This window comes from Mytilus trossulus, chromosome 14 (assembly GCF_036588685.1).
Source record: "Mytilus trossulus isolate FHL-02 chromosome 14, PNRI_Mtr1.1.1.hap1, whole genome shotgun sequence".
Lineage (NCBI taxonomy): Eukaryota > Metazoa > Mollusca > Bivalvia > Mytilida > Mytilidae > Mytilus > Mytilus trossulus.
In genome coordinates, this window is record NC_086386.1 from 35,523,679 (window position 1) to 35,633,792 (window position 110,114).

Below are 110,114 nucleotides of genomic sequence, written 5' to 3' on the forward strand. Positions count from 1 at the left end.
CAGTATACTACTGTTGCCTTTACTTGTATTAGTTGGCTTTATAACTCTAATCACAACCTGTCGCTACTTTGACCTTTCAACTTTTTGACAAAACAAAGTCAACTCTAACCAATAATTTGTTCTTTCATTGTCTCTGAGGCTCTCAAGTTTTCAGTTAACAATTCTTGTTAATTTCCTCATATTTTGTCTTTTTTATGGTCAACTTTCGTTACATTTTCTGGGGACAGCACATTTTCAAATCAGTCACAAATTAATATGTTCAGGTCAAGCTAAATATAAACTGAATATCACCCTGTTTTCCAAGACTACTGTTTAATACTTTTTTTTACGATGAAGGTTTACATCTGGATAAACAAATTAAATTACTCAATAAATGCCTTGGTACATATCCCCAATTCAACAAAAAAAAGGCTTTATGAAAAAAAAACCATTACTGCAGGAAATTGAAAGAATTGTCAGAGCAATAACTCATATGAAACAATCACCAAACTGTTCATTTTAGCAACAGATGAAAGAAAATTTATAAATAACTTTATAACCCCCAAAAAATAAATATAACACAATGCTTCTTACAAATTTTATAAATGAAGAAAACTAAGAGAAAATAAAAAGAAAATCATCCCATAATGCAGTGTTCCATTACTTAAAAGGTAAAAACAATAAAGGTATAATTTGACAAAATATTTTGCCCTAAAAACTTGTGAAAATTGAAATTCGTTACAGATACTTTATTATTGCATTGTTGTTTGTATATATATGGATATATATCATAAAGTATGTAATGCAAATCATATTGCTATAAAAATATGTATTACATGTCAAAAATGTACTGAGGCTTTTTTGTTTCCTATCATAATTAAATGATTTTGAAAGATATTAAAGGTCTTACTGTGAGAATAGTATGTTCAACATATCAGAACTAATGCTTTGAATAAAAACATTAGTCTGAAAGTATTGATTCCTTAATACAAATAAAATGATTGTCCAACATAAAAGGCATACCATTTTCCATATGTATTACAGCAGTATTTCTCTAATGACTGTTTATAACAGATAAAGGAAAAATCTAACAACGACCTACCATTTATAGAACAATGACATACATTAATGTCAACTACCAATAGATTCCTTTAATAGTTGCATTTCCTTTATAATGAAAAAGGCTGAAGGTTAAAAACATCAATGATACATTAATCAAAGAACACATCAAACAAAACAAAAAAAAACATTTCACTGATTTATGGATCAGATAAGAGCTATTACTGCTTTTATACATGTACTGTGGATTCATTTATTTTCCTGGGTATCAATTTTCGTGGATTGAGGTAAACTTTGAGGGTATCTGATTTTGTGGTTTTACTAAACTCTGCATACCCATAGAAAATATGTAATTCCTTGATCATTTGAATTTGTGGTTCACCTGTACCCATGAAAACAATGAAAATTGGTATCCAACGAATAATAATGAATCCACAGTATTTGCAACTTTTCCTCAGTATTACTTTCAAAATATTCAATCTATCATTTTAAAAACTGATATATTCTGGGTAAAGTTTTCAAAAGCACATCTCAAAATGTTGTGATTGGCTAACTACATCCCAACCAATGAAAATTTGACCAATAATGTGACATTATTTTCATTTTTAGCTAAATCAATGAAATTACCTATTGTTCTTTTGATCTTGAAACAGGGAATATTAAGCCTGAAACTATTAATTCCTAACACAATATTTATTTTTCAACCTGATTACCAGCAATGAAAATGATCTTGCCTTAAAATGATGAGCTTCACCGTGGAGCATTCTACCTTCATTTTTTTACAAATAAATAAACTACATATAGATACAATATAGTTGATGTTTGTATATACACAGATACTGACTTTTGAAAATGATGCCCCTAAATTGACTCACCACAAAAGTGTAAAATTAGTATTACTAGACACTAATATAATCTAGATAAATATGTATACATACATTGTAACGTTTGAAATAAATGTACTATATCTATGTAAAATCTATTAATTTTCAATACAAATCTCAATAAGAAGTTATTATTCAGAAAGATAAAAAAAAAAAAAAAAAATCCTTTTTTACCCCTAGCATGCATCCAGAGTTAGAAGAAGATACAGAAGCTGAAGTGAGGAAATATTCCCAAAGTATAAGATCTTCCGGTATTTTTTTGAATTTCCTTATTTCTTTAGAAACATATTAAATCAAATTAATAAATATAATGCCATTCATTTCATATAAAAGCAATCTTTGTCAAAATGCCATTATCATATATCATAAAAGGTATTGTTTTAAAAGTATTGACATGATTAACAATTACATTAGCAAAAAGACCAGCAATCTTACACAGTGCAAAAAGGTTGCATCTTTATCATCTATCACAGAAGAAATAACTCACAACAAAAATATGAAAACCCATGCCGTTTTTCAATGTCAAGTAGATTTACTCAGAAACTTTTAAAAATTTGTAGTTTTGGATACTTTAAACTACCCAAAATAAAAATGGATTATTATGACCCATTTCATACTGGCCATACAATTAACATTCTAATGTACAGCTACAATAGTAAAGATAAATGCTATCTATCTACAGCTCTCCAGGTAAACCCATTAAATCATACCTATGATCTATATATATCTAAGGTACTTCCATCAATCCTATAAGGGTATTGCTTTAAAGTAAATTTTCTTTGTGAAACTTATGTTAAACAATTATGGTTTAAAATAGAACACAAGATTACATTTATCCACTGATGACAGAGAGTGCCTTCAACTTGACCTTTGCACCAATAATATTCTTAGTGACTATTTGTAAAAGATTTACTGAGCACTTTTAAGCGAGAAAGAAGACACTGTGAAAGGAAGAACACACACATACACATGATTATTTTAAGTAGATTTCTCTGTAAAACTGTACACATTATTAAAATAACTCATAATAATCAGTATTTTAAAACAAATAAAGTTACATGATTTGATAATTTCATATTTATAGAGTACATAGAATGTGTTACCAAAATAATACATTCATATTAAAAATGTTGAGAATTCTTTGTGGATTTGAACCCTGATACTTATACATTGAGTATGCTATATATTTTCTTTTGTTTGTATTAACTAAATAACTAAAACAACTTTAATTATAATACTTTCATTTTTCAATATATATCTAATGTTTTAAACCTGCAATATTTACTAAACGTTAACTATTGTGAAAACGATATACATAAAATGATCAATATACAACAATGAATGTTATTCAAAACAAATATAATAAAATAAACTGATAAACAGCTATGGTTAAAAAGACATAGAAATAACTATAGGAAAAAAATGCCATATTACAGATGAAACACAAACACAGTTTATTCACAGTCTGGAAATAACATAATTAAATATATACAAATCTAGGTACACACTTTCATGACTAGTATAAATATAAATATTATATTCCAAAAATCTAATGTAAGATGTATTGTGCTCAATACTAATCATTATATTTATACACTACAAAAGGGACATGACTCCACCACTAACTCTCTCCTTCTGTCTGTTCTTTTGGTTTCTCTCTTAATACTGTAATTAGATATTCGATAAGTATAGATAAGAATTTATCTAGTGGGTCCATGAATCCACGCTGCATCCACTTGGGTATAGTGACTCGAGCATGAGTAAATCCTAACTTCTGTAGCACATAATCCACACCAACAGGGTCTATTTCTTTACTGGCCCAATGGAGTAATCTAAAATAGATAATTTAAAATAGTAGTCTTGTCAAATAGCCTTATTATGAAAAAAACCCATAATAGAAGGTTGTATAGTCAATTTTTTGGAAAGCCACAAGTAGAAAACATTGAGAATTAAGTTTCTTTTAGGTAAAAAAACAACTTTATTCAAACTCATTGAGGTTGATATAAAAAGTATAATTGGAATCTGTGACACTTGAACTATTTACCTCAGAAAAATCACTCTTGTATTGAAACATTTTCCTTTCATGTCAAAATTTTATTTAAACTTCTTGGTGGCCAGTTGTGTAGGACAAATAGAGAGAAGGAGTAATGTGTTTTGAGACTTATAATTATATTTCATTGCAGGAATCAATAATAAACTGTTTTTAGAGTGCATTTCTGATCCATATCATAGGTTTTTAAAATATGTATTACTACACAATTAATAACAGTGCTTTTTTATATCAAAAGCCATTATTTTATAAGAGTTAATCAGAACAATACTGACTTTGGGCAATTTCTACAAAAAAAAAGGCATTAATATCAGTTTCTCAATCAAGAATTAAGTACTTAAAGTAATTCTAAAGACTAGTTGACTCAAAGTATTGTAAAGGTGTAGGATTTTTAACTTTTCTTTTATATTAATAACTGATGACCTAGTGTTTTAGAAATCTATTTCACATGAAATTATTGCAGTATACTTTACCCAGGAATCATAGTATTCTATTGCCAACAATGTAATTAGCTATGTATACTGTAAATTCAAAAAATATTGCGTGCATTTATTATTGCAATTTTACCATTTTAAACTTAAATGCAATTTTAATTCTTATGATTTTGGGGAAAATCCTGCTTAATTCATATTGAATATTTTAAAATATGAGTGTAAATTTTTGCATTTACAACTCTGTTGCAATTTTCGAAATAATAAAAACTTCACAATAATTTCTAAATTTACAGTGCTTTCTTACTGAACTACCTACCTAACAGTTGGTTCTAACTTCCAAAATTTACAGTTAAATTCTCTGCCATCTTCCTTCAATGCTGCTGTTGGGTCTGTCACTTTTTTCTTCTCTGTATCTGTCTTGTAAGACATTCTACCATCTGTACAACAAATACAAAATGTAGTGAAAGTGGCAAAATAAAATTAAAAAAAAATAATTTTTAAACCAATTTTTGTTTATCTCTTTGTTATGCCAGAGGTAACAAAGCATATGCTATGAAAAAAGTAAACAACAAAAATAGCAAACTTCAAGGAAAATTCAAAAATACAAATCCTTTATCAAACAGCAAAATCATAAGTTCAAACACATATAAAGGTATGGAAAACAACTGTCATATTCCTGACTTGGTACAGGCATTTCCTTATGTAGGAAATACTGGATTAAACCTAGTTTTACAGCATGCTTAAACTCCTACTTGTAAGAATCAATGCAACCTGACAGAGGACAGGAATAATTTTCAAATGTATGCTCTTCATATGTGTCGTTTAATCATTATTCAATAATGGAAATGAAAACAAATAGTTGATTCTAACCTTTATCTTTTTCTTTGATGTACAATGAAATGAGGTCATGTAAGAACAGGATGACCTCAGCATCCATGGCAACATAGATATGGTCTTCAAACTCTGTTACAAAGGTCACTTCAACTACTGGTCTCTCATCTGTAAAATGAACATATTTATATCAAGTTTGACACACACAGGCTAAAAACATTTTTAATGCATGATAAGACAGAAGAGAGCATTCATGGTAATATGATAGATATTGTCAACAGCCATATACTGTAAACCATTTAATTTTCAATGATACTTTTTTTCTGGCATACGGCTATTTCAAACCAACTTTAAGACTAATTATTTTCATAATTTGCCAACTAAGATTTATAAAATATAAAATATATTGCTTGTAAAAATTACTTAGTTTACAGTATATTTTTTGACCGCTTAAAACTCAACTTATTTCTCATTATTTCTGTGAAATCATCCCATGCACATCTTTTACATATATACAATCTGTATGAGTAATATCTTTGTTACTCTATCTTTAGAATAATCCACAATACAAATGAATCATATTTATATCTATCATTCAAATACACTTTTTATTATTTAAAAGCAAGTGTTCCTGTTATTATTGGATTTTTAGCAGCAAAAATCATGTTTTTTGGTCCATACTCTGCTATTTAATAAAAACATCCCTGACTTTTAAAATTTAAATACTTCACAAGAAGATGTTATGGTAGACTATTCTACATGATCCAATTTACCATCAGATTGAGGTTCATATTCTCCTTGTTTATGAATAGATTTGAGGCACATTTCTAATGACGGCAACACAAATATCATCTCTGTATCATGGAAGTAATCCTGAGTACGTCGACGTCTGTGATCTTTTGGACTCTCAACACCATACCTTTGCATGGTTGGAAAATTGTCTAGATCTTGTAATAGAAAAAACACAATACTAATCTCAACATTCAACATTCAACATAACAAGCAAGTTAGTTTTTGAAATGCACTGCAATTGTGCATAAATAACTTCAACTCTGATTGATTGAAAATTAGTGTTTATTGCCTATTAAAGTACTTTTGGCTCTATCTTACTTACAACTTACAACTCCCGTAAGTGCCATGTGTTTGGCTATGTCATAGTAACCATATGTATTTGTTGAGGAAGAAGTATCAGAGAGAACCACCTACCTTTCAGCAGGAAAACTAATAAACCTACACAATTCTGATAGGAAAAAAAATCTGCCTTTCCACAAGCAGAAATTCAAATCACAACATCAGTGTTGACAGATAAGTTAGACCACTTGGCCACTAAATTTGTAGTTGAAATAGGGAAAGAGATCTAAAAATGGAATATGAAATATATTCCTGTATCTTCACATTTATAAAAAGATCCATGCAACTGATTGGAACAAGACTTTTAAATATTGCAAATTCAACTTTAAAAGAGGAGACATTATTTTTTTCAATACACGATTTTAAAGTTTTATATCTGGATATATTACGTTCAAATTAAATTTTAAATGCAACACTTACCTTTAATTTCTGATGTAGCAAATGCATAATGAAACCATTCCTGGACACTGGTAAATGTTGGTGGCATTGTGTGACCTCTGCTTATCTTACAAACAGAAGCCATATTCTTTCCTAGAGTATGTTGTGCTTCACGGCCAATATTTAATTTCAAATCTTGTACTATGTGGAGGTCTGAAGAAACAAATTGAGACTTTCATTTTTCAGTATCAATATTTTTCTTTAAAATAAAATTAAGAGATGAGAATTTTAAGGACAGACGGCAATACCTCTTTTTTAAATTGTAAAACATGACTTATTCCTTCTTACTCCATGACTCCTGCTCCATAGTGTAATATTCCCTAATATGATTTTTTGACTGAGTGTAAATTCACATGGTGGATGATACATGATGCATAGCAGGATACCCATTAGGATATCCACGGGTAGCGTTGCAATAAATTTATGACATTTGAACAACTGTTTTTAAATTTTGTGATCATAAACAGTAATTCTTATTCGTAGAATACATTTTCAATTTAAACAGTTCTTTGTGTTCTAATTGTATCTCAAGAATTTTGTTTTTATCTATGTTTGATTTCCATCTTAACTTTCACTAAGAAATTATAAGAGGTCAACAATCAAACATTAAATTTCCTCTGTTCATTCATCCTGTATTACATCAAAAGCAAAACAGAATTAATTTGTATATTTATTTCATGAACTTACCTCCATCCTGTGTTTTCTGAGCTTCTGTAGCAAACACAATAAAAGCCTCATTCAAACTGAACAGTGCCCATGATTTTGATCTGAAGTTGATACCATGGAAACAAGCCAAAGTCATATTGTTGCCATGTAAACTAATGTTTCCACCTAAGATGGTGCCTTCTTTAGGAATCATGGAAGGTAACATGGAGAATTTACAGTCTGCTATCATCTCAAAGGCCTTCTGCCAATGTCGGTGATATTTAATGTCCCACAAATCTGAAATAAATGTTTGTGTCTTGTGAGGTGAGTTAGTAGGAACTGTAAATTCAGAAAGTTCACAATCATAGCAACTTTATTTCATAAAATTTTGCGACTGCATTTTAACCAAATTTCAAATTATTTCAAGAGGACAAGGGTTTAAAATAATAAATACTCACATTAATTTATAAATTATCAGTATAATAATATACACTGAAACCTAAAATCAATCAAATAGTTCTGCAATAGTCCATTTGCCTATTCCCATAATTGACTCTGTAATTAGAGATCCCTTTTTTAGTTTTTATTTAGAATGGAGAGCTAGTAGAAAGAGCAAAGGAGTAGGGGCATTAAGGCCTTGTTTTGGCCCAAGAAAATGAAATGTTTGATAATTATTTTAAATTGGCACATAATGTTTAGAAATGCAAAGGGGCAAGAAATAAAATGAAAAACATAAAGATTTTTTATCTGATGACGTCACAATTACGTCATAATATGTACTGTTTTCACAAAAAACATGAAAAATACAGAATTTATGCAGTTTTCTGACTTTATTTTCATTGTTGAAACATCCTGCGCAGCTGAGAAACAAGAAAATAATTTAACAAAAGCTTTATTATAACTATTGGCATTATCTCATCAAATATAAAGTTGTTTCTTGTGTGCGCACATACTTTTTCAGTCTAAAATATACTTAAAATCTGATTAAAAAACAAGAAAAATTACGAAATTAAACAAAATATGCAAATTAGGTTATGATTTGTTGCCATGGTAATTTGTTCGATGTCAATTTTGGTGTGTTTTTGTTTGTACCTTATACCTTAGACAAGTTTTCAGTAATTTAAGAATATGTATGATAACTTTAAAATATGCAGTAATTTTTGGGCCAAAAAAAGGCCTTATTGCCCCTACTCCTTTACCTGTGTGTAATGTGATTTATCTTTAAGATTTTCAAATCTTAAAATTACATTCATTTTTTGTTAAGGAAGCTGGCTTGTCATGTTTGGGATTTTTTGTCAGATTTTCGGAATCCTCTGGTTTCATCCATTTTAATGCCTTAAAAAATTTTGATTGGTGACCCCCAATGGTTTATTTATAATTCTTTTACATGTATAATGATAAGCTGTCTGTTAAAGTCTTATAGAATTTAATTATTTTTTTGGACTTAAACTTGTCAATGATAAAGCTATGAAAAGTCAGAGAGAACATTTTCCTGCCAAAATTTCAATGGTTAATTTACCAAAACACATGCATGGTGACCTATATATTTTTGTTTGCTCTTTGGATTCCTTTATTAATCCCTTTTCAATATAAACTAGAATTTGAAAAGTTAATTACTTTAAAACTGAGAAGCGAACTCCCTTAAGCTAAATACTTTTGACATCAGAAATTATTTTTCATGAAAAATTAGTTAAATCGCTGATACATTACTTTCAATTCATCATGTTTTGCATTTGTATAGAACTAGTCTACAATTGACAAAAGGAAGTAATTTGTGTAACTATTTTGTAAATGATACCTGAACATTTAAATTTCATATTTTTTGTTAAAGAATGAATTGCAATGACCACTTTCTTACATTCATCTTCATCATTTTGTTTCTGTCTATCAAGTGGCCTCTTTGTTCCTATTGGTCCAATAGCTGACAAGGCCCGCCTACTGCTGTTAAACTGCATAGTTATGAATTCCTCTATCTTGGCGACCATTTTAAAGATATCAGGTGTTGTAGATCTTGAGATCATTGTGTGAAACTGGTCCCAACCTAGTTCTCCATGAGCAAACATTAAACCAGGTCTAAAATATACACAATATTAGTTGTTTATTCATTTGCTTCAAAAAACAAGAATGTGTCCAAAGTACACGGATGCCCCACTCGCACTATCATTTTCTATATTTAGTGGACCGTGAAATTGGAATAAATTTTCTAATTTGGCATTAAAATTAGAATGATCTTATCAAAGGGAACATGTATACTAAGTTTCAAGTTGATTGGACTTCAACTTCATCAAAAACTACCTCGACCAAAAACTTTTACCTGAAGCGGGACAGACAGACGGACGAAGGAACAGACGGACGAAGGAACAGACAGATGAACAAACAGACGGACGAACGAACAGACGGACGAACGAACAGACGGACGAACGGACACACAGACCAGAAAACATAATGCCCCTCTACTATCATAGATTGGACATAAAAATTGTAAACTGAAATTACATACTACATATAATATCAAATTTACAAATGCAGGGTTGATATTTTTTATGTGAAAATATCAGTCAAGTTTTTTTAACATATCTAAGATGATAAATTAAGAAGAATTTGCCATAGCACATCATCAAAGTGAAATTATGAATGTCCTGCTGAAAAACATCTCCTGCATAAATTTCCCTAATTGCTAATATTTAATAATTTAAGTATATTTGGAGCCTGTCATCTATTTTGAACTTTATCTATTATTTGTAGGTATAATGTCTAATTTGACTTCAATCCCACACCTTTATCAAACTGCTGTCACTAAGCCACAAGTTTCACACTCATTCTTATCAATTTTCCTTTTTAGCATTCTTTATTTCACCATTTAATAAAACATGTTATTAATTTCTCCATCTTTTTGCTACTAATAAACTTGTTACCTAGTTGTAGCCAGAGGACCATCACTTTCACTTTTGTCTTCTACATGCCATTCATCCTTTATTTCAATGTCTAGTTTACTGAGTCTTGTCATCAGTACACTGGTACCCATATAATCCATCCGACACTCTATAGCAAACAGTGAAAGACCTAATCTATGACTGGGTTCCTTTCCTATTATTGGATCTTCATTAACTTCAACTGGAATAAATTATAGCATATTTGTAAATTATGAAGGGCTGACTTTAATTTTTTTTTCTTTTTTTCTTTTTAACCAACTATATAAAACTTTATTGCACTAGTAGTTGTTCTCTAAACACTTTAGTGCAATAACAATGACACTAAGGTTCCTCCCTGTAGTTTACATTGTTTCACTTCTAAAATAAAAATAAATATTCAAAGCCATGAATTGATGTTCGATCCCAATGTCAGGTTAGTTATACATATTGAGACAGAAGATGCATGAAAACTATCGTTGCATTGAAGACCTGGCCTTGAAGGCATAAAACTTTGCTCAGTGCTCGAAAACATGAAATCCAGCGATTTGATTGGTCAATTTTCGAGTCTGAGTACAAAAATCATGCTCGAAAGTTTTATGACCGTGAGGCCTATTGGTGACCTTCTGCTGTGTCTGCTCTATGGTCAGTTTGTTTCCTCTTTGGCACATTCCCCATTTCCATTCTCAATTTTATTATTTCTTTCCATTTCCTTCTCACCATCACAAATTATCCCTTCCATAAATGGTAAGGAAACATTTTATATCATTAGGCTACATTTTTCTTGGGTCTACCAAGGAGCACTTGGTATACTTAGAATATTATCTATCACTTTCCATGTATAAATACTTACCAAATGTTGACAGGTTGTTAATCTCTAGGGTACCCCCAACAACTCCTCCTTTAGAATCAAAGTGAGAATTGTCCATTCCAGTTGTTATCTTCAGATCTTTGTGTCCACTACAGTCAATGGATAATCTCCCTTGGCTCTTCACATTTTTAGTTGACCACCTAAAAAACAGGTGTTGGAAGTTAATATATACATGTATATGAAATTATAGTAAATCAAAAATAGGCTCACAAATCTATTTATTTAAAGAAAAGCAATCAATATGTCAATTTATGATTAATAAGTAACTTGATTCATTTTGAATAAGATCTCATCATGATCAGTAATGAACAAGGAAAAAACTTATGTTCTCCTTGTGGTCTAAAATATATCACTTCCATACAAATTCTAAATATCTATGATTTACAGTGTAAGGTTAACAACACCAATAAATATTGTCTCTTTGAAAATTACAGCTTTTTAGTGATTTGGACTGTGGTGCTAAGTTGTCTTATTGGCAATCACACCACAACTTCACATCATAAATAAAGTTAATTTGACAAAAAACAAGCCAAAACTTACACTGTATTGCCCATGACATTGCTCATCTGGACTCTGAGGTCTAACTGTGCTAGATTTACTGCAAACATTACAAGTGTTTCCCATGAGCTGGAAGGTTTAGTTACTGTAGCTCCTGAGACTCTTCTCTTGCTTCTGGGTGTTTCTGATGGAGTCAAGCTAGCTCGTTGTTTAGATAAAGACCTGTGTGTTGATACGGATCCAGATTCACTGAAGCTGATATCAGTAGGTGACTGGGGAGCTGACATTGATCCTATGAAAACATAATAAAAGTTAAGTATGCAATTCATTTTTTTATTAAAAATTTCTGTCTGAAATTAAAATTTACACTTATCATTCCTAATTAGACGGCATATTGATTTGAGTTTTTAATTTTGTCTATAAAGAAAATTTGTTTTGATTTTAACTCGTTAATTCAAAGATAGCTTATTTTTATGCTTCGTTCAATACTAAGTTTTAGGATAATCTAACTATCTTATTCAATTAATTAATTAAAACAGGTGTTTTAGTTGATGACCATTACAAATAAGCATTATTAACTATTAAACAAGTCACAATAATAATTCCCCCCTCCCCCTGTCTCTCTCTATTTAAAGTGCTGTAAAGACAAACATTCACATCTAAATTTGGGATTCAGTTTTATAAACACGGGAGATCATTTTATACCATATTGTTATAACATTATGAACTCAAGTGAGACTGCTCACAAACACCATCCCCAAACTTCTTTCTGGAGGCAACTCCTAAGCATTCCTATACAGCAATGTGATATATAAGTTGGAAATTAAACTCTTTCAAAGGTTACAGACAAAACGTAGAAAAATATTTGACAAGATAATATAAATATAAATAATGCAACAGCTCTTAATTGCATGGTGTTTTTACCAATAATAATAAGCTATTGGAATAAAATATGTGAAATAGTTATTATGTACTGTGGATTCATTATTATTCGTTGGATATCAATTTTCGTGGATTTCGTGGGAACAGTTGAACCACGAAATTAAATGTTCAACGAATGACAAATTTTCCTATGGCTTGTATGCAAACTTCGGCAAAACCACGAAATCAAATATCCACGAACATGTAAGTTTTCCTCAATCCACGAAAATTGGTACCCACGAAAATAAATGAATCCACAGTATAACTTATCCCTTATTCTCTGTTATTGCCTTAATCACACCCAGTAGAGATAAATCATTTAAATAAGTCTGTTTTACAAAAATAAATCAATTTAATAATGACCAAAATACATAATAAAACTAAAGCATGTAAAATAATAATTCATCCAAGTCTTATTTCAGTACAAAGTAACCCCAACTAAAACAATAATTGTTATGATTATTTGCAAAGTCAGGGTTTTCTAATTCAGCCAAACAGGCAACTGTGAATTAAAATATAAGTTTACATCAGTGAAGTATATTTAATATGCGAAGGGAAACAACAGTCTTGTGTATGTATATGATTTTTTAGCATGCTATGTCATGTCATGACATGCTCTTTCATTGCAACAAGTTGGCAACTGTGAAAATGTGCGACCTGAAAAAGCATTTAAATTTTATCAATGAAAATTGGAATTTTCATATTTATCAAGGACAAGTTCTATAAAAGACCTTTCGGTTAAGAAAATTACAACAATAATGGTGCAATTCTATTGTCTATAATGACATAACCATCAACATCTTATAAGTGATCTACAACTAAATGTCATAAATGAATTTAAAATCTTCAAAAGATGAATAGGAAAAGAAAAGAATAATTAATTTCTTTTTCTGTAATAAAAATTCATGATGCTTGGAGAAAGGTGGAATTAATATTCAATCGGCAAATGTTAAGTATGAAGTTCAGGATTAAAATAACCTTATAGAATAATCCACCGATTAAGTTCAGGATTAAAATAACTGAATATGATATTACATACATCGACAGAAATGAATATTTATGTACATCTAAATATTGAAGACAGTTCTAAGACAGTGTAAACTAGAGGCTCTAAAGAGCCTGTGTCGCTCACCTTGGTCTATGTTAATATTAAACATTGTACACAGATGGATTCATGACAAAATTGTGTTTTGGTGATGGTGATGTGTTTGTAGATCTTACTTTACTAAACATTTTTGCTGCTTACAATTATCTCTATCTATAACAGTAGTTTCTGTGGAAAATGTTAGTGAAAATCTACAAATTGTGTGAAAATTATTAAAAATTGACTTTGAAGGGCAATAACTCCTTAGGGGGTCAATTGACTATTTTGGTCATGTTGACTTATTTTTAGTTCTTACTTTGCTGTACATTATTGCTGTTTACAGTTTATCCCTATCTATAATAATATTCAAGATAAAAACAAAAAAAACAGCAAAATTTCCTCAAAATTACCAATTCAGGGGCAGCAACCTAACAACCGATGCTCCAATTCATCTGAAAATTCCAGGGCAGATAGAGCTTGACCTGATCAACAATTTTACTTCGTGTCAGATTTACTCTTAATGCTTTGGTTTTTGAGTTATGAGCCAAAAACTGCATTTTACCCCTATGTTCTATTTTTAGACGTGGCGGCCATCTTGGTTGGTTGGCCGGGTCATCGGACACAATTTTTAAACTAGATACCCCAATGATGATTGTGGCCAAGTTTCAAATAATTTGGCCGCGTAGTTTCAGAGGAGAAGATTTTTCTAAAAGATTACTAAGATTTACGAAAAATGGTTAAAAATTGACTATAAAGGGCAATAACTCCTAAAGTGGTCAACTGACCATTTTGGTCACGTTGACTTATTTGTAGATCTTACTTTGCTGAACATTATTGCTGTTTACAGTTTATCTCTGTCTGAAATAATATTCAAGATAATAACCAAAAACAACAAAATTTCCTTAAAATTACCAATTCAGGGGCAGCAACCTAACAACGGAATGTCAGATTCATCTGAAAATTTCAGGGCAGATAGATCTTACCCTGTTAAACAATAATACCCCATGTCAGATTTGCTCTAAATGCTTTGGTTTTTGAGTTATAAGCCAAAAACTGCATTTTACCCCTATGTTCTATTTTTAGCCATGGCGGCCATCTTGGTTGGTTGGCGGGGTCACCGGACACAATTTTTAAACTAGATACCCCAATGATGATTATGGCCAAGTTTGGTTAAATTTGGCCCAGTAGTTTCAGAGGAGAAGATTTTTGTAAAAGTTAACGCCGGACGCAGGACGACGACGACGACGGACGACGACGACGGACGACGGACGCCAAGTGATGAGAAAAGCTCACTTGGCCCTTTGGGCCAGGTGAGCTAATAATATATAGGAATTATAAACACATCACATGAAATATCAATGGTAGGATAGTGCTGACAAGCAACTTAGTAATATGTATGGGATTACTCAGGAATTGTAAAATATAATAAAAAGATGAATAAATAAAAATCAGATGGTTTCCATTTGCGTTACACAAATGATATTCAAGCATCGACATAAGCATACAACACAAATAGTCTTGATAATGATGGTTACATATAATGTATTGAACATAATACAAGCTATGTATTAAGTAAGTGCTGTAATTTGTGCTTATTAGGTTCCGTCAGCGGAAAACTTACGCTTAAACATTTTACGTCCTGAAAATTGGAATATATTTCATGTAATATGTAATGATATGCTATCATTGATTTTAAAAGATAAGCAGCGAATAAGATCACTCTTCATCATAAATAAGCTTTCAAAATTCAAATAACTACAGGCAGCAAATATTCCAACTGAAAAGTCATGATCTTATATTCAGTTTAAAATTTTAGCATTTTTTTTTCAATGATTAACAAATTTGTGCATTAATATCACTCTCAAGACATGAAAAAGCATGAAGTAAAATGTCAAGATTGAAAATATCTTTTAAGCAATTCATCAATGCTTTTAACACAATGGGAATAAGATTATTGAAGCAAATTTTAACAAACCTAATTTTTCAAGCAATATACACTCTAGCTTTGATTCTCTACCTGCTATTAATAAGATAACTTTAAAATGTCCAACATTTCTTTATTTGGATTTGCTCAAAAGGAAACAAGCTGAAACAGAAGTTATGAGGAAAAATCGGTCAATTAAAAAAGAGAATAAATAAGCAGTCATTATCAATAGCAATTGACCACTTAATTTGATTGTAAAAGAAGTTTTATGACCTTCACTTCACTTCCCAATTGAAAGAGAGTCGGGTGAAATTTCACAATATTTACAAAAAGACATAAATGACCGAACCTCTTCTATTCACTCTGCTGTCAATCTCATTCTTAAGTTCCATACTGAGTTGGGTCCTGAATTTGTCACCAGATGAACCTCGGCGATGATGAGTTTTTCTTGTTTTTGTGTCACCTCCATTAACATTAAGCGCAGGAGAAGAGGTAAAAATTTTAGAAGGAGGGCTAAATGAGCCAGCTTCTCCCATTGAGCTGCTTGACGAACTGTCCCATTCTGAAAGTACAGGCTCATTACATAACAGGAAAAGAAAAACACAAACATATCAAAATTAAAATGCATGGTCAGCCATACCTCAAGAATTCTACAATAACTTGGACGGGGTTTTACATATCAGTCACTGTCATAGAAAATCAATCGAAATTAAAATGAAATGTCAACACTTATTCATTTTTTCTGCCTAGTCAATGCATGGAATGAAATATATTTTATCTTTAATTTCAGTGATAATTGTACCGGTTTTAGCACTGTTAGAAATATAGATGGATATTTTCACAGGATTACTTTTTAAAATACTAGTTTTATTGATATTGAAGATCTAAATGCAACTAAAAAATATATGAATATAATTTGATATAATTTCTAACTATAGCAGTTATAAAAAAATTGCAAGGAATATAAATTAAATATGAGACTAATTTGAACTTTTATAAATATAATCAATTTAATGAATAATGATAAATGTCACAATATGTGATGAGTTGCCCATATTTGTCAGAAACATTGAAACGACCACATTTCAAACATCTATTATCAAACATGAAGTATGACTGCCCTATCATAACCAACAAATTAAAATATCTCAACTTAAAGTAATGGAAAATGAATTAAAATAATATGATGATTTGCAAAAGCTGGCAAATAGCTTTAGCTGTTGTTAAAATCAAAAAGAAACACAAAACTGCTAAATAATATCAATTATAAAGCATTGCTTAAATTAATAAATGGACAACGGCACATCAAGAAGTTATTTGATTGATATAAATCTTCAAAGTTATTGCATGCTGATGTCATGAGGGTCAACAAGGGTTTTCAGAGAAATTAAATAAGAAAGATTTTATTGCTCAGTAAAATAATTTGACATTTTTTTTTATAGATACATTTTATTTATCTAATTTCAAAGTTAAAATCAAAAACTTTCCATAACAAGATATTATTAACTATCAACAAAGAACATGACAGAAATGACACAAGGAAAACCTATAGGAGACCCTCATGACTATATATATGAAGATGTACAACAGTAGTGCTACGGATACCTTCATCCCCAGTCTGGGCAAAGCTCTCCTCTCCCAGGAACAAACGTCTTGTCAGATTTCTGTTGTACCAAGCCTTAGGAAATGTAAGGATTTCTGACAGTCTTCTCATGTCATACTTAAAGGCAGCTGTTCCAATATCACACACAGCTGAAACATAATATCGTAAATCATGATATTTTTTTACTTTAATTGATGGGAACTAGGCCTGAAACATATGCTCACTTAATAAAGCTGTTATTTTTTTAATACATGGGCTTGGTTTTTTTGCATCACTGTCTCAGGTTAAGGTGGGTTGGCCACCTGCAAACATATTTGTTACTGTCCCATAATCAAGATCCTATATTTCATTGGTTGCTATTTGTTGCTATATATCAATCACATTTGTTTTTTGCTTGTTGTTTTGTAAATAAATCAGTTCCTTGGTTTCTTATTTGAATTATTTTGCATTTTTTTGTGTTGGAATAGTTTTATAGCTTGATATACGGTATGTGTTTTGTTGAAAGATGTACAGTGACATATAATTTTGTGTATCGTTAAAAGTTGTCCAATTACCAATCAAACTTCTCCTTATTATTAAAATCTGATTTGATTGTTCAGCATATTTGAATATTTTATTGCAGCCAGTTTTTTTGGTGGTAGAACTGGAGAGTACCAAGATATCAGGCAGGTAAATCCAAGATTAACAATATTTCCCATGAATGGGATTGGTGAGTAATAAACCTGGTAAAAATAGCCAAAATGTTACAAACATTTTCCAGTTCTTGCAGAGACATGTATTTATATGTCTCTGGTTCTTGGTATAATATGAACAGAAATTTACTCACAATCACAAATCTGGCTTACCTGAAAATCTAACAACATTTGACCTTGACTGTGGTTCATGTTTAGATACATGTATATGTGAAAGTTGATCAAGTCTCACTTCAAGTTTACGAGATCTTGAAATCGTCACTTTAATAAATTCTACGTTCAAACTCAACATATCTCTTCTTGACATCTCTGACCAGGCTGTACCATGTTCTTGAATGCTTCCTGTTACAAAAACGAAAATACAATTAATCAGAAAGATAAATAAAGGCATGATATTAATTTGTATTGGGGTAATATATCCAATGCAAAGAGCTTTTACTGCTTTCAATGATTTAAAGCCAAATTGGATTGGAAGTCTTTAGAAATGTGAAACAAATGCAAATCCCAATTTAATAGTATTTTAAGAGCATAGACATGATGATATTTCCATATTGGTGGTTACCTTGATAGTAACATTCCTGTTTATTTTCACTTATTGTTTTATTATTTTCCTACTCTAAAGATTTTCAGTCTTTTAAAAAAACGTCTTTTGTCCTCAAGTTTATGTTCTTCTTACACCTTCCATATGGTGTGAGTTTACACTTATCATTGAATACCATGTGGCAAAGATTTTTTTCTATCTAATATTGTACTGTATATTATTTGGACAGTGTTTCATATACATAATTTTTATTTTAACTTTCAAATATTAGCTATATCAATTTATTTTTTGGATATAACATATTATTGATAAAACCTACCCAGTTTATATGCCGAGTCACTAGAATACATAGGTGATGCCATCTTTCTCTGTGCTCCACCATAGGGATGGAAAATATACAATGAGAAATCTGATAATCTTCCTGTAAAACTGAGACCTCCTGCTTTAGACATGACAGGTAAATCATTACTGGATGAAGTATTACTGTGAGTTCTGGACTTCTCAGACTTACCACCACTCCAGTTACGCTCTCGGCTTACTACAATAGACATTTCAAAATATTCAAGAATTTAAAAACAATATTGAAATAGTTTCAATACACCTTATCGCTATTTGTCCGCCATTACTGGATATCACACAGGTTCCCTTAAAATTTGGACGCCATAAAACAAAACATCAGACGCCACAATGGAAAAGTGATTGTTGTTTGCGTCAAAAGGTCAAGCAGCCGGGTCATCCGGCCGAGTAGGCTAATAGCAATAAGGTGCATTGATTGAAGTACATTTTTCTGAAAATCTCAGTTGCACAATTATATTTGAATAATAAGGCCTTTCTTATGGTTTCAGGGTCAAATTTTTTGTCCATCTATGTAAAAATCTGGTTATTTAACTTGATCATTAAATAATTGCAATAGACATTTAAAGATATTCATAAATGAAAAATTTAATTACAAGTGATAGTTTCATGTGTCTGAAAATTGTTATTCGTTTCAAAGAGTGGGCAGATCTGTACAATTTAAATATCTTAGAATAAAATCTAATGGCTTCTGGGTCAAAAAACATTTTTTTATTTAATTTGAATCTGCAATTATCTGATTGTTAAACTTGACCATCAGAGATTTAAATATTCAGCCTATGGTAAGAGGACTTTAGCACTAAATATTTTCATTTTTTCCAAAATTTGACAAGAGCAAAATATGTATGTTCCCATACATATAAAATACCTTTGGTCTTAAGGGGAGGTGACGCCTCTCCTATTTGGGACTCCATATCTGGTCCTCTTGTGCTAAACACTACATCTAGTGATGGAACCTGTAGAAGACATTCTACTCTAGAAACAGGGACACAGTTAAATCTAATAATAGATGGTTCCACTCTAATGAACACAACAACATCAACAGGGAAAGAGCTGTAGTAAGCTCCTGTTGTTAGTGATGTGCTTGAGGCATCTAGATCTATATTCAACATACTGAATGGATCCACTGTAAAAAAAAAAAGCTTAATTTTAATAGTGCTGTCTAAATATAGATTGAAAAATGGAACAATTCAACATAAATATGTTATCATATAAAGTCAATTAAAATAAACTATACAGTGTAATACAGAATGCTTTAATTATAAACAGATAAAGGAGTAAGTCCGGTAAGAGCCCTTTTTGGCCCCAAAATATAGCAGTTTTATAAAATTGATAAATGTAAACTTTTAGTTATTTATTGGATAGTAGAATGGTTCTGCTACATAAATATTGGCTGTTTTTGACAATACAATGCACATATATTGAGTACTAGCACCATTAAGTCATGCAAAATTACTGAAATCTTCACAATTCCAGCATTTTAGTTAAATTTTAGACGGTTTCCGTGTAAAACGAAAGTGGCCGCATTCGTGTTCATCCAAAATATTGAACTGGAAGTTGTATTTGATGATAATACATAACATATATAATGATTGGGGATGAACACGGATGCGGCCACTTTCATTTTTGACAAAAAACATCGGAAAAGTGACAATTTTTCACATATTTGGTAGATTTTTCATATTTAAGCTTGAATCGGATCGTTTTTAATGACTAAATGAGTTAAAATCTTTCACAAAAAATAATTGAATCAAATTAAATAGACACTTAAGTGTTCAAAAGGTGGTCAAAAACTTTCGTCAGTTAAAACTGAAATTTGAGGCCAAAATCGGTCCTTACCGGACCTACTCCTTTGATAAAGAAACATCAATATCAGAAACAGATGTCAAGGATAACTGCTTTTTTCAAATAAGTAGCTATGATTTCAAGTAGCAATCATAGTACAGTTTTACATATTACTTTGACTAGGAAATAAAACTCATGTGAAGAATTGCAAGATAAAAGATGAAACAAGAAAAAAGTCTAAGTACTTACTTTTCTTTATAGGTGGAGAAGCTGCTTGACCAGGCTGACCAATAGGTATTGGTTCTAATGCTTGCTCTAGGAAATACATCAGGTATGGACTAATTATCATCTCCTGAAAAAAAATCATACTCAAATGTTATTTCAACTTTACAACACAGTTATATAACTACAAACTAGGCGACATGCTCATAATCCTGTTAAATAAAGGTTTTGCTTGTAAACTGCATATGGTGAAAAACTGATGGTCATATAGACAGACTGGAGTAAATCACTTTTTGCAATAGAAATATGATAAAGATTTGTAATACATTTTAAAATTACATGAACATTTCAGAATTTCATTTTTCTTATTTAAAACAAGTTCTGTGGACAAGTATGAAAGCAGAAGATTTACAATTCCAATCATATTTAACAATAATATTTCAGAAGTTGAAAAAACAAAGTATTAAAATTTTACCTCAGGTAATGACTGCAGTGACAACCAGGCATAAAGTTTGGCCTTTTTCACTCCAGGTTTCTGTCTTAAACTAATGTTTGAATCAGTACAATCAGAAGCAGTACTAGTAGTGGGGCTAACAAACTGATTGGATTTTGGTCTCCTAATGACAACTACTTCTTCTTCTGTGTATGCATCCTCCTGTGGAAGGAGGTCTCTAACTGTTTCAGGGGAATAAGATGATTCTATTATACCACTAGAAGTTTTGGAATTATAATGAACCTGCAAGTAGAAAAATTAAAGAATTATATCATAACAACAATGTCTAAATACATGAATACTTCAATACATTAATTTAAAACATTTAGAAATATGTCAATTTCAAATGTTTTGTCTGACTGCAGGTCTTATTCACTTTGGTGACTAGCAATGTTCTCTGCATGTTTATGAAAGATTCCAAATATATAATCTTTGTTAAGTGAAAAGGTAATAGCAAACAATATACTGTGTACAACATGCGTATGTCTTTTTATTTTATTACATCTCAACAATTACTAATATCTCAACAGGAATTACTATACATTGCTTTTATATAGATTAGACCGATGGTTTTCCCATTTAAATGGTTTTACACTAGTTATTTTTGGGGCCCTTTATAGCTTGCTGTGTGGTTTGATCCCAGGCTACATGTTGAAGGCCATACCTTGACCTATAATGGTTTACTTTTATAAATTGTTATTTGGATGGAGAGTTGTCTCATTGCACTTATACCACACCTTCCTATATCTAATCACACTGTTAGCAAAGTATATTTTATCTAAATTTTCTGCTTTTGTCAAGAAAAAAGATATCTTTATTTGTGAATTTAACTGACCTTGACATCAACACTAGGCATGAAGAAGACAGTGTTCTCCACTTGTGGCGGTTGTTGTTGTCCTTGTTTCTTATTCTGTCCAGAAAACTGACCAAAGTCAGGTGTATTTGGGTTTCTTCTGGCAGATTTAGGTGAACTCTGGCTAGGTGTTGGTGTCTTTTCCCTCTTCTGTTGTCTACAGAATACTCATCAATTTAAACTAAAGTAGCAGAACTGTTTTGTTTTTTTTAGATTCTTTTTAAATAAATGTTCACATCTACATACCTGTCAACCTCTGAAAATGAAAAGTCAGGTCATGACCTGCATTGAGAAAAAAAATCTCAGGTCATAACGCGTACGACATTTTGCGGGCTCAATTGAAGAACAAAAATATGTTTACATATAATTTATATAGTCAATATGTATATGAAACAGTTAGAACATGTATACAAGTTTATTTCAGACTATTGTTATATTCCATAGTAGCAGACTTGGCATTCTTTAAAAGAACTGCACTTGGTTTCAGTTCATAGCAATGCAAATGTGTATTCATTTTACAAGAAAGAAGAGCACACAGTGTATCCTTATTAAGATCAGCCCTAAACTCTGTAGCTATTTTCTTTACTAAAGAAAATGCCCTCTCACTGTCTGCATTGCTGTTTGGCAAAACCAGTAATGTTTTAGCAAGTTTTGACAAAACAAAAAATCTTGGCTTGTTAAGAAAAATGTCATGCAACTTGGACATTTCTCCCCAAAATGTACCAATGTCAGTTTCAGGGGAAGTGCAAAGTGGAAGTTCATCTAATGGGGTCAACTGATAGTCACTGAACTCATCTTGTAGCTTGTTGAAAATATCGTAACGTAGCTCAGGTAAACAGTCCTACATTTTGACTTTTGGTTACTTCTTCTTCTTGTCTCCGTATGAGCCTCCTTTAAATAGGAGCACCACCATAGTTATGGCGTATAAAGGAGGACATTTGGAGCCTGTATCGGTACAGATTAATGTGAGCATTTGCCTACCCAATTCCCCAGCCAGGCCGTGACGGGTCTTATTACCAGAAAGTTACATTGAAAAAGATCGATAAAACCGAAGGTCGTATTACTTCTAAATACCGGAAACAATTCCGGTCAGAAATCCGGGTGAAACGGGTAATCTTAGAAATTCCCGGGACCCGCCGGGTAAAGAAAAACTCCCGGGTGAGAGGTGAAAATAACGGGTGTCACCCGCAAAAAACGGGTGAGTTGACAGGTATGCATCTATAGAATTTTTGGACATTACTATAAAAGAACACTCTGAACAATGTACATTTATCAGTTACATCATCTTAATTTAAGACACCTAACTGAGTCATAAAAAAAAACCTTCTAAACTTTTTTTCTTTCGGGATTAGGGGAAGAGAAGGGGGAGGACGGGTGGAAAGCTTGGAATGTTTTAATAATTGAAGATTTGTTATATATATGTAAAAGATAGTTAAAGTTGAATTTGAACCAAAAGGTTGAATTTAAAAAAAAAAAAGGTCATTTTCTAATCCTGTCATTTTGAATAACTTGGGCATAGCCAATCTCAAGACAAACCAATTATGCTTGATTGATAATTGATGTAATTTCACAATTCAAATAAAGTATAACTAAACAGCAATGGACGATTATAATGCAACATTGTCTGATTGGATAACGTCACCAATTTTCATTACACAATTGATGCTATGAAAACATATGTGCATGCACAAGCATTATAATATATGACAGATTTTAAATGTATGATTTGACATTGCTTTTGGTCAGTTTCATTATGATGGAGATAAAAAATATTGCATTTTAAGCTAAGACAGCATTAATTGAAGATTTGATGGTTGCAAATACTCTTTTACTGTCTTCGTTAATGTGTCCCCATAAAACATAATTTGCGACCATCAAATCACCAATTGATGCCATCAGAGCTTAAAATAAAATACAGTTATCTCCTAAATAAGAAAGTTTGTTTAGTAAAATTAAATAATAAAAGAAAACAGAATATTTGTACAATATCTTATATTTTCCCCACCTTTTCAATTCATCCTCCTTAGAGTCTTTTGGATGTAGAACACATTTACCACTATCAATAAAGACCTTTATATCCAGCTCAAAGTCAATATTAGGTTCCATTGTGGTTTTAGATCCTCCACTTCCTATACTAGGGTTAGTAACTGGAGGTATTATATCCTCTTCTTCACTATAATATTAAAAAAAAATACATGAACTAACTTTTTACTCAGAATGATATGTTTTATCAAATACAATGTTATCGGAAATCTTCAACAAGATTACTGTTAATTCAGAAATTAATGTGAGGTTTTTATTATTGCGAAAAATGCAACAGAGTTGTCAACGCAATAATTTAAACTCTTATTTTAAAATGTTTTATATGATTTAAACAGGATTTTTCTCAAAATCATAAAAATACAAATCACATTTTAATAGGTCTAAAATGACAAAATCGCAATAATAAATGCACGCAATAATTTCTGAATTTACAGTATAACAAAAAGATGTACACGTAATTTAAAGTATTCGAAAACAGGGAAAAGATTTATGACCAAACTTAAATGATCTGACATCCTTCCAACTTATTTTTCTAAAGCTGACGACCAAAAATGCCGTAATTCTGTTTAGTAATACAGAAGAAATGTGCGACAACACTTTTTGTTGGAAGAACAGAATAATGGTCAAACTGACACACAGATGAAAGCAAGATAAATGCAAAAAAATGACACGTCTAAAAGTAAACATTTTTAAAGATGTATATAAAAGTTGAATAAAAACCTTGATGTATCATCGGAGAAGACTTCAGATTTAATGGGTCCTTCTTCTTCTGAGATATCTGAGGAGTCTGTGCTTGTAGTGGAATCCCTGCTGTACCAGGCTCGGGCTTCTGGAGAGAGACTACTAGAACTAAAGTCCTTCAGTAGACTGGGGTCCTCTGTAAGTGATGTTGGAGTCCTGTCAAATAAGTAAAACACATTAACATAAACCTTGTAGTGAGAGACCTAAATATAAAACATATTAACATAAACTTTGCAGTAAGAGACCATTTAAAGGACTTGGAAATATATACATTTTGTATCCCTGTTTAAATTATTTTGGAACAGCATATAATTCTAAATGTTGTCTAAACTTAACTACAATTTGTTATTACCCTGGAGGAGTATATGCTGTAGAAATAGTCTGTCCAAACTTAACTCGAGCTGGTAATGTTTTAGATATATCTAATGATCCTATCCTTCTAGACTGTTGGTTATAGGCAGCTAGCTTGTCCATATCTGCTTGACTGAAACAAACACAAACATATGTTGTACATATATATACTGTGTGAAAAATTTATACGACATCTATAATACTAAAATTACGAGGTCCAATTTGTCAGCCGTCATCACGTAAAAACGACGAATCAAAGATGTCAACTTTATATATAACTAATATAGTACAAAGGTGTAGATTAAAAATTACACCACTCCAGGCCCTTTTGTTTTCCACTGACGTAATTAATATTGCCAATAATTAAGAAGTTCCGGGTCAAGTCCGATACCGATACCAATAGTATATTCATCTGTTACCTATTACCTTATCTGTAGGTTCCGCATTTGACAGGCGCACCACCAAACGGTTTATTCAGGATATGCTATATACACGGGTCATAATCACAGGGTTGACACTACTAAATTGTCAAATTGTTACCTATTGAAGTATTTTAATCAGTAAGACTTTATAAGATAACAATATGAATACTAAAAATAAGGCGTATAGGTACAGTTTTCAATTTGTTATCGGGCATGACGTAAAACAGTGAATCAAAGAATTCAACTTTATTTATAACTAATATAGGGCAATGCTGTTGATTAAAAAAAAAAACTCAATCCCAGGACCTTTTGTTTTCCAAATAATTAATATTACCAATAATTGATAAGTTCCAGTTAGAGGGGTTCAAACAGAAAGATTTGAAAGCAGAGAAAACTGTGATAACTATCTTATAATCGGCATGACTTTATCAGATGACAATACTAATACAAAAATAAGTCTTGCTCATAGTAATATACTTTTATTCAGTCACGGACCCGCGATATCACGTGTGTGTTCTAGTATTATATATCAAACAGAAATATTGGCAATTATTTTTTACTTCTCTCTTTGTTTACTAATATGACATTTATCCTTTACATGTATCACTTTTTTCAGTCATGCTTGAAAATGGTACATAATATGATTTAGAAATTAGTATAGGTTTTACATTCTACCAAATAAACAATACAATTTTGTTATTCTTTCTCAAAAGTTATTAAAATTGGGATTGCGTCAAATGCAATATAACCTCCTCCAAAATTATTATAGAAATAAATTACTAAGGATAAAAGATAAGATCACTTAAGTGTTAGACTTTACTTCTCATCCAAAAATAGATATGAGTTACCTCCTTCTATGGTGGCCTCCACCGTATGATTTAGATCGTGAGTGAAGAGGTTTGTTTCCTATACCCAACTGATCCTTTAGAGCAGAGGTCTACAAAAACAAATGAAACATCTTTCAACATACTGAGCTAAAAGGTTTGTAAATATTCAAATTCAAATCATTAAGCAATGTCATTTCATGTATACAGTCACCAAATAAGACACTAAGAAACCTTTGGTCTATTTTTTTAATGTTTTGCCTCCATACTTTTGCATTCTGTTTATGTTTGTGATCAATGTTTAAAGAATCTGGTAACACTGATAATTTAGATACCCTGTGCACCAAACAGCCAAAGCATTTATGTAAATACACTTTAAATTATTATTGATAAGTAAAATTGTGTCAAATGATCTTGTAAATATTTCTTAGAGGATCTCATTTTTCAATTCGTCGTTTCAGAATCTAAAGGAGTCTGGGTAATATCATTGTTCGTACCCCAAAATTAAAATAACGTCACAACATTGGTTGAATTACCATTGATTTGGAGATTTTCAAACAATCACAACAATTTTCTGTACATTTTTTAAAATATTACCCAGAATGCATTAGATTCTGAAACGGCGAATTTCAGTTCGTTTTTTTTTTATTTCAGCATTTGCTTTATTACATGAAAGAAAAAATTTCTATGAAAACAAAATAATACTAATATTTCATCCTGATCAGCTTTCAGCACAAAGAATTCATGCTATCTGATCTTTACAATTTCCCCATTCTGTCAATACGACCAATCTTACCCTGCTTTCTCCTTGTTTCTTCAGTTTGAACAAAATCTCCCGTCTGAAATCTCTAAACACAATAGATTTCAATTCTTCAAGTTTTCTAGCTTCTAACTCAATAGTTGGCAGACTTGCTCCTAGTTGCCTGTAAAAATTATTCAATGTTAGTTATTTCCTAAAATAGATTGTTCTATTAAATCCCATCCTAATATCTTCAATTTTCATGTTGTTAATCATATAACTTACTAGACTACATCCATCTAATGTTTAAATATCTGAACTTCTTTCTGAGACCTCTGAGATTTTGAAATAAAAAGCTGGCAAAATCTAAATAACTTATTCAATGTTTAATTTGAATAAAGCACCCAAATATTATTACTTGTTTTATAGAAAATTATGGTTTTCATACAAAAACTTTATTTATTACCACAAATGCAGCCTTATTTATACATTTTTGTTTTAAATGAAGCTAAGACAACATGTTTTTTTGGTGTCAGATTTGTTTTTAAATGAAAAAAATAAACTCCCTAAAGCGTCAATTTAACAAGAATGTTTAATATCCTGCATATTTAACAACTGGTACAAATGCATATATACATACATAAAATTTGACTGAATAATTTTGGGTATAATTTTTTTTTCCCTTTATATCTTGTATATCACTTTTCATGTTTAGGACACTGCTGATGAACTAAGATTCAGTATCCTGAAGCCATTGCCATTGCTCTTTGTTAATAAGGGAGAAAAGTTGTTCTTTCAATTACTTTTAAATTTTTCTAAAGGTTTCATTTCAGAATTATTTTTCAAAGTTACTTTTTTGTAGTGTATTCAAAGATTTTAATGTGACAATAAAAAAAAGACAAAGTGAATATGCAAGGTTTTTCTATGGTTGATAGTTGGAAAACAAATTTAATATAAAAAAAAGAAGATGTGGTATGATTGCGGATGAGACAACTCTCTAAGCTTATATGATCTGTACTAACAAAGACATGATCTGTTAGTTGTGAGAATACTACAAATAAATCAATAAATCAAAGCAAATGAATGTATTAGTATACACTCAACAGATCAGCACATCTTTCTGGGAATCAAGCAAGACTTTTTACAAGTATATAACAAAATATATATACAGGAAACTCCTTAGAATCAAATACTCAAAATTTCAGCAAAAATATCCCATTACCCAAGTAGACAATAGTTGTCGTTTGTTTATGTAATTTATACTTGTTTCTCGTTTCTGTTTTTTTGTTTATATAGATTAGACCGTTGGTTTTCCCCTTTGAATGGTTTTACACTAGTAATTTTAAGGCTCTTTATAGCTTGTTTTTCGTTGTGAGCCAAGGCTCTGTGTTGAAGGCCGTACATTGACCTATAATGGTTTACTTTTTTAAAATTGTTACTTGGATGGAGAGTTGTCTCATTGGCACTCACACCACATCTTCCTATATCTAATAACTGTATATTCATTGAATCTTCTGCAATAATAAGTTGGCCTAATCAGGGGATGTTACTAGCCCTGACCACCATTATATAAAATGGGTTTGAGTAGTATTTTTCTTGTTTTTTTGTCCAATACATCACACCACAATGTTTGTGTAAAAATTATCAGCTGATTATGTAATGCTCTGTCTGTGTAGAAAATCAGTGTATGGATTAATTGAGAGGGCTAGCGGTATAAAACCAGGTTTAATCCACCATTTTCTACATTTGAAAATGCCTGTACCAAGTCAGGAATATGAAAGTTCTTGTCCATTCGTTTTTGATGCGTTTTGCCATGTGATTATGGACTTTCTGAATTAATTTTCCTCTAAGTTCAGTATTTTTGTGATTTTACTTTTAACTATTTAGTACAATTACAGAAACTGTACTCCCTAATATATAATGCTCTAGATATATTTTTTATTTTTTTATTGATTTTTTTGTTAAGCATGTATTATTTGAGGGCTGGCATAAATTATCATTGATGAGTTCAAATTTATAAACTTGTTATTTACACAATCTTGAATTGTTTGAAAATTTCAAGGATTTTCTAACCAAGAATAGAGTACCTTAAAAGCTTTATTTGGAAAAACCTTTTTAAGAAAACAGAATTTCTAAGTGCACTTCAATTTTGTTTTTAATTTGGCCTTTTAACTTTTCAGATTAGCGAACTACTAATTAGAATGAATGTCAGACTTACAAAATTATAAGTCTGGTATTGATGGTGAGTTTTCTAATAAGCATCGGATAAATACACTTGAAATAAGTGTTATACAAGAAATAATGAAAATTTTATAGTTTTGCAGTTTTCCTGTAAAATCAAAGCTAGCAAGTATAAGTGCACATTGCTGAAACACAGTAAAACCACATCTATAATTGTACTGTGCACTTATGTACTAAAGAAAGTAAACCATTACCGTAAGTGCCTAAACAAAATTTATTTGTATATTTGAGTTTATGAATGGATATAAAACTCCAACACCCTATCCTATTTTTTAAAATATCAACAATATTTGATAAAACATTTGTTACATGATAAAAACTTGATTATTTAGAACTACACAAATAATTACCTATTGAAGGAACTGTTGAGACTAAAATTATGCAATATATTTTTAAAATATCATATCTGAAACTTGATGTGAACTGTGATGTTCAGTAATGGGGATAAGGTGTATTGTGTACAATTTACAGACACATGGAATGAATAGACGTATTTACACTTGTATGCAAATTTGGCCGCCATTACATAACATCACACAGGTTCCCGTAAACTTTCACTTCATAATTCAAAACATTTGACGTCACAACTGAAAAGTGATTGTTGTGTGACGCCAAAAGGTTATTTGGAGGTGATATAAGGTTATTTGGAGGCAAAATACGGCTAAATACCAAAAACGTAAATACGTTTCTTCCTTCATTTGCAAAATGTCACTATAATGTCATGGCAATCCACAAAATAAATTTTATCAAAAAAATAAAATTGACCCTACCTCTTGAAAGGTAAAATCACTAGTAAAATTATTTCACAAGGATTATAAATAATTCAAGATGGACAGAAAATTAATGATGAAAGTTTTGGATTTTTAACAACCTCAGAACCTGATTGATATCACATTGTATACCAAACTTAAAGCTTAACAATGCTGACCTTGGGTTTCTATTCAAGGAATTCCATATTTGCTGTGTTGCTGTCTGATAGCAATCATTAATCACTATGTTCCATATTTTGTACCAGTACAGTTTAGATCACAAAATCGTTCATTTTGGCTACCATTAGCGTAAAATTCTGTGATTCCTCAAAATATACTTGTCAGGATTCGTCAGAGGTCTCAAATACTTATCATTTGTAGGAAAAAAATTAAAGTGATTCATCAAAATTAATCCATTTTAATATCTTTAAAAAGTAAGTATACAGTTCATTGTCATGCACCAAAGATTACAGTCAACGTCATTTGGCAATTTATTTTACAGTTATTTTTCATAAAGGTACCCCCATTTTCACCCTCATATATCCAATCATTACCTCAGGTCCTGTACAATCCTGGCCTGTTCATTCATCTCTTTTTCAATCAGTCTAAACCTTTGTTTTGGATCCATTGATGTGTCATACACAAAACTTGGCAATGATTCTAACATCAGGCTAGGTCTTCTAGGCGAAGGCTCAGTCTATAAAAATAGGGTTTTTATAATGTAACATTGAGTTATAATTATATAACCATGACTAGTAACTCAATTCATAAATTTTGAAAAAACATTCAGAAAATAATATCAGAATTTTTCACAAGGACCCTTACTGAAATCACTATATTCAAAACATCAAATGTTGAAAATATTTGCTCATGATTAAACTAAAATAAAGAATTTTAATTTTCATAAATTTTGCTTTAAATTATCTTTCTTATAAAGGTCAAAATTTGCTTTCACAAATTTCTTTGTAACTTACAGGGAATCTTACTGAAATCACTTTATTCCAAACGAGTTAAATTTCAAGGTAATGTAGAATATGAAAAGTAAATACTCTTGATAAAAACACATTAAAATGATAATAATTAATTTTAAAGATAATAATTAACATTTTTATATAGTTTTCTTAGATACTTAGGTAAAGCAGCTACCTCATATTCATTAGGGGAGAAGATATCCTGGCCTCCTTCTTCGTCTTCTCCCATCTCGTCTTCTGGTTCTCCTGCTAGAGCAGTTAGAGTGGCAGCAAGGGAAGATAACCTCTTTCCTATATTTGTATCAAGGTGAACATCTATTCCTTTCATCTCCCACTGCACATTCAATATCCATTTAGCATTGCCATGCGGATCTGTAAAAATGTTAATAAGGAATAAATGTTATTATTATACCTTACATATATTACAAACAATTCTATTGGATAACAACTTATCTTGTGACATGGAATAATTCGGTTAATTTTCCTTAAATTGCAAGAGGACGAATAACCATTAAAATTTACACAAGGGGTGGATAACCCTATTATTCACCAGCGAATAACCTTTTTAGTGCCTAGATTTGTACTAGAGTTACCTCCCGTGAAAATGACGTCACAGACTTAAATAAACAAGATGGCAGCGTTCCATTAAACTGACAGCTCATCGACATACGAGGAAATAAGGCTTGAAAATGAAGAATGCCAGCAGCCGATGATTTCTCTTATAAACAGTCCTTTTCAGGGCCATTAATATTTTACAAAAAGATTCTACCTTTGTAGTACATTTCAGAAATTCTAGAACACAAATGTATATTCCTGAGCTATTTTCAAACGTCAGCTTGTGTTTGTTATGGAAAAAATATAGTAAGTGTTCAAAAGGACCTTCCACTGTTGGTTCAGTATAATAAAACAATTGTGGCCCCTTAGAATCAATGAATATCCAAAATTGTCAACCCTTAAAAGTTATTTCACTTCGGGCTGCGCCCTCATTGAAATGACCTTCTCGTGTTGACAATTTTGGATATTCACATTTTCAACGGGCCATAATTGTATATTGTCAAAAAACTGAAAATTACTACTGTAAAAATTGTCAAATCAAATTGATGATATAACACAGTAAAGCAAATAAAAAAATATTTTTAGACCTACCAAAATTGACAGACAGATGTCTGAGACCACTTCTAATTTTTTAATACTATGTCACGAGCAGAAACAAAAATGCATGCATCAGTTCCTGAATTTACAATAACATCTTGTTTTCTTACCTGATGCCTGTTTATTAATTGTTCTAGAACAAACTTCATATGTTCCCTCTGGTACTACACATGCATTCATTATTGGATCTTCTTTAGAGTCTGGTTTCCAATCATCCCAAGACGTCTCAAAATCATTGGCAAATCGTAAACAAAAATCTGAAAATCAAATCAAATAATTAAAAGATTTTTTTTTTCTCTACCTCTAAACTGATACGCAATAAAAACTATAATATTTAAACTTTAACAGAATATTTTGAGGGACTTGGATTTTGTATTGGGGTGTGGTTGGCAAACACAAAGATGAACGGCAAATTTGGAAAAGCAAAAAGTTCTCAATATCATGTGTGTTAAATTCATTTTTTGGCAAATTTTTAAGACTTGAATATTAGGTGTAGCTCCATTAACTTAATGTTTTATTATCAGGTATTGGAAACATAAAATTTTACAAATTTATCTGTGATACAATTCTTTATTTAGATCAGAATTGTGATCACTGAATGGTTAAATTAAACTCTGTATAATAGAAAGACAACAAACCCTGGAATTTTCCCTTGCTGACCAGTGATCCAGAAGAACAAGCAGAGATCTGAGTACTCTTCAAGGTCATCACCAAGGCTACTCCTGGTTCACTGTCTATAAATCTACTGGTATGAGTATTCTATTAAAATAAATAAGTAGAAAATGAAAATGTAAAACCTGAGTTGAAATGAAGTGAAATGAATCTTTTAAAAATGAACAGTTTGTTCATTAATAATCTATTGAACTTTGTTGAATCACATTAAATCATAAAAGAAAAAGTATTAAAATTTGTAATTAATAATACCAATATTCTCAATGAATTGCATTGTTTACCAAAACAGTGTCAAATGCAAATTTGTCATGTTTCAAATATAAATGAACAGATCCTGTAATGTGTTGAAAAACAAAGGTGATGATAGTTATTGAACATCTGTTTTGTGTTTTCAGTATTCCAACAAACAAGAAATTCAAACTCAGCAAAGAAATGCAACTATTTGTACAGAAAACAAACTGAAGGCATGCTAACAAATGAACTCAATTTTGGATGAGGCCAACATTGGCTGTAATATTTTATACCAATTCTGCATGTTGAGAGTGGAAAAGGAGACCTAAAACTATATTGGCTATTGATCATTTAACCACTTGAGAGAATAATGCCTGGCTAGGAAGCATAAAGTATTTGCTCAGTTCCTACACATTAAAATTTAAGTACCTTTAGATGATTCTTCTGAATACCTTAGTTCTCTTCATGTTCAGCAATGATACTGATATTTATAAAAATAAAATTCATATAAAAATGCTGAATCTCCAAACATAAATTGTTCCAACTTATTCCTCGTTATTCCTTAGCATCTTTTTAACTTCAGCTAGTTTATCTGCATATGCACTTAGAGTTTAGACTTTTTAGAGTTTGCTTATTTGTAAGATGAACAATAAACAGTAATGATCTAAAGAAAATAGAGAAACAAAAACAAATTAACTGATTCTATAAACATTTGTGTGTTACCTGTTCCATGATAGACAAAGCTGACAATGACCATTGATAATCCTAAAATAGGTAGTAAGTAAAGGTTGTATGAGGTTATAGGTAAAAGGTAACGCTGAAATTTCTAAATTTTTACAAATAACAACAAGGATAAGAATCCTGTGTAGGCTTTAATAATACTGCAAGTGAAAGGTATTTTTATGTCTTTTTTGTTCAAGGACCATTATATTATCGACTTTGAACACTCTCTATAGGTACACATATTCCCATATCGTCTACTGTAACCTGTAGGTAAAGTGTACTGAAGGTAGAGGGAGCTGTGGTGTTATATGATTATATTACCTGACTTTGAACACTCTCTATAGGTACACATATTCCCATATCGTCTACTGTAACCTGTAGGTAAAGTGTACTGAAGGTAGAGGGAGCTGTGGTGTTATATGATTATATTACCTGACTTTGAACACTCTCTACAGGTACACATATTCCCATATCATCTACTGTAACCTGTAGGTAAAGTGTACTGAAGGTAGAGGGCGCTGTGGTGTTAAACTGTGGAATTCGACCAATGACCTGTCTTGTAGCTGTCTGGACCTGTAGATAAATAAATGTTATACTTCACATCAAATATGACATACATGACTACAGGAAGATGGTGGATTTCACCTTATTCCTTATTTCTTATATTTTTATTATTTTCTATTTATTTTTCAAGCAGTTTAAAATATATAAAGATATTCTTCGCCCTGTGCTTCACAAAACATCATACTAAAAGTTTTGATTGTTAGTATCTATTTTAGGTGTAGGATTTTCTATGAAAAACTAGGGCCAGATATATACAGAGCTTGTTGTTCGGTGTGAGCCAAGGCTCCGTGTTGAAGGCCGTACTTTTACCTATAATGGTTTAATTTTTAAATTGTTATTTGGATGGAGAGTTGTCTCATTGGCACTCACACCACATCTTCCTATATCTATCTATCTATTTGTAAGATTATGAATTTAATTCTTTCTATTATTTAAAACTATAATACTATAATAAAACTAAAAAGTATCAAACGGACACTTTTTTTAATTTTTTACAGGCTCTGTATAATATGGTTTTAAAGGCCAATATTACGTTGTATTAATAAAATGTATATAAACCTCAAAAGATTGCTAAAATCAGTTGTTAAATTATTGAAGTATGATTCCATATTTCTATAAAATGAATATAACATGAAACAAACGTTCAACCCCTCACTGCTGTCTAAAAGCATGCATCACAAGATAATGGTCACTTACTTCAGTATTCAAAGCCATTCTTTGTTCTGTCCAGTATTCATAGGCATTTTTGTAGTTTAACCATACAAGTACAGCTGCAATCAAATACATTTTCTCATGAATGACATACAATAATATAGGATTATCGCTATTTTGTGCATTTTTCCTTTGATCTTTTTTTGTGACAATTTTTCATATCATGCTATTCGCTTGAGATGGAAAATTATCGCTAGAAACTAAGAAGGCATGTGGGGTTGCTAACGAAATTGACATGAAATTGACGTCATAGGTAAATTAGCAATAAACAGATTATCATTGGTCATCTCAACTCGATTGTATTTCTCACTTTCGCCGTTCCGGCTCAAGCGAGAAAATCAATTTCGTTGAGATCATCAATGATAATCTATGATTATTCACTAATATTGACAATCCCTAGTATGAAATGTTGTTTTATCGATGACTACATTTTTCCAACACAAAATATTTAAGAGTTGATAAGGTATGACTACTTTTTCTGAAACCAAAATTTTAGAGATAGAAATTGTAATAGTTATATCCTATCATTGTGTTCAGTCTATCACAGGCTGATTCGTCAAAATACATCTTGTATTTATTATTGAGCTTTAAGAAGGACAAAAATGCAAGATTAATTATTGAAATCCCAGGAAAACTTGCATACAGAAATATGTACTATTAGATATCAGAATGTGACTTATTATTGCAATACTTACCCAGTAATATTATCCATATTTATAGATTATCATTGATCATCTCAATGAGATTGATATTCTAGCTTGAGCCAAGAAGAGAAAGCGAGAAAGGCAATCGAGTTGAGATGCAATGATAATCAGTTTATCGCTATTTTACGTATGACGACATTGTCAATTTCGTTAGCAATGCCACATGCCTGCTTAGTTTCTAGCGATATTTTTCTATCTTAAGCTTGTAGCATAATGTGAAAATTATCACAAAAAAAGATCAAAGGAAAAATACACAAAATAGCAACAATAATAAATACCTCACAGTAATTTCTGAATTTACAGATGTAATATATAGTCTTATGATCTTCACAGAAAACAAATAATTCATTCAAAACAAGTGTGTTACCTTTGTCAAATGCTAAAGGTTGAATAAGTATAATAGGTCTGGTTAGTGTAATCAATAGAGCTTCTTGGTCTGCAGATACTCCTGGTATCATCTCATCCTGGAAATATACAACCACAAATTAATTCTCTGGTTAATATACAGCTGTCAAATAATTTTATGGATCATAAATGACACATAAAATACAAATTATATCTCCTAATAGTATACAGCCAGGGATAGAATTTTAGCTTTTTTGTGTACTGGCCCGCTGGACCAGTGGACTGAAAAACTCTGCTGGTCCGGCTCCAAATCTACTGGTCCAGCTCCGATTCTACTGGTCCTGCAAAAATGACATTAATTTGACAAACACTAATATAAATGACAAATGTTTAATTTTATTTTGATGCTTTCATTCACATAACATTGCATAAGTTAGTCAGTAACAAAGGAATAGTCTTTATTCATAAGCAAGTACAGAATCCAATCTGAAATTTGACGATCCAGTTACGAAAATACATTTCCTATCTAGGTCTGTCACTGCAAATTTTTCACAAATTGTACAGTTTATTAAATTCCGATCTACTATATATTGCAACCATTCACGATCTTTTTTCCCATGATTTTTGGTATTTGCGTTTCCTTTTGTCACTTTCATATTCTTTATTTCGATCTTCCTTTTGATTTTTAGTTATCTTATTTTTTTTGTCCTTCGGTTTAACTCCTTGGGAAAATTTCCATATTTTATATTGTTGTAAAGGACGCTCACCCGAGATATTAATTAACTTGATCAATTGTAATACCCCCAGTACCGTGTAATTGATTTCACAGGTAAATTGTTTTGTAACCAAAGTGATTTTTATCGACAAATTTCTACTGGTCCGCCGGACCACCAGCTGACAAAATCTACTGGTCAGATGCAAATTTTACTAGTCCCGGACTACCGGACTAGCGCTAATTTCGACCCCTGTATACAGCACATATTTCTATATTTGATATAAAACTTACAACAGTTTTTCCAAAATCTAAATGGTGACTGTTTTGAAACAAACAATGTTCCATCTTAGAAAACATGTATTTTTCTCTCTCTTGTCATTTTTTGTCAAGTATTATTATAGAACACATTTGTTAAATGCTGAATAATTGCATTTTTCTTGTCAAATGAATTTGACTTCTTGTAATAAATACATATAGAATATTTACCTGAAGAGCATTTCTAATTGCTATTTTTGTCTTGAAAAATGCCATGGTTTGGAACTCAGGTTCGGCTTCTTCAAATAAAGCATTCTGAAATAAGTCAGAAATAATATCATCTAGCATGTACATTTATTTCTTGTCTCATATAATTACTTACGGATGTACTTAGGTGAGGTTAGGTGAAAATTGATAAATAAAGAAGTTAAAATTGATACTATAAGCTGGTAGAGAATCAATTAAGGATAAAAATAAGCTAAAAATACTGATAGGTCATGGACCTCATTTTCAAGATATTTGAGATTTAAAATATGGTGGGAAAAGGCTGACTCGGACTTTTACCTTATAATAGCATTGGTATTATTAGGTCTAAAAACAAGAGAAAGAAAATTAAGAATCTTCTAAAATTTGGGTAAATGACATTTCATGAGCTATTGAGTCTTATATGAAAAAATAAATGGGTGTTATGGGGCAAAATATTTTACATTGTATTGTATGTAAAAACACCAAGGAGTCTGAACATTTGACACAAATTTCAAAACCTCACCTAAGTACATCCTTAAATGATACTGTTGACTTTTCAACATTTTTTGTAAACCACTTACCGAAACCATTTTCATACAGTAAGCTTATTTCACTGATCTATAATGCATAAACAATAAAAGTTTACATGTTTATCTCATTGTGCAAGAAGATCACAACTCTAAATAGATTCATCTTGCTTATGGTAATGGTTGTATAACTTGATCAAGTATTCTGCAAAGTTTCAAAAGGATTGAAAAATTACCATGAATTTGGTCAACACAAATAGAGAGAACTTAATTTTTTATAATTATGACTTTCATTTGATTTGGTGTTGGTTTTTGTGCTGCACACATATTTGATGAGTCAAGTTTTTTTAAATTTATGTTGTTTTGTGCTGTTGCAGGTTAGTGGAGGGTTGAACACTCACAAACATGTATAACTTAGCCACATTCTATATGTGCCTGTCTAATGTCAGGAGCCTATAATCCAGTGATTGATGACATTGGTTGACATTGCTTGCCGTCTGACATATTTGTTTTTCCTTTTAAGTTTTGTTATAAATTGTTTCACATTAAATCATGTTTGGGATTTTTACAACAGATTTCACAGTATGGGTTTTACTCATTGTTGAATGCTGTACAGTGCCATATAGTTGCTTTAATATGCTTCTTCTGGACTCTGTTATGACTCATGGTAGATGACTCATTTGGGACAATATCCCTAATGCGCCTTGAAATGAGGAACTCAAAAGTCATGTGTAAACGAAAAATCTCTGTGAAGTAATATTTGACACATTTCTATAATAAAAAAATGACTGAGCTGAACCATTTGTGTTAATTTAGAAAGTAGGGGAACACAGAATAAATGTGTAAAAACTATGTAGCTATTAAATGTGTTCAAAGTATTAAATTTTCGCAGCACGTATTGTGTTAAAAATGGGATTTTTTACCATGAGGAGCCACATCGCAAAAGGATACACAGGGTTTGCTAATTTATAGAAAAATGAATCACACTTCATACCCCGAAAATTTAACCACATATGTAAAAATGTCTCAGCTTCGAAACAAGCCATCATACATATACAAGTTTACAATATGGGCTGAGCAACTGAAGAAAACGTTATCATTACCGCCTATGGAGAAGCAATTACGCATATTGCCCCATTTGTAATTGTACCACTTATCTTTATTTCATATTCAATTTAGTGGCTACAACCATCTTTTGATCTACCTTCAGTAGTTGTCCAAGGGCTACATTAAGATCCACCTGAGCCTTGATAAACATTTTCTGGTTGTTAGAAGAGGTAGGTATACTAGGACTGTCTTCACTCTTGGCCATCTGTACTCTGTTAGAGATCTCTAGATCAACGGACCCTGTCTCCAGTCTGACTGCACTTGATGTAGGTGTCGTAGCTGTTATCTGTATACCCTGTTAATGTAAACAGATGTAAGATTAACTGAACTGATACATGTCAGTACCAAATCAGGATTATGTTGTCAGATCATTTGTACTGATATTTTCTGTTCAAATGACATCTTGGATTTTTTTTACAAAGGTGTAGAGATAAATGGAACTAAAACTGTAGAAATCATTTGGGAATAAAATTTCAATAAACCCTAAAAAATTTAAATAGTTTTTTTTATTATAGGTGAGCATGTTTCATTATACAGTAAGAAACATGATGCAATTGATAAAAAAATGATAGTAAAAAAAAAACTTAGTTACTTATAAAATATAAGTGATAAGTATTTGTAAGAATTATCTTCTAACAAACCAAAAACAAGTCAGTCATTGATAAAAATCATTAAGATTGAAGCATGCATGTATTACATTTAATATATTCACATACGAAAACCTTGTTATCTATAATACTAGCCTTGCATCTATAAAACTAAACATACCTTAAATCTGAAGAGTAAGGAATATAAGACTGGTTGTGATGTAGGGTCAGGTTCTATTTCATCTACCCATAATGGTACTGGCTGATCAGATCCTGAAACCTTCTGTACCAACTCATTAACTTCCTGAAACAAACAAACAAACACTGCTCAAACTGTCTTCTTACAAGAAACAATTCTGCTCAAACTGTCTTCTTACAAGAAACAAATTCTGCTCAAACTGTCTTCTTAAAAGAAATAAATTCTGCTCAAACTGTCTTCTTACAAGAAACAAATTCTGCTCAATCTGTCTTCTTACAAGAAGAAACAAATTCTGCTCAAACTGTCTTCTTACAAGAAAAAAATTCTGATCAATCTGTCTTCTTACAAGAAACAAATTCTGCCCAATCTGTCTTCTTACAAGAAACAAATTCTGCTCAATCTGTCTTCTTGCAAGAAGAAACAAATTCTGCTCAAATTGTCTTCTTACAAGAAACAAATTCTGCTCAATCTGTCTTCTTACAAGAAGAAACAAATTCTGCTCAAAATGTCTTCTCACAAGAAACCAATTCTGCTCAAACTGTCTTCTTACAAGAAACAAATTCTGCTCAAACTGTCTTCTTACAAGAAGAAATAAATTCTGCTCAAAATGTCTTCTCACAAGAAACAAATTCTGCTTAAACTTTTACAAGAGGAAACCATTTCATATAGACTGCAAGCTCTGTTGCTCATGAAATTCATAGAGGACCCCTCTCCCTATCTTTATGAAAATCAAAGCATCATCTTAAAGGTCTATTTTTGTAAATTCACAATATAAATAGACTATTACATGTTTAATTTCTGGACACCCTCAATATACCAGATGGTTCCTAGCTAGAAGATCTGGTGTTGATATAATACTTAAGGATGCTTATGTAAATTGTTGTACAGTGACCTCTAATTGTGCACATTATTATACTTATTTAATTGTTTTACTAATAATGTTTTAACGTTAAAATACAAAAATCTGACACCACAATGAAAAATTGAATGTTGTATTTGTCAAAAGTTCAAGCGGCCGGGTCATCCGGGATTATTGATAAGGTGTATTGGATAGGAACAGAATGTAACCCATGCAACAAGTCACCACCAGAGCTGTCAGACATTTTGCAAAGAATCTGTAAGAGAGCTGTGAGAAGTGCAAACACAAGAGACAGATAGATTCCACAACTGCAACAAGTGTATCAACAGTTGAATTTTAATTATATAAATGCTTAGCAAGCCTCATGCTTTAAATATTAAAATTCAACTGTCTCAAGTGGAGAAATATCGTTATACATGATCGCGAGTTACAGTGGTGGAATCTGTTTCTCTTATTATTTTCATCCTTCCTTTCAAAGATTTGAGGAAAGTTGTGTACTTTTGATGTGATGTCATAAGGCATTGTTGCCTTTTTTTTATGATGTCAAAATAAGAAAATTCAGAAGAAAACAAGACAAGAGGCTGTCACAACGACAGCAAACCGGATTTATTAGCATTTATTTGTGTCCTGGCAATATCACAAGAACCATTACTGATGACTGGTGAAAGTGAAAATTGTCAATATCAAATTTGACCTCTATTTTGTCATCAGTATCAACATATTAAAATTTGAAAAAGCTTAGATTGAATGGTTCGTGAGTAAATGCAACAACGTGAATGGAAACACCATTTTACGATCTTTCAAGAACCATAACTCCTGTACGGTAAAAGTCAAAATCGTCATTATTGAACTTGACCTCTATTTTGTCATCAGTAACAACATATTAAAATTTGAAAAGCTTTGGTTGAATGGTTCATGAGAAAATGCACAGACAAAACTGGAAACACCATTTTTCAATCTTTCAAGAACCATAACTACTGAACGGTAAAAGTCAAAATCATCATTATTAAACTTGACCTCTATTTTGCCATCAGTAACAACATATTAGAATTTGAAAAGCTTTGGTTGAATGGTTCATGAGAAAATGCACGGACACAACTGGAAACACCATTTTTCAATCTTTCAAGAACCATAACTACTGAACGGTAAAAGTCAAAATCATCATTATTAAACTTGACCTCTATTTTGTCATCAGTAACAACATATTAGAATTTGAAAAGCTTTGGTTGAATGGTTCATGAGAAAATGCACGGACACAACTGGAAACACCATTTTTCAATCTTTCAAGAACCATAACTCCTGAACGGTAAAAGTCAAAATCGTCATTATTGAACTTGACCTCCATTTTGTCACCAGTAACAACATATTAAAATTTGGGAAGCTTTGGTAGAACAGTTCATGCGTAAATGCACGGACAAGACTGAAAACGCCATTTTTCAATCTTTCAAGAACCATAACTCCTGAACCGTAAAAGTCAAAATCGCCATTATTGAACTTGACCTTCATTTAGTTGTCAGTAACAACATATTAAAAATTTTAAAAGCTTTGGTTAAACGGTTCATGAGTTAATGCACGGACAACATTTGATTCCCGCCCGCCCGCATCCCCAATTCAATAACCGACATTTTTGTAACAAAAATCCGGTTAAAAATTTAACGTCAAAAACAAATTTCAACCAATCATTTGCTTAGAACAGATTTTTCACTGGTGAGGAGAAATATTTTTCTCACACCGGTTCAGGAAATGTGAAAATAGCACAAAAAATAGAAAAACAGCTATTCCATACCTTCATGAAAACCTTCTGTACAAATACCAGATGATTAAGTAGATCAGTGGACAGACTGTGTTCTAACATTCCTACTTCAGCTACACCATTTAGATAACTTCCCTCCCTCCATACCAAACCATCCGTCAACGACTCACTAGTACCCGTGTTAGAGGTGTAACTACGATAGTCAGCATACATATGGATGGGTGGTAAGTCTATACTAGCTGATGATGGTATTGAAGTCTCTGTTGTCATTACCTGAAAGTAACAGTATAAAATTATCAGTCATTGTAAGCGTAAGAACATTTGTTCAATCAAGGCGTTGCATATGCCAAAAATTCTTCAGGCAACAAGTGGGATAAGGCAAGTTTTGTTATTATATATATAGATAAATATAAATATTTATTAGAATAATAAAGGATGTACAGATCTAAGACCTACAGGTACAGATATTTTTCTTTTATTCATCAGAAGTCAGCTGTAATATAAAACCATGTGTAAAAAATCATATTAAACATAATTCCAGTGCATCTATTAAATAAGAACTTTTTTCAATTTGCATAATTAAACAACTTTCATAAGAAACACAAGGGTTATTTTGATATATTCAGATGAGAAATTACAATGCTGGATGGCATAATATTTTTTGTCAAAAGATAATGATTCACAAGAAAATTATAATAAAAGCATGTGAAACAAGTGAAACTGCGAGCTACTGCTCACTGATGATATCCCCGCCGCAAGTGGATAATATTAATAGTGTAAAAATATGCAAGTGTTCAGTAAACAGGAAGTTGTTGAGTGATGAATCTGAAAACGCATCACACAGTATAGCTGACTTATATAAATCCTGAAACCAAATTTCAGAAATCCTTGTATTGTAGTTCCTGAGAAAAATGTGACGAAAATTTTCAACTTGGCTATCATGTGTAAAATCATACAAGTGTTCGGTAAACAGGAAGTTGTCAAGTGATCAATCTGAAAACGCATCACACGGTATAGCTGACTTAGATAAACCCTGAAACCAAATTTCAGAAATCCTTGTATTGTAGTTCCTGGGAAAAATGCGACGAAAAATATTCATGGGACATACGGACTGATGGACAGACGGACTGACGGACGGACGGACGGACGGCCTGAGGGACGGACTGACTGACAGACAGAGGTAAAATAGTATACCCCTCTTTTTTAAAGCGGGGGTATAATCATGAATTGCATCATTTGCCTTTACAAAAAAATTTAAATATTTTAAGGGCTGTTGCATAAAATCATACATAGAACCAGTGGAGGCAGGTAGGTGACAAATACCTTGTTTTTTTCAATGAAAATGTAATTAAAATTCTAAAATTGTCTCTAGGAGGTCCTATTTTAACTATTTATAATATTGCTACCATGTATGCTTTGATGGATCAGTCCTTAGAAAATTCATACACAAAAGTAGATAATAAAACACTGCTTTATTGAGCTCTAAAGTCATGAATTAATTTTATTGATTAAAAATCCCATGTTGATACCTCTTGTTTAGGCCTTTTTTTTTTAATTAGTTGGTTTACGGATCCGCCGACCCGATTTTGTTTAAAAGTGAAATAAAATTAAAATTTTGATTTCGTGTTGTTTTTTATTCCGCCGACCCGATTTTTCGAGTGCTGTGAATAAAAAAATCCGAGGCGTTCCAAAACGTTTTGTCTGTGTCAATAAAGCGTTTGTAGTGAACGGCGTATTTTGAAAAGCTTCAACGAGGGAGGACCATGGAGTCTGACGGCTTCATCTACTTTCAGTTGAATATTAACTTTGATGGTCAACGTACTGAGAGCACTTTTATCAAATGCAAACCTAAGCAAACAATCGGCGATGCCATATTCGACAATATGGCTGATGAAAATGTTGCCATTGTCAAGGTACAAACAGTTTCGCCACCAAACAAAACTAGGCAAGCTACCTGCTGTCAGAAATGCTATGAAGGTTCATGGGAAGAGGAAAAACTAAAGAACTATCTGCAGTTACCTGTTGAAAATAAAACATTGATCTCAACTTTTTATTTCTTTGCCACCATTTCCACTTTTCAGCGAACGGGATTCATGCATAATTTAGATGCTAACAAATTTCTTGTCTGTACAAAATATGTGTTTTAGTCAAACTTTGGTACATTGCTATTTCTTCATCAGCATGATAGGATCATGAACACAGTTGATTATCAAACATTTCATAAATCAAAGAAATTTGTTTATGTCAAGTATATTGTCCTCATAAGATTTTTGGGTCAAACATGCACATATATTCATACGTGAAGACCACGTGCACCTTAAATGTGATGGTATTGTTTCACCTGGAGAGTGAGAGATCTTGGGTTTGAACCTTGACCCGGTCAAATCAAAGACTTAAAAATTGGTATCTGCTGCTTCTTCGCCAAGCACGCTGCAATTGCAATTATTAAAGGAGTCAGAATAATGTGTTTGGGTAAGGTAACATATCTTTGGGGGAACTGTTACCTTGTGAGCTAGCACATTTAAATTCTGGCTCAGTGTGTCAGTTTAGCATTTCATTTCTCATTATCATATTCTCATCCTAATTATGCATCTGATTAGCCACTAGACATTAAACAACAATTGACCATCCATCCATCAAATGCAAAGCATATCAAGATAAGAGCTAAACTATTTCTCCTCCTCAACCCCTGTAATGTCATGAATGAACAGCATTTTTTTTTTTTTTTTCCCTCCGACTCAAATTTTTCAGAACAGTTATACGTGAACAAAAAAAAAATCTAAGATTGCTATTTTATTTTTATTTTTTTTACCTCCTCCGACCCTAACCTTTGACACTAGTTGTCCGTAAACCAACTAATTAAAAAAAAAAGGCCTTATCTGATTCACCACTGAAGAAATTGAAGAATAATTGTGTATTCATGAGCAAGCCTGCCAATATAAGAGCAAAGAAGAGAAAGAAATATTGTGTGCATCTTCTAATGATTGAAAAGGGAATATATGTATAAAAATGCAGATTTTACAATGTATATATGATGATCTTTCATAATATTCAGAAAATTTACAATATGCAAGTATGATTAATTAGCATGTTTTAAATCGAAATTGCATATCTATTACATGTATAAGAAATGTGAAAAACATTATTAATAGTACTTGCCAAACTTAAATAGAATTTGCAAATCAAAGCCTAGGATCTGAAAGTTTCATAAAAAAATCATTCAAATGTGCATTATTTTCTTGCATCTGGTCAGTACAATTTGAATTTTACTAAGGTTTATTTAGACATTTAAAAATAAACTTATGTAAAACAGCTTGCTTCAGGTTATGTTAACATATACTGTGGATTCAATTGATTGGTGGGAACCAACTTTTGTGGATTTTTAACCGAAATTTATATTTTCAAGGATATTTGGTATAATGGTTTCGTGGAAATTGGTATACAAACCTATAAAATGATTATGCTTTGTTGAACATTTTAATATGTGGTTCATGTTTACCAATGAAATGATAATGTTTACCAATGAAATGATAATCCATGAAAAGTTTTGTATCACATAAATAATGAATTCACAGTATTTAAGTTAAACACAGCAATTTAATTGCAAAACCTGATATTTTTTTAACAGATCTTTGAGGGAAAACCTGACCATTAGCAAGAAATAAGTTTCCATTTGTATAATTTCATTTGTAAGAGATTAGTATGATGTTTAATGGAATGATAGATTGTGTATTTGCATCAATTCATAATTTTGACTGTGTAATATAAGGACCATTCTCTTAAATAGATATAAAGTTCAATAATCTACCTTCCCAAACTTTCTCTTCAGTTGCTGTATTGAATTAAACTTCAATAATAAATATCAAAATAATTTTCTTACCTCAGAAGTTGATACAATGCAACCATACATTCAACAATTTACAATAAGCTATAATGTTGGTGTATGAAAAATGTTTTGACTATCTTTAAAGTCTGATCTTCAGCTTATTGAAGTCACATTTTGTTTGAAAGTAATCATTTATTGGAGCAAACATTCTACTATACATTTAATCAATAAGATTTAATTATGTTTCAGCACATAACAGTAATTTGTATTTCCTCAGCTATCAAAGGGCCATAATTCAATAAAGATAAAAGTGACACCACCAAAATTCAAACTTGATTTGTGTAAAATCAGAAAATTAAAAATTGTATTTTACTTTTGTGAGAACAACAGGGGAACACAAAATGTTTTCAATTACCCAAGAAATACTTCAATATAATAATCATGTGGCAAATAAGCAAAGTAAATCATTACTTTTAAAAAAAATAACTTCTAATTAAAAATATGCTCAAATACATATTACTTTCAATTACTTTAAAATTGTAATTTATTACATGTTATAACAATTACATTCTTAATAACCCTAGTTCAGGAGACATAAATTAGCTATATTGGACTACTAAGGATGATACACTTTCAAAGGACTCTAAAGCTTAATCAAATAAACTATTTTCTGACAACATTCAACTTCAAAAAGTAAGAAGTAAATTAAACTATCGAGTATTACTAAATGTTTATTAAAAAAATTATCAAATAATCTAAAATCTAAGCTGACTCATGAATTACTAAAAACAAAATAATTTGTATTTCGTCAGCCAAAGTTTATAACCAATAGGAAATGTGATGTTTATATTACCTTGGATTTAAAACTAAGAGCATGACTCGGTAGATCCAGTGTGAAATGAGCTTTCTTCCCTGCTATACCACTAACAGTAATGGAATTTGTCTGCAAAATAACAAAATATTTTTATATAATTGTATAAATAATGTATTTATTTATACAATTATACAAAGTATGTTGTTCCCTATTGGAATTTTAAAAACAAGGAAAATATTTTTATGATGTTCTGGAGAAACAAAAATATTTAAGTTTAAAACTACTGTTCTCACATAAAACAGAATGACAGGTCTACCTTTTGTAGGGGAGTTGATATGTCCCTTGTATTGTTTTTTTTTTCTTCACATGTGCTATAGAATATTTTGTTTAATGATATGAGAAAAAATTAAGGTTAGCGTTTTACAAACTCTTGGATCAGCAATTGGATTGGTAGAAAATTCCTATCATGATATATCTGTTTTTAAAACTACATCAAATCTTAACAGAGATGGCAATGTTTATCATTTGAAACTTTAAAAAAAAAATATTTTAATTTCAAATTCTCTTTCACTATCAAGAAGTTAATAAAAAAAATTCTGCATAATAAAGCACACAAAAACTCAAGTGTCCATTGGAAAGGTTTAAAAGGCAATCTATTTTGGAGCAAAAACAATGGAACATAGTTTAAAACATAGATTTAAAAAAAAGTTAATTTTGCAATACTTTATTTTGCATTTAACCCTTTTTAGTTCACTTCATCACTATTAATTTTTGCAATTTTCTAATTAACTTGTTGTGGTTTAATAAGAAATGATCACGGACGATTTATATTTCGTTATTTTTCTTCTTACAAAATAAGTTGGTTTACAACAATTTCTTTGTGCAAATACCAGGCTATACTATATGAATGAAAAATACTGAACAATAATCAAATGATAAATATAAATCCTTGATATTTCCTTTACCTTGTATTGTGCCTTTAATGAAGGTAGCAAAGATGCACCAACAGTAATACCCTGTAATATAGCCTTAATATGAATGTGTAAGAAAGTCGGTTTGTTGGTCGACTCTCTCTTGACTGGTTTAGTTGTGCTTTTCTGTTTCTCTGTTTTTTGTTGGTTTTCAGGAATACCACTTTCATACATGGTTTCTAACACACGACTGAAAAATATCAAAATGTATGTTTATTCAAAATCATGTTTAAAAAAAATATATTACAAACTGTTATGAAAAATTTCTACTACTGCCTGTGATGTGATTAAAATATGCATCCTTAATTTAATTGTTTGTTAATGTTTTAACGCCACTTTTGAGAGCCAATTTTGAGCTATTATATGGCCACCAGTTTATATTGGTGGAGGAAGCTGGAGTGCCTGGAGAAAACCATGAGCTTCAATAGGAAAAATGACAATCCTAGTCAATTAAGATTGAAGTGAGTGCACCTTCACAAGCGGGGTTCAAAATCACAACTTCAGTGTTGACTGGTTAGTTATCACAGTAGTAAAACTACTAAGACCACTTGGCCACTGAAGCCTTGCATCCTAAAAGGCTTTGCGGGAATTTCTCGCTACATTGAAGACCTGTTGGTGACCTTCTGCTATTATTTTTTCTATGGTCAGGTTGTTGTCTCTTTGACACATTCACCATTTCCATTCTCAATTTTATTCTTTTAATATGATCTGCAGTCATAAGATGGAAAAGGATTAACTTTTAAATTTCTTTTCTGAAGTATAATAGATAAATAAAATCACTGTAATAATACAAAATGGTACTACATGGGTCATTTGAATCATGCACTGAACCATAAAATCGTTGATGTAAATACTTGCCCTGCTCTAGACATTGGTCTTCTAAATTCCTGGAGAGTGGTAGACAGTTCCCTAGAACTCCTAGTGACCATACCATGTAATACTACAGGATGTTGAGGTATGTCTACATGTATGGCCCCTATAGATACCATGGCAGAGTTATGTTCCTTTGCCCTCCTCAGAATGGTGGTATGTAATCCAAGAGATCGGTCTATTCTTACTGTCACCACTGTCCTGAAACGTAAAAAGATTTAAATGATCAAATTGTGTATGCAAAAATAAAATATGCAACATTTTTTTTAATTTTGTTTAGAAAGTAAAAGTAAAGGCAGTATTTGATTTTACTCCAAAGCAAAAACAACTTATTATTTAATAACAGGATATTGCCATTTAGATGCAAAAGGGTGGAGCTGTGATAAACAGACTTATCATTCTCATGCTAGTCTTTGTAGCAAAAATTAATTATTTAAAACTTTTACAAGGACTGTTCCAATGATAAAAGGAAGTAAATACACACTATCAAGTGTGTTCAAGGACAAGTTGTTGGCATACAGTTAAATAAACAGACTTATGGAACAAACCAAATAACCACCAAACATCAGATAAAACAAAAACTGAGATCCCATACTTACTTAATATCAGGTGGTAGACCTTCCAGTAAAACTATATTGGTGTTTCCTATGTGAGCTGTTACTGAAGACTCTGATGATTTCCTGTGTAGAAAACCTACAAAACAAACATTTTGTTGATCAGTTATACACTACTAAAACTGATTAGAAATGTTTAATATAAAAGATGCATATTGAAAGGATATAAAATTGAGAATGGAAATGGGGTATGTATCAAAGAGACAACAACCGACCATAGAAAAAACAACAGCAGAAGGTCACCAACAGGTCTTCAATGTAACGATAAATTCCCAAACCCAGAGGCGTCCTTCAGCTGGCCCCTAAACAAATATATACTAGTTCAGTGATAATGAACGCCATACTAATTTCCAAATTGTACACAAGAAACTAAAATTAAAATAATACAAGACTAACAAAGACCAGAGGCTCCTGACTTGGGACAGGCGCAAAAATTAATTTATCATGCATTAAAGAGCATTCTTATATTTCTCTAATAACATTTTCTCTAAGATAGATTTGAACAATTCAAGAGTCTTGTTGATTTTACTGCATTTCTCCTTCTGATTTTACTTTTAATCTCTGACCTGGATTTTTATCTTTGTATTATCAATCCACCTTATTGACAACAGGAGCAGGCCAGTCACATTTTCAATTTCTATCATAAAATGTTAATTCATTCAAAAGTGGTTAAGCAAGTGAAAAAAATATAAAATAAACCTGAGAACATGATAGATAATTTCATTTTTTTTTGTCTAATGCTTTATTTTTAACATGCCTCATCAAATATTGACATTATAGAGTCTGAGATTTTACATGGTTTCTAATGATACTAAAATTAAGAATTGAAGTCTACATGCCTTTTTTAGCATATGGAACAGCAACCAACCAATTCAACACAGTAAATCAACCTTCCAACACAACAAATAAAGACATTTATGGCTTAAGAATGTTAGGAAATATTTGAGATAATGCTGTGGTAAAAAGTTCAACAACCTTTGATTTTTCTTGATTCTAAACAAACTGTGAAAATCCTCAAACCTTTTGCTTTTTCTTTGTATGATCCACTAGCATGTACACTTTTCATTTCAGCTTCCAGTTTAAGACCACTTAGCAATGCCTGCATTCTGACCCTCTCTACTTTAGCAATACCAAACACAACCAAGGTTATACTCTCTCCAACATAAATACCTAGTAAATACAAATCATCAAATAATATGAATATGTATTAGTTAAACTAAATTTATGCAAATGTGTTAAATCTTGAGTGTTGAATGTTTTTTAATCTTTGTTCTTTTAATTCAAATATCTTTTTTGTACTGAGAAGGAAAACTGCTCAATGAATGTTGCCTAAAAAGCAACAGGGTGCCAGTCAAGAATTTAAACCCCTACAAACATACCCGTAGGGCTTGGGGGTTGAAAACAAATAATGACTGTTTAAAGTCAACGTTCTGTTCGAATTGTGACTGCTAAAGTCGAGTTTTTGAGGCCAAATAACCCCCCTTTGGAAATTCCTGGCAAGGGCCTGACAAAGTTATATTGAATTTAAGTCTGTATTTGCTTATCCTCCTCTAAGCACACCGCAGTGAGAAATAAGACCAATAACTACAAAAGAAACAAAAAAATAACACAATGGACATTAATCTTCCTTTAATCAATCAAGCTGAATTTGGCATGTGGAGATAGGAAGTTACTAGTTTATGATTTTACTTACTTTGTCTAAAACTGGTTCTACTGAATGCAGGATAAGGGGGCTTTTTACTGGTACCCTCCCCAGTTCCTCCAATCTCCTTCTCTTCAATGTCATTTATATCCTGTTTAGATTTATTTTTCAATTTTGTACCTCCTGACAGAGTGCCAGTATTCCCTGCAACAGGCTCTCTAGACCCTCCAACGCGTTCTCTGGACCCACCCTCTGGTTCCTCAACTATTACTGGTAGCAGTTTAGCAACAGTAGGTCTGCGTCCAAGTATTGTCTTAGTTTCTGGCATTGTTGAATACAATTCTAACAGATGATATAAAGTTCTCCAGCATTTAGGAGTAGATTCTTTTATTTCGTCCACTATTGTTTTTTCAGCCACGATCGGCGAGGATGTGTCTTCCATATCAATTGTTACAGAATCACTGTAATTTAATGACTGTGGTGGTGTCAACATTTCAGATGACTTGCTTTGTACATTAGGGATCGGTATAGGGTCTGACTTGGACGTCTTCTTAGTTTGAAAAATATTTGTCCTCTTTAAAGATAATGTCATATGTTTTTCAGGCCTTTTCTGTTCAGGTCTTTGAAAGTTTAAAATAGGAAGACAAGCCAATGCTGATGTCTTTCTATGAGAAGGTGGAATTTCAATAGTGATTTGGCCTGGACCAGACTCACTTGAGGAAGTAGAATCCTTCATTTTAGACAGATTTTCAACAGATGGAGGACTAGCTAGTCCTGAATGAGAAATATCAGAATGTTGAGTATCTGCACTTGATGTGGAGCCTTTAGAATCCTGTTTCCTGTGTGTTTTAACCCATTCCAGATTTGAATGACTGTGTTTGAGCTCTTTCTTTGTGTCTTTGATATTGTCCGCCATTGTAACAAATTGATGGACAAGTCTCAACAGGGGCATATCAACATGCTGAGTCACTGAATCACAGTTCATCATGAAATTAACTTGTAACGTTGTTGGTTTCGCTTCTAGTTTATGCATGGCAAAGTTAAGCGGAGGCTTCCCATTGTTTTTATCCTCACTACTTCCAGATTCTTTATTCTCAAAATCGACTACATCTTTCATAGCAATATGAGCTAGGAAACCTTCACATAAAAATGCAGGCACAGCATTGAAATCAATCAATTTTCTTTTCTTTGATTTTTCTTTTCTTCTATGATATCTCTCAGAACTAACAATCTGAATCTTTATAGTTTCAAGCTGCCCTTGCAAGGAAAGACTCCCGCCAAATTTCTTCATCATTGCAGTTGGGCGAACACCTTCCACATGTAATCCTATGCTCTGAAGGAAAGGTTTGAACAAACTTCTAGCATCCGCCAGCTGCATAATAGACGTTGCTTTAGAGAATTGTTCATCACTCAAATCTAGGCGGCTGTCATCCTGACTCCAAGCACTACCAAAAGCACCTAGAAGAGAATCCTGTCTTTTGAATAAATGTGAGTCATCAAAATCAAATTCTTCTTGCTTTGCCATCCATTGATATAAATCTTGTGTTTTGTCAACATTGGCATTGTTTTTCAAAATTGATTTAGAAAACTCTGTTTTCATTGGAGTTGCTGGTGGAGTCATGTCACTTTTGTCCATACTTGTCAAACTAGCAGCCGCTGAGTGAAAACTATAATTACTGTCATTTCGATGAAGTGATTGGTGAGGGGCTAATAGCGGGTTTGGAGTAGCACTACTTCCTGTCACCTGTCTATCTGGAGATTCATTGGCTCCAGAGTTTTGAGATAGTCCTCCTTGTAAATAGGATTTTAATTTTTTGTATTGTACAGATGGCATTGAAGATGACCCTTCATGGTCTTTCTTTCCTCTGACATGAAAACTTGAAATTGACCCAGATTTATGTATTGACCCGTCATCTCCTGTCAATAATGATACTCTTTCATCTACAACATCAAAATTTTCCTCGCTCATGTTATCCCCACATTCATCGTCATCACTGTTTTCATCGTCACCTAAAGGCAAGGCAAATTTAACTGTGTACGGACGTACAGTTTTCTGAGATTTGAAATCCATTTCTGACAGCTGTGGCATATACAATACATTTTTCCACTGTCGTGTCAACGCTAGTATTCCTTTCTGTATTGTTATTAATTGAGGGAGTGTATCAGCTTGAACAGCTCTCTCTACAGGTTTGGTGCCCACTTTATACAGGTACTTTCTGAGAACTGTGAATAGCTGACATGATGGTTCTTCTACTAGTATTCTGGCTAATGGAGTCATTTTGTAGTACTTGCTCTGAAAAGATATAAAAATACATTTTAGACTGAAAATGTACTTGTGAAAAATATAAAGACATATGACATGGCAAAATTTTATTGAAAGTAAAGTTTTATGACAAAATTTTAATAAATATTTGTTTTCTTCTTTACACTTGAGAGTAATTATTATTTTCACAATTCCAGACTTATTCCACATAAAACAACACATCAAAAAGCATTTGTTGCTGTGTTAGTTTTTTGTTTTTCGTTCATTATTATTTTGTACATGAATTACTTATCTTGTATGAAATTATTTTTACAGTTGTAATTTTGGGGTCTTCAATAGCAGACTATGTGGTACTGGATTTGCTCATTGTTTAATGCCTTGCAGTGACCTATAGTTGATGCTTTCTGTTTCAATTGGTATATTGTGGACAGTTGATGACTCATTGGCAATCTAACCACATCTTTTTATTTATTTAGATGCAAAGACAAAGAAATGACTTGACTAAATTTAATAACTGAATACAACTAAATAATATTGAAAACCGGTGGGGTCATAGCAAACTGGATACATACAAAGTTTGGACTGTATCAAGATAATGTGGACATGACAATATTTGATTGGAAATTTATACTACAATTGAAGTTAAACAACATAACATAAATAATCAAAACATTATTCCGGTCAAATTTTGCTCACATTGACTCTGTACTTGAATTAGAGTTTATGAAAATGTGACCTTGGTATGGACTTATGGTCCAATACAGATATTTTTACTTTACTTAACGAACCTTGCTAGGAAAGTGGACACTGGATTCCTCCAGACCATCTGTCATAATACAGGCCATAACAGAACTAGTACGATGTGTTAGAGTTAACATCATATGTTTGACAGAACATATCAGCCTGTCCAATGGGTTCATCCAGGCATTGATAGCTGGTGTACCTGTACTTAGCAGATTCCAATCATGTCTGAAATCAATTTAAAGCAGAATTTAATAGATTTTCTCACAAATGTTGTTCTACAAATCATAACTTTTTTAGCACCAATTATGTAGAATATTTTTTTAGAGGATTTCATTTTGTTTTTACGATTTTGTTCATATAAAGAACATTATTTTTGTTCATAACATGTAATTCTGTTGAGGGCTGTTCCAGTAGGTATTATGGCATCCCCAGAAAAGACATTTTTTTAATCTACATACCGTATTTGGGCATGTATAGTCCGCACTTTTTTACCTTAAATATGTAGTTTGTACAAGGGGTGCGGACTATACACAACTATAGACGGTTTTCGAAATTTATTAAAAAAAAAATTTTTTTTTTTTTTTTTTTTTTTTAATTTCGTTTTTTCTGCATTAACAATGTATATTGGAGACGTTTATTGTATTTACTTCATTTAATTCTTATTCTTTACTCTTTTTAACTTTTCTTTTCAAAATTGATTATTAAAAGTAAAGGTGTGACATCCTGCATAGGTAATCAAGAGAGGTAATTAAGGATTAAGTATGGGTGTGTAGCAATTAAATAATGATGTCAAGTTTTGACAGGTGATAAATATTATAATCCCAGGCAATAAAACAACATGATCAATGAAAAGATTATATAAGATTAAATAGTTTTAAAATTTTGATTACTGCTAATTAATTTAGATAAATGTTTGATCTCTTTTTTCTTTTGTTCCATAATATTCAAATTATTTCTGTTATATGATATATCAGCTTGGACATACTTAGACAAATGTTGATTTTAAAATGAATCTCTTGATTAATAACTACTTATATAATATTATTAAATATTAACTACCTGATGAAAAGTTCTACCATTTCATTTTTTTATGAAATAAATAAAACATATAATTATTTTTTTTTATAAAATACATTGAAAATAGCTCTCTTTCAATGGATTTTTACAGTGAACTAGACTTTTACAATAATTTTTTTTTTTTTTTTTTTTTTTACAAAACTTTTTTTCTCGATTTTAAGGGGATGTAAAGGGGGTGCGGACTATACATAAATGCGTACTATACACGGCCGAATACGGTAGTATTTTCTGGAACAGTCCTAATGAAATCTTTTGGTTTTTAATGAGTTGTTAGGTTGCTGTCTCATTGATATATACCACACTTTTCCTTTTATTCGTATATAGTATGTCCCAAATAATAGCAATATTAAAAGATATTAGATAATTTCTTACTTTGTGAAATCAACTTTCCTCTTGATAGAAATTGGCGGTGGTGCAGCAAAGTTAAACCAAATTGTCTTTATTTCTAGCATTCCACTAGAAGCATCCCCCTTAAGAGCCTCATATTCTGTAAAAGACATTAACGATGAGGAACTTGAGGGTAGAGATACCCTGGAGTCCCAGGAATGTACTGAATCACTGTCTTTCTTATTTCCTCTACTATGTTTACTGGATGACATATTTGGCTCTTCTTCGGATTTCCCTAATTCACGTTCTAATTCTAATCTAGTCGATGTCTGAATGTTTGATAACTTTTTCGCCACTTTTTCCATTTTTTGTGTAAACTGTTCATCAACATTTTCAGAAAATCCTAATCTCCTAACAGCTTTGACGTCAATATTTTCTAAACCACATTCAAACATTATGAATCCTAAAGCAGATTTTCCAGATTTAAAACTGTGTTCTCTACTTGGAACCTTTCTAGATTTTCCATCATATGGTGAACCATCAAGAGATTCTTCATCAATACTACTTTGTCGAAACAATTTAGGTAAAGTTCCGCCATGACTGTCGGTATCTCTACTTGCCTGGCGACTCATACTTCTACGACTTTCTCTACTTGAATTTCTACGTACAGCTTTAGGTGAAGGAGTAGAGGTTGACGGCCTCTCCACCCTTTGCCTAGGGGAAGCTGGAAATACAAATGCTAAAGGTTTACTAAGTTCCTTGTCAAATTCAAACAAGACCTTAGACTTGTGATCTGGTATAGCTGTTAACAACACTTGATCAGAGTAATTACTATTTTTCAGCAATCTCTGTAACTGAATGTGAACTCTAGAAATATGAAGTGTCCCTACATCTTCCTCTCGACAAACTTCCGTTACGAGATCTTCTTGAGACTTATCAAAGTTACTGGAATCCATTCTTTTCACTTTCTGTTTCTTTGGTGAAGTCTTTATAGGAACACCACCAGGAATAGGTTTCTCCTGCATGGTTTTAACAGAATGGCTGTTCGATAATAACTGACAATTGATATTGTCAAAACATACAGCTAACAGTGAAAAACAAGTCAAATCACGGATACTTTCCATAGCAGAGAAAGCTATCACTTCCTCAACCATTCCTGACTGTAGAACACATATGTTAATCTGCAATAAATAAACATTAAATTAGTGTGGCGTTCATTATCAATGAACTAGTATATATTTGTTAAGGGGCCAGCTGAAAGACGCCTCCGGGTGCAGGAATTTCTCGCTACATTGAAGACCTGTTGGTGACCTTCTGCTGTTTTTTTGTTTTTTTTCTATGGTCGGGTTGTTGTCTCTTTGACACATTCTTCATTTCCATTATCAATTTTATTAAGTAAGATATGCAAATGAGAGAGAAGGGTTTCATAGCTACTTAGCATAACACACAACTAGCAAGACGAAATTATGTACTGTATGTTTTTTAGATGTTGGCCCATAACATTGAACACTATATATTATAAAATACATACAACTTATAGAAATATGAACCTAAGAATAGATGTGTTATGTCCAGCAGCAAGTATTATTTGAATATTGAGAATGAGAATGTGTTTATGTGATATAAATCTGAATAATGTTTTGTACTTTAAACAAACTATGCTGAATTTTAAGCACTAATTCAGTCATAAGTTAAACAAGTCATCTCATCTTGACACATTTATTAAACTTGTAGCTGAAGCCTCTTTCCTCCTACACTTAAATGCTGCATGCTTATTGAAGAAATAAGAAAGCTGAATTTTAAAGTCTAAAGTTTGACTTGCAAAAACGAGTCAACCAGTGACCTGAGAGAATACAAGGATGCTACAATGAGTCCATAAATGGGTGTGGTCCCAGGATGGTCAGATACCTGGGTCTCTGAAAGATGAAACATACCCCATTTTGAACATACCAACCTTTGACAATGTAAACAGAGCCTGTATACTCTTTGTTTTCATTTCCCCACTGCTACGTCTACTCTCAGTACTAAACTGTCTCTCTGGCATTTTAGTAACCTCACTATCAGACTTCTCTTTCACTTTCTTCAGTCGATTCTGTCTTTTCAAGCTATCTACACATTGGCTGTGTAAGCTGTCTATTATAGAAGATGGGTGAAGGGCAGTCAGTGTTGGAATCACCGCTTCTGTGTATCTTTGTCAAGAATAAAATGGTAAAATATTATTTATAAGCACTATTTGGCTAACAATGATTAACATGAATCTTTATAAATTGAATTATAAGCCAAAACAAATGTTGGCAACATAAACATGATGATAAACATTCAGTTAATAAATATTGCAAGAACAAAGTTTAGCACTCACTATAAATTCCATGAAATTGTGTAGCCTTTCAGACTAAAATACTATATAATGGGATCGACAAAATTAAAATAAGATCCCAGGTACTAGTTGTTCTATAAAAGGTCTTCAAATGAAATGTATGGGAAAAAATTTCGGTTGTTGTTTATTGTCCTTAGGGAAGACATCAAAAGTTCAATGTAGGATAAAAAACTTAATTCACATAGTTTTTTCACTGACTACCCCCCCTCCCCCCTTCTTAACGTAATTTGGAAAAAATTGGTTGACCAATACGGATATATCCCCTCATCCCCAAACTATTTGATTTCAGTTTTTTTATCCTACACGGATCTTTTGATGTCGTCCCTTACTTTCTTTATCTAAAATAAAATTATCTTCTACTATATTTTTTTAGAAAAATAAGTGAGCTAGAAATTTACACTTTTATATTTGTTTTCAAGTTTAGTTGTTTGGTGGTGCCTTCGTAACCAGAAGCAAATATCACATATATAATTTTAGCAACAACAGGGAAGATAATCGATAATTATTTTTTGTTGATCATCTCTATATCAATTAAATCCTTATAACTTATAACTCATTTAGTTCATACCTTTGAAAAGACTCCAGAAACAATGGTGTTAACATAACATTCATAGAACCTCTGACTTTAACCACTGCAGTGGTAATAGATGCATTTTCAGGTAAACTGTTGTCTGGATCTTCTATAAACATGAAAAAAACGTTAAAAAAACATGAAGAGTAAATTATAACTTATTTTTTATGTAATCAATTTTAATATTTTGTATCACTAAGATTGTATGAACTAGTTATGCAATGAGTTTAATGAGTGTTCCACTAATGCATTTCATTTCACATTCATTTCTGGAAGGTTGAAAAGTAAATGTTACAAGGTGTCTTTATTCTAATAAATGTACTTGAGACATGTCATTGTTTTATTGTGTCAGTTCTGTTTAGAACATACCTGGTACCCAGATAAGGCACATGGAAAATAAGGTAACCAACTATAGATTCAATTTAAGAATTTCTCTTACTCTTTTACTGTTCAGAAACAGCAACTCATAGTTGTGAATTTAAATTGATCATCTACGGTCCCATATTTGTTTTTATTTATGGAGCAGCCACTAAGATCTCTTGTCCATTGTACAGGATTTAACATTTCAAAACAGAAATAAGATTTCTCTTCGTTTATGCTTTACAATTGAAAGTATAACTCTACCTTCCAAAATAGAACTTTCTGCATTATCTTGAGATTCATTGATATCATCAACCTCATCTTCATCCCTCTCTTCTGTTCTGTACTCCTCTCTTGTTTTCATCAGACTTGGTGAAAAGCCCTGACGAGTCTTGACAAACCTAGGAACACAAGCTGGACTGTGTACATACTGCACTGATTGGCCGACAGAAGATAACGAGTATGTTGATTGATCTGCTATATTTGTCTTGTTATAACTCATTTCTGGGGACGCCTGTAACCAATCATTGCACTGATAGTAGGTCATGTGACTAGAATAACATGACATCAACACGGGAGATTCACTAATTGGCTTTTGCACTTGCCCATGAAGATCAACTAGGAAATTTTCTGGTACCCCTGAAAAACTATCGGCATCATTGGGCTCTGTAGTTGCTGATTCGTAAGATAATGTAGAGCCAGAACTTTCCGAGCTCAACTGTCGCTCAATAGGTTTTTTATTCCTTTTAATTGTATCTAATTGTATAACTGTCTGATCATTTACAGTGGAATCATGTCTTTTTAAAGTTCCATCCAAACTCATGTTGTCAGTTGAGAGAAATGAAATACCATTATCACATATATCAGGTTGTGAAGTCTCCATATCTTCATCAGCGGAATAATAAAGTTCACTTTCTATAGACATTTCTGATTGTACTTTACTACCCATACCTTGACGTAAAATTTTAGGAGTTGACAAAGAGGACTTTGAGAAACTCCTTTCTGACATCTTAAAATCATCCAGATCAGAACCAGATTTTCTGTTGATAGATTTCAATGTTGTTAGACTGTCTGCTAATCCTAATTTTCGATTTCCTTGAGAATCTCTTTTACTAAAATTTTCCAAACTTTCTTTTCTTGATGACAAACTTTTACTGTCAGAAGGAGAACTGGATGTTATATCTTCAGGAGACTTACTGCTTATATAAGAGGATAGAGAAGGTTTAGTTTCAAGAATAGAATCACTTGCTGCTGATTTTAACGAATAATCCCCAATAGATATCTGAGATTGAATTTGTCCAGGGCTTTCTTGAAACAGACTTTCTTTAGGAACCTTTAACGATTGGCTTAATGTTGACTTTTCTCCAATGATTGTAATGTTTGTTCCCGATTCTGGGGTGGTAACATTACTCATATAACCTCTTGTGAATTTAAATCCATTTCCTTTTGAAGGTGAGGCTCCTTCTATTCCATTTGTAAGTGCTACCTCAAACACTAATTTGTCTTTAAATAGCAAACTCTGACCAAATCCAGGATCCTGTCCAGCAGGGGACACTTTTAACACAGCAGAAAATGGTCTTTCTTTACATTTTTTAGAATTGAAAAATCCAATGCCTGTTCTATTGTTTCCGAAGAATGCACAACCACCAAGACAGCCACATTTTCCTATTACTAACGGCAAAACTTTAATTTCTTCTGGTGGCCACAGAAACCACAATCTCCTTGTATTTTTGTCATGAATTTTTAGAAAGTCATCCTGTATCTTGTGGAAGTCAGGGTTTGGTAATGCCATAGCTGCCTCTCCATCTATTGGTCCAATGGTTAGACCACCTGACTCAAGCCATAAATCTAATTGGCTACTGTCATGTTTTAAAGCAGATGATGAAATAAACTGGGTCAATGAAATGTGTTCTACTCTAGCTGTTATTCCTGCTCTTGTATTAGTTCCATGCAAATTACAAGTTGACAATTTAATTGGATGCACCTAAAAAATACAAACAAATTAATGTTAAAAGTTTTCAAAGAAACATAATTTCATCAGTCGCATAACACTATTTTCCATAGGATTGGGCTAAAAGGGTTGCCAAAAAGGCTATTCAAAGGTAAATATATCTTGGCGACAGTTGCACACTATGAAAATTCAAACAAATAACCACCATTATTGTTGTTAAATATTAAAAAGAAGATGTGGTATGATTGCCAATGAGACAACTATCCACAAAAGACCAAAATGACACAGACAATAACAACTATAGGTCACCGTACGGCCTTCAACAATGAGAGAAGCCCATACCGCATAGTCAGCTATAAAAGGCCCCCATAAGACAATGTAAAACAAGAAAACAAGAAAACGAACGACCTTATTTATGTAAAAAAATAATGAACAAAAAAAAAATATGTAACACATAAACGAACGACAACCACAGAATTTACAGGCTCCTGACTTGGGACTGGCACAAACATAAATAATGTAGCAGGTATAAACATGTTAGCGGGATCCCAACCCTCCCCCTAACCTGGGACAGTGGTATAACATTACAACATAAGAACGAACTATAAAAATCAGTTGAAAAAGGCTTAACTCATCAGATGGAAAAAAATACAAGTTTAAAAAAATGTTTGTTTAAACACTGTTTATATTATCAGTAGAAAATAATTCTGACAACAATCTCAAGTCAACACAAACAAACAACTGTTACAGATTGAAATGTAAAGACATTAATTTGAAATTTATGATTCAAAATTTTTCTTGATTTTTAATAAATTTACATTAAACTTTACAGTTACAATTATTTCACAAAATAAAATGACCTAATCTTAAACCACATTAATGCTTACTATGCAGTAGGGGTTTTGCTCATTTTTGAAGGTCCTACAGTTATCTATAGATGCAAACTTCAACATCAGTTGGTCAGTTTTGGTCAGATGTCTCATTGGCAATCATACCACATCATCTTATTTTTATAATAATTGAATACTTCACCTGAAGATTCAAAGCTGTTCCAGATTCTACTAAGAAGAAGCTAATGGAATCCACAGACAATCTGACCATCTCATATTTAATATCCTCTGACAATGGACAGTGATAGGAGTATTGAGGTAGCATCCTACACTGAGGCTGAGGTAACATGTGCTGACATAATTTGTTTGGTTTGGAGGGTTGTAAACAATTCTCTGGGTCTTCTACCAGTATGATAAATGTCTGGATAAATTCTATTAAATTCTGTAACTGCAAGTAAATCACATTAATATCTTAGTGTCTTATAAATACAAACATTCAAAATGGATGGACAAAATTATACAAATACTTATTGTTGATGGTTTTTTTTATCAATGGTGATTTATTATTCTTGCTGGATACAAGTTTGTGGATTTCATTGGAATAGGAATCTACAAAAATGCTTAAAGAAATACAAAATTTTATTAACTTTGATAGAAGCAAATGATGAATCGACAATTCAACTTGATAAATTTCACCAACTTGGCACAGAATTAAATAAATGGGCAATGTGAAACCACCAAAATTAAAACCTGATCTGTGTTTTGTGGTAATTAGCATTGTGTATAAGTTTTATAACATTTATTTGAAGCAAACTCAATTCAGAGAACAGAAACCAATTTAAGGACGTACAGACAGACTTACATACTTATGATCGTACAGATGGACTTACATATTTATGGACGTACAGACAGACGAGGGTACAACTTAATGCCCCCTCTGCTACGGCAGGGGCATAAAAACAACAAAGACAAGTTAGATCTGAGAAAAAGTACTGGCAGAGTTAATACTTCACATCAGTGCTCAGTATAGTATTGTCATACATTGTTGTATTGTGATTTCAGAAATAGATATTTATCTTTTTTTAAATCTATCTTTTGATAGATCATTTTAATATACTACACACAGTTTTATCATCATCAATTTACAAATACTTTATAACAAGTAACAGCATGTTTGTTAACAGACAACACTTTACTTATATGATATAAAGTACCTGTGGACTTGTTAGCTTCCCTGTTAGATCTCCTATAACAACTTCTATCAGCCATGCATACTCCAAGGTCTCACTTTCCATGGGTAATCCTTCATGAGAAAACATAGCATGACCTCTGACTTGTAACCCTGACAACCCAACGTGACCTTCATTCAGATGCTTGTTTTCATCTTCTCTCTGTAACCATGTAGACATTTTTACATTAAAGGTTGTGTAAAAAACATATAAATCTGCTATACTAATGATTTACATTGGACACAAATTTAAATATATTACTACATCAGACTGTTTTAAAATTCAAGTTAGCTTATGAATTAGTTTTAGTTATGGTCTAAGTACCAAAGAACCTAATGGTAGCCAGCTTATCATGTAAAACCAAAGAGCATGTGTCCATGGGACAGAAGGACAATGATAAACCTTATGCCCTGTTCGATTAATGGAGGGGCATAAAAAGCAATTAATTTATAAAAATTTACACCAGCAATCAAAATCTTCACCTTTTTTGCCGAAGCTTAAAATCTATCTTGAACTCCTACAAATGGTACCTACATGTAAATTGATACTTATTAGTGTACATGTATGTATACCTTACTAGAATTCTAATGATCTATTAAAGAGCAAATATATAAACTGTATGTGACTTTATGCTCAAAACAGTTGACTTATTAATAAGACTTGTCCACTGGATAAGTTACACTGATTTCTTTATGCTTTATTCACTGGTTAACAGTTTTCCAGTGGATAAAAGATTAAATAAACCCAGTCCTGGCTAATAAGGCTTGATATAATTACAATATACCTACCGGGTATTTATCTTTGGCTACCAGTACAGCTGGGGACAAAAGTAATTGTAGCTTAGTCTCCAAGTAAGTCTTGTCCATCTCAAAACAAAGACGTTCAAGAAATATACTAGGACACGGTAGATCATCAATGTTACAGTTCTGTAAAATATAAGTAGTTCATAATATCAAGTTCATGCACTTTAAGTATCACATACTGAAGCACAAAACTATTTGATTGTACATGTATGAATAAGAAAATGTCTACCGAAATTGAAGACAAATTGTTTTCCCAAATGCACATATCCAGGAACCTCATGGCAGCCATTGTTCTCTTCAAAAACATAATTCTGTCCCGTTCTCAGGCAATTTAATAATTCCTTTAATGCATAATACTTTGTAAAATGTAAAAATTCAATTACATCTTACAGTATAAGTTTTTTTATTAATTAATAGATATAGGAAGATGTGGTGTGAGTGCCAATGAGACAACTCTCCATCCAAATAACAATTTAAAAATTAAACCATTATAGGTTAAAGTACGGCCTTCAACATGGAGCCTTGGCTCACACCGAACAACAAGCTATAAAGGGCCCCAAAATTACTAGTGTAAAACCATTCAAACGGGAAAACCAACGGTCTAATCTATATAAACAAAACGAGAAACGAGAAACACGTATATATATTACATAAACAAACGACAACTACTGTACATCAGATTCCTGACTTAGGACAGGTGCAAACATATATAAATAGGCATCTTCAGTCTCAATTTCATTTTTGGATTTCTATAGTTTTATAATTGGTCAATTCCATGTTAAAACCTTTATGGGATCCAGCGAACGCTTCAAAATCTAATCTATTACCTTTAGTGCTCGGAAAACTTAAGTGTAATTCCTATACTCTCAATAGGTGGTTTTTCCATTTCTATTCTCCTTTTCAAACTGCCCTTTCCAAGTACCATATATGTTTTGATTAAACAACCCTAACAAGCATCTACACTTTCATCAATACTTTTTTTGCAGTTTCTTTAATGATCAAATAATGCTGTAAAACATTTATTTTCATATGTTTGTAATTACCTTAACAAGATGTCCATGAACATCATTAATAACCAAAGAGACAGTGACTGCAAATGGACGGTATTCTCTTTCATCAAATGGTCTGACTTCAGCTTCAGCCACGTAAGGACCATCAGCTGCTTCACCAAGCTTCTTCTCTTTAGGAGTATCATAAAAGTCTGTAAATACTTGGTCTTCACCTAAATAGTTTTCCTGAAAAATTTAAGATAAGGTGAGATGGTTAATCTGTGGTTTTAACACCATCTAACACAATTCAGAAATTGAAGGAACTGTTCCAATTTCTTCATTGTAACTGTTTTATGTAAATTCAAATCAGCAATAACTGATTAATATAAGATAATAATGAAATTTCAAAAACAAATTCCATCAAAGTACAAGATGTGATCTCATAGTGATGTTAAAATAAAAATTACCTCTTTTTCAAAACATATATTGCAATCAACAAAGAAAGTCGAGTCAATAATCAAGTGCTGCAATGAAAGACCCTTAATAAATCCTTGTCAAGTAGCTGATAATATAAAAGAAATCTGATTTGAGAATGTAACAGAAAAAGAATTATATTTTTTTCCAATACTTATAGATTATCCTTAGCTATCTCAAGGAGATTGGTTTCTCACTTCAGCCAGTTACAGTAACTGATATTCTTTCCTCCACTGTACTTCAGTGAGACAAAAACTATCAACATAAAAAATCAAAGCGCTGTAAGCACTGTAGGCAGTTAACCAAAAACCAAGGCAAACATAATTATGAAAACTGTGGCAATGTTGCTTCAACTTTTTTTAAAGATTTAAAAGAACAAACATCAAACATTCATATATAATTGTACATTTATGTTCATTTGATGAATTAATCATTAAGGCAAATAATTCATATTTTATCAAGGTTTTCAATAACATGGCCCCACGAACTCCACCTATATTTCATATAATTTGTTATATTGTCCCATACATGAATATATATGGTTTAGGGGTGGGGATCTTGACCGTTACCAAGTTTAGGTAATTTTTGTCTCTTGTGGATAGTTGTCTCATTGGCAATCATACCACATAACTTCCAGCTATTTTAACTAACCTATCAAAATTGAGAAGAAAACAAGAAGTAATTGTAACAGGATGCTGTTACGAAGTCTCCCAAACAAAGCTCCCGTAACTCGCCATCCATAAGGTCCCATGTTCATTTGATTTGATGTTTTGTCCCATACAAGAATATATATGGCTTACGGGTGGGGATCTCTACCATTTACAAGTATTCAAACAAGAGGGGGAGGGGATGACCCCCAGGGACTTTACCTATATTTCATTTGATTTGTTTTATTGTCCCATACAAGAATATATATGGTTTAGGGGTGGGGATGTTGACCGTTTGCAAGTTTTCAAACAAGAGGGGTTGGGGTGACCCCCTCAGGACTTCCCTTTTATATCATTTCATTTGTTTTATTGTCCCCCACAAGAATATATATGGTTTAAGGGTGGGGATCTAGACCGTTTACAAGATTTCAAACAAGAGGGGGTGGGATGACCCCCTCAGGATTTCCCTTTTACTTCATTTTCATTTGTTTCATTGTCCCCTACAAGAATATATATGGTTTAGGGGTGGGGATCTGGACCAGTTACAAGATAATAGTACATTCTCATATTGAACGGGGTGGGGGTGACCCCCAGGAACTTCCATTTAATTTCATTCAATTAGTTGTATTGTCCCATACAAGAATATATATGGTTTAGGGGTGGGGATGTTGACCGTTTACATGTTTTCAAACAAGAGGGGGTAAGGTGACCCCCCACGGAATTCCCTTTTATTTCATTTCATTTGTTTTATTGTCCCCTACAAGAATATATATGGTTTAGGGGTGGGGATCTGGACCATTTACAAGATAATAGCACATTCTCAAATTGAACGGGTTGGGGAGGACCCCAGGGGACTTCCCTTTAATTTCATCTGATTTGTTTTATTATCCCATTCAAGAATATATGAGGTTTTGGGGTGGGGATCTGGACCATTTACAAGATAAAAGCATATTCCCAAATTGAAGGGGGTGGGGATGACCCCCAAAGACTCCCCCTATATTTCATGTGATTTGTTTTATTGTCCTAAAATCATTTCTGAAGACTACATGTATCTATCACTTACAGTTTTCAAGTTATATTCATTTAAAAAATTTAGAAAATAAAATCCCATAGGGTTCTTAGTAAACCCCACCCTACTTTCTGCCCCCCCCCCCCCCCCCCCCCCAAATACCCCTTAATAGACCCCAATGCACAAACAAAAGATTGATGGCTCACCTAGACATATTAGTCTAACATTCTATGAAAGCCTAAGTTAAACTTTGTTTGGGAGACTTGAAAATACCCCTTGAAATTGCAGTAATATGTTCAACTTGAAAAGCATTTAACACGCATTACCAACATTTATCACTGATAAAAAAAAATTATACTGTTACCAGGTTGTTAGATAAACTGTTCCCAGCTGTAACAATGTATTGGATTTTCACATTAAAATTGGTGTACAAAATATTTTCTGCTTTTTCTTTCTTTTACATATGTCTTTTGGTTTTCAATTCTAGTGTTTGTATTTATTTACCATGCATAGATGTATTTTGTCACCTGTCTGGATTTTTTAGTAGCCAAATCCGGGATAACCCTTATCCGCTTCCGGAATCGAATCCGATATTGTAATCTCGTGGCAGCCATTTTGGTTTCAATGTTGTTTTTGACAGATAGTGAGATACGATTTTACTCGGATTTACACATTATTTCTCGGCGATTTTATGTATAAAGCTAGCGGTTGAACAAATTGAACATCGCTGTCATGAATAGTAATAATGAAAATAAGTGTGAGATCGTTTATTAGTAAACTTTGGTAAAAATGTTTGCAAAATTATTTTTTTATATTCTTTCAAGGTCCGTCGGGCATGTGCGTAGCTAGTAACCAAGTAGAAAGTCCGACAGCAAAAGTGGACGGTCGCAGACCTCGCTAATTTGAACTCCTGCGTCCAAATTATAAAGATACGAAAATTTCGTCTTCTTTTCAATTCAAAATTTCTGCCAACACCGTGATCAGTTGAACTTATAAACGTAGTTGATTACGTATTGACGACAAACAATATTCCTACGATTTTGCAATTTAGGAAATCTTAACTACTTGTCTTTGGAAATTTTCGGCGATTAGATATTTCATACATTTGTTCTTTGACATCTTAGCCAAAAGCTCAGGGGATAATAAACTACATAAGGATTCCTAATGTGCTCTACTTCCTATGTGCAACTTCAAAACTTTTGGGAAAATCGACGATCATTTAAGGTTTTTCTGGTCATATTTTTTGTAATCCAGAATAAAAAGTATAAAAAAAACTGTCCAATAAGTCACAAATAATATAGTAGCCAGCTAGATGATAACAATGACACGTATTTCAGCATTTATTGGGTAGCACACAAATCAAGGGTGCTCGCATAAGGCAGCTTAACTGCCTAACAACAATTATTCCATATTCCCTTCAAATCATTCTGGTAAAAGTATCAATAAAAACTCACTTTTACATGCAGAAAATTCCTAAGTAATGATCCATATATACACAACATAGATGGAGCCACTTCCAGTTCCAATGCTATTAAATCTGGTTCCATGTTTGCTGGATCAAAGCCCTCAGGAGGCTCTGTTCTAATCACTTTACCACTGAACGGTCCCATAGGTATATTTATCTCCTCCTCTATGATAGGTGTGGTCGGGGCAGATTTCTTCTTTTTGGTGGTGACTTCTTCCTCCACTTTATATTCCAGTAATGGCATAGGGTGGTAAGTGTATCCTAGACTGATTGCTACATGTGTAGTTGTCCAACAGTCTATCCAGCCTTCACTATAAAATTATTAAAAAAAACATATATATTATCATAATTCAAATTGTTTTCCAGTAAGCAGAAGTTGCATTAAAAATCAAAACCCAGACTCTATTTACGAATATAAAGGAATTACAGTTTTGGGCCTATGAAGAAATTAGTTGTTGATGAACTTGATGTTGAAAGCTTGTCTAGATATCTGATTCATGTATTTGTTAATAACTGAATGTTTATCCACCATATCAAATAATATGATTTCATGTAATTTTTTATTAAGCAATTCGCATAAAACATCAGAATTTAAGTAGACATTAGGTCAACTTGCCAACCAGTCACAGTCAAGTACTAGAAATAGAACTTTTTTTAGTCTAACATTGCCTTTTTAAAATCCTAAGTCTGCATCTGCATATTCACTACTGTGGATTCATTGTTATTCGTTGGATACCAATTTGTCGTGGATACAGGTAAACTACGAATTCAAATGTTCAATGAATACTGTGGATTCATTTTTATTCGTGGTATACCAATTTTCGTGGGTTTCGTGGGTCACAGCGAACTACGAATTTAAGAATTCAATGAAGAATAATCCCGAGAAATGTATATGGAGTCGGATGTTTATTTCCGGTTATTTTATGCAGTTTTGGTAAAGTGTTGACTAGCAGTAAACATTGTAACATAACACATGTTTTTTATTGAAAGAAGATACAAGTATTTTGATTAAATCTATAATAAATATATGGAATGTCAGTGATAATTTACCTTTAAAATTGATTAAAACATAGTTTGGTTTACCAGTAATTAAAAATCAATAGGATTAAGTACGGGGATATTGCCCGTAGGTAATATTGTTTATGACAGGAACATTTATGTTCACACCTTATACTAATATCACTGTTTATCTTATCCTGATTAGGGAAATGAGATTTCAATCATAAAGTTTTGAATGCCTTGTAGAATTTAGACAAGAATTTATTAATTGTACATCAAACAAATAATTAGTTGTCTCTGTCAATTACTGTAATCGAAGTTATCAATGAACACTTTAACCTAGAATGACCAAGTGAGGATTTTGACAATTCAAAACTTTTTCAATGAATTCTTTCTTTTTTGTTTTGTTTTATTATTGATCAAACCAAGGAGGTTATATGATCTCCTAAATCAAAAAGAAATCCACGAATTATGTATCTAATTTTTTGTTGTTGTAATCAGCGATCCACGAATTTATGTATACCACGAAACGTCTTTTTTTCTCTATCCAGGAAAATTGATACCCACGAAAATAAATGAATCCACAGTAACATATTTTCAATAGGTTTTGTGTACAGAGATTGGCTAAACCACGAAATCAAATATCCACAAAAAATGATACCCACCAAAATAAATGAATCCACATAATTTGGATTATACAATTAATACATTCTATTTGTAAGCCTAATACTTCCAATGATTCCTACCTTTCTTCAGTAAACCTTCTCCACTGACGTTTCTCTGGTTTAAAGGGTTTCTCTATTATTTTCCCATTCCTGTCCATTATCTTCATATTTTTGGATAAAGCCAAAACAATTTGTCTACTTGTGTTAGACTCTGGTAGGTAAAATCTACAGTAGGCGTTCTCTCCCTTTAATATATCAAAGATAAAAATGATTTTAAATTTGATTTCATGTTATGTTCAGTATACTACAATAAATTTTGGTACTTGCTTTTGCCATGTAGCTTCATTTGGAGTGACATTGAACATTTAGACAAATAACTTTCAACAAATCATTAGTGCTGTTGTTGGACCAAAATCTGAATAGTAGGATAAATCTGGAAAAATAATGTCAAACAGGCAAAGTGGATACATGGAGGAGATATGTTAAAACTATTTCTCTAATTCTTTGTCAATTTATCCCTTTCTACACCCATTGTATAAAAAAGATTTAATCAACTTGTGGTTTGTTTGATTTCAGTACTTCATTGGTTAAAATCCAATTATGACATAGAATTTTGTTGCTTTCCTCTGAAATTGCTAATGTGACGCCACATAGAAAGAACACATCTTTTTGCAGATCATTCGAAAAGAAGGAATAAGTTTGCCAGCATGATGTTAGAAAATCATTAGAGAAACAGATTTCACAACCAAATCTCTGTAATACAATATTTATCCACTCTCGACAGTTAAATTTTAAATATTTAAAATGCTTGGACAAGCCTCTCGTTTTAAATTTGAAAATTTAACTGTCGAGAGTGGATAAATATCGTATTAAACTTGATGCAGTGGTAGAATCTATATATATCACAAAAACTTGGAAAGGATTGGCAATACTCTTTAGCAGACCTTTTTTCAAGGAGATCTTAAAAGGTAATTACTTCAAATAAATTTTAAAAACAGTAAAAAAATATTTTCATTGGTTTTCAACATTTTTATTGAGCCTTTGACTTTTGTCGAAAAAGAGAGACTAAGCAATCCTACATTACGTTGTCATCGGTGTCGGCCGCGGTGGCAGCAGCCACAAATATTCACTCTGTGGTTAAAGTTTTTGAGATTTTAATAACTTTCTTAAACTATACTGGATTACTTCCAAACATGGACAGAAGCTTGTTTATGATCATAATAAGTATCCAGAAGTAAATTTTTTTTTAAATAGAATTCCAATTTTTCTGTATTTAACTTATAAATGGACTTAGTTTTTCTGCAGGGAAACATTACATTCACTCTGTGGTTCAAGTTTTTAAAATTTTAATAGCTTTCTTAAACTATCCTGGGTTTGTACCAAACTTGGACAGAAGCCTGGGTTTGTACCAAACTTGGACAGAAGCCTGGATTTGTACCAAACTTGGACAGAAGCCTGGGATTGTACCAAACTTGGACAGAAGCTTGTTTATGATCAAAAGATAATATACAGAAGTAAATTTTGTAAAAAAAATAAATCCATTTTTTCCGTATTTTACTTTTAAATTGACTTAGATTTTCTGCCAGGAAACAACACATTCACTCTGTGGTTAAATTTTTTAAAAACATTTATAACTTTCTTATGCTAATTTTAATTTGTACCAAACTTAGACAGAAGCTTGTTTATGATCATAAGCTAGTATTTAGAAGGAAATTTTGTTAATATTTTGTACCTGTGTATCTGTATTTTACTTAAAAATGGACTTAGTTTTTCTTCCTGTTAACATTTAACATACAGTCTGCAGTTAAAGTTTTTAAACATTTATTAGATTCATAAACTATCCTGGATTTTTACTAAACTTGGACAATTAAAGTAAAGTATCAAGAGGAATATTTTAATTGATTTTTTTCCTCATTTTGTTGAGCCTGCGATTTTCAGCAAAAGTAGACGAGACACTGGGTTCTGCGAAACCCTTACAAATTTGTATTTCTACTCACCTTTATAACCAGTCCAATATGTACAGTAGAAGGTAAATAATCAGTATAGGGTAGGACCAGTGATAAGTCTAATGTTTGACCAGCAAAAGCTATATGAGCTATAAATAGAAAATTACATGTAGATAGAAATTATTTTCAAGACAGTTTATATATTGTACTGTAAACCGGATGGCTAAAGTTTGTCTATGTTATGGTAAACCATTTCTCCTTGTCATTTTCAAATTTAAACAAAATCAGACCCTTATTCTGACTTCTTAACAATAAACAGAACAACAACTATTTTGGTGAAGATGTTACGAAGTTTAAAATCATAAGTCTGATGGATTTGTCCTTTTAAACAATAAAATATGTTTAGACTAACTTATTTTTATGTCACAGAAAGTATCCCTACCAATATCTCATTTCTAATTTAGTTTCATGTCAAATCAAGTACAACTTCAAATTCATTCCCTTGTACTTTTTTTTAATGAAGTCATTACAAACATCAAAAAGTAAAACAATAGGTTAACAATGACTTGAAGGATAACAACTGCTCTTTTGTACATGATGTAAATACATGTAAATGTTTAAGCCAATTGTACCATTTTCAGTTTGAGTAGATGTAGTATCGATCCAGTTATATTCATTGGTCAGCAGTACAAGTTCAAATTCTTTAATAATAAGATTGATTGTCCATGTGTAAGGTACAAAATGGAATATATCCTGCCTCTCTTCAGATGACCAATCCTCCATTAAATCTGAAATTTATCAAAACTGATTGAATTTATCAGTATTAAATTATTAAATAATACTTCAATTTTACCAGAACAATATGATCTTTTGAATACCTTTAAGCTTATGACAAATTACATTCACATTTCTAGAAGTGTGCAATGTATAATGCATATACACTTATTTACATGAGAAAAACAATTTGATTTCTTATATAATTCTTTTTATCCGTTAACATTTAGAGTTTTCAAATCTAAAATCCTTCCATCCTGAATGATGTAATTTAATACACGAGTAAAGAAAGAAGTTGAGATTATTGACAATGACACCTCAACTCTACCAAGATGATTAAAGGTCACCATGTGGTTTTATTTTATACTCACCTTTAAAAAAATGTTTGAGATGAAAGATAAGAAAGACTGTAGCTTTACAAGCAATGAAATCACAGACCCAATCTTGGTGATCATTCCATGTCAGTGGGTATGAAGCTGTTACTGTAAACTGAAAAATAAATCACAGCAATGCATTGAAAATATGTTGTATAAAAATACAAGTGTCTAGTTTTTCCCAGTCATATTTCACGTAGATCAGGCATAAAAGGTTAAATATTTTTGAAAATTAGACACTAAAAAAAATCTTCAGATGAGTTTGTTCTTCTACAAAAAACAAAGTTTCTCTTTAGAAAAAGGAAAAAGAAAAAAGAAAAAGGAAGTTTTTTTATGAGTCGGTACAAATATATATTTAATACCTACCTCAAAAGTTTCACACTCTATAAGTGACCTATATTGTAAACTAGTGGAAGCATCTGCCAATAAAAACTGTCCCTTGACTGTTGTAACATAACCATCCTCAGCTATCATCCAAGGAATATTCATCTCGATGTAAGATCCAGGGTTGGCATTCATATGGATGGCTTGTGTTTCCTTCAAAGATAAATTTGACCGTTACAGATGGTGTGAAAAGTCTTTAACTTTTGTTTCGTAATTTTGAAACTATTTGAATACTGTGTATATATTAATTCAGAGATTTGCATGTACATTTTTTATGCAATTGTTGAAATGCCAAACTAATTATTGGTGATTTGAGGAAACGCTACATACAAATAATGCTTTCAAAATTAGAAGTTTTAATTTTTGCAAAAACTATGCTATTGCAATTTTCGAATTAAAGAAAATCATTGCAAAATTTTATGAACGAAATATAAAAATGTTAATTTCAATTTTAAAATATATTTTCCAATTATACAGACAACATCTATCATCAAAAATCACTTCCAATTGAAGTGAGACATACAAGTGACAATTGGAATGATTTGATCAAAGAATGTATTGCAGGATGATATTCTCTACAAATGATTGCTACTGACATCAGCTAATAACACTTACAGCATTTTTAGTAAAAAGTATATCAATGGTAGATCTGTGGTACATGTTCATTCTAAATTCAAATGTTTTATATTGCCTCAGTTCACCAGGCTTTGGTTCAATGGTGGGTACCATGGCTTGGTAGTCTGCTGGGTAGAAAAACTTCCATAACAATTCCCTGCAAGATAATTAACATGTTCATATCCTTTACTAGTTTATTATTTTACAGAAGTCACACAATTTTTCATCTATTAAATTTGATACTGATTTCAGTGTTCATTAAAAACATTTATCCTGGATTACCCTTCGTAAGAAATGCTTCAGAAGAAACATACTAAAAAGCATTAGTAGAATGGTTAAAACGGTTTTAGATCAAGTTTACCTAATGGAGATTGAAACCTTAATTTAAGAACCCATACATAATTCATGACTGAAAATGTATAGTGAAATATATCTGTAAAAAAAACACAAAAAATATTTCAACTTAACACATTTTTAAAAATTTGGAAAAAAAATGCTAAAAATTTTCACAATCAATATTTGAAGAATTTCTTATTATTTTACTGATAACTAATAAAACATTTACTGAATAAATCATAGGTAATGTCAATAACTAAACGAAAATTTTCATTTATGAAATATGTGTACCTTTGTCTATCAGCCCAAGGGCCATAATTAAAATCTGTATTTTTACCACATCCTGCCACCACACCAAAACATGGATATGTCCTCAGTACAACTGTTTCACCATCAGCTAACTGTACACTTTCTGGTTCATATGGAACAGTGCCTACAATATAAAACATAATGTTCTCAAACTTATCAAAAGTATATATTTAGATATTTTTCACTAAGAATTTTAAAATATTTCTACACAATAATGAGCAAGGATTTTGCTTATGTCAACTTAGTTGTCTCCTCATTTCTTATTTACTCACTAGTCCTTTTCTTAAGACAATACACAAAGCAAGAAAGGCAAAGATCCTTTCTGGCCAAGTTATTTTAAAAGTTATGCAAATCAAATCAAATTTGCACATGAATTAAATCATCCAATGGAGAATGCTGATAAAGGCAGTTGATTTAAACATTTGAAAAAAGGTATAAAGTTTTCCTTATCCTGTTTACTTAACTTTGAATTTTTCGAAAAACTAAGGATTTTCTTATCCCAGACATAGATTACCTTAATAGCCGTATTTGGCACAACTTTTTGGAATTTTAGATCATCAATGCTCTTCAACTTTGAACTTGTTTGGCTTTATAAATATTTTGATTTGAGCGTCACTGATCAGTCTTATGTACACAAAATGCGCGTCTGGCGTACTAAATTATAATCCAGGTACCTTTGATAACTATTGTACCTTTGAGTATGTAATAGTATTTGATTTTCAATTTAAAGTGTAGAGGTATGTTATTAAAGGCTCTTTCAATTCTCCCTCTCTATTTTCAAGAATAGTAGCAAGCTGACTTGTGGTTTGCTGCTTGTGTTTGACTTGTAATCTTTGACCTACCTGGTTCATCCATAAAAAGGTGTACATTAATATTTCTAGTCTGTAAAACAACAAATCCTTCTCCCATGTTACGTGGTGGTCTAAAATTTAAAAAAAATATATGTTTTTAAAAATAACCTGTAAACATGCAAATGCACCTAAAATTCATAAATTTAAACTCAGTTTAAAACCTTTTTTTTTAACAAGTTTACTTCTATAACTGACTTCTTTAGAAAAATGGCGAGCCAAGGTTTATTTTATAACAACAGTTTCCACCAAAATAACTAATAATTTCAAAAACAAAAGAAGAACATGTAAAATATAGTACGATACTGCAAAATAAATCAAGGGAGTTAAATTCAGTTAATAAAAATCTTTTAACACAGTTTATGTGTTCTCAGATATATGATACCCAGTATTCTAACATGACGTCCTTTAAACGCTTTGAGTACACACCCGTGGTAAAATATGAATATATTTCATGGGCTGTTCCCATTGTACCCCCAAGTCATATGTTTTTTAATGAATGAGGAACCTGACGTCATAGAACGATGACGTAAGAATATAAGCATTTTACGGGAAAATTCACGATTGTGAATCTGAAAATCATCACAACAAGGAAACGTTAACAAACGATGCTAAAATGCCATTTTTTTAATACATGTTAGACATGTAAGTAAATTATCATTTAAATTCATCCGTAATATATCTAAATACGTTATTTTAAATAGTTAAAACATGTCACTTATTCAGTTTGCTCTGTTCTTTTACGTTAATTTAATAGTGTGTTTATTTCTTGGAATGGCAAATATTTACCTCCACCTAGAGCGCTTCAATCCAAAAGAATTGCCGTATTTGACCTATTAGAATCGAAATAATTCATGGGGGCTTGAATATATCTAGATTTTACCACGGGTTGTCCCTTTATGCCGATATTTTACCCCTCGCTATCGCTCAGGGTAAAATATTTGTCATAAAGGGCCAACATATGGTAAAATCACGATATATTCAAGCCCCCATGAATTATTTCTTAATTCTAACATGACGTCCTTCAAACGCTTTGAGTACACACCCATGGTAAAATATGAATATATTGTTTGAACTGTTCCGATCGTACTCCCACTTTATATGCTTTTGTATGAAACAGCTACCCGATGTCATAGAAATATGACGTCAGAATATAGACATTTTACAGGAAAATACACGCTTGTTAAACTGAAAATCATTACAAACAAGGAAACGTAAACAAATGATGCTAAAATGTGTTATTAAGCAATTTTTGAATACTTATAAGACATACAAGCACAACTGTTATTTAGATTCATACAAACTTATCTAAATATTTTATTGTAAATAGTTTAAGCATGTCACTTATTCGTTTGCTCCGTTCTTTTATGTCAATTTAAAGGTGCGTTTATTTATGGGTACGGCAAATAATGCCTTCACCTTGAGCACTTCGATTAAAACAAATTGCTGTAACTGTCCTATTAGAATCAAAATAATTCATGGGGGCTTGAATATATCTTGATTTTACCACGGGTTGTCCCTTTATGCTGATATTTTACCCCTCGTTATCACTCAGGGTAAAAAAATTGTTATAAAGGGCCAACCCGTGGTAAAATCACGATATATTCAAGCCCCCGTGAATTATTTCTTAAATATAAAATCAGTTCATGATTGAAAAAAAAGTGGTGGCCTTCAGCTATTATCTGCTCTTTGGTCAGGTTTTAGTCTCTTTGACATATTCCCTATTTTCATTCTCAATTTGATAAAACTAAATATTTTTTTTATTCCCAACCGAAAATCACTGGTGGGAAAAATTACTCACTCATCAACTGGTCCATGATATTTAGGACTTGGTACAAACATAATTTTAAAGTTTTCAGCTTTTCCCTTTGCATCATGCATCAGTATATCAAATGGAGTTGATGCTGGTTTTGTTGTGTAAGTAAAATTTCCATCATCAAACTTCACTATCATAGAATTTGGTACTAAGTGGTTGCCAAAAACTACTCTTCCCTGAAAAACAGCAAAACAATATCTCCGTTATTCTAGGAACAACATTCAATAATCGATGGCAATATATTGAAGAGTCAAAATTTATCAAAGATACCAGGATGTAAATGTGAAACAAGATTTGTGCTTCATCTACAAAAGAATCATAAGTGGCACTCAAATCAAAATAGTTTGAAAACTGAATCTGTTACAAACTTGAACTCTTTCATCTTTAAATCTTGAAATATTTCAGGATGAGTTAGAGCTGTTTTCTATAGTAAAAATACTTAGAGCTGTAAACTGTGTTCAAATTTGCCATATTTTACTATCCTTATTATAAAAACATCTGTACACAGTAGTTTGAGGTGTTGACGGTTTTTAGCTAGAAGATTTATTTGTTACAGAAAACCATCAACGTACTGATGTTTACTGATGTTTACTTGTACTTCTTGGTTTACCTGTACCGTGTTTACCCAAGAAGTCCATGAAAACTGATACCCCACTACTACTAATTAATCCATAGAATCAAAGGAGTTAGCCATACATACAGAATTTATTTGTACTTTGATGACAGGAATCAAATCTCTCCACATGAATTCTTTCTTGCTGACAGATCTGAAATAATTTTATTTATAATAAATACAATAAGGACATATCACACATTGGAATAATAATAGCACCCGTATTAAGCTTTTTGAGACAAGTCCATTCTTTCAAAATTCCAACCTACAATGTAGCTAGCCACTGGTTGGTAGTATTTTACCCATAAATCTTATTAATTTTATCATGATTTTGCTATAGTTTTAATATTGTATATATAGACTGACAGCCTAGAAGGCAGAGTGGTCTAGATGGCTGGACAAAGTATAGGCAATGTTGTCATGATATCACAATAGCCATGATAGTATGAGTTTAAATCCCATCGAGCGAAGACTAAAAATTTGCAGATTTAACATTGTTGTGCTGATATTTAGAGTACTGTGGATTCATTTATTTTTGTGGGTACCAATTTTCGTGGTTTGAGGAAAACTTACATATTCGTGGATATTTAATTTCGTTGTTTTGGCAAAGTCTACACTCATTCCTTTACAAAATTTGTATTTCGTTGAACATTTAAATTCGTGGTTTTCCTGTACCCACGAAATTTGGTATTCAACGGATATTAATGAATCCACAGTAATTATGAATATAAAAGTGTTTTTCAGCCATGAATCATTTTGTTATTGTTTCCTCAACTTATTCATTTTGTTCTTGATTTTGCCTTGTAGATAATATATATTACTTTTTATTTTCACTGTTTAGAATATAAGTTATAGAATTATTTTGTACTTTGTTTCCTCATCTGATTCATTTTGTTCTTGATTCCTCATCTTAATCATTTTGTTCTTGATTTCTCATCTTATTCATTTTGTTTTTGTTTTTATCATAGTCTTTCAAATTGATTGGACTTCAACTTCATCAAAAACTACCTCGACCAAAAACTTTAACCTGAAGTGGGACGAACGAACGGACGAACGAACGGACGAACGGAGGCACAGACCAGAAAACATAATGCCCCTCTACTATCGAAATGACCTTGTGTAAACTGGAAGTAGGTATTTTTGGGACTTTATTAATATAAAAGTATATAGAACCAGATATTTTTGGAATCAGTGTGAAGTAAATATTTAAATATTATCGGAAGTAACATTTTTCAACCGTAAATCATCTCCCTAATTTGAATAAAAAGGTATAGAAACCATATATTTTTGGAATCAGCGTACAACAAGCTATCTTTTAACGATTGGAATGACATTTTAAACTTAATTTTACATCTTTCGTATTAAAACACTTTGTTTTTGGTGGAAAGACCTTCAATTGTTCTCTGAACAATTGGTTTTTAATTCATTTTGTTTTTGTTTTTGCCTTGTAAATATCATATATTACCTTTTCTTTTCACCGTCTTGGTTATTATCTTTTGAATCATTTTGAACTTCATCATCGTTATCTAATTTGCCAGAAAATAATTTTTCTAGATTTGAGTAATTGACAGATCTGTTATAAATGTGAACCTCAAGGTCATCCAAAAATATGGCAACTCTACATTCCATATGTGACAAATCTAAAAAAAAAAAAATAAAAAAAATTAGTAATCTTTATTTAAAAAAAAAAATCATGTCATGCTCTAATATAATTTTAACATTGGTAGGTTGAAAAATTGTCAATATATCTTGATAAATCTTCACATTAAACTAAGCATTTACTAAGCAACACTATTGAGTCTCAATACCAGTTGTTAAAATCTTAAGCTATGGATGAACGTTGTAAAGTTAAGGACCTTTTCTATTATTACTTTGTATATTGTGTATACATATGTTCAGAACCATATGAGTATTTGTTCAAAACATTCGTAAAAAATATGTTCTGTCCCTGTATTCTTTGGTATTGTCATTTCCTTTGATTAGGAGCAGGATCAAAACATTAAATAATTAAAAATAATTAGATTTTTTTTAGAAATTTGAATTAAATAAACTCAAACCTAAACTGCATTTGTTTATGCATATCCTATTTCAGGAACAGTTGTAGTTTGTTTATAAGTCATTAAGTACTTCTCTTTTTGAAGTTTTCTTTTCTTTTTTAATATATTTTCTTAGACCGTTGGTTTTCCTGTTTGAATAGTTTTACACTAGGTACTTTAGGGTCCGTTATAGCTCACTGTTTAGTATGAGCAAAGGCTCTGTATTGAACGCCATACTTTGACCTATAACGGTTTACTTTTTACACATTGTGACTTGGATGGAGAGACATCTTATTGGCACTCATACCACATATTCTGAATTTTTTTTTTATAACTTTATCTTTTAAGTAAAAGTCACTTTATTTCATCATGTTCATTAATCATGTAAAAATAAATTCCCATATGATAAATGTAAACAAATCAATATTTTATTCTTAGTATGAAACTCTTAGTTTGTGATACCTTGAAGGGTCATACATATACAGACAGTACATTTACAGTCACTTTTCAACATGCATCAAAGTAACTAACTGGACAGTATATATGGTCCAAATATTCAAATGGTCCAGGACATACAAATAACATAATAATTTTTTTTATTTCTTACCTTCTTTAATAGTTTTGGGTATAAAAGGTCTCCACCATTTAAATATAATCCATCCATTTTGAATTCTCATTGTAAAATCTTCAGTTATTAGATGTACATCTCTGAACATTATTTTTCCAGATAAAACAGAAAAAGAAAGGGAACCTGCAGAAAAACACAATAAAAAAGTTGCCAGGACTATCTGTATATAAAAGGTGCCATCCTGATTATCCAATATTTTGATAATTACATATAAATCAGTATGATTGAAACCACTGGTGGAAAAAGTGCAAGAGCTACATGTATGTGCAGAAAATTCCAAAAAAAATCATATTGGCCAGACATGACCTATACTGAAATGGGTTTTCCCAAAATGGCAGATTGGGATTCTTGTTACAATATGTTTGTTTTCCAAATATAAATTTTAGTCATTTCCTTGAGGATTGGGTTTTCAACCTTGCTTAAAATTGCACTATTTGTTGTTTTGCAATGCTTTAATGGTAATAAACCTGCCACTCAGGTATATTACAATGATCCTGAGGACCCTCAAGCTCCTTCTTACCCTAATGAATCCCTCTAGGAAATACTGGTTAATAGTTATAATGTGTACATAGCTTGCTGTTTGGTGTGAGCAAAGGCACTGTGTTCAAGACCATACTTTGACCAATAAAAGTTTACATGGTATCACAAATTGTGACTTGGATGGAGAGATGTCTCAATGGCTCTTATACCGCATCTTCTTATATCTGTGTACCTGACAGTAGTGATCAAGCTTAAAACTTATATCATTAAGAAATTCCATTCCATGACAAGTTACTTTTTTATCTAATGCCTCTTCAGCATAACCTGTAATTTGTGAATAACATGAATAACTTCTTTATATTTTGTACACCTGTTTATATGTCCATATTCCCCTCTATCTGGTAAATGACGTCATAAAGGCGTGCATAATTGACGAATTTTTTTCCCTGATGGATGAACTTGAATGTGGTCTATTGATAACTGTAATGGATAGTGAGTGCCTATTTACTTTGCCTCTACTTTTACTAGAAAAAGGATACCATTAACAAACTGAATTGAATTGTATGGGCATTTAGTGCTTTGCTTGCCCATGCTATGCTTTTATGTATGAAAATATTTGCTTCTGCAATATAGCAGTCATACTTTGTATATCTAAAGTGTATGTTTTAATAAATATTGTATGTGTTGTTAATGTTTTAAATGAGGCAAAAGCCCTAAAGAGCTTATGTGCCCTAAAGAGCTTATGTGTTATAAATGTTTCTTGTAAACACAGTTTAGAACATAATTTATTATTCTAGTTCTCTTTCTTTCCAATGAATATTTTGCCATCATCCTTGTGCGCATACAGACCCCACCCCTTTCCACATAATGTTTGAATATTATCATGATTATATTTGGAAATATTGTAAACTTTAAAAAAAAACAGACCAAGTTAAAACCGAGTTAGTTCTCACCTAATCTGATGTGTCCAAAATTAGTAAATCTATTGATGACTGCTGTAAGGATAAGACCAACCACTCTTGAGTTGTAAAAAGTCAGATATATCACCCAGATCTGTGCCAAAACAATGGATAAGAAGAACCAGTACCATTTTGAATCAGATAACTGGTCCTGGATATCTTGAATGAGATTAGGGCCCTTTTCTGTGTTGTTTTTCAGATCTACTTCTAGTGACAACATTGTTAAAATCATATTGTAAGGTTGTTTTTGGAAGGCTGGTCTTATGAATTAGAAATGATTATGTACAACCCCAACTCTCAAAACTGAAATCATGTTTTCCATGTTTTTTGTGTGTATTTGCAGAGAATGACAGTCACCGCCATTTTTGTATATTCAACAATTTATGTTTCATAATGAGAAAAGTTGCTTCATGTTGATCATTTTTGCATAAAACGTTTGTTTTCCTTCAGATTTGACGTTCAATGAAAACAGGGGAGATCATAGCAGTCGAAACGGAAGTAAGTTTCTACTTCCTGTCATTGAATCGCTGTAAAGTTAGAAAACGCGGGAAATATAAATAAGACTCACTTCAGTACGAGTCGACATGAGTTTATACTGTACCTGTGTAGATCAACTGTGGTTCAAACAAATGAGAAAGGCTTAATAGCAAAGATTAAAATGTAAAAAAAAAAAAAAAAATATTAATAAAGAATACTTTTCATTTTTCCATTGCAAAGGGACTTGTCTCTCTATAGATACTGTATTGGAAAATAATATACTTTATTTTTTTTAATTTTTTTTTTACATTTTACTTCAGTTTAAAAAAAAAAGGTTTATACTACTAATTGTTAACGAGGCTGGTATAAGGTATTGCCGGGTATTCTTTACTGTGACGGGCATTCGACCACGAGATACGCGTCAATCCATTAACATGATCAAACAAGACAGAACTGTATTATTCTGGCCTTTTGTAGTCTTGTAGTCTTGTAATTTTTTTTAGTCCATTTATATATTAAGGAGTTAAGTATGACGTCCATTATCGCTAAACTAGTGACACTTTTTTGTTTTGAGGGCCAGCTAAAGCACGCCTTCGGGTGCGGGATTTTCTCGCTGTGCTAAAGACCCATATATGAGGGGGGATAGGAGGGGTCCTGATCCCGAAATCCCGGGCTTAAAAACACTAAATCCCGAGATCCCGAAATTAAATAAAGTAAATCCCGGCATCCCGAAATCCGAAAAAAAGAATTCCCGGATCCCGAAAGGGTCAATCCCGAAATCCCTAGCTTAAAAACAGCCGATCCCGGAGTCCCGATAAAGGTCCTATCCCTCCTCATATATGTGGCATTTGACTGTTTTCTGCTCTTTGGTTGGGTTGTTATGTCTTTGACACTATCCCCATGTCTATTCTCAAAATGAAATAGTGTATTATGTATGACACAACTCTCATCGATTATCGTTGGGTAAAATATAAAATCCCGTGGCAGGGGTGACAAAAGTTTGAAAATGTGAAGATTCAACCACCTACGATAGTAGAGGGGCATTATGTTTTCTGTTCTGTGAGTCCGTTCGTCCGTCCGTTCGTCCGTCTGTCCCGTGTCAGGTTAAAGTTTTTGGTCAAAGTAGTTTTTGATGAAGTTGAAGTCCAATTAACTTGAAAGAGTTATCAAAGGTACCAGGATTATAATTTAGTACGCCAGACTTCGCGCGTTTCGTCTACATAAGACTCATCATTGGCGCTCATTTCAAAATATTTATAAACCAAACAAGTACAACTTAGTACACATGTTCCCTATGATATGATTTTTCTAATTTTAATGCCAAATTATAGTTTTGACACCAATTTCACCGCCCACTGAACACAGAAAATGATAGTGCGTGTGGGGCATCCGTGTACTATGGACACATTCTTGTGTTATGTTAACGGATTGCAGCGTAACTCGTTATCGAATACCGGTCATCAATTGTATGTGTTGTTTTTTTTGCGCAAATGATACTATGTAGTTTTAAAACAGGTGGCGGCAAATGCAGGGGGGGGGGGGGGCACTTCAAACTTTTTTGGGTAGGGGTGAGCAGCTGAGACATCAAGTACCCTACCCTTTTCATATATTTTGTTTATCAAAAATATATACCTTGTCATATATTAATGAACAAAAAACAGACCTATCGATATATTTGGATATTTTTCATCTTCTGATACATTAGAGTTTACAAAAATTTTGAGGTCCCGCTCATTTTACGTTTTTGTTTAGAAGCAACGCAGTCGCAATAATCACACATTGCTTTTCCAATAAATTCTTCACTTTTCTTTTTGCCAGTGCTATTTGCCCCTTTTATAACTTTAATTATGAAGAAATTTCAATTTGAAAAGACAATAATGTTTTATCAGATAATTGTAGTAACACTTCAGATAGTATCACTTTTACTGAGTTTACATTAATTAAAAACTGATTTGTCGTTTCCTCTTGAAGGACGCTGACACTATGCTATGGAATTTGAAACTGTCTAAAATGCAGGTTGCGGGTTGCGGGTTGCGGGTCGCGGGTTGCAGGTTGCGGGTTGCAGGTTGCCACAAGCATAAGCATGGGATGGTGTATGCTACGTAATTTTACTTGTTTCACTTGTTATAACAATTTTATGATCAATGTTAAAGGCATGGTCGTCAATTACAATACACATCATTCTTGTGTAAATAAACTTACAACTAAAAATAGAAATCTATCAATTTACATTAATTACAATATCTTGATGGGCATCAAGACTTGACACGGTTTTTATTTTAAGTGGTAAATTAAAGACTTTGCCTTTAAACTAGATATATATGTACATCATTGTATATATTTTTGATTAACAGTGTTTCTGGATTCTTTAGCTAAGTTCTATTGCATTCTTAGCAAGGATCCTTCTCAAAAGTCTACCTATTCGAAGTCTTCTTTTTTTTCGCTTGATGCTCCTTTTAAATTTTTACTGGTTTATAAATAGGCTATGAAAGGCATTCTTTTTATAGTAACGTGTTGCAGGGGAAATAGAAATACAGAGCGTCTGTTCAAACAAAAACAAAAGCCAGATAGACCGTCTGTTCTAACAATAACAAAAGCCAGATAGACCGGGGAAGAAAGGACTATGACAAGTTCTAAAAAGGTTGACGTATTAAAAAGAGTTATGCCCCTAAAAAGTATTATTTATTTTTAGAAAATATTCTGTGAGCTGACCATATACATGCACGTATCTCTGGGTTTTTTTTTGTTGCTGTCCTTGAGTAAAGTTTCAAAGAAACAACGTTTTAGTTTGACTTGGGAGCTCAGAGAAACTATGATAATTGCAAAAGACAAGCAAAAATTCTGAATCACTGAATACAGACCATCAAACAGAGCTGTCCCTTCTGCCAAAACAAATCTCAATTTTTTGGAAAACATTTGAAATACTCTGAAGAGCCTCTAGGATTTTCTGGATGATAACTTGGACATGTCTTCCCATTTGAAAATTTCTGTACTCGGTCTTGTCTTTCATGTATTGTCAAAATATTAATTTACATGTATAAACATAAGAATTGCACCTCCAATTTTCATCAGGACGCAAAAATGAGCCAACTTGACCGTTTATGTGTTGAAGATCGTATTGTTAAATAATACTGCTTACTTAAACTTCATTGTCTTGGATTGAGAGTTGTCTCATTGACACTCGTACCACATCTTCTTATGTGTGTACTAGTGTTGTACCCATGTTGTTTTTGTATCAGTGTTATATGTCTACTAACCTCTAGTTTTCAACTTTATTATTATTTATAACAACTGTCACATACATTTAACATTTACCAAGAAAACTAAACATTGATCAATGCACCATGCCAGACAGACAGACATGTACAGCTAACAATTCTTCCGTACAACAAATATAGTTGACCTATTACTTATAAATTAAGAAAAACAGACCAAAACATAAAAACTTGACACTGAGCAATGAACCGTGAAAATGAGGTCATGGGCAAATAAAACCTGCGCGGCTGACATCATATCACGTCACGACATAGATCATAAAATATTTCCATACACCAAATATAGGTGACCTATTGCATATAGTCATAGTGTAAGAAAAAAAACCAAAACTCCAAAACTTAAGTTTGACCACCGAACCATGAAAATGAGGTCAAGGTCTAGACATGTAATCTTTACAATTGTTCCATACATGAAATATAGCAGTCCTATCGCATACAGTATAAGAAAAATAGACCAAAACACAAACACTTTACTATAACCACTGAACCATGAACATGAGGCCAAGGTCAGATGACACCTGCCAGTTGGACATGTGCACCTTACAGTCCATCCATAAACCAAATATAACTAGACCTATTGCTTATGGTACCGGAGATATGCAATTGACCACCAAAACTTAACTTTGTTCACTGTTCCGTGAAATGAGGTCCAGGTCAAGTGAAAACTGTCTGACGGGCATGAGGACCTTGCAAGGTACTCTACGCACATACCAAATATATTATCCTATTACTTATAATAAGAGTAATTTAACATTACAAAAAATCTTTACTTTTTTTTTCAAGTACTGATCTGTAGTCACTGAACCCTGAAAATGAGATGAAGGACATTTGACATGTGTATGACAGAAACTTCGTATCATGAGGCATCTATATACAAAGTTTGAATCACAAGGTCTTCCACCTTCTAAAATATAAAGCGTTTAAGAAGTTAGCTAACGCCGACGCCGGATCACTTTCCATGCCTATTTCGAGCTTTCTGCTACAAAAGTCTCAGGCTCGACAAAAAGTAAGAGAAGGAAAGTTGTTTATTTATCTTTATTCTTATTTATGAAACAAAGTCATGAGGTAGTTCAAAAGAACAACTAATACAACTGGAATGTCTTTACAGTAACTTTATGTTTTTAAACATGTAAAACCCTACGGAATGCAACTTATCTATGTAAGACTCTGTGAGGTTTACTCTTTCTGGAACAGTAACCGAACCAGGACAGAAACTTGAGTGAATAAGTTTTACACACCGACTGTTTACATGATAGTATGCATTTGCCATTTTCCCATCCTTTCGTATGTACCATTCATTGTTTTCCTTATTGTAAGATGGTCTGAGTTCGAGATGACGTATGACAACATCGTTAGGTTCTTGTTTGTCTGTAGCAGTAAAGCTTTTTTCACAGCCGTAACATTGGGATATTAAACCTTGCAGGAATGTAAATTCATATATTTTATGTTCTGTGACACATGCTGTTGACACTTTTAAGTCTCTACAAGTGTTTCCTTGTGAAGAAGATGGTTGAAGGTTCATAGGTTGATTGTTGTTTGTCTGCCAGTCACGACGTTTTTTGTTATAATTTTTCGGACTTCAAAAGCTGTATAGCTATACTGCAATAAAATTTCATCTTCTGATGAAAATCCGATAGCCAAAAGAACAAAAAGCCTCTGCTTACATGGAACTTTTCCTTGCCTTACTTGAGCTTGTATTTCGGAAAATGGACATGAACAATTGGTTGTTTTGTCAAAATCAATGCTATAAAATTTACAACTGCTAGTTTTGATTGTAATACATGCTTGACTCGGAGAATATTGTTCAACATCTATGATTTTAAATACGTTTGGTTCGTTTGCTTTTTGCAGAGACACAGCGTAATTAGTACTGTGGTATGTTCTGCGCCGGCCACTTGGACGTGTTTTGTCTTCCGGTCCCTTATCAGCTCTATGTGCATCTCTTTCATTTGATTTAAAGGAAGACGTGGATGGTTGACATGGAGCAGTGCCTCCTTTGTACTGTTGGTCTAACTCTTTCATTAATTGTTCAGCATTTTTTGCTTCCTTTTCTCTACATTTGCCTTGTCGTAAATGCTTTGATGGACCTCCGCCAGATTTGGTAAACCCAAAACAGTATCCTTCAACACTTTTCTCAAATTTAAAACATTCGGAAATATCGAATATTGCAGTTTGTAAAATGTTTAATCCTGTACCACCTGTAAGCGACATAGACGCATGGGATGCCTCTGCCAAATTGGTAGATGGTACATATGTATCTCTGAATGCCTCCATTACATGGTTTCTCCGATTATCCCACCATATCAACCACCTTTTCAACTGTTGTTTTCCTGATGTTTCGATAAATTTTTCCATCTGCGAGTACGCAGCATTGTACATCAGTGGTGTTTCAGCGTTTATTAATTTATTCATGTGCTTTTTAAAAGCAGTAACAGCTGTATCTTTAAACCTCTCCCCAATAAATGCACTTGCTGCATGACGGTTTCCACAGGTTCGTAAATGAAACTGACAGGTCACAATTTTTTCATCATAATATTGTTTGCCATATCGTTTCTCAAGTGACGCGTGCACCCCCCCCCCCCCCCTCCTTCATCTAACATTATGCCTGAATATGGTCGGAATTCTGGGATTTTATTTTCCCTGAATGATTGTAACATTTTATCAACTACAGACATGGCAAGGTCTACAGTCTTTTTATTCTCATTTTCACAGTCCATACGAACAAGCCATGTGACATTTTTAAGTAGGGTATGATAAACACTTAATCCAAAACATTTCAAGTTTTTCCCCTTGTCGATTATGACCATATTAACTTTAAAATCCATGAGAGCCCACTCTTCTCCTAAAAAATGGTCTTTGTTAGTCATGTTTCCTAATGTCTCCAATTTTTTTTTTAATGACTTTATTATATAAGTTTGGAAGTCTTCTGGAGTTTTTGTTTCTGTTATCTTTTTTACAATGGTGTTGCCTTCCACTGTGGAATGATAAATAAACCACTTGTCTCCATGTTCTTCTTTGATCTGATATTCAAAAAGAAGAAAAGGGTCATTGTATTGATGAAGACATTTCTCCTGCAGTTTTGATAATTTTTCTGACAGAGGATCTTTATTGAAAGTTTGATTTTTCAAATTTCTAGTTTTCCTTGGATCCGATAAACTTTCGGCAATGTCCTCTACCTCTTCTCTGGAAGTTTATGTCTCTATAGTTTTCATAATGAGCCTGTTTGTCATTTCTCTGGGTTTTAAATTTGGCATAATATCAAAAGTTTCTTTTATTTTTTCTTTAGGTAGTTTTGGTCTTTTCATTGGGAAGCATGTATGAGATCCGTGGTGATGAACAGTAACATACTCGAGTACACTTTTTTAAATTCCCATATCTTGACAGCTTTGCAAGGGACGAAATCCACTAGGTTATTACACTCCTCACAGAAGACTTTCCCATCTCTGTTAACTAAATGGATACTATTTGGCTTTCCAAAATACTCTTTAAATGGACACTTTCTGTATTGACATTGGAAAGAACCTTTACAATTTGATCTCACCTATTGTTTTAGGGAATTCTTTGGTGAACGATTTGTTGTAACGTGTCCAATTTCTACCATCTTTTGTTGACTTCATATTTTGACCTTCATTTTTACTGTAGGAAACTCTATATGTGCAATTTCCATCAATGTTCCATGGAATTTCTTCCTCTATTTCAATTTCGCTGTCTGATGAATCTAACATCCTGGAGTAAGGTCGTTTTCTTTTTCCCAAAGAATATGTTCTCTTCCCATTTTCAGAAGTATCTTGTGTACTTGAATCGCTTAATTCAACAAATTTTCTTCTCCTTTTTGTTGTTAAGACAGGCATGTGATCTTGGTCATCATCAGAGGAGCTAGATATACATCTGTATTTATCTGGGGGTGAATGTACTGGACTTGATGTTATTTCAATGACATTGCTGCTGATTTTTTCTGGAGAATCCGATATGACAATAGGGTTTTCAGAGCTTATCTCTTTTGAGATGGAGTTTTCAGTTTCTTCAAGTTCAGGCAAATCATACTCAACTATATTCAGGTTGACAATAGATGAATTTTTATAAACATCTTCCAATTTTCTATTGGCAACTTCAAATGATAAGGATACAAACTTGCTTTCTAGACAAATGTCATCTCTCCCAATGAATTCAAAAAGGGCCGTTGCCTTAGTTTTTTTCTGAAAGTAGGAACCATCTATAACTTTTCCATTTTCGAAAAACTTCACAAATATCAGTGTATCCCTGAAACAAAATAACAGAATATTAAATATTGTTTTTTATGTGTGCATATTTTGTCCTTTTGTTCGTAAGTCTATCAGTTGTCAGGACTATTTTGGTGGTTCGTGATTTAGTTGATTATTCGTTTAAAGATAACTTCTGCAAGTTTCTAAAATTTAGTCTTTACTATTTTTATTCATCATCCCAATATGTAGTAGTTGAACCTCCTTATTTAAGTTCAAAGAGATCCATTCACCATGTTCACGTAAACTAAAGTTGTTGTCAAGACACAAAATGTGTCTTCGGACGACGCAGACGACGACGACATCATACCATTATATACGATAAAAAAATTTGTCGTCGTTTAAAAGATGTGGTATTATAATAATTGCAAATGAGACAACTCTCCACAAGAGACCAAATGACACAGAAATTAACAACTATAGTTCACGGTATGGCCTTCAACAATGAGCAAAGGTCACACCACATAGTCCAACTATGAACGGTCCAAAAATTACAAATTTGAAATGATTCAAATCAGAAAACTAACGACCTAAAAACATTTACAAAAAATATTTTTAAACAAAAATCTAATACATCAACAACTGACTCCTGTCTTGGTACAGGCACATACATACAGAATGTGGCAGGGTTAAACATATTAGCGGGATCCTAACCCTCCCACTTACATGGGACAGTGATGAAACATTATAATTTGAGAACGAAATGTTCATACATGTAGTTTAATTTTGGACCCTTTTGACCTGAATGTAGACAAGCCAATTTAAAAATGGGGTCCAATATTCAACAAGATTTCTTGTTATTGTACAATACTATGCTACTAAGTTATTGTCTGGAAATTACAAAAAAATGCTCATATTTCCTGAACATTTATGGCAATTACTCCCAAACTTAATACGTGGCTTTCTCTTGTGATATGGAACCTTTTGGTACAAATTTAAGTGAGATCCATACACTTTCATACAAGATACTGAAATTACAATAAACAGCTATGCCTGTCGCTTTTTCAATGACTTCTCAATGTCATTTCCGAAATGCGGGAAATACTAAAGGAAGGTTTTCTTAATACTTAAAAATCAAACTTTTTTATGAAAATATTCCCAAAACTCGGAAACATAACAACCTTAAATTTAAAAAAAATGAAATGGAGCTTACATCAATAGATATGATCAATTCAAAGTTTTATGAAAACTGCCAAAATCATTTTTGGCCTAGCATCGACCGAAAACTAGAATAAAACCCCCTTTTTAATGGAAAAAAAACATGATATTAAACCTAAAAACATACAATCTAAAATGTATGAAAGATGAAAGGGAGCTCACATCAATAGCTATTAACAAGTCACTGAAGTTTGTCCGACATGTTGACAACGAACTGACGGACAGGCTTTTTTATTGCCCCTATTCGGCCTCGAATTCCTAAACTATTGATACCATAATGTATCAATTATAGAGTTACATAAAACCATCACCCCCAAAACTCAATCTCAATCGTTCTTTTTATTGTATTGAACCTTCTGGTAAAATTTCTTATTTCACTTAAACTAAAAGTTATCGCCTGGAAACTAATGTGTCCTGGCAACTTGAAACTTCAGGCCAGTTTAAGTTTGGACTAACTAATAAGGCTAGCGACATATAAACAACGGAAGCAAGTGCGGAGATTTAATTTTAATTGGTTCTCGAAAAGAAGAGGTTCCAAAAAGATTTTAACCAAAGGCAAAGACTTTTGATTTTATTTAAAAAAAAATCGAGATGAAAAAAACATTAAATGGAATTCTTACCTTTCAGAAGTCATTTTCTTTTCTTTCAAATCTTTTTACTAATTCTAAGTACTACTTTTATCCTAAATCTGTACAAATAAAAAATGAAAACAGAATATAAGCAGTGTAAAGGCAAATGATTGGTCGAAGTTTAATTGTGACGATAACTTTTCTTGGTTTTTTTCCTGAATTTTCCTATTGTGATTTCATAAAATAGGGACCCTGCCTGATGACATCACTTAAAAGATACAAAACTTTCTTCAAATCTTTAAAAAGGAAGGATAAAAATAATTAGAGAAACAGATTCCACCACTATAACTCGTTTATTACAATATTTCTCAACTCTCAACAATTAAATTTTAAGTATTTAAATATTAAAAAAATAACTGTCGGGAGTGGAGAAATATCATAACACACTTGTTGCATTTGTAGAATCTATATTTCTTAATATTTAAATGTAAGTTGTATTTTATTAAAGTTCATAACATATATTATGTGGCTACTTTTGTTTTGTACCAAAAAACATCTGAAAAGTGACATAGTATGGCATATTTGATTGATTTTTCCGATTGCAGCTTGAATTTGAGGGTCTTAATTCACTCAATCTGTTCAAATCTTTCCCATGTTATTTAATGCCAAAATCAGCCTTAACCATACATATACATGTACACCTTTATATATACTCAAAGGATCTTTTGAAAATAATAAATACTTTTTTTTACTTTCAATCATTAGTCAAATTCTAAATGGACAATTGTAGTAAAACTGGCTCAAGTACCCCCCCCCCCCTTTTCCAAAAAAAAAAAGAAAGTAAAAAAAGCAGAAATAAGAAAACGTACCCTTCTCACTTATTTTGGCTGGGTCTGCAAACTAATGTTGACTCTCAAGCGTCTCTGTAATGTCAAAATTTTTATTTTGCGTCTTTACATAATAAAACTGACTGCCAAAGGAAGCAAGTTATTTTGTTTGCTTCTTGCACTAAATAAGTTGATGCAAGAAAGGGTATATACAATTATTTAAACCCAATAATTTCTTAATATTAGCCTCAAAGATGTTAAATGCCCACTGAAAGGAATTTAATTGTTTATGTAACTAGATTAAGACAGATTAATGTGTTCTATGATAGAACCTGTTCAGCCTATGTAAATAAGTTTTTATTGCTTTCACTTTAATTAGAATCAATGTTTAGAACTATAATTAGCAATTGAGCAGTATGATAAGTATCAAACGATACAAGTATGTGTACTAAAATTATGATAATAAGTGAATTTAGTTATAATGAAATGACAAAATCAAATACTGACAACTGATAACTGACCAAAACTTCTATCCTACTTTTATGCTTTATTACTACAGGATGTGTACTGTAAGAAATGATTTTAAATTTATTAGTCATGGGGTAGATTTTATATATGTATTTTCACAATCCAATTAAAAACCGTTTTTAATTAGATTGGTATTTTCATACATATAATATTTATGTGTGACCTGAAACCTGCATGCAAACTTCAACCCGCAACCTGCAACCCGCAACCTGCAAAATAGCACTTACCATGAATTTCTTCTAATGTTTCATGTATGCAAACCTTTCAATGTTAATGAGGTGGAAATGTCAAAATGATTGGATTTATTGCTCCTATATCTAACCTCAGTGGAAATACCACATTGAATAAATAGAATTTAATTGGTTTGACAAATAGCTGATGCATTTACGATTGTGGTTTAACCGCATTAAAAATAAACAGGAACATTTAATTAGTTTCAGATACTTATAATATATATCCAGCAAGTGATAATATCAACCTATTGATATATTTAATCTGAATTTCTCACCCTTTTCATATATCATGAAGCATGAAATAGTGACCTATTCCAGCGGCTCATCCCTACCAGTCATTACATAGGAAGTGGCCCCCCGAGAAAATGCAGCATGGAGAAAAAAGTTGTGGCGCAAAAGGACGCATTTTTAGCGCAAACGGATTCCTCCCATCATTTTTATCATGTACTATTGATCAAAGGATGTTTGATTAGGAATCGATCAAATTGAATCATCATTTATACAAAGCATATTGAATTTCAAAAATAATAGAAAATTAACGGAGAAGATAGACGGATGAATACTCATTATATCAACCAAGACCTTGAGAATCAAGCACCTGTCGAATTGATTTATAATTCTAGAAAAGACAGCTTACATGCCAATTAGAAATATAGATTTCATTTCGTATTCTGATCCAAACATACAATTCATTATCATTTATTTGTAAACTGATGCAAAGTGATATTGAGTCTATACTTATGTGTCAAATATTGCGACATGAACGCTTCAAGTTTTAGAATTAAAATAAATGTAACCAAATAATTATGATATTATTATATAATACGATGTTGGTTTAAATTAAATTGGAGAATGCCTCGATATAATTATACCAATTATACCGGAAAGCTAAATTCAATAAAAGCCGTTGGTCAAACATCTTTTTTTCTTTTTGTTGTACAAACTTCCAATTAACGATGTTTCATGCGAGTAGGAAAATACATGTTAGTCTTGTATTATTTATAGGTTAGACAATACTTGTTCATGTTTTATGGAGATTTAAGCCCAAGGCGAAGCCGAGGGCTTAAATCTTCATAAAACATTACCAAGTATTGTCTGACCAATTTAGAACATATTCACACTTTCGAGTGACCTTACAAAATTACCCTTTCCCATTGTAATATTCAAACCTAAATAAGAGTTCACATTTTATAATGAACTAAATGTAAACATACTAGGTAATCATCATCGGAATGAAATAGCACTGACATAGTTTGTGAAGGATAAATTGTTTTTCTTCTGCTTCAGGTAAAATATAATACTTATATATCTTTAGTTTTTTTTTTTAAAAGCAACACAAAGTTATATAAATCCCCTTTTGAAATTTGATTTTTTTTATAAATGAAAAACTCTCTGTATGAATATTTGAATTCAGACCATTCAACATTAAATGCTTACTTTTTATTGATAAATTTAAATGTTTTGTATTTTGAATAAAAAAGAAAATAATTTCCTCAAATGTTAGGTATAAAATGGTCTTTGGTTGGGTTTTTGTCCCTTTGACACATTCCCCATTTTAATTCTTAAATTTATTAAAAACAATATCAAAATCAAATAAATATCACTCTATTTATCCTTACCATTTGTTTTTGTGTTTTCTATATATGTGTATCATTAGAAAATGCATGAAATTTTGCAAAATTCAAAATGTTTTTATTTTAATCTTTGCTCTTTCATCTTAAATCAGTCGGATTTTCCCAAGAAAAACGCCTTAGGGGATCGTACACTTCGTTAGTGCATCTATTAAGAGTTCACTTTCATAATTAAGTGACAATGACAAGTCATTCATGTATAGCATTTCATAGTGCATGGAAAACCATGTACTATGAAAATTAGAGGGCAAAACACTGACTTTTCATTGGACGAGAAAGGTGAGTATGTTCTAATTTAATTTTAGTTTCTTGTGTACAATTTGGAAATTAGTATGGCGTTCATTATCACTGAACTTGTATATGTTTGTTTAGGGGCCAGCTGAAGGACGCCTCCGGGTGCGGAAATTTATCGCTACATTGAAGACCTGTTGGTGACCTTCTGCTGTTGTGTTTTTTTATTTGGTCGGGTTGTTGTCTCTTTGACACATTCCCCATTTCCATTCTCAATTTTATTCGTAATATTATAGGAAGTTTACCATTGGTACTCAGAAGACAACCAATTATTTCATAAATTCTTTTATTGGTTTTAAGAATTCTGTTTTATTATTACTTTTTGTTTGATGCAGTATAAATCTCGAATATGAATTTAAAACACAATTTCCTTTTCGTTTGATAAAAAAAAAATTATTTATTGAATCATAGTGTTATTAGCCATCACAGATTCAACCCACCACTTTTTTCTTAAAATGTCCTGCACAAAGTCAGGAAAATGACCATTGTTATAATATCAGTTCGTTTCTGTGTGTGTTACATTTTAGAGTTGTGTTTCTGTTGTGTCGTAGTTCTCCTCTTATATTTGATGTGTTTTCCTCAGTTTTAGTTCGTAACCCGGATTTTGTTTTTTCTCTCAATCGATTTATGAATTTCGAACAGCGGCATACTACTGTTGCCTTTACTATAAGTGTAAACTGGAGAATGAATGAAATTCATGATATTTCAAAATTATATTCCTTCAGATATATAATTAAAAAAGTGAAACTAAAAAAGAACGTGAAAAAACATTTAACACTTTTTTCATTTAAACATTATTCGGGTTGACCACACAGCACATTAAATATCAAGAGTTATCATATACTTAGACTAAATAACATATGATTTTTACTGTATGATAATAGCAATAAATTAACGTAAATTCCATATTTTTTCGAATTTGTGCTTAGCGGGCTGATATGAAAATGTATCACATGCCTCTGGTGATACTCTGCATATTCCGGAAAATGCACCTCAATGCTACGTTTTCTTTGAAAAACATTACAAAGTAGTGTTCAAAATAATTATTTGGATACTGGAAAGTTTATTGTTTAAAATTATAAAAAAACAAAACAAACAAATTAAAAAAAAACCAAACTAACAAATAATTAAACAAATGCATTTTTAAAAGTTTCAAACATGATCATTTAGAAAGTTACTTTAAAAAAAAATTCCAAACAGTGCTCGTTGTGTATATTTTTGTCGATTCGTACATACTAAAATATGTTTCTTCTCAGTTGAGGCATATGATAGAAACGTCCGTGAACTTTAAATTTCACTCTTTGAACTGCTATTTGAGAACCACATAATTATATATAAAAGGATCAATATATATATGAATCTGTTATTTTTGTCCATTGTTGAAGCACATGATAAAAAGATCATAACATGTCATTTTTCATATCGCATGTATTATCAGCCCTCGATCAATATCAGCACTCGAGTCATGCGGCTCTTGGGCTGATATTGAACCTAGGGCTGATAAAACATGCGATATGAAAAATGACATGTAACACATGAATCTGTTTTTATTAATAAAATATACAAGCAGCCTTAACTAACGATTAACCGATGAGTCCTAATGAAAATAAACATGATTTTCAAAGAAATGAGATGTCATTATAACAATTAAAACACCAATAATCAGGATATGCCACATTGATCATACGATGAAAGCAAATAAGATGACAAAAACATGTTGTATTACTGGTTTTTTTTAGTAAAGAAATGAATTCTTTGGCCCGTTTGTATTAGAAAAGAAATAAAAAGAATATCGTTATTATATTTTACATACACCTCAAAGCTTAAAGCTGTTAGTCGACTTATTATGATCTGGTTAATAGAACGATAAAGATGTTATTGCATGCTTTTCTTATATTTTTACCTTTGTGCCGTGGTATATCAAGAACTGACCAAGACTTCTTCATTGATCATAACAAAACATTTCATTCTTGTGAGATAATAATACAAGAGTTAATTGAATCAGCTTTGGGATGTGCCAATTTATGTACCAGCAAGTCTAACTGCTGTGCTGTCAGTTTTAATAAAGTAACACACTCATGTAAACTGGCGTCATCTTGTGCATATGTAACACTACATTCAGAGACTACATGGATAATAAGAAAAACTGTCGATATAGGTAAGGAAATATATCATTTACACTCATACAAGCATATATATTATACTCTTCGGCAATCTCATTAAAATCCGATGTTCTGATACGCTACCGTATCAGAACATCGGATTTTAATGAGATTGACTCTTCGGCGTCTTTTGACTAGTAGCCTTTTTTGTCGTCCGGTTTTATGACAATGTTCGGCACTATGTCTATATGTTATCACGACACACGTATCATGTACAATAATATGCGCGCATAATTGGTCCATAATTGGATTATTAGAGTATATTCTTATTCTTATACAGGCATTTAGAGAGAGACATAGTTGTTGCATTGGCACTCATACCACATCTTCTTATATCTATTTTCTTTAAACTATCAAACAGATATTTTATTCTATATTGGTCAAATATTTTTGAAGTAGTTTAAGAATAAGATTGACTGATTGTTGATTGTTTGACGTCCAGTGGCAAGTATTTCACGCATGATTAGTATGAGTTGATGAATAAGAGTATAAGCACTGAAAATAAATGCAAGTTGCTAACTACAGCTCTTGTTGTGCTAGAGTCCGTCTCCATGCTTAGTTTTGCATATATTTTTAAAGTTGACTGCATCACATTTCACTGCTTTTTCAGAATTTTGACAACTTCGTTCTATATAATAAAGCTAATAATGAATTATATTGAAAAGATGAAAAAAAACAAAAAAACACCCTCAGCCTGTGTATAACCGGCTGAAAATTCAAAGTCCAATTTAATTTGTTTTTATTAAATATTTTAATAATATTTTTGCAAGATTTTATCACAACCAACTTATTTAAATTCAAATCATCGCTGAAACAAGTATTTTAAAACAAAAATCTATAGTAGCAGCTTGGTTGAATGCATTTTTTTAACAGATATCGTCAAACCTACCGACTTCAACTATTTACCTTTAGGAGACACTGTAAAATCATTTAAGAAAATACAAGCCTTGTAATATCTTATCAACTGGGAGATATATGCTCAGTATGCAAATGCGGCGCTGGAATGTTGCTACATAGAAATGGAAAGCTGAAATCTTCTCTTTTGCCATAAAGCTTTATTTTGAACCGACCTTCATTGTCCTTCATTGTCAACTTCTAGATGTAAATCCAATGCTGACAACCAAGGGCCCTTAATTGGTACAATAGATATTCTTCTGCTTATTTTTTTTTAATTTTTAGAACAATCTGCGATAATGGACTGTAGCGATTTACCAATGGAAAGCAGCGGACAGTATGAAATGATCCCATGTAATTCCAACGTAATTCAAGTTTATTGTGCAGAAGGCGGATGGTTGGTGCGTATCATTTAATCAAGATTCAATAGCTTATCTCAGTAAATGAATGGGTTAAACGATAGCTAAACGTTTACAATGCTTACCTTCCCCGTTATATAGAAATCATTTTTTTAATATTTTAAAGAGGAAATTTCGTGCCGGCAAAATCTTAATTTTCAATGCAGCTGTTCTGTTTCTATTTATTTGCCTTGTTCGTGTACTGCATAAAAGATTTAATTGTTCCTAGCTTGCTTAGACTATTGGCAGAAACAAGCATTTAGTAAAAAAAATGTAGTCATACTGCAGAAAATGCTAAAGATGTACATTGAAAGACGTCCATTATCACTGTACTAGTATACATATTTTTTAAGGGGGCAGCCGTGAAAGACGCCTACGAGTGCGGGAGTTTCTCGCAACATTGAAGACCCATTGGTTGCCTTCGGCTGTTGCCTGCTCTATGGTCGGGTTGTTGTCGCTTTGAAACTTTTCCCATTTCTTTTCTCAATTTTATAACATGAGGGAAACTTGTTACAAAACGGCATTATCAAGGCCTTTAGTTGAATTCGAATGGCCAGATATGTATGCTTGAAATTTAGGATGGAAATTGAGAATATATAAAAGAGACAACAACCCGACCAAAGTGCAGAAAACAGCCGAAGTTTTAAACACAGCGAAAAAATCCCGCACCGGAGGCGTGCTTCAGCTGGCCCCGAAACAAAAATGTATACCTAAAAACGTGCTTGCATTTCCAGCACGCACGAAATACTGTCTTCTGCAATTCCTGAATGTGTGAAGGTAAATACTTGAATCTCAATAATATACAGTTTACGGTTACTTTTATGCTAATTGATATTTCACTTTTTATGCTAATTGATATTTCACTTGTTATGCTAATTGTTATTTCCCTTTAAGGTGATCCAGAGAAGACTTGATGGCAGTACAGACTTTAACCGTAATTGGACAGATTACAAACAAGGCTTTGGAGATATCACTGCAGACTTCTATATTGGTAAATTAATCGTATTGTTTTCAAGTCTTTATGACCACATACATGTATGCATACCACATTTACATATTTATTATTGGTTTTACAGAGCATTTTTATTTGACAATACCGTAATTTTCTAGCTTCTTTTTTCGGCTATTTATCTCCAAATACAATTTATCAATGCTCGCTGCCTGTTCAACATTTTCGTTGAAAAATTAGAAGAACCATCTTCAAGCATACTAATGTAAATGATATATTTACAGTAAGATGTGATTTGACTGATGTTTTTTTCTGAGATGCATTATTTTTTTAATTAGTTGATGTGAGTAATAAATTAGCTGTCAGTATCTGCTCTCAGATATTAACTTGGTGTCTTTTTTGTTTTGGTGATGTGTAATACAATGCCATGAAGTGTCTGTGTTGCTGTTACATATTGTTCTGTTTTGTTTCAGTCAGAAAAGTTAGGCCATTTTCAACAGTTTTTTTTAATTTTGTAACATAACTGTACTAGAGATGGGGTTTGGTGCCAGCAAACTAGTTTAAACCCGCCACATTATGTATATACATGCCCCAAGTCAGATGCCTGTAATTAAGTGGTTATCGTCTGTTGATGTGTACCATATTTGTTTTTGTTAATTTTTTTGTACATAAGTCCGTTAGTTTTCTCGTTTGAATTGATTTACATTCTTCATTTCGAGACTTTATATAGCCGACTATATGGCATGGGTAATTGTTGAAGTTGCACAGTCTTCGTTGTTATATAAAAAGAAGATGTGGTATGATTGCCAATGAGACAACTATCCACAAAAGACCAAAACGACACAGACATTAGCAATAACAGGTCACCATACGGCCTTCAAAAATGAGCAAAGCTCATACCGCATAGTCAGCTATAAAAGGCCCCGATAAGGCAATGGAAAACAATTCAAACAAAAAATTTAAACTAACGGCCTTATTTATGTAAAAAAAATGAACGAAAAACAAATATGTAACACATAAACAAACGACAACCACTGAATTTCCAGGCTCCTGACTTTGGACAGGCATATACATAAAAATGTGGCGGGGTTAAACATGTTAGCGAGATCCCAACCCTCCCCCTAACCTGGGACAGTGGTATAACAGTACAACATAAGAACGAACTATAAAAATCATTTGAAAAAGGCTTAACTCATCAGATGGACAAAATACACGTAGAAAGGTTCGTTGTTGTTGTTATACACCAATTCATCATCCTTATCTGATTTGTGAAAAAAATAACAAATAATCAGCTTTTGTAATAGGTACATTTACATTTTTCTTGTTGTTGTTGTTGTTCTGCTTGTTCTTGTTCTTGTTCTTCTTGTTTTTGTTTTTGTTTTTGTTTTTGTTCTTGTTCTTGTTCTTGTTCTTCTTGTTTTTGTTTTTGTTTTTGTTCTTGTTCTTGTTCTTCTTGTTCTTGTTCTTGTTCTTGTTCTTGTTCTTGTTCTTCTTGTTCTTGTTCTTGTTCTTGTTCTTCTTGTTCTTGTTCTTGTTCTTGTTCTTGTTCTTCTTTTTCTTGTTCTTCTTTTATTATGAATACAATCTTATTATTACAGGAAATGACAATCTTCACACAATTCTATCTAGAAAGAACTACACATTGCGGATAGACCTGGAGGACTGGACAAACGAGAATCGATATGCAGAGTACAACACATTCCATGTAGGAAATGAAACAACAAATTATGTACTTTCAATTGGTGAATACAATGGAACAGCTGGTAGGTGTAGACAAATTAAATCGAATCTATCATAAACAGTGTTTACCCATAGTAACTAGTATGTGAACAAAACAATCATATATAAATCAGTATAATGTTATATTCACATGTATATGAAATTTGTTTTAGAGCTAGACAAATTGAGAATGGAAATGGGGAATGTGTCAAAGAGACAACAAACCGACCAAAGAGCAGAAAACAACCGATCGAAGGCCACTAAAGGCTCTTCAATACAGAGAGAAAATCCCACACTCGGAGGTGTGCTTCGACTGGCCCTAAACAAAAATGTATACTAGTTCAGTTATAATGGACGTCATTCTAAACTTCGGAAGAAATAAAATAAACAAAGTGTCGATTAGTTTACCATCTTGAATATATAGTTTTATAAGAAGTGTACATCATGCTCATACTTTAATTTGGAATTCTATGCAATGCCTTCTATATTTCTATTGTAAGATATAGTCTTATATTTTTTTTTATGTCAGCATATATGGTTGCGATTTAATTATAAATACAGGGTGAATCTATTAAAAAATCATGATCTTGAACAAATAAATACAGACGGAGTTTATGTAACATTTCTGTAACAAACTCATATTTATATTTTTACTACATAATTCGTGTAGTTGGTTTTCTCGTTTGATTTATTTTTACATTTTGTCATACCGATGCAACTTACTATACATGAGGCATGGGTTCTGTTGATAATAAGAGTCAAAGTTGCCTGTAAAAATCCAGTTGGAAAGAACCGCAAAATACATGGTTATTGTTTTAATTCCAGGCGATTCCATGAAGGGGGAACGGTATTCGAAGGAGCTTGATGGCATGCAGTTCAGTACGTATGATCGCGATAGCAGCATCTGTACTAAGCGTCTGAGATCTGGATGGTGGCATAATGTATGCACTGACGCAAACCTGAATGGTCAATACTACCCAGGAGTAAATCACACCAACGCAATTGATACTATCTTCTGGTGGACATGGCATCCTGATTTTATTCCACTGAAGTCCGTTACTATGAAAATAAAGTCCCGACTGAGACAGACATAACTGTACCGTCAGTTAGTGAACTCATAAGATAGTTTTAACAATATACTGTCAAACTATATAATATCTGTAGTTCATGCTTAAATAGATCGTTATTTATATATAAAAAAAAACCCATTATATTTGTGTTTCTTAAACTACTAAACCAATTTAAACTATTATTATTTATATGTTGTTTACATACGTAGATGACCCTTCTAAATACAATGTAGTTAAATGTATTTAGAGTGTTTCGACATATCCCATATAACTTGATCAAAGTAAATGCTATACTGATATTCATGACAGGTGGTTATTTCCAAAATCTTATTTAATGCTATATTGTCGAACAGCATTAAAGTTAGATGTGCTGAAACTTCTGCTCAGAAATATCGGGATAAAATCATCTTCTTTTTTTTTTTTTTTTATCATACATAGAAATGGACTGCAGATACATTGCTTTTAATCACTGAAGATTATTCCAGATTGCTTTATATATGAAATAATCAACTTTACACTAACTTTAGTATTAAACTTTGCATACTACATTTGTAGTAGTATAGAATATCCACATGACTATATTTGTATCTGTTTTGATTGGAGGACGTCTGAATCAAAATGAGTAAACCGATACTTCCAATTGTAAAATAATACATGTTGATGAGCTGTAAGTTAAAACATAGAAATGTGTTGTTCATTCATTTTATTTAAACATGCTAAAACCACATAAAATGAAGCTAATAGATATCAAAGGTATCAGGAATATAATTTAATACGCCAGACTCGCGTTTCGTCTACATAAGACTCATCAGGGACGCTTAGAAGTACAAAGTTAGACGAGTTGTATATATAAATATACTTATTTTCTGTGACTGTGTCTTACATTAATTTGTAGGATCCTTTACAATAGATAATTTAGCTGATCTGTAAGAATAACATCTTCATGCCTTATATATCATGTACTTTATAAAATTGAGAATGGAAATGGGGAATGTGTCAAAGAGACAACAACCCGACCAAAATAAAAAAACACAACAGCAGAAGGTCACCAACAGGTCTTCAATGTAGCGAGAAATTCCCGCACCCGGAGGCGTCCTTCAGCTGGCCCCTAAACAAATATATACTAGTTCAGTGATAATGAACGCCATACTAATTTCCAAATTGTACACAAGAAACTAAAATTTAAATAATACAAGACTAACAAAGGCCAGAGTTTAGTACGACTCTAGATTAAAACTGACGTGAAAAGGTAACACCCGGCCACCGGAAGCTTCATTTTTATGAAGCCCAGGTGTTCGTGTGGGCTAGCGGGACGGCTACAGTGCAGTCTATTTGGTGTCACGATATTTCAGTAGCATGGGTTCGAATCCCGGCGAGGGAAGAACAAAAAAAAATGCAAAAGCAAATTTACAGAACTAACATTTTTGGGTTCATGTTTAGACGAGTTGTATATATACATACGTCTAAACATCAATATATTCGTAAAACAAAATAAATTGTTGTTAGAACTTAAAATTCACCAAGTGCTTTTTGTCATGATATAGAAGTCTCTTCATGGTATATATTGTTAAGTTGTAAATTACAGAAATATTCTATAATGCTATTGCCACTACATATATAACAGCATTTGTTCCTTACAAAACATATATTATGGCATTAGATATAACAAAGTTTCCAACAGAAATTCTAATATGGATTCAAAGATATAAATTGAAAACGAACCTGCGTGTGAAATTGAAAGAAAGGAAATTAGACCTTTATTAAAATCAAAACCGATCATACAAGGCTTTTTATAATCATGTGATCAGAAAATAACAGCAATATAGAAAAATATTAATTTGAAAATTAGCGCCTTATAAGATCACGTGATTATTTAAACGCACTATTAAAGTAAATAATAATATCGTGTGTGTACGTGTTTTTTTATGGCATTTAACATATGTGTCTATCATGTCTATGTTCTAAAGAAAATGAACTATCTTTGAAAGGTAAGCATCTTAAGAAACTTTCAATTTGATTATTTGTTACGATGACATGCATGACGAGCATTGATATTTCTATGTTAACAAACAGTAACAGGAAATTGGTTTCGTTGAAACAAAACAAGTTTGAAAATATAATCGTAGTTAAAAATATTTCGAGCTACTTTCATTTTCAAAAAATATATGATTAATGTTAATGTTTCGTTGTTAAATTACTTATTTAGTTTTAGAGTGTCTAAACTCTGTATTAGACACTCTAAAAACTATGCTAAATTGGTACAGGATATTTAAAACACATGGTGGGTTGAACCCAATGTGATGACTAGCCAAACATCCCGCTTATATGGATGGCAATTATAAAAATACCACTAAACTCTGTAGTATATATAGGTAAACATTTAATCTATTATTTCAATACCCAATTCACGCAGTTAATTTATTGCAGAAATTTAACCAATGAAAGGATTAAAGTAAGCCCGTTTTATATTTATTCCAATCCAAATTATCTAAACAAATTAATAATCGTATATTGAAAATCTATATTCTTTATACATGAAATCAATTTTTTTTATTGGAAGTGCAGCACACATTGAAACAAACCATTTTTATCAAAAACACTGCCATATTCTTAACTATGCTAAATTGGTACAGGATATTTAAAACACATGGTGGGTTGAACCCAATGTGATGACTAGCCAAACATCCCGCTTATATGGATGGCAATTATAAAAATACCACTAAAAAGACAACATAACGTGACAGGAATACAGTACAAATAAATGCAAGATACAACTAGTATAGAGAAATATAAGATATCTATCAGTTTTTAAGATGTATCAATCGGTTTTAAATAAATTTTACCTAGTTAAGAAATATCTTATTTAGTTATATATAGGAACTCTTTTTTTTCAATAAATATAAGACATTATATGTAGTTTATATGTTATCTAATTAATTAACTTTATTATATATCTTGACCCGGATTATTATAGAAACTACTTCGATTAATGATGGTAACAAAAAATACAAAAACATAGTGCTAGGGTTCGCCTTCGTTTACGATTTGGTGTTAGCGTTTGCTTCGTTTTAAAGGCCCCGTTGTGACTCAGAGGTTAAGAAAAAAAATAAAAGCATTGGTTACTAGTATTTCTTTTTGTTTTTTAATTGCATGCAGGGATAATTGTGTCATGCATTAATACATTCTGTCTTAATATATTAAATTTTCATTGATTTTTATTTTTTTTTATTTATATATATCAATTTAGGTGAATATGGAGAAAAGTGTATCATACTCTACAAAGGATTGGGATGATGTTCCAGACGTTCCTCTTCTCCACGTGTCATATCTCATTCATATATTATTACCAAGACGCCATTTTGGGCATGATCGACTTCTGATAAAAAAAACCCAGAAAATTCTTGAAAGACTTTCCTATGTAAAGGAGTTTATTCCAGACAAGTTACACATTGTTCCTGTCGGAAGTAAGTTAGAAGGTTGTGGGATACCAGTTGCTGTCAGATTGACTGATGAACCATATATTGAATATATGTCTGATTTCGACGTAATGCTTGTGCGAGATGAATTCTCGACTTTGACCAAAGAATTTGAAAAAGATGGAACGAAAATGTCAGTTTTTATTGAGACTGCTCAAACTCACCCTGGATATGGACGTGTACGGTTCGCTTCTACAGTGAAACATGGCACAAACATGACAAACAACACACTGATACATCACGGTGGTCAATCAGATGAATATTATTTGAACTTTTCTGCGATAATGCGCGAACAGGCTGACATGATGGCAACACATACAAATGATGGTTTGAACTATAATCAACATGGTCCAGCCATTACTGCAGACGACCCAGTGCCTATGACACTGGAAAGATTGAAAACAACAAAACTGATTTACCCCCTAGACTGTATATTTGCTATTCCTTGTAATTCGTGGCCAGAATGTGCAATACCATGGATTAAGCGAAAACGCACTAATGATTGGCTGTAAATTGACACTATTAACTTGATTATATCCGCGGGATTCCATATGGTACCAGTAGCTCACCGATTAAGCAGTAATCCTGAAATTGAGTGGAGACTGTCATTTGCAAATGCTGAAAAAATACTGGCTGAACAGGCGGTCACTTCAGCGCAACGACAATGTTATAGTTATCTTAAAATCTTACGTAAACATACTATGGAGGAAGACACTAAATTTTCATCTTATTACCTTAAAAACGTATTTTTATATTGTTGTGAAGAATTACCAGTTCGAATTTGGGAGGAAAACCCTGCTGGATGTGTTTTGTACATGCTAGATATTCTTTTAGAATGCGTTCAAAAAAGAAACATCCCTAGTTACTTTTTACCAGAAAATAACTTGATAGATTATTTAGATGATGCGGAATTACAATCCATCGAATCAGCTTTTCAAACAATCCGTTGTAATCCGATTGCACCAATTTTAGAATTCACAGATTCAAGAATGTTCTGTTATGGTCAGGAAAGCTTAAGTTATAGGACAACTTTCCGAAGCATTGTTCAGCTAGTACTAAATGAAATTGTTTCAATTAAAGATGTTGATATTGGTAGAACCGTCTTAGGTTGCTTCACTGATATCCAATATAACATTGCAATAGTGATGCTTGGCGAGAAGCGGACATCGTTTTCATACCATTTGGATTTTTATCACCATTTTGTACAGAAATATATACAGATGTCTTTTGTGGAATATGTTAATTATATGGGTATAGTTTTAGAAAAGCCTTCTTATGCGTTAACGTTTTATGAGAAATGTTTGGCTGGGGTAGAAAACTTCACAGAACTTGAATATTTGAAAGGAAATATGGCATGCATGTGTTTTGCTTTATCACTAACTCATGATGATAAATCGAAAGAAAGAAAATTGCGATTATACTAAGCAGAGAATATTTACAACGAAGTACTGCAAAATAGTGGTATTCATTATGCTAGCACCATTAACTTTGCAAACTTTCTATGTTATAGCGAAAGATGGAAAGATGTAATTCAGTTGCTTGAAAAATTCATTGAGGCAGAGAGAAAACGACCATCGTCAATGCATAACAGTTATCACCCTAACGAATCTATAACACTGAATCTTCAGCTTCAAATGGAGGTCAAATATCGAGGCTGCTTCTTTGCAAGTTCTTTGTCATTTGCATATTATTTCCTAATAAAAGCAGCTATTGCAATAAAGTTGCCAAAAGTGTTAGATATTATGGAAAGCTTTGAAATGCACGGCCATTCTGTGAACAGTTATGGAGATCATAGACTTCTAGAATATATTAGACTTGACACTAAAGAATACATTCTATCAGAGCTAGCTTTTTCCTACAGCTCTTATTTGCAACGAACACCGGCTAAAAAGCCACATCGGGTTGTAAACCTGAAAACAGATTTCAAATATTGTCTCATCGTAGCTTATCTGCTATATGACAATGCTGCTAAAGCAACAAATTTACTTTTCAAAAGGAGATTCCTGTGTATTGATACAAGTGACCTTTACTTGTTTTGACAATGATCCGTTTACAGTTTGTTTGCTAATTCTTTTACACAGTAAATAAGTATGAAAAAGCATACATGCATTGTTATGTATTTGACACAAAATGTATAAAGAAAACTAATATATCAATTAGGAATTATTGTATTAGAATCATATTCAAAACAGTGTGTTCCTGGCCTTTGATTGACGACCTAAATTATCCCATTGACTGGGACAGATTAGGTGAACGTTTGTCGGTAGCAATCACTGCTCACTATATAGCTATGTACTTGTTAAAGACACTGAATATGTGGGGTCACCAAAGGTTCTCAACACCTAAATAACGCAATTCGTAAAACGAATCCGGAATAATACGATGTGTTGATGTATATCAATAATATAAATCAAAACATAAAGGTTATTCCTGAATAATTTTTCGAATTATATTATTATTTAAGGCGTTAAGAACCTTTGGTGACCCCACAGTTTAAATCCTATAATAAGTAGGAAGTGAGAAATGGTCGTTACAAACAAACGTTCACCTAATCTGTCCCAGTCAAAGGGATAATTGAGGTCGTCAATCAATGGCCAGGACCACACTGTTTTGAATATGATTCTATGAGGAAATGAAACATGTGACTCGAAATTTGGATTGGACAAGATAGAAAATATGTCTACACAGAAAGTAGATGTCAAAATATATCAATAAAAAGCCAGTGTTACTTATATTCGACCCTTAAGTTCAAAGTGTCAAACAAATAATCAGCAGCAATATTTGTAGAATCTGTTTCTCCACGTTGAGACACGAACAATACATTAAGTTACATGAAGCATGCTCAATATCGTATTCATGCAGTTATTTTTCCATTTACAGCAACAGCAAATCACAGCTTACTTACATTTTTTTTTAAAACTAATTGGATCATACAATACCGTTTGTTGCATTTTTGAAAGATTGAAGTATTTTTGTTAACTTGATTAGAACCACTTCGGTGGTTTCTTGATGGCATTTTCGTTTCGGGCGCGTGATATCGCAAGACTTAATATGTCTCCAGCAGACTATTATTTATCTTGTATTCTAGGACCTTAAAAATCGAATCAACTTATGTATTGAATAAAACAATGCTTCATTTCTCGCTGTAAGATTTGCAAATGGAAGTTCAACACCAAGTACGCTGTCCTGGATCAAGCGAGAAATCAATCAACGATAATCATAATTATTTTTCACTGAAGGTTTTCATGAGAAACCTTTATATAAAACTAGGCATATCCAAGAGGACACGTGCAAGACATGAACAAAAGTTTATTTGGTGGGTTTAAAATAAAACAGGTTTATTGTTTTGTACATAATTCATTTTCTCTATTGTGTGGTTAAACCTTTTGTCATGCCTTTGCATTAAAAAGCTTATTAAACAGGTATGGGTTCAGTTATTTAAAGCAATTAGAATGGAAATTCTTGTATAAATCATGTTGGAAAGTGCCAGTGTATACATGGTCATTGCTTTAATTTATTAAGAGTGTTTCGTGACATAAACGTCGTAAAAAGTTAAATCATAAAAATACTGAACTCCGAGAAAAAAAGGAAAGTGCTAAATTAATTGACATAACCAAAAGATCAAACACATCAAATGACTGGACAACAACTGTCTTAATCCTGACTTGGAACAGGCAATTTCTTATGCAGAAAATTGTGGATTGAACTTGATTTTAAAGCTAGGTAAACCTCGCAATTGTTTGACAGTCGCATCAAAATACATTATATTGACAACGTTGCATGAACAAAATAAACAGACAAAATAGGTTAAAATGTCAAAAAAGGGGGTACAAATGTATACTAGTTAAGTGATAATGGACGTTATACTAAACTCCGTAATATACACAAGAAACTAAAATTAAAAATTATACAAGACTAATAAAGGCCAGAG

The 110,114-nt window shown here is 32.1% G+C and overlaps 3 protein-coding genes across 4 annotated transcripts; 2 read left to right on the forward strand and 1 right to left on the reverse strand.

The window, feature by feature from the left end:
- Positions 1 to 2,180: 2,180 nt before the first annotated feature.
- LOC134696527 (bridge-like lipid transfer protein family member 1) lies at positions 2,181 to 82,748 on the reverse strand. The gene is made up of 65 exons (XM_063558366.1): positions 82,262 to 82,748; positions 80,808 to 80,951; positions 79,630 to 79,804; positions 78,252 to 78,318; positions 77,537 to 77,727; positions 75,730 to 75,809; positions 74,870 to 75,011; positions 74,243 to 74,399; positions 73,610 to 73,780; positions 73,241 to 73,358; positions 72,728 to 72,883; positions 72,147 to 72,244; positions 70,231 to 70,394; positions 68,475 to 68,796; positions 64,945 to 65,136; positions 63,887 to 64,024; positions 63,084 to 63,260; positions 62,072 to 62,317; positions 59,353 to 61,072; positions 58,726 to 58,837; positions 57,735 to 57,969; positions 55,826 to 56,961; positions 54,421 to 54,601; positions 51,421 to 53,662; positions 50,748 to 50,897; positions 49,713 to 49,806; positions 49,102 to 49,314; positions 48,238 to 48,433; positions 47,312 to 47,401; positions 46,441 to 46,464; positions 42,666 to 42,905; positions 40,003 to 40,125; positions 39,332 to 39,529; positions 37,586 to 37,669; positions 36,407 to 36,503; positions 35,321 to 35,394; positions 34,493 to 34,633; positions 33,073 to 33,193; positions 32,545 to 32,691; positions 31,458 to 31,654; positions 30,866 to 31,008; positions 27,379 to 27,505; positions 26,607 to 26,695; positions 25,338 to 25,469; positions 24,965 to 25,141; positions 24,207 to 24,374; positions 22,184 to 22,358; positions 21,331 to 21,591; positions 20,883 to 20,985; positions 19,717 to 19,974; positions 18,814 to 19,032; positions 18,107 to 18,295; positions 17,264 to 17,410; positions 16,008 to 16,220; positions 15,356 to 15,373; positions 11,772 to 12,021; positions 11,214 to 11,371; positions 10,367 to 10,565; positions 9,310 to 9,524; positions 7,494 to 7,748; positions 6,789 to 6,959; positions 6,011 to 6,184; positions 5,277 to 5,405; positions 4,723 to 4,843; positions 2,181 to 3,754 (listed from the first exon to the last, which is right to left on the reverse strand). The coding sequence occupies exons 1-65, from the start codon at positions 82,497 to 82,499 to the stop codon at positions 3,544 to 3,546; spliced, it is 15,093 nt and encodes a 5,030-aa protein (XP_063414436.1). The 5' UTR covers positions 82,500 to 82,748; the 3' UTR covers positions 2,181 to 3,543.
- A 16,111-nt stretch (positions 82,749 to 98,859) lies between these two features.
- LOC134697698 (fibrinogen-like protein 1) lies at positions 98,860 to 102,731 on the forward strand. Its single transcript, XM_063559983.1, has 4 exons — positions 98,860 to 98,972; positions 99,864 to 99,960; positions 101,517 to 101,681; positions 102,463 to 102,731. Exons 1-4 carry the CDS (start codon positions 98,871 to 98,873, stop codon positions 102,729 to 102,731), a joined length of 633 nt encoding a protein of 210 aa, XP_063416053.1. The 5' UTR covers positions 98,860 to 98,870.
- A 1,871-nt stretch (positions 102,732 to 104,602) lies between these two features.
- Positions 104,603 to 108,282, forward strand: LOC134696783 (uncharacterized). Of its 2 annotated transcripts, none has more exons than XM_063558730.1 (2): positions 104,603 to 104,695; positions 105,955 to 108,282. In XM_063558730.1, exon 2 carries the CDS (start codon positions 106,735 to 106,737, stop codon positions 107,605 to 107,607), a length of 873 nt encoding a protein of 290 aa, XP_063414800.1. In that variant the 5' UTR covers positions 104,603 to 104,695; positions 105,955 to 106,734; the 3' UTR covers positions 107,608 to 108,282. Both variants share the same exon structure in this region, with proteins under 2 accessions (XP_063414800.1, XP_063414801.1).
- The last annotated feature ends 1,832 nt before the right edge of the window (positions 108,283 to 110,114 follow it).

What these genes read in the sequence shown, in the direction of transcription:
- LOC134696527 (XM_063558366.1), bottom strand. Translation starts at nt 82,499, where the DNA reads ATGATTTTAACAATGTTGTCACTAGAAGTAGATCTGAAAAACAACACA. An exon ending in CCTTTTTATGGATGAACCAG is followed by an intron (nt 75,012 to 75,729) that starts GTAGGTCAAAGA and finishes TTTATATTGTAG; the next exon opens with GCACTGTTCCATATGAACCA. An exon ending in AGGAAAGTTGATTTCACAAA is followed by an intron (nt 54,602 to 55,825) that starts GTAAGAAATTAT and finishes AATTGATTTCAG; the next exon opens with ACATGATTGGAATCTGCTAA.
- LOC134697698 (XM_063559983.1), top strand. Translation starts at nt 98,871, where the DNA reads ATGGACTGTAGCGATTTACCAATGGAAAGCAGCGGACAGTATGAAATG. An exon ending in CACTGCAGACTTCTATATTG is followed by an intron (nt 99,961 to 101,516) that starts GTAAATTAATCG and finishes TTATTATTACAG; the next exon opens with GAAATGACAATCTTCACACA. An exon ending in TGAATACAATGGAACAGCTG is followed by an intron (nt 101,682 to 102,462) that starts GTAGGTGTAGAC and finishes TTTTAATTCCAG; the next exon opens with GCGATTCCATGAAGGGGGAA.
- LOC134696783 (XM_063558730.1), top strand. Translation starts at nt 106,735, where the DNA reads ATGGTACCAGTAGCTCACCGATTAAGCAGTAATCCTGAAATTGAGTGG.